Source organism: Emydura macquarii, unplaced genomic scaffold (assembly GCF_026122565.2).
Source record: "Emydura macquarii macquarii isolate MOO-44397 ecotype Brisbane River unplaced genomic scaffold, CSIRO-AGI_Emac_v2 contig_1230, whole genome shotgun sequence".
In the NCBI taxonomy this organism is placed as follows: domain Eukaryota; kingdom Metazoa; phylum Chordata; order Testudines; family Chelidae; genus Emydura; species Emydura macquarii.
The window spans coordinates 2,537,648-2,674,477 of record NW_027131367.1 but is presented as its reverse complement, the minus strand read 5'-3'; the positions used below and the strand labels follow the sequence as shown (position 1 = coordinate 2,674,477).

General features: G+C 61.2%; 4 protein-coding genes and 1 long non-coding RNA gene across 5 annotated transcripts in view; 2 read left to right on the top strand and 3 right to left on the bottom strand.

The window, feature by feature from the left end:
* FAAP100 (FA core complex associated protein 100) overlaps positions 1 to 1,746 on the top strand; it is a 15,632-nt gene extending 13,886 nt beyond the window's left edge. Inside the window, exon 10 of the mRNA XM_067547266.1 lies at positions 410 to 1,746. Within this exon, the coding sequence (XP_067403367.1) occupies positions 410 to 535 (126 nt within the window). The 3' untranslated portion in view covers positions 536 to 1,746. The remainder of the gene's footprint in view (positions 1 to 409) is intronic.
* Positions 1,747 to 6,182: 4,436 nt separating this feature from the next.
* Positions 6,183 to 12,871, bottom strand: FSCN2 (fascin actin-bundling protein 2, retinal). Its single transcript, XM_067547798.1, has 5 exons — positions 11,984 to 12,871; positions 7,964 to 8,120; positions 7,439 to 7,560; positions 6,987 to 7,154; positions 6,183 to 6,901 (listed from the first exon to the last, which is right to left on the bottom strand). Exons 1-5 carry the CDS (start codon positions 12,804 to 12,806, stop codon positions 6,696 to 6,698), a joined length of 1,476 nt encoding a protein of 491 aa, XP_067403899.1. The 5' UTR covers positions 12,807 to 12,871; the 3' UTR covers positions 6,183 to 6,695.
* A 13,098-nt stretch (positions 12,872 to 25,969) lies between these two features.
* Positions 25,970 to 29,677, top strand: ACTG1 (actin gamma 1). The gene is made up of 6 exons (XM_067547265.1): positions 25,970 to 26,064; positions 27,043 to 27,175; positions 27,288 to 27,527; positions 27,804 to 28,242; positions 28,425 to 28,606; positions 28,720 to 29,677. Exons 2-6 carry the CDS (start codon positions 27,053 to 27,055, stop codon positions 28,861 to 28,863), a joined length of 1,128 nt encoding a protein of 375 aa, XP_067403366.1. The 5' UTR covers positions 25,970 to 26,064; positions 27,043 to 27,052; the 3' UTR covers positions 28,864 to 29,677.
* Positions 29,678 to 50,601: 20,924 nt separating this feature from the next.
* Positions 50,602 to 52,281, bottom strand: LOC137152563 (uncharacterized). The gene is made up of 2 exons (XR_010919541.1): positions 51,236 to 52,281; positions 50,602 to 51,184 (listed from the first exon to the last, which is right to left on the bottom strand). It is a non-coding gene; the product is annotated as an uncharacterized lncRNA (long non-coding RNA).
* A 7-nt stretch (positions 52,282 to 52,288) lies between these two features.
* On the bottom strand, positions 52,289 to 119,565 carry BAHCC1 (BAH domain and coiled-coil containing 1). The gene is made up of 28 exons (XM_067547263.1): positions 118,642 to 119,565; positions 114,337 to 114,641; positions 84,609 to 84,788; positions 78,829 to 78,951; positions 75,366 to 77,102; positions 74,522 to 74,618; positions 73,544 to 73,752; positions 72,828 to 72,986; positions 72,416 to 72,606; positions 71,735 to 72,095; positions 69,867 to 70,655; positions 67,595 to 67,770; positions 66,820 to 66,956; positions 66,278 to 66,406; positions 61,901 to 62,015; positions 61,179 to 61,446; positions 59,801 to 59,959; positions 59,056 to 59,390; positions 58,755 to 58,862; positions 58,402 to 58,531; positions 57,935 to 58,049; positions 57,554 to 57,629; positions 56,974 to 57,082; positions 56,145 to 56,267; positions 55,730 to 55,903; positions 54,123 to 55,252; positions 53,259 to 53,495; positions 52,289 to 53,018 (listed from the first exon to the last, which is right to left on the bottom strand). Exons 2-28 carry the CDS (start codon positions 114,515 to 114,517, stop codon positions 52,812 to 52,814), a joined length of 7,755 nt encoding a protein of 2,584 aa, XP_067403364.1. The 5' UTR covers positions 114,518 to 114,641; positions 118,642 to 119,565; the 3' UTR covers positions 52,289 to 52,811.
* Between the last annotated feature and the right edge of the window lie 17,265 nt (positions 119,566 to 136,830).

The window sequence follows — 136,830 nt, the reverse complement described above, 5'->3', positions numbered from 1 at the left end:
TCATGGCGCGAATGCGTCTGTGTAACGTCTCCCCCTGCTCAAAGGCCAGGCACCAGACGCCCTGCCCTGGGCCCACGCAGGCAGGCTCCCTGCTCTCGGGCGGGTAAGCCAGGCCCCTGCAAGAGACTAAGCTGGGCACAGCCTTTCTCTGGCTCTTCCACACCCAGAGCAGCTTGGTCCAGTTGGGAGCTCAGCTCCTGGCAGCCAGCAGAGCCTTGCCCAGCTGGAGGAGGTGGGAGGGGGCCTCTCAGGAAGTGCCAGGGAGTCTTGCACCTGAAATTGTGCGGACTGGCCTTTGTGGGGCCAGCTCCCTCACCCCACCCCAGCAGTGCGGCTAGGCCGGGGCCTGGCTGGCAGCAGCCGCCCCAGCTAGCTGATCCGCCCTCTCTAACTGCTCTGCCTTGCACAGATGCTGCTGAAGGACGTGCAGTCCCTGCGGGACCAGCTGTGTCTCGGCGACGAAGCAGGTCCGACGGCGGAAAAGCTCCTGCACGTCTACAGGCAGCTGCGCAACCCCAGCCTCATCCTCCTGTGAGCGCGGGGCCCAGATTTGGCTCTTGGCACAACGGTCCCCTCGGGGGGCTCCACGCTGAATTCCAGGCAGTGCTGGGGAGGTTTCCAGCCAGGGTCGTTAACCCAGCCGGGCTCGGATAGATGATTCTGCCAGGAGGAGGATTTGGGTGGGGTGGGGGGTTTTGCTGGCAGTGCAGGTCCCCACCTGACGGGGGAGCTCATGCCCTTTATGCCAGAGGCTGAGAGGCCAGGGTTTGTGTGTACGTGTTTTGTGGATGTTCTTTAAGCGGCGCGGGTGCGTTCCCGGGGCTCCAGACACCGAGAGCACCACGCAGAGGCGTGAGTGCAGGCAGGGCCCACAGCGACTGGCCGCCCTGCGTTGAGCTAGCTGTGCTGTGTGTGTGTGTGTGTGTGTGGCTGGCCCCCAGGCGCTGCAGCCAGCCGGTGGCATGTTTTGGATTTTACTAGCCGTGCCGGTTTAGCTTCTCTCTCGTTCCAATGGCCGCGGCTTTACTGTGCGGTGGCGGGAGCCGGCTCCCTGGCCAGGCACCCAGGCCTTCCCAGGGAAGGATGTGCACGTTGCCACCCTGCCGGTGCTGTCCAGCTGGTTCCCCTCCCTCCACAAAGGGCTCCGCCTCCCCACAGCGTCTCACGTTCGGGGGGGCGTGTGAGTAACGGGCTCACTGGGGCTCCTCTTTCTGTGCGGGGGTTTGGGGATCTGCCCTGCGTCTCCATGGTGGTGGTTGTGTAGTGCGGTACCACGTCGCACCAGCGCGTTCCAGTGTTTGTAAACCTGTCGTGTGCCATGAAAGAGCCTTGCTGCTGCGCTTGTGCCAGTCTGCTTTCCTTTCCTGTCCCTCTCCGGGCCGCCGCGTGGCGGGTTCAGCTCTCCTCCGCTCCCTGCTGAAGCACCCTCTGAGTGACAAGGGCGCCTTGCCCCGCTCTCTGCCGGCGGCGGAGGCTGTTCGGCGGTTCCCCAGCCCGTGGGCTGAGCAGCGCGCCCTCGCTGCCGGCCGCGATCATGGCGCACGTTGACTCTCCGCCAGCAGCCTTGGACTGGGGCTTGGAGCCTGGCACCTGTCTCCATCGGCAGGAGGCTGGCTCCCCGCAGCCTGCTCTAGCGTGGTACCCACTGCCCCCTCCCCAGGGAAGCCGGGGGAGGGGGAAAGAGCTATGACCAAAGGGGTCGGAGGCAGCCTTTGCCCTCTGAAGTCCTGGGTTCGAATCCTTCCTTGGCTGACACGAGTGGAAGGTGTCCCCTCCCCAGCGTGCGGCGCAGCGGGGGTGCTGGCACGGCGGGAAGGCGGGGGCCCACGGTGGGGACACTAGAGGCTCCTCCCCTGAGAACAGAGCAAGCCTTGCTGGAGCTGCCCCTTAAATGAGCTGTTAACCGCTTCACCGCCGCCAGCTGGGCATGTTCTGACCCAGCCGCCCTTGGACACTGCGGAATGGGTGTGGGCAAGGGAGGTGCCGTGGAAAAGGGTAACTGGGGCCAGAGGGTTCCTGGTTCTGATGGGCTCGAGAGGGTGGGAGCCGTGGGTGGTATGTCCCTGCCGAGGGGTGGCTGGGCATCTCCTCTAACCGCTGCAGCTGGCCCTGCGTGCCCGAGATCTGAGCCCCGACTGCCCCTCTCGTGTCTCTCAGCCCCTTTCTGGCGGCAGGGCCGGAGTTTTGTCCTGCGGTGACCCTGCCTCAGTGGTTCCAGCTAGGGGGGGGAGGACTGGTCCTGGGCAGAGCAGAGCCAGTGGCAAGAGATGGCCGCCTTTGGCCACGTTGGCCCCCCCGGTGTCACTGGCAGGGGGCAGCCGGGGGAAGGCCCAGCACAGCGGGGTTTGGAAAGGTTAACGGTGGGCAGGCGGCGTTGGGGTCTGTCTGATGCCATTATCCACCCCGCTGCCTCCGCTCCCTCCTGCCCTTGCGCTGATCCTCTCCCATCTCCGCTGCGCTTGGGTTGGAGTCTCGGAGCTGACAGATCTGGGTCTCTGGGTCTTTTCAGTCCCCTGCAGGGCTAACCTAATTGGATCTCAGCCAACCGCTAGGCAGAGACGAGCCAGCCCAGAGAGAGGCGGGTTCTGCCGAGCTGCGGAAGACGCGCTTTGCTGGTGCCTGCTGTATTCAGGGCGCGCTGCGTGCTTACGGACAGGCTGTGCCAGCTGCGTGAGCGAGCGGAGCACACGCTGCTCTGCCCTGGTGGCCGCTGCCAGAGAGAAGCTCCCTGCTCAGAGGAAAACAACCAGGGCGGCGCAGCTTCTGCCCCTTGCTGCCCTGCAGCGGGGGTGGGGGGCCCGGAGCAGCCCCTGTGGGCCCGGGTTCCCATGTGGGGCCGTCCTGGCAGAGCCCTTCATGGACTGGTTGTGAGGTGCGGCTGCGAGCTAATCTGGGTTTGTTCTTGTTCATGCCTCCTCACCAGTGGCAGAGCTAGGCACTGAACCCTGGCACCTGCCCTGGGCCGTGACCTGCTCAATAGCCAACACCCAAATGAAGACCCAAATCCTCCTCCTCCTGCTGCAGCCTTGGGCTGCTGCTGGAACCACCTTCCCCAGGCACCAGCGTCCCAGGCAGAGCAAACCCCTGCTGCCCCCTCCCTGCCACCAGGGCCCCTGTGCCCGACGCATGCTGGCAGGGTCCCATGGAGCTCCGCTCATCGCAGGCACCCTTCTTGGCAGCTGACGTGATGGCATCAGCGCTCCCTGTCAGTGGGAGCGTGAGAACTAAGCAATGCCAGCCTGGCAGCGGGGGGAGTGCTGGCACTGTGAGACTCGGCCGCTCCTCCCCAGAGCGGTTTCCCTGCAGCTAGCGCTGACTTGTGGTGCCTTTGAGTCTCCTGCCCTCGTGCTCCCGGCGGCCTGTCCCTGTCCCGCTGCTGCCTGATCTCGGTCGCCAGCCTGGGCCTCGGGGCTGACGCTGCAGACCTCTTGCCCTGGTGCTGTGAGCAGCTTCCCTGCGCAGCTCACCCCAGCCCAGCTGAGGGCTGGGCTGCTAATGGTGATGGCAGTGGGCTGCTGGAGGAGGGATGCCCCATGTGCCTGTGCCATGCTGGCACCATGGGCCCTAGGGGAGCTGGGCCCGCTGGCAGCCACCCGCCCCGGAGGTGCTTGGGGGAAGAGGATACTGTGGGGTGTGGGTCGCCTCGACCCAGCGCTGAGGAAACCCTGCTGCATCAGCCAGGGCTACTGGGGCAGCGCAGGCCTGGTCCCTTGAGGGGTTTGTCCAGTGGGTCAAACCTGTTCCTGTGCTGCTGGCTCCGCTGTTCTCTGGGGTGTGGAGCTGCGCCCATGGCTGGGCCGGACTCCTGGGTTCTCTTCCTGGCTCTGGGAGGGGTGCAGATCTAGGGATGGGTGGGGGGCTTAGATGTCAGGACTCCTGGCTTCTATTCCTGGCCATGCCCATGCCCGGCTGCCCCTCACCTTCCCTGTCAGTCCGGAGCTCCTGGACCCTCGGGGGGCTGGCCTGCAGTGCGCCCAGCCTCCACTAGAGGGCGGCACAGCCCTGTCCAGCACCTAGCACCCCCGCGCTAGCTTGTTAACGTCGTCGCGCCCCGACTCAGTGCTGGTGGCCTAGGCGGCTGCTGCAGTGAATCTAGCAGGGCTGCTCTGAGCTTCCTGGCAGGGGCGGGGACAGATCCAGATTCTCCTGCTCCCCAGGCACTGCTCCTGCCTGCTGAGCTACAGGAGAATCTCCCTCGGCTGGCAGCAGTACAGGGGCTATGAGACAGAGCTGAGCAGTTCCCGGCCCCCAGCAGAAGGCCGTGGGGCTAGATGCACCTGGGCAGCCTGGCTCAGTCAGACCCCGTGTCCCAGAGGAGAGCAGCAGGGCCAAGGGGCAGCTGATCCTCTCCTGCCATGGGGCGCTGCCTTTCAGGGGACCCCTGGCAGCCAGGGCCTGAGGCCCTTGTTCCACAGAGGAGGGAGCCGCACCAGGCTCGGCCCTGCTGCTCCGGGCACAGGGAGGAAGAGAGCACAGGGCCGCTGTGGGGCATCCCTGCCCTTCCTCAGTGTCAACACCCGGCAACCACCTCTGCTCCTCCGGGGATCCCCCCTGGGGCCTCTCATACCCCCAGGGCACAGAGCACCCAGCAGCTGGGCCCCCTCCCAGGGCAAGGGGCTCAGGGGTTGGGGGTCAGGCCTCCCGGGGTCTGTTCTGACCCGGCCCAGCCCTTCTCCCACAGGCAATACGTAGTTTGGCCCGACCGGCAGGCGAGGTGAAGGGGCGCCCAGGGCTGGGATGGGGGCTGTGGGTCAGGCTTGAGGGGCACTGGCAGAGCTGCTGCCCCCTCGGCTATCCCAGCACTGGGCTCCCCACACACAGCTCTGCCAGTGCCTCTCAGTCCCGACCCCCCGCCCTGGCCGCGTCCTGGCATGTGTGCGGGGGGAGGGCAGGAGGCAGAGTCCCACCCAACTCGCTTCACTGGTGACCTGTGGGAAGTGGCTGTGGAGGCAGAAGCACTGACTCCGGGGCACCGGGGGCCCTGCCCTTGCCCTGTATGGGCCCCTCCATCCTGTACTCCCCACACATCCTCTTCCTCCCTCCTGCTCCAGGCCCACTCCCCTCCTGGGTCAGAATGTGAAGCTGGGCCTGGCTGCCCCAGGGGAAGGGGAGGGGGGGTTTCCCCTCCGGCCCTGTCTGGCTTCCGCCTTCTGTTTCCACATGTCTCCGTCCATTATACCGGCCAGCTGCTGGGATGGGGCGGGGGGGGCTCCAGCCTCCAGGCACGGGCTTGGTGCGCCATCGCTGCCCTCCGTCCCCTCTGCCCGGGTGGCAGCTCAGGGCCCCTCGTGCCTGATGTAGGGTTGGGAGCAGTGGGATGCAGGTGTTCGGGGGCAGCCCGTGGCTGGGCTGGCGGGGGGAGCTCAGGGCCCCCTCCCAGCTCCCCGGCACCAGAACGAAGCTGCGGTTCACAGCGGGCGCCAGGCTGAGCAAGGCGCAGGCCAGGAGATGCTCTGGCCGGGAAGGGTCAGGACGGGACCCCTCCTGCCTGATCCTGGCGCCCGTGGCCTTCCCCAGCGTGGCAGGGCACCACGTGGGGCACCATAGCCCGGCACCTGGGCTGCACATCACCAGAGGCATCCCCGTGCTGCCCTGGCTGGAGCCTGCTCCTGCTGACACCAGGGGAAAGCCAGCAGGGTGCCACATGCAGCCTGGGATGGAGCCGTTCTTGGCCCCGGGCTGGGAGTGCAGGCGGCCCTGGTTGCGGGTGGGGCGGATTCGCCCACAGCAGCAGGATGCGCCTGGTACAGCTCCCGGCGCCCCCTCTGCATAGCTGGGATTCCTCGGGCGGGGCTAACTGGGCCTTGCCCACATGCCACGGCAGAGCTGCCCCCGGGGCACCGCTGCAGCGCCAGGGAGACGCCAGCTGCCTGCACCCAGGGGCTGGGGCCGTTCCACGCCCGGGCTCTGCTCTCCCGCTGCAGGACGTTTGCTCCAGGTCCCTGCCCCAGGCCACGGGCCGCCCCAGGGCATCGCCTGGGGAACTGACAGGAGGGATGCAGCGTCAGGCCCCTGTCCACTCCACAACCCCCGCCCTCCAGCCCCCCCACCCTTTCCCCCATCCTCCCCCTCCTCGCAGCCTCCTCCCCCAGCCTCCAGGCAGGGCTGGCCAATGTGCTCTAGGGAAGCAGAATCAGCTGCTCAGGGCCTGGGGGAGCAGGGGCCGGGGAGGGGGCCGGGAGCAGGGGGGCACGGGAGGCCGAGCAGGGGAGGGAGGGCTCCTGGCAGGGAGGGGCTGAGAGAGGGGCAGGCAGCTCCATTGCCAGCTCACCATCCCTTCCCAAACCCCCAGCCCGGCGGTGCTATGTGGGGCCCGGGGCCAGGGGCCTGCCGGGATGCTGCTGGAGCAGAAAGACGAGCGCCCGTCCCCGGCGTGCAACTCAACCGGATTTTAATGAGCTCAGCGAGGAGGGCCGGGGAATGCGGGGGAGGCACACGGGCGGCACTAACCGGGTTCCGGAGGGCGTCAGCATATCCCTGCCTGCACCCTGCCCTCGCCTGCCAGCCCGGCGCCTGGCCCACCCACCCCCAGCATGGCTGCCCAGGGAGCCCCAGCGTGCATCAGTCCTTGGTCCCAGAGCAGGTGAGCGGCCCGAAGGGTGGCTGTAATCGCCCCCGCGGGCCACACTCCAGCCTGCCTCCCCCCGGCCCTGCGTGCCGAGCCGGCTTAGCTACGGGTTAGCGGGGCGGGGGGCTCAGTACTCCCAGAGCGTGGCGCGGTGGAGGGAGTCGGCGTCGGCACGCAGGGTGCCGGCCGGGTCCCCGCGCAGGTATTTGCCGTTCTTCCCGCGGATGGCCACGCGGCCGCGCTCCCGGAACTCAAAGAAGAAATCCTCGGACGTCTCGCCGTCGCTGCAGACGGCGCCGGAGCCGGCGACGTACCAGAACTTGCCGCCCAGCCCTGTGGAGAGAGCGGAGGGGGCGGATGAGGGCAGGGCCCCACCAGGGCCCCTCCCCGGCCCAGTCCAGCCCAGTCCAGCACTCACCCCGGATGTGGTAGGCCCCGTCGCTGAAGAGCAGCTGGAAGACGTCGTAGGCGGCGCGGTTGGCGTCCAGCAGGTTGGAGCCGCGGTGGCAGCACACGAAGCCGTGGTCGCCCCGCAGCACCAGGATGGGCCGGTTGATCAGCTTGAGCACGAACTCCTCGTCTTCCCCTGGGGAGCGCAGCAGGGCGGTGGGCGGCAGCTCGTGGGGCAGCCCTGCCCAGCGGTGCCCCAGCAAGTGAGGTGGGCACAGTCACCCCCTCTGCGGGGGCCTGGGCATCAGGCCTCCCCCTGCTCGCCTCAGTAGCCCTGCCGGGGGGATGGCACCATCCGCTGGGGGAGCAGCGCCTGGAGCTGACTGGCACGGGGCAGGGGTCATGTCTTCAAACGCCATCTCCCCTGCCATCCCCCAGAAACCCGGTCTCCTGCTACCCCACGGCCGGGGCCGGACTTACCAACGGACTCGCTCACCGCGGCCAGCTGCCCATTCTTCTTGGCGCAGATGTACTTGCTGTTGCTGGCCTTGAGGGCCACCCGCCGGCCACGCCACTCGATGTCAAACATGGTGCTGGCAGCCCTGGGGGCAAGCGAGACAGCCCGCATCAGAGAAGGGTTCTGGCCGGCTGGGGCAGGGGGCCCCTCCGCACGGGGGACCTGCAGCCGCTGACCTGCCTTGGTGCTCGGTGCCTGGCAGGCCCAGCAGACTGGCCCAAGCAGGTGCCAGCCAGGAGATGCCAGCGCCTGCCCCCAGCACAGTGTCCCAGCGGCCAGAGAGACCCAGTGAGTTTTGCACCCCAATTCCAGCTCCCCTGCCACTCAGCCCCCCTAGGGCCGGCCCAAAGCCTGATTTTCCCCTTGTCCTGCTGCCCCCCTTCTCCCCAATGCCCTGGCTGCTGGCACAGGGCCCTTGCTGTGGTTCCAGGACCTGGGCCTGTGGCCGAGGGTGCGCGGGGAGCAAGCGGGAGGACGCTCATACTCACGCGCTGGCAGCAGTGACCTGGATGCCCCCGTGGGACACCAGGGTCCAGGAGCTGCCCGCGTTGGAGTGGAAGATGCACTTCTTGGTCTCTCTGTCAATTTGCATCTGGAAGGTCTCGTGGGTCAGCTCCTCGTCCTGGTTGGCCGAGACGTTGACACCTGCAGGGAACAAGGCGGCTGTGTGGCACGGGGTGAGGCTGGCCTGTGGGCAGGGAGGGCTCCCAGTCCCTGATGGGCGCTCAGGGCCAGCAAACCCAGGGCTGGGATTTAGGGGCACCACCAGAGCTGGGGGGAGAAGCCCCCAGCTGGGCTCGGTGGGGCAGCCGGTCGGATTCATGAAGAATGTGGCTTTTTGTCCCATCCCCTGCCGGGTTGGGGGCTGCCCGTTTATCCCGCTGCTCCGGGGGCCTGGCCCCTTTTCGCCTGGCTCAGTCTGGCGTGGCGGGGCCGGTCAGGCCAGAGGGGCACTGGGCAGCACCCACGGCACCCCTGCATAGCAACCGCCAGGAGCAGTGCCGCCAGCCAGCTGCTGCCAGGGTTCGCAGCCAGGCGAGCACAGCATGAGTGACCGTGCAGGCCCTGCAGCCCTAATTGCCTTTGTCACAAACCCTGCTCGCCCCCCCCCATCAGCGCTGACCCCCCCGCCCAGCAAATCCTCCCAAACAATCGCTCTAATTGGGCTCGTTAACCTGATTGCTGTTGTTTCCATCTGCTTAGCCCGTCAGAAACGCAACCCCCCCTATTTATAACTCAGCCAGCAGCGTCACCCCCACATAAGCCGCTAGGGACGCGCGCAGCCGCGCTGTGAGCTCGCCGGCTGCGTGGGGCAGCCCCCCACCCCTCGCTGTCCCGAACCACGGACACGCCACGGAGCGCCCATCGGAGCCAGCGCCCCTGCCCCGGAGAGCGCCGAGGCGCCGGCTCAGCCGGCCACGGCCAGGGTGTGTGTGTGTGTGTGCTGTTCCCACGGGGAGACGCGGCTCGTAGTGCGCACAGGGGCTAGCCGCTGGGGCCCGGGGCGCGCTGGGGTCCGTTTCTAGGGGTGAGGCCAGGACGCAGAGCACCGGCTGCTCCGCCCGGAGCAATCGCTGCGCCCCTCACCAGAGCCAGCAGTTTGGCGGGGTGCCCGGAAGCACCTGCTTTCCGTCCCAGGCCCGACGGCACCGCCGGGCCGTGCAGCGCGGCTGGCAGGAGGGGGCCGCGGCTCTTTGACAGGGGCACTGCCTCCCCCCCCCGGTGCCCTCCTCTCAGCCCCCCATGCCAGCTGTCGCAGGGGCCGGGGGTGCCCTGTGGTGCGTGCGCCATGGGCCCCTCCTGTGGGGAGCAGAGTGCCCCAGGCGCCTCCGGCGGCTCCGAGCCCTGGCGCTGGGACGCGGCGCTGGAAGGGCCGTGCTAGGCCACGCCAGCCCTGGGGAAGTGGGCGCACCGGCCACGCGCCCCGGGGGCTGCACACAGCCCCCTTGGGTCCCCCCATGGGAGAGCTGGGCCATGGGGCAGGGCTCCGGCCAGCTCCCCGTGGGAGCAGCCAGCCCCTCTGGGCCACCTGGGCCATGGCGTGCAATGCTGTCAGGTGGGATGCGCAGCCCAGACACCCGGGTGTGCACCCCCCGCCCCCGTACCCATGTGCACACAGCCCCCTTTGCACACACACGCGCGCACGCTCGCCGCACACCCCTGAGGCCTTGTTGCACGCGGGGCCGGGTTGCTATGGCAATGGAGCAGCGAGCGACGCGCCGCGGCCACCTGTTCCCGGCATCGCTCCCATATGGCCCCGGCTGAGTCACCGGGGGGGGGGGAAGGGGAGGCTCTGGGGTGCCCCCCCTCCCCCCAGGGCTCCTTCGCTGGAGTCCCCTGGCAAGGCGGATGGGGCTGGAGGGGCAGCCCCCCAGTTGGGCATGGCCGCCCACTGTGGGTGATTCCCCTCCTCCGAGCGCCCTTGTGCGGCACGTCCCCCAGCCGGGCCCCACACCCTGCCCCTACCCTGTCCCATGTCCCGGACACACACGCTCTGAGCCCCTCCGCCCGGCCCCACGGAAGGCCCTGCTCCCCACTGGCAGGGAAAAGGGGGGGCCGATGCTCAGCTCCACCCCCCATTGCTGCGGGGCCGGCCGCAGGAGGCCAGGCTGGGGTCAGTCCCAGTCAGGCGCCCCAAAGGCCCCTAACGCCATCCCGCCGCGATAGCCCAGTGGGGGGGGTGTTAGCCCAGAGACCCCAGGAGTCCTCTTCCCCCCCACACGAGTCCCTCCGCATCCAGCGCAGGAGCCAGGGCGGGAGCCAGCGCCACATGTCCTGGGAACGGGAGCTGCCCCAGGACCCTCTCTCGCTTCAGGGCGGGGGGACAGCCTCTGGGATCTCAGAGCCACCCGGCCCCGGGAGCTGCTGGGCCCAGCCTGAGAGGCCTCAGTGAGCCCCAGGGGCAGCTGGTTTGTTATTGTAGGGTTGCACACCAGCCTGGGGGCTGTGCAGGCTGGTTTGTTATTGTAGGGCTGCTTTAGCACTGGGCTGCGCACCCTGGGTTGCTTTTCCAGGGGCGCGGCTGGAATTGTTTCTGATTTGCTAGCTTCCTAACCAAGACACATTTGCTTCCAGGAGCCATCTCCTGGGCTGCGCTGCACGCGCGGTGCCAATGGATCCAGCGCAGCCTCGCCTCCTTTCCAGCTCCCCCTCGAGAGAGAAGCCCCAGCTGGGTTTGGCCACGAAGTGCCCGTCTGCAGGACCTTGGGCGGCACAGCGGCGAAAGGTCTGCGGTGGCCTCCAGCCAGCGCCAGCTTAGGTGAGCTCAACCCACGTTCACGCCGGGCAGCCGGCACCGCGGGCAGGGCCACGGGGGCTCCAGCTCCGCACGGCAAGCAGGGCCGTCCCAGCAGGGCAGGGAGGGGGGAAAGGAACGACTTGGGGGATGTGATCTCCAGCACACCCCGCTGCCATGCCCCTGAAAACCACGCTTTGCACCAGGCCACGTGAGTGAGGGGGTCAGGGCCTGGCTCTGCCGCCTGATGGAAAACCGGGCTGGAGAGAGACCGCGAGCGGAGGTGGACTCTGGGCCAGGCAGGAGGGTCACTGCTGGGATCCTGACAGGCAGCGCTGGGGGTTGTACACGCCCTGCGGGCCCGCCCGTGCTCCTGGCTGGGCCGGAGCGTGGAGGGAGGGATTGGCTGGAGGGCGTGATGGGTGCCAGGCCAAAGGACCGGCTGGGAAGAGAAGGGACGCCACATTGCACAGGTGCGGGCGGGAGGCCCAGCAAGCAAAGACAGTGCGGGCGCCGGTGCCACGGTTCACCCGCCCCCCGTGGGCAGAAGGCAGCCGGAGCCAGAGCGTGCAGCTGGACAAAGGGCAAGTGTCAGACCCCCTCCCCCACGGGCATAGTTTGATCTTTATATTGGGGGGCAGCTCCAGTCTGGCCGACAGGGTCGGGCATGGGGGGGGGGGGCAAATTCCATGCCTACCTGAGGCTTGCAGTCCCCATAGCTCCCCCAAACTACACCCATGCCCCCCCAAACCATGCCCCCAGAGAGGCTACCTGGGAATCTGATCCCTGGGGGGGGAGCTGCGGTGTGGCAGGAATGAGGAGAGGCCACCAGTCTGAGGGCATCTGACAGCCGGAGCCCCCTTTGGAGTGGGGCATGATGCCCCCCCCAACTCCCTTATCCCAGCGAGGGAGCCTGGGAAGGACTGGGGAATGCACTGGGACCCACTTTAAATGCCAGCGTGGACGGGAGGAGGGTGGGAACAGGGACTGAGGGGGGGATGGAGCCAGGAGAGCCTTGACCAGGCAGCCCCAGAGCTGCACGACTGCCCCCTGCCAATGCACAAGGCCAGAGGAGCAAGGGGTCCCCAGTGGGTCCCTCCAGGCCAGGCAGGGCAGCGCCCCCGGGAGTGGCATCCCCTGGTTCTAGCCGCTAAGGTGCATGGGGGCAGGGGCGCCCTCTCCCCCCCCATAGACACCAGAAAGCACACTGCTGGTGACCCCACCCCCCCAGGGAGAGCTCCCGTAGGAAGAGAGCAAAGGGGAGGCCACGTACCTTGGCGGATGGAGACGTATCGGCCATTGGACGCCTTGAAAACCACTTGCGGGTGACTCTCCTCCAGATCAAAGAGTTCGTCCTTGCCCGGCTTGGAGCTTCTCCCTGCTTTCAGGGTGCCCGTGGGCCCCAGGGGCGCCAGGTACTTCCCATCGCAGTCCTTGAAGGCCAGCTTTCCGGCCTTGAACTCCAGTGTGTAGCCCGTGCGCGGACCCGGCTCCTCCACCAGGGCCCCGTCGTTGCGCAGGTAGCGGTTGTCGCAGGCCCGCAGGCAGTACTTCTGGTTCTGGAAGGTGAGGGTGATGAGGGCGTCCACGCCCCAGGGGATGTTGCTGTCGGCGGAGAGCTCGTCCTCCAGGGCGCTCAGGTGCGCGTACCGTCTCCGGCTGACGCTCAGCAGGTTGGCCTGGGGGTGGATGGCCAGGTGGACAGTCCACAGCTCGACCTCGGTGACGGCCTGAGCGAAGCAGGACAGCCTGTCTTCCGCGCCCCCGAAGAAGCGCTTGTAGGGCTCCGACTGCAGCGCCCAGCGCCCGTCCGACTGGGCGACGATGGTGAAGCGCCCGTCTCTGCCCGGCGTCTCGGCTTCACACGCCATCTTCCCATCTTGGTCCGAGGCCAGGTACCTGCCCAGGTGGCTTCTCAGGAAGACCACGGAGCTGTCGCCCTCGTCCTGCTCCAGGGTCCATATCTGCTTCCTCTTCAGGCTGGGTGCCGAGGCATTCACCTTGTAGCCAAAGCTCTCGGCCGTCAGGTAGCGGTTCTGGCAGTTGATCAAGCCGAACTGGATCTTCAAGACCTGATGGATCCCATTGGTTGGCATCTTCTGTCTGAGGGGCTCGTCCCCGGGCACTGGGGCGCGAGGCGCGGGTTCCCCAGCCTTTCTTGACTCGCTCAGACGCTCCGGGCAGGCGCCGCTCACAGCCGGCCCCAGCGAGATCTGGATTAAAGCAAAGTAACCTGGTGAGTCAGTCCACGCCGCACTGGTCCCCCTCCGCCTGGCGCAGCCTCGCTTGCCTTCATGTAATCTGCAGCCTGTAATGCCAATCTCTTTTGGACGGCTGTCCCCCCTGCACGGCCGCTCAGGCCGACCTCTCCCGCTCCGGCATGCCACGGGGTGCGGATCAGGAAATGGGCAGGCTTAGGGGAGACGCTGCAGCCTTGGTTAATTAGGCCCAGCTAGGATTACAAACTCGCCCAGATTTCAATGGGCTCTGAGCCCTTGGTAACCAATAGTGGGGCTTTCACGTAAGTCACAAAGCGAGGGGGTTGAGGCGTGAGACAATGAGCCTTTGATGGAGCCTCTTCTCCGGCATTCAGCTCCGCTGCGCTGGCCTCCCCAGGCCGTTCTCCGTTCCACTCAGGCTGGCGCGGGCGCTGGGGCTGGCGTCTGCGTCCCTGGCCCCCTCGGCGCCCCGGGAGCTCTTTCCCTTGCGGCGGGTTCTGCCTCCTTCCTTCCCGCCACGGACTCTCTGGTGGAAAACTTGGGCCGCAACCCGATCCGCCCCCCACCGGGGCCGCGTAACCTTCCCGTGGGCACCCGGCTAGGGTTACGCGCGTCTCTGATTCGGCAGGAGGTCACCTCCAGCCGCACGCTGCCTCCTTGGCCCAGCCGCTAAGCGCCTTAGCAATTAGCCAGGGCTTTTTATCAGTTTAAAGCTTTTATCCCTCTTTGGGCCTCTGGCCTCCATCTGTCCTGCAGCCCCCGCTGCTCCAAATCCTGCCCCAGCCCGGGCAGCCCTATGGAAGGAGCCGGCTGCGTGACGAGCACGATGGCTTTCCCGGGCGGGGGAAGAGCCCCACAAAGAGCTGCGCTTGGTTAAATGCAGATGGAACCCCTGGGAGACAGTCACACCCAGCCTGGAGCCCACATTTCATGCCAGCCTGTGCCCCCTGCTCATCGGGCTCAGAAACCTATTCCCATGTCCCAGCCAGGGTGGCAGGAGTCTCTGGGCTAACGGGGCTGAGAGCCACCAATCCTGCCCTAAAGCCCCCTGCCCTCCCATGTGTGCTGCCAGTCACAACAATCTGTGACGTGTCCAGCCGTCCCTGCAAACTCATCTCACTTGTGACCTCAGCTGAGCTGAGCCCACTGGGATGAGAACAGCTATTGTATGCACCCCTTATGTGCTGGCCAGGCTCTCTGCCCTCGGCCTGGGGGTATGGTGGAGAAGATGCAATGAGAGGGATCTGGAATAAATGCAGGGGGAGACAGACAACAGGGGGGCCGAGCCCCACGTGGGTAGGAAACCCCCTCCCAGTCCAGAAGCTGACAATGCCCATGTGACGCTGGTAGCCACCCATCAGGGCCACCCACGCTGCTCTTCCCTGGTCTGGCTGGAGCCCGTCGGCCGGCTGGCTCGCAGGGTGTGTGCTGGGAGTGCTCACGCTTTGCTGGGGGTCTCGGGGGCGAGGGGGGGGGGGGGGGGCTAAGTCACTCTCCAAACTGTGCAGTAGTCATTGGAGTGACCCAAAATCCTGAGAGTCAGGGCCAACTGGCCCAGGCCGCGTCCCCGCTTTCTGGCTCTCCAGGCGGCCGGAGGGTCTCCCACTCCAGGAGCTGGATTTCTACGGCTGAAAAGGAAGTCTCTTCAAAACGTAAATCCTTTCCCTGTGGAAACCATAACGCCGGGACTCAAGCTGATCTCTACTCCGGCTGCGGGGCCCCGCCAGGGCCTGGGTCTTTAGGAGCATGCTGGGCCGATTCTACCCTCCCGGCTGCCAGCCAGGACAGCTGGGATTACCCTCGTGTGCATCGGCCCGTCGTGCGTGGGTTCCCTGGCACTGGGAGGGGAGACAGCACCCTGCAGCTGGAAGGGGGGGCTCAGGGCGGGTGCTCAGCATAAACGTTGCGAGTTCCATGAGCACCCAGAGGTTTGGAAGCATTCCCTAGTGGTTAAAGCACTCGGCTAAGTGCAGTGGGCTCTGGGTTCTAGTTCTGCCTCTGCTACTGACTTGCTGTGTGGTTTTAGGCAAGTACCTCAGTTTCCCCATCTATAGAAGGGGGGTGATGATTCTAAGCCGTCTCTGGCTGGTTCTGTGAGGCTTAAATCAAGAGCGTCGCTGCCCTCTGGAAAGGGGTGATGATCAACCACCTAAAGTGTCTGTGCACTCCCCCCTCCAGGTAGGATCGGCTCCTCCTCGGATTTCCTGCTTCCCTTCTGGCTGGAACCCCCCGGCGCACGGCACCTCCTGGCACAGAGCGTGAGGTGCATCGCTCCCACAAGGCCGCCCCTCCACTTGCCATTTGGGGCTGGAGCCGGTGCAAGGGCCCAGCCACACTGGAGCTCCTGGCCTTGCCCTGGTGCCCAGGCTGGGCAGGGTGAGCAGTCAGGGGGTTAGCAGCCAGGGTGCTGGGCTGGGACTCCGGCAAGCTGGGTTCTACTGCCGGCTCTGACACCGAGCTGCTGGGTGACCTCGGGCAAGTCACTGTGCTGTTCCGTACCTCAGTTTCCCCTCCCACCCATTGCTGTTTCGCTGTAAGCTCCTGGGGGGCGGGACCTGTCTATTACCGTGCGTTTGTGCCGCACCAAGCGCAAGGGGCCCTGATCCTGGCCGGGGGGGCCTCCAGCACCAGGAACGAAGCTGCTGATCCGCAATGGCAGGCCGGGCCGATTCCTTCCTTCGCGGTACACGGTATTCCAGCTGGGTTCGCGGTTTCACTGCCGCAGGCTCTGATTGCCCAGGCGGCCGCTCACTGCCGGGGGGCTCAGGTTGCAGCGGGCCCAAGAGGCAGCCATTGTTCCTGAAAATAGGTCCAGGGGATTGGTTGCCTAATAATTTTTTCATGCTCGAGCTCTCGCTTTCTTCGGCGGTTCCGCTTACAGCCGCCTGAAGCCAGGGGCCCGTTACCTGAGCCGCACGGCCGCGGGTTAGTGTCACCGCGGCTCGTCACGCCCGCTGGCGCGGAGGCAGCGCTGTAAGGCAGACACGGCGGGCAGGTCGGCTTTCCGTCTGGAGCGCAGCCGCGCCAGTGTTTCACAGGGCCCATTGCTGCCCTCCGCAGAAACACGCCAGAGCGCGGCAGCCCCCTCCCCACTGCCCGACCCCCCCACCCCCCCGGCGGGTTACCTGGGGGGAGGGAATAAGCAATGGCGAGGGTTTCTGTTGGGCTTGGAGAAGCTAAAAGATCGTGGGGCAAATTCGGCGCCTGGAACCCGCGGGGTGGGTGGGACGGCGCTGAGGGTGGAATCTGCCCCTTGGGACGCAGAGCCACAGACAAAAGCAAGCTGGTGCCGTCCCTGGCAGCTGGGAAAGCAGATTGTGTGTGTGGGGCACACGCATGGGCGGGCACTTTACCATATCCCTCACAGATGCCCGCTCCCCTCCTGCCACCCACTGGGCGCCTCCCAAGGATCGTTAGTGGGTGGAGACGTCTCCGCCACCTGCCCACTGGGAGGACGGCAAGCGAGGTGCATCTCGGAGCCCCACTCGCGAGAGGAATCGGAGCGGGTTTTCCCTTTACAAAATTCCTCTCCCACCTCTTAATTAATCGCACTGACAGGCAGCCTACAGTGGAGGGGTCTAAACTGCCCCTGCAGTGTCAGCTCCGTCCTGTCCTAACCTGGTGTGCTGTGTTGCTGTTAAAGGGGTGTTAAAGACCGACCCCAGAGGTGGCTGCATTCCGGTGACAGGAGAAGTGACTCCTGAGATAATGCTCTACAAAGCACTCTGGGTCCCCTGCCTATGTAAATTATTGAAACCTCCCAGGCCAGAGAGCATGAGACAAACCACGCCCCCCAGCCCAATTTCAGAGGCAAGCTGGGAACCGAGCAACTCATCCCACGTCACTGGTTGGTGAGAGCCCGGCTGGAGAAAGGGTCATTCCCCGCCCGCGCTGCTCTTCCCTGTAATCCTGCCGTGTTCCCCTTTGCCCTGGCCTGCTGCCCTCCTCCGAGCTGGGCTCGGATCACTGGAGGTCAGGCAGCGGAGATGCAGCAAGAGTTGCAAACGCCCGCGGCTGGCGCGGCAGCAGGGGTGAGGCTGCCAGGACAGCGGCTGCGGGCGCCAGGCTGCGCTGAGTCAACCCATGCACCCACCTGGTGGCTTCCACAAGAAACTACAGCGTCCCGGCCCCAGGCTCTGTGCACACAGAGCTATCCAGGGGAGAGGCGAGGTGAGCGGGGTGCACGGGAGGATGCTGTCTGGGGGGGTCACCGAGAATCCCATCGCCTCTGGGGAGCTGTCTGTACCTGGGCGAAGGCAGTGTGAAGCCAGCCCAGAATCCTCTGTTCTCTTTGCTCCCGCGTGCGCTTTGCGTGAGGCAATGGGGAGTGGGGGCTGCAGGCCCAGCTGGCGAGAGCTCCCCCGAGCCCAGCCGGGGGGGGCACAGGGAGACTCAAGCGCTGGGGAAGTCATTCTGCCAGCCCCCGTGGCTTGGCTGATGGGTGTGGGCTGCGGGCACTGGGGCGTCTAGAAAATGACCAGCCGCTGGGGTCATCTGCTGTATGGCCAGCCCTTGGGGTGCCTGCGCTGCCAAGGGTCCCTGCAAAGGGGGAGAGGGCCGGTCTTCTCTGCTGGGGACACGGCTTGGTCGGGAGGGGTGCTGAGCGCCTGCAGCTCTGGGGAGCTCGGCCCCACTCAGGATGAGGCCTGGAGCTTCTCTCCTTATTGGCTGTGTGGCTTCTGGGTCCCGAATAAAGATCGACCCCAGGAGAGAGTGTTAACCCTGCCTAGGTCAGCACACCCCGCCCTCCCGGGGAGGTGGGGGGCTAACGCTTCTCAGAGCAGCTGGGCCAGCGTCCCGGGCAGGTCAGACGTCACTTCTGTCTGCTCTTTCCTCAGTCAAACCCAGCCAGTGGGGACCTGGTCTCTTCTGGGGGTGAATCAGGAGTGACTCCACTTACGTCCCTGAGCGTTGGCCTAAGTGAGGGCCCCGTTTTGGCTGCGTGATTGGTGCCTAGAGCAAAGGAGAGAAACTCCAGGCTGTCTCCAGTCCTCAGGCAGGAGGGGCATCGGCAGCGTTGGGGGGGACGGGCACAGCTGGGCTGCATTTGCCGGTGTTTGGGCTCTCGCCAGGGTTATCGATCTACTGGCAAAACTCCACTGATGTGACGGGGGGTTGCGGGGCCTGTGGCAGCACCAGGCTGAACGAGGCATTTGCAAGGGGCGCCGTCGTCTGAAGCGTGTCTGGAAGTCCTGGTTCTGAGCGCACCCGTGGCGTGGTCTGGAGAGAAGCTTCCCAGCTGCACAGTGCCGCGGGCCAGAGGAACTCGGCGGCTCAAGCGCCCTGTTACTGTCTGACGCTTCTTCCAGGGGGCAGACAAAAGATCAAGGCACCGGGCTAATTGCGTGGTGGGACTCAAGCCGCCCAGACAGGAAATCAGTGTATTTCCGTCCATGCTACCCACTGATCTCTCCCTGTCTATTCCCCAGGGCTAAGGGCGGATCTGGGGGTGCTGAGATGATGGACAGGGAGCCTTGGAGCAGGGATTTTGATGTAGCCTCCACAGCACTGGGTGCAAATCTGACTTGGGTCACAGGTGAAATGAGCCAGACAACCTCCCCTAGCCCCAGACCAAACTGCCCCCCTAGGATTGGCAGACACAGCCTGGCCTAGCCCGGTTCAGCCAGGTCAGGGTTCAGGTGCACTGGCAGAGCTGTGGGGGGTTGGGGCTAGGGCTGCTCCCTTGATTTCCTCAGGCCAGGCCCCGGTGCCGGCACAAATGTATTTGTTTGTCTTCGTCTTGCCAAAATTGGGGGCAGGGGGGTTTTCAAAACCAAGTTGATACAAGTCTTTTGAATCTCCCCAGGGCTGGGAACGTCCGAGTTCGGGACAGATGGCTCCAGGGTGGGGGAAGGCTGAGGTCGGTTCGTCCATCCCAAGGACTTCAACCATCTTAACATCCACAGTGATTATCCCACGGGCTCCTTTCCCTTGTGTCGCCCCAGCCCAGGAGTCAGCCCGGCCTGCCCTGTCTGGGGCACAAGGAATCACGTGGCCGTCACTTGGTAGATGTTCGTCTTACTGGAAAAAATCAGGGCCACCTGTCCGACCGCTTGGCAGCCGACCCGTCTCGCTGTCGCCTGAGGGAAACGGCCTGACGTGGGGAACTTCCCTCCTCGAGGTGGCCACCCTGCCTCCTGCGTGAGTGAGAACAGGACGCGGCTCCTTCCAGAGGGCTTCTCCGGGCCAGTGGAGAGTGCAGGCTGCGCCCCGCCATGCCCTGCATGCATGCCTGCACCTCTCCCCACGTCTCTCCCTGCCTCCTCGGCTCTGAGCGGCAGAGGGGGGGGCCAGAGGAAGCGCGGCTTGCCCTGCCCTGCCCCGCATGGCCTAGCACAGGTGGGAGGGAGGAAAGGAAAGTGTGGCAAACACAGGGAAAGGTGGAGACACAGAGCCCTGGTTTGCAGCCGGGCAGCGTGGCGAGCAGACTGACCGAGTATCCTGGGCATGGCTTTTAAAGAGCCCCGAGGAGAGCTGCTGCCAATGAAACCCCCACCGGAGCTATCCCCGACCCCAGCTCTTCCCTTAGCGGCTGGACTTTTCCTTGCCTGGGTCGTGCTCCCCCACCCCCCACGCTACGTGACTTTCTGCTGGGTGGCATTTGCAGAGATGAAAAATATTATTCAAGGGGGGAAACCCAGCTGCCAGCACCTGGGGGAGAGGGGAGGAGGCTGCCAGAATGTTTCCTCCGGGAGAGGGCAGCGCTGGGGGTCCCCTTCCCCCAATCCACTCCAGCCTTCCTTTGAGAAATGGGCCCTAGCCCTGTGCCAGACTTGTCCCAGAGCAGCGGGTCTGTGGGGGGCAGCAGGCGGCCGTCACGCACCCAAAACCGGCTTGTGACAATTCTGACTGATGATTCTGCTGCAGCGACCCAGGGTGGGGTCAGAACCCCCCCCAGACTCCCTGCTCAGCTGCAGTGCCGGGGGAGTAGCAGGGGCCTGCTGAGTCTAGGCTTAGCACAACACCCCGTGTGTCACCTAAGCAAGGGGGCATTATGTCGCATCCCATTAGGCCAGGGCAAATTGTCCAGCCCAGGGAGTGGGGAATCCAGGTGACTGCTGGGGCAGTCCAGAGGGCGTGGCCTAGCGGGAGGCAGAAAAGCCTCATAGTGCAGCTGGGCTCGACAATTTGCTGTGGCCCAATGGAATGCAATGTACAGCACCTTGCGCAGGCGACACACAGGGGCCTTTTTTCTGTTGTGGTTTGGCTGTGGATGTGAGGCCAGGGGGGTTTCTTCCTGACCCCAGCTATAGGCCCTGAAGCTGCAGATGACTCAGTGCTGAAACATTGTTTGTACAGCATGTGTCTTTAAGGTTCCTTCTCTCCCAGCAGGCTGGCCCCTCCTCCTCGGAGATATCCCTGCTCAGTCAGGGACCTGATCCTCTGCAGAGGGGACTTGTGCATCAAAAGGAGGAGGAAGGGCCTTGGAAGGGCCACACGGGGCCCCCGGGGAGACTGCCCGTCATAGCCGCGACCTGGTGGGGGCGGTGGGCAGGCGGACACCTCAGCAGCGCTGGCAAGGTCATGTGCAGGAGTGGCTCTGCCTTCCACGCGGGGGCAGAGGAGCAGTTATGCAACCACGCTGAGCCACTGGCTGCAGCTGTGGGCTGGGCAGCAAACACTCCAGCTGCGCCCATGGGGCGATCAGCCCCAGAGCAGCCCAGCCCAGCCCAGCGCAGCACCCCGCTGGGCACCGTGGGGTTTGGCTCACACCCAGGACTGGCCCAGGGTCCCCCTGGGGATGGGGTGAGCAGTCAGGGGGCTGAAGGGTTCCATGGAAGAGCAACGCAGCTTGATTTCCCCTGTGTGCTTTGTGAGGGTCAACACCCCCCCCCCGAACTCGGAACCTGCCCTTTTAACGGGGTGACAGAGCAAGAAGCAGGCAGGCTCGGGGGAGCTTCCTGGGCTTCTCTGAGGGGTGGGCTGGGCACGAAGCATGCCAGGCTGAGCCACAGGTGCCATGCCGCCGTGGGCAGGCTCAGATGCCCTGGTAATACAGACCCAGGGGCTGCCCGCGGCCCCTGCCCGCAGAGCTGCCGGTGCAGGCGTGGGCGAGCCCCCCCGGACTACCTGGGGCCGGGTGTGGTGCAGGGCCTGCCACCTGTCCCTGGGGATGGCTAGAGAGGAATACGAGGTGCCCCCTTCCCCCAAAGTCCCAGCTGGTCTGTGCCCCTGGGGGCCGGGCATTGGCTCCCGGGCCAGCAGGGCCACGGAGGAACACGGCCCCCCAGCCAAAGCGGGGCAGACACACGCTGCTCTGCGGGCAGGGGCTGGGCATGTTCTGGGGCCAAACGGGAACCGGCTAGAGAGAAAAAAGAACGTCCCCCCCAAACCACTGCTGAGCCCCTCTCCGCCCCACAGCCCCTCCCTCCTCGCCACCTGCCCCAGAGCCCCCCACGTCCCCTTCACCCCCCCGGTCCCTTCCACCCCCCGCAGGCGCAGTCATAGGGGGCTGGGGCTGGTCCCGGCCTGCAGCGCTGCTGCCGTGACGCCGGCCCCAGGAATGCCCCTATCAGCCCCGATCTGGCCCGGCCCGGCCCGGCGCTTTGTCTGCAGCAGGTGGGGGTGGTTCCCAGGCGCGGCGCGGCGCTGAAAGCACCAAATATGGGCAGGCCACGGCGCGCCCCGCCCCCTCCCCTGCGTGACACCTGGGCGAGTCGGGCTCGGCCCACCTGGGGCGGCCCCCCCTCCCCACCCCCCGGCTGCGGGGTTTCGGGGCGGGCGGGCCCGTCACGCTGCGCTGGCAGTGACACAGCCGGGCGGGGGGGGAGAATTCCCGGCTGGGCTCGGGGGGACACCGCGTTCCCTTTTACCTGGGGGGCCTTCGCCATACCCCAGCCCATGGCGGGGTCAGGGCCTGCCCCCCCTACCCCACTCCATGGGGAGCTGCCCCCATACCCCCCCACGGGGGTCAGGGCCTGCCCCCCATACCCCACTCCATGGGGAGCTGCCCCCTATACCCCAGCCCATGCTAGGCTGGGGGGGGTTAGGGCTCTGCCCTTCCTGCCACACCGTGGGGAGATGGGATAGGGGGACCCGATTCTGCCCCTCATGCTCCCCTTTGCAAATTCAGCTCACACCCGGCAGGTCCCCCCGCCCAATCCTGTGGGTCAGCCTTGCTCAAACCCCTTCTCCCCCCATGCAGACCCCCAAGCGCTCTGCGCCCCACCGCAGGCCCCTGGCAGCGTGCAGAAGCAGGGCGGCAGCAACCAGCTCCGGGCACTCGGGCCGCAGGCCCTGTGCAACTGCTGGGATCGTGTCCCGTGCAGACTGAGGGGCGGCCCGGCCCTTGCGCTCTGGCTCGGCAGGGGCCGTGCCCACCTGGCCGCTGGTTGGGGCCTGAGGCTTCACGAGCCCCCTCTGGCTCCAGGCCTTAAACGAGCTGCGGGGGGGGCTGTTCACCCTACTTTATTTCTGTGGGATTATTGTATTGTCGGGTTATCTGTTATTGTAGGGTCACTCTTGAATGCTGGGCTGTTGGCACCGGTTCATTCTTTCAGGGGGATAAAAACAACCCCTAAAGAATTGCAAGAAAATGCACAAAGTGGGTGTACTGTCAGGCCTGCTGACCTGGAAAGCATCCCCCCCTTGACCCTCCGGCATCCTGAAGAACCCCCGCGACTTCAAGGGCCAAATAAGCAGGAAAAAACCAGGGCACCTAACATACCCCAAGCCACACCCGCACTGTTCCCTGACCAGGCAGCTGCACCCTGCTGTTTGCACTAAGACCTAAGAGAAGTCACACGTTTTGTTTGTATTGTTGCTAAATTCCTGGCCACTTGTTTGTTCTGAAATAACTATGGCAGGGAAAATGCCAGTCCCTGAAAGGAAACTGCAACAATATAATAAGAGAAACCTTGACAAGGTGCTTTGAAAAGAGCATGGGATCCCTGTGTCTGGGGCTATGGAAGCTTGAGACCGCCTGCAGAAATTACTGGTTACTGCGATATCCCTGAGGTAGCCTTGATGCCAATTTGCCCCGAGTCCTCCAGCAGACGGATGGGTACCACAGCCAGCCATACTGGGGAGGGTTAGGGTTACTGACTACTTGAGGACCGGTTGGGTGGGCAGTCTGCTGTCTAGTTCAGACAACGCAAAGAGAAACAGGTTACTGGTCTGTGGGAAGGTAGTAGTCACCGGTACACCCACCAGGGCTGGTTCGCTGTCTGTGCTGTGCGTGGAGAAGGTGTGGGTGGGAAGGGCCCAGCAGTTTACTGGTCTGTTGCTTGTGTGCACCAGTGCACAAAAGGTTTTGCAGGCCATTTAGACCAGCCAGGAGAACAGTTGACAGCAGCAGATGCCTTCTCCCTCGCACTTTCCCTAGGGGCAGAGCCGGTTGCCATCAGCAGCTCTAGAGTAGGGCTGTAAAAGCCTTTTAGTGCTGTGGTGATGAATAATGTCTGTTTCCTCTGACTAGGTGATTAACCCATTTTCCCCCCAAGGCCCAGGGGTGTGAGTGATGGAAGATTATGTGTTTTTCCTCGATGCACTGGGGGGGTAACAGGAAAGAAAACAGCCCCTTCTATTGTTCGAGGGAACCCAGCAGGACAGCCAGCCAAACATGAGATGGTTATTCATCACTCAAAATCTAATACGAAAGAACACCCCCCCCCCCCAATATTTTAAAGATCTCAAATAGTAACTTCCAGCCCCACCCAGATCCATGCCAGGAAATCCTCTGAGCTCCTCCTTCTCTGATCTTTTTTAAAAGATGAGATGATATTGTGCCGGCTCCTATGTATTTCATTACTCCGTGTGTATTATTTCATGTGTATGCACTGGCTTGATATAACGAATCTTACATTTCCTGCTTGAAAGCTAAGGATGGGTATTTGTTTATATAGTACCCACATGTGCTTAGGGCCTTACAGACAAACCAGACAAGGTCCTTTCTCCAAAAGGGGGATGAGTCTACATAATAAAGGTGAGGTTACGAATACAGTGGGCTGCCTCTCCAGAGAAGCTGTTTTCTTCACTCTAACCAGAGGGTCCACCGTGACCAGAACTGCAGTACGCACACCGTGATGCCTGGAATTAGTTTAGCATTTTCATTCAACGTCCCTGAAGGCAGAGTCTGGAGGTTACAGCAGTAACCAGACGTCAGGGCCCCAGCTCTCCTGACTTGCCAGCCTGTGACCTTGGACAAAACACTTTCTCTTCCTCCATTTACACAGCTGTAAAATGGGGGTGAAGGTACCTGCTGACGGGGCTGATTTGTAAAGAGCCCTGAGAGCCTGGGTTAATAGGCAGGACAGCCCTGCAAAGGGTAAAGTCCCGTGTTGCATCCTGTCTCCAGCCACTCTGTGCAAATCCTGCTGTCTGTTCAGAGCTAAAGTGCATTAGGTATTTGCATCACATGGAGAGATTTCAATAGACAATCAGTAATCATCTCCCCAGCCTGACAGACTAGATTCCTTGTAACCAAAGACAGCTCCCAGCAGGTTGGGCTAAACTGTTCCCACCCTTGTGAGGTGCTGTAGATATGCTGAGTACCAGTTTATTCTGAGCCGTCTTTTGAGTGATGATACCTTAGACACTGAGCGCCTGCACGGACGCATCCAGGACACTTGGTACCCTGCTGTCTTTGGGCAAAACAGTGCTCTCTCTCTCTTGGGCCAGTTGTGTCATCCTCCACCCCAGAGGTGGCTGCATTTCACTGCTGCTGTTTGCGTATGCGGTACAACCTTGCTTATCAAATCACACACAAAACTCCCTCTTTCACGTCCCCTGGTTTTTAATTTCATTGAACATTTTGTCCAATGTCCATATTTATTCAGTGTCCCCAGAATCCCCTAGCTGAGGGGATACTGGAATCTAAAGTAGGGCTGGGCACGGATGCCTGAATAAACCTGAATAACTTGGCATTTGCTTTTTCTTGCAACTGGGATGCACAAGAAAAGCAGACTATATGGTATTTGGTCCCCAGCAACGGCTCCCTGAGGCACTAGAAGAGCCCATGAAAACAACCACAAATACAAACATTAATTAGTTAATGTTTGTAAATCCCTTTGAAGACGGCAATCAATATGGAACGCAAATGCAAACACTAGTTTACCCACAGCGAGAGACACCCACCCCTACTCTGAAGTGCTTTGGACTCCATCAGAAGGAAAGGAACTGTAGGATTGTAATAACTGCCCAGTCAAGTTGCAGGGCCTGACTACAAGGCAGTGGCTGTGCAGCTCCCAAGTGGCCGCAGCCGGGGTGGCTCTGGTGGGCACAAAGCGGCAGTGGCACTGTTGGAGGGAGACGGCTGTGGCCGGGACAGGATGGCAGCACCACTGGAGTGGAGCTATGTGGTGGGGTCCTATGGCGACTGGCTAGCAGCCGTGGCACAACTACAGCATGTGGTGGTCGGGACACGCCAGGGCTGAAAAGTCCCGTCATCGGGATGCGCTGGCAGTGCCCCTGGGAGGGACGCAGCGTCACCACTGGGGCATGTCGCCCGGCATGGGGCAGTGCCACCTTTGGGGCCCAGGGGTTCCCCGTGGGGCTCAGAGCAGGGCCCAGGGGGTGCTAGTTGGGGCCCAGAGCGCAGGGCCTGGGGGTCACCGGCAGGGATGCCAGTGGGGCTCAGCGCAGGGCCTGGGGGGTGCAAAGCGCAGGGCCTGGGGATGCCAGTGGGGCGCAGGGCCCGGGGGCTCAGTGCAGGGCCTGGGGGACACAGGCAGGGATGCCCGTGGGGCGCACAGCGCAGGCTGGGGGTGCCTGTGGGGCGCACAGTGCAGGCCCTGGGGGTGCTGCGAGTGGGCCCTGCAATGCCTGGGGGTGCATGGGCAGAGCGCGCCCCCCGCCGCGGCTGCAGGGGACCGGCCCCCCGCGCCCTGCTGCTGCTGCACCCCAGGCCCCCCTCCCCCCCCGACTCGTTTTCTATGCAGGTTCCGGGGCGCGCAGAGCCAGAGAGGCGGGGCCGGGCCCGCCAGCCGCCCCACGTGGCCTGGGCTGCGCCAGCCAATGGAAGCGCGTGTTTCTGAAAGATCTCCATATATGGCGATGTTCTCGGCCGGCGAGGCGGGGCCGGCGCCCCCGAGTATAAAAGGGCGGGGCTGCGCGCTGACCGGTCTCACTCAGCCGGCAGCAGCGGACCTCGCAGCCTCGCTTCCCCCCAGCACCGACAGAAGCCTTCGCCCTACAGGTACCGCCCGCTCCCCCCGGCGCCAGGGCCGCGTCCGTGCGCGAGGCGTCCGGCGCCTTTCGCTGCCTCAGGCTGGGCCCCCGAGAGCCCCCCCGTCCCCTCAGACTCGGGACCCGGGTCGCCCCATTTCGGCCCCTGTGGGGGAGGCGGGCGGGTACGGGGTTCACCCGTGGCGGGCCCGTGGGACAGCGCTCTGGCTCTTCTCCCCTTCCTTCCCCCCCCTCCCCCCCTCCGGGGGCGGCTCGCGGTGGTATGGCCTGGCCGGCCGTTTGAATGGCGCGAGCCCCGTGGGTGGTGCCTGGCCCGGCAGCGGCTCTGTGATTGGTTGGCCGGCGGGTGACGTAACGGAGCGGGAGATTTGAATGGGAGGAAAGCGGGGAGGGGCTGCCTCTCCCCGGCTGGGGGCGGGGCTGCCTGTGGCGCAGGGCGGGGCTGGCGGGAAGGGGTCCCAGCTGGCCCCCGGCGCTGTAGCCGGCCCAGCAGCTCCTCGCTGCGCTGGTGGCGGGGCGGGGCGGTGCTGCTGCTGCACCGTGCCCTGCCCGCAGCAGGCAGGCGGATGGGCGGTGGCTGAGCTAGCCCTGGGTGCTGCCCTGTGCTGCATGCACCAGCTGGGAGGTGGCTGCCCTCTTCCTGCAGCTGGTCAGTCTGCTCACCCCCAGCGAATTCTGGGGTAGCCACGGCCTGCTGGAGCATGACTGGGTTTGACTAGTAAATGGTGCAGGGCGGAGCCCTTGGCGTTCCGGGGCAGGCTCCTGTGGCCGAAAGCTGGAGTGTGGTGGTGGGAGGGAGGCATCTGCATCCATGCTGGGTTATGTAGGAGTGAGCTGTAAGCCGTCCCAGCCTCAGTGGCCTGGTGCAGCAGCAGCAGCAGCATGAGGCCAAGACTTCAGTGGTGGTCAGTAGTGAACTGGTAACTGTAGGATGGACATGCATTGGGATTAAGGTGGTGCTGACCAAAGGCCATCCTGTCTCACGCAGATTTTCCGAGATGGAAGAAGAAATTGCAGCGCTTGTCATTGACAATGGCTCTGGTATGTGCAAAGCTGGCTTTGCAGGAGACGATGCGCCTCGGGCGGTGTTCCCCTCCATTGTTGGACGCCCAAGACACCAGGTTAGTAGCCAAGCTGTGAAATGCACTGTGGCTAAATGAAAACACTCTAGTAGAATATTGCCAAGTATTCCAAAGATGGGTCTCTAAACTTATTGTTTGCCTTGTCTTAAAGGGTGTTATGGTTGGCATGGGGCAAAAGGACAGCTATGTAGGTGATGAGGCTCAGAGCAAGAGAGGTATCCTGACTCTGAAGTACCCTATTGAGCACGGCATTGTCACCAACTGGGATGATATGGAGAAAATCTGGCATCACACATTCTACAACGAGCTTCGTATCGCCCCAGAGGAACACCCAGTTCTCCTGACAGAAGCTCCCCTGAATCCCAAGGCCAACCGAGAGAAGATGACCCAGGTACACCTGCTACAGCATAAGTGATTTACCTTCATCTTTTTTCACAAACCATCTCTTTTTATGACATCTTTTAAAACCCAAGTGTTCTTTCAATATTTTCAGGTTTCTGTACTCCTCCTGGCATTTCCTTCCTGAAGTCTCAGGTTTCTTTTGTTTTTCTGCCTGCATTCTTTGCTTTTCTTTTCTCAACACCAAAATTTTTGCATGCCAGCATGTTTTCTAACATGGGCTTGAGGGGATTTACCTTTTAGTAAAAGGTAACTTTTTTCTTTCTAGATCATGTTCGAGACCTTCAACACCCCAGCCATGTATGTTGCCATCCAGGCAGTGTTGTCCCTGTATGCCTCTGGTCGTACCACTGGTATTGTTATGGACTCTGGGGATGGTGTTACCCATACTGTGCCCATCTATGAGGGTTATGCTCTGCCCCATGCCATCTTGCGTCTGGACTTGGCTGGCCGAGACCTGACAGACTACCTCATGAAGATCCTGACAGAAAGAGGCTATAGCTTCACCACAACAGCTGAAAGGGAAATTGTCCGTGACATAAAAGAGAAGCTGTGCTACGTTGCCCTGGACTTCGAACAGGAAATGGCCACTGCTGCTTCATCTTCCTCCCTGGAGAAAAGTTACGAATTGCCTGATGGTCAGGTGATCACCATTGGCAATGAGCGGTTCAGGTGTCCAGAGGCCCTTTTCCAGCCATCCTTCCTGGGTAAGTATCTGCCAGTCCATATTGAGAACAAATCCAATGCTGTCTGGAACACTATATTGAAGCTGTGAGAATCACAATGACAAGTGTTGTCTTTACAGCAGGCCCTTGAATGCAGCCTAAAGCAAGGGGTGGGGAGGGGGGGTGATTACCTGTGTACTAAGTCTGACCACTCCTGTCTCTAGGTATGGAATCCTGTGGCATTCACGAGACCACTTTCAACTCTATCATGAAGTGTGATGTAGATATCCGAAAGGACCTGTATGCCAACACAGTATTGTCTGGGGGTACCACAATGTACCCTGGAATTGCTGACAGAATGCAAAAGGAAATCACAGCTCTGGCACCCAGTACAATGAAAATTAAGGTAAATAAAAAAGCTTTCTTTGAAAGAACAATAGAGCTAATGGGCCATGGAGGGAGACTGTCTAGAACTAGACAATCTTGGCAGCTGATTGACTTCTCTTGTTTGCTTTTTAGATTATTGCTCCCCCTGAGCGTAAATACTCTGTCTGGATTGGTGGCTCCATCTTGGCGTCTCTCTCAACCTTCCAGCAGATGTGGATCAGCAAGCAGGAATACGATGAGTCTGGCCCATCCATTGTCCACCGTAAATGCTTCTAAATGGACTGCTAGCAGATGCACAGCATTTGCTGCATGAGTTTTCACTAGTATAAATTTGCCCAGGCAAATGTATACACTTCATGCTAGCCTCATAAAACTGGAATAAGCCTTTCAAAGAAACTTACCCTTGGAAAGTCTGTATCTGATAGTTATCTATCAGCAGTGTTGGATTGAGCTGTTGCTGATTTGACCCTGTATTCAAGTTAACTGTTCCCTTGGTGTACATTTTAGCATAATACCCTGTACATATCTGACCTAAACCTTGGTACAGGTGCCATCACTCATGTGACATAAATGCTAGGGTTAACTTGTGTTGGTGGAAGAGAATCTGCCTGTGACATTGAAGTTCTGGTGGCTGGCTAGTATTCACTAGTGCCGCTTTGCAGGGCTTGAGACTAGATTTGTACAGGGTACTTGTGCTCAGACTTCCAATACACAAAGCGCTGAGTATTCCAGATTTTGGTGTAGAGGCTGGTAGGAGTTCAAAGAATTTTTCTGTTGCTGCCGTTCTAGCAAGATTGGAAAACCTGACATCCAAGCCTTAGGAACCAGTTTTCATTTTCTTACCCCACCTGTCTTTCTCAGCAAAATATCCTTTGGGGCTAAAAGTTACTCAACTTGAGTTGCTGAAACTTTGCATTTACACCTGTAAATTTTACACATCAAGTTTAATTTATGTAAGATTTTTTTGTATGTTGCCTTAATGTTTTCACATGACAGTAGAAAACCAAAATTTGTAAGTCATCCTGAAGTTGAGAAATTGTAATGCCCAACACCACATTGTGTAAGGAAAATAAAGCGCTGCAGTAAACTACTCCATGGGTGTCTTGCCTTCAGAAAGGGAGGAGAATCTCCCTCAAAGTATGTGGTTAGCTAGATTTTAATGAAGGTGTTGGCAACATGCACAGGGAGACTCCTGTCTCATGTAGAGGCTTGTCTCCTCTCTAATTTGACAAGCTAAATGGGTTCCCTTAGCTATACTCTTACTCAAAAGCCAGCTTTCCTTTCCTGTCCTAACTGCCAGCTTCCATGCAGATGTGATGCCTTCATCCTTTGATGTTTAGGTGCAGAAGGCTGTTAAAGCCCTAAATAGGAATTTCCTTGCCAAACAAGTCTGAACTAAGCAATATCTCAAGCTCGTCAGCTCCTAGACTTTTCTCAGCACTAGTGTAGTTTCAGCTACCCCTATCTAAAGCAGGTCTCTACAGAGAAACTGCTGCAGGAGGTAGGAGCAACATCCCCAGTTGCTGTGGCCTCATCCCACTGGATGAGCTGGGCTGCTTGATTGGTCTCTACAGGGTTACGCATGGTTAAAGATTGAAAGAGCTTCTGTCAAGCCAGCTTTTTTGCATAAAAAGCAATGCAGGGTTAATAGCCTAGTGGACTATGTGAAAGGTCAAATGTAATTAATGTGTGCTGGCAGAATCAAATCCTGGATTTCAAAACCAGGAATGGTGGGAGTAGACCAGAACCCAAGCCAGTGTGCCTTGGTGAATGGAATCTTAAAGGGGGGGAGGAAGAGCTACCAGCTTTAGCATAGCAGGGGCCTATAGCTGCCCTAACCCCTACATTTAGGGGGAAAGGAGGTGATTTGTTCACACCATAGCTATTGTACTGGGGCAGCCTTCTGTGAAAGGCACCATAATAGAACCCCTGCCCTTCCATGGGCTGGAGGGCTAACCTAGCTCCCTAGTGGTGCTGAGTCAATTAGCAATAACTAGATGCCTGATTATTCTCTCCTCCCCCACTATCAGAAACTGGTTAATCAGCTGCTGGTCTTTAGGAGCAATCCCCCCAGCTTTCACCTTATGTCTCAATGTGCAGTTTGTCCTCTCAGTAGTACAAACATGGGAATGTGCTTTGCTACCGGGGCGATTCAGAAATTCCCTTTTACAGCTGTTACACATGCAGTGGTAGGGGCTGTGATGCCCTATGGATGGGTCTTGGCACTAGAAATGGCAGTAACTTCTGACCTGTGTTCAGCTGCACTCCTGCAAACAGCCCATTTCAGGATGTGGCTCAAACTTCGATTGCTTTTTGGCAGAGGATGAGTGCAAAGAGTTTGTGCCTAGCTTTTTACAGCATAAATAAGGATGAAAGTTCTGTCCTGACTGATGGGGATTGCTGCCCTATTGGGATTGAAATGTGCACATCACTTCTGACTTAGCATTAATTGGCTTCCTGCTGGCACCCACTATCCTTGCTGCAAAGTATGACTTTTCAGCAGCATGGCGGGGTTGGGTGGAGACCTGAATGCTTTCGCTAACACACAGCATTCAACAAAGAGCTGTACAGTTGAGTGTGCTGCACAAACAGTAACTCCTATGAAATCCCTGCAGGGTAAGTATTGTTCTCATCTTAAACGTGGGAGAAGAGATGCTAATTGAAATAACCCACCGAGGTCAGGCAGTGAGTCAGTGGCAGAGTTGCAATTAGGCACTTGGATTTGCTTCTTTAATTACTGCTCTAGCACTTCAAAACCTTGCTGTTCAATGTTAGAGTGGTGCTGAGTTAAAGCACCATGGCAACTGGTTTTACAGTCTAACAGAACTTCCCTCTTCACACTCGCACAGGCTGCTGTGGCAGATAAATCAGGGTTGTGGGTGGGTTTTGTACAGTCGTGCTCCAACCAACTGCCTGCATTTCAGCCATAGTCTGATCTGCCACCCCTGTGCCATGTGGGGTCAAGAAGCAGGGACTGGGGGGGGGGAGACTGCCGGGGTGAAGGAGTGGGCTATTTATCTTACAAGTGTGTTGAAATCCTGGGCTGAGGCGAGGAGATCTCACAATGTGAAAAGCAGACTGGTGGCTTGGCCCAGCTCCACAAAGCCGTTTAGGCTCTTAATTTCCATTGTCATAAATGGTTAAGAGCCATGAACGCCTTTGTGGAGCTGGGCCCTTGTCACTCTGCTAGCCGGAACCTGGCTGCTGTTTGGTGGGGAGGGAGGGGCCCTGGGGACTCCACTTTCCTTGGGTTCTTTGTTCTCCCTTTCCAAGACCACCTGCCTAGGTCTTTTCTAGGTTTGCCTTCCCCCACACCCACCCCCGCTCACAGAAATTCCTACCTACTCTGAGCAACAAGGAGAGAGTTTAGTGCTTAGCGTAGCCCCAGCCGTAAGGACAGGCTCCAGAACTCAGCTTCTCCTGCACAATTCCTCTCTCGCTGGAGGCCAGGTGCTCCCTGCTGACTGCAGAGGGAAAGCCTGGTCTTGGAGCTGGAGCTGAGGACCCCTGCCTGGGTCGGCTGTGCTGATTCTAGAATGGCAGCTGGATACAAACCACCGATGTCAATTAAAAACTTCACTTCCAGGCCTGTCCCCCTGCTGGGTGCTTCCTACCAACCCAGCTTTCGGATCTCGGCTGAGCAAAATGCAAAGGGAGGGGCAGCTGCCTTTCAATGGGCTAATGAATTTCCATGCACAATACTGCTTTGAACAAGCCTGTGTTCACCAAGTGCTATTTGAGAAATGATCAGACTTGTCCATCCAGCCCAGCATCTTGTCTCTGACTGTGGCTGGCCCCAGAGGCTTCAGAGGAGGCAATGATGAGAGAACCGGCCTTGGGGGAAGGTTTTTTCCCTGACTCCCATTAGCTAGAGATCAGCAACATTCGCTTGACCCAGCTATGGAACACCCCCCACCCCTGAGTGACGTCGTTAAACGGGCCTAATCCCCAGTGTAGACAGCCTGAGCTCGACGGAAGAATTCATCTGTCACCCTAGCTACCACCTCTCGGGGAACTGGATTACCTACGTTGATGGGAGAACCTCGGCGTAGGTAGTGTCTACACTGAAGCGCTACAGCGCTTTCGAATCCTCCCACACACCTGGCCTGGGTTCTAATTTGTGGCAGTGAGTTCTCCAGTCTGTGTTAAGAGAAACAAGTTGTTTGTGAGGGTTAAAGGTAACTCAGAAGGTGTTTTTCCAATATACACAAGTGCCGTGTGCTGAGTCCTGCTGCAGGGCTATAGGGACGAGTGCTCAGGGGCTGGTGCATTAGGCATGTCCATGGAACAGCAGGGTAGATTTTCACTTGGGGGAGGGGGGGTGTGGATCTGAAAAACACCAGGCAGCAATTTTTGCCAAGGTGTTTGGTGTCATAACAGAGTCATAACCTGTCTCACGTGGGCTTTTTGCTGTGTGATTTGCTAGGAGGCGGAGTGGGTGGGGAGTCAAGGTGTTGTGTTGTTAATCCATAAATATCCTTAAAAACGAGGGGTGGGTAATGCTTCACCAGAGCGGAAGGCTGCGTTTGGATTCTGTGGGGCAGGAAGATTTCCTCTGCAGTGGAAAAACAATTCAATCTTCCAAGGTGCCTGTTGGGATGCCTAACAGATGTCAAGCTAAATAAGCGGAATCTGTCTGTTGGAGAAATTTTAGTTGGCAGCCGCTTGCTTCTATGTATCCACAAAGGTCTTAGCTCTAAATCCCTTTTCAAGTGTTAGCATATTACAGGATATGATGTAGTGTTCTTAACCTCCTAGGTAGAATTTTTTCACATTAATCACTCCAGGAAAGAAAGAACGAGAGTCTGGAGGGGAATATGCAGTGGGAGCGGAAGGATGTGGCAGCTTACTCAGAGCAGCCGGGACTCTGCATCCCAGAGCTGTGATCTGTGAGATCATCCTGGGCCTTCGTACTGGAGAGCTGCCGTCACTCCAGCCAAGGGAGGCTTTGTCATGTTGCCTTCCGCACCCAGCGCTCGGCTCGCAGATGCTCTTGCTGGACATATATGGAAACGCCACTGGGGTGAGACAGGAGGGGCCTCCCAAGGCACCTTGTGTTTGCGTGGCTAGGGGGTGAGGAGGGAGGGAGGGAGATGCACGGATACAGCCCTCGGAACGATGGAGGGGGTGGCAGTTTCTTAACTCCTGTGGGCCCGCTGCATTGCCGGTGTGACTCGCGTGGCTTTGTGGAGTTACGCCAGCTTGAGGAGCTGGCCCTACGCTGGGATTTCTTCATGATCCTGAGGATTAAAAGAAGCTGAATGAAGGCGAGTGTGTGAACACCCTCACGCTCCTGCTTATAAAGGGGTGTCCTGGATCAAAGGGCGCCTGGGCCAGGCTGGTCCTCTATGCCTCTCTCTGCATTTAGGGGGGATTTCTCCTGTGCAGAGGGCCAGCCTCAGGCCTAGGCACCATGCCCCAGAGAACCCAGAGATCTTAGAAAGGAGGGTCCAAGGGTTAGTGTAGTAACCTGACATTCAGGAGACCTGGGGTCCTGTTCCTGGCGCGGCCACTGACCTGGGGCAATTGCTTCCCTTCCCAGCCATTGTCTGCCTTGACTAGTTAGCTTGGAAGCTCTTGAGGGCAGGGACTGTCTCATGTTGCTTACATGTTCCTCATCTCAGCCGGCTCCTTTAGGCGTGAGACACACAAATAATACTAAATCATATCTGGAGCCACATCCAGGACTAACTATTAGTTGTGTTACCACAGCACCTAGGCGTTCCCAGTCATGGGCCCCAAGTTCCCATTGTGCTAGGTGCTGTACATTTTTATTGCTTGTAGGTGTATTAGGTGTATTACGGTAGTGCCTGGGGGTGGGGGTCAGTTCTGGGCTATGCCCCCATTGCTGCAGGTGCTGTACAAACACAGAACAAACAGATGGTCCCTGCACCAAGGAGCTGACAATCCAAGTAAAAATGCTATAAACCAGAAAGTGCATCGAGCAGATAAAACCCTCGCCAGGAACGGGATAGACTGGGTCTGAGAGGGCAGCTGGGGAGAGCTTAACTTGGCCTCAGTGCGTGCTGGGTCGGCTCCTTGTAGTGGAATGACCCTACTTTGGAGAAGTTTGTGCTCCTAGATTCCAAGGCCAGAAGGGACCGTTGTGATCATCAGCTCCCAGGTAACACAGGCCAGAGACCTGCCCCACGATCATCCCTAGAAAAACATCCCCTCTCGATTTAAAAATGGTCAATGATGGAGCATCCTCCACCGCCCTTGGTAAGCTGCTCCAGTGGTTAATTACTCTCACCATTAAACATTTCCAGTCTGAATTCGTCTAGCTCTGGCCTCCAGCTGTTGGCTGGCATTAGACCTTTCGCTGCTAGATTGAAGAGCCCATTATTAAATATTTGTTCCCCGTGTAGGGACTTACAGACCGTAATCAAGCCACCCCTGAAATGTCTCTTTGTTCAGCTAACTCCATTGCGCTCTTTAAGTCTATCACTATAAGGCAGGTTTTCCAATTCTTTAATCATTCTTGCGGCTCTTCTCTGACCCTTCTTCAATTTATCAGCATCCTTGAATTGTGGGCACCAGAACTGGGCACAGGATTCCAGCAGCGGTCGCACCAGTGCCAAATACAGAGGGAAAATAACCTCTCTGCTCGTACTCGGGATTCCCAGTTATGCACCCGCAGGACCCCATGAACTCTTTGGCCACTGTTGCATTGGAAGCTCACGTTCAGCTGATTTCCACCACGACCCCCGAATCTTTTTCAGTCACTGCTTCTCCAGGTAGGGCCCCCCCAGCCTGGCAGTGTGGCCTGCATTCTTGTTCCCAGATGTATACGTTTACATGTAGCTATATTAAAAGGCATATTGTTTGCTTGTGCCCCATTTACCAAGCATCCAGAGCGCACTGTATCACTGACCTGTCCTCTGCATTATTTACCGCTCCCCTGATTTTTGTGCGGTCGGCAAACTGTATCAGTGATGATCTGATGTTCTCGTCCCGGTCATTGATAAAAATGTAAAATAGCGTAGGCCGGAGCACCGGTCCCTGGGGGACCGCCTGGAAATGCGCCCGCTCAATGGTGATTCCCCGCCTACAGTAACACGTTGAAACTGATCAGGGAGCCGGTTTTTCATGTTAATTTTATATCGTTCTAGTTTTTTAATCAGAATGGTGCAGGGCACCAAGTCAGACACCTTACGGCCGTCTAAGTATATTACAGCAAAACCAACGAGAGTCCTGGAGCACGTTAGAGACGAACAAATTTAACTTCTTCCGGCATAAGCTTTGGTGGGCTGTAACTTACGCCTGCAGAAATGAAATCTGTTCGTCTGTAAAGCGCTACAGGACTCTCCTTGGTTTTGCTGTACACAGACTAACCTGGCTACCCCTCTGGAACTTTTCACTAGGTATATTACATTAACGCTATTACCTCTATCAGCAGATCTGCGCTAGGAATGGTTTGGGGGCAGGTCTCTGGCCTGTATTAGCCACTCGTTGAAGGACCCACAGCTGTCACAGAGCCCTCTGCCAAGTGAGTGATTACCCAGGAGAGCTTCCCGGAGAGCCCGGAGCCCGGGGGCAATTACACTAAAAAGGGGCCATATGTAAGGAGCTCTCGCTAGGAGAATCCCGCCAGGACCCAGCAGCCGCCATTAAGTGCAGGGACCTATTACATCAACCTGGTAAGGGTCAAGAACTAATTTGTGGGCTCCCTGCCCTGCCGGGGCCGCGGTGGGAACAGAACGACTCACGGCGCCCATTTCTGAAGATAAATTAGAGGCATCAGCATAAAAAATGTCAGGCGATGATGGGTTGGGGGGCGGGGGCATGATTTATCAGTGCTTGGATCAGGATTTCTGGGGGTGCGCTCGCGCCCCAGCTCTGGCAGCGTTGGGGGGCTGTGGGAATCCACCAGTATCCTAACGCCCACAGCACTCCCTGCTCGTGCCGCCTAGGGGCTGTGGCTGCTGCGTGGGCATGTTCTGGGTGGAGGGGAGGGATGGGGGAAGAGGGAGCAAGGGAAAGGTAGGGTGAGGGACAGGAAGGATGGGGAAGGAGTGGGGTGAGGGGGACGGGGGGACCTTTGGCAAAGCCCTTTGACGCAGTGGGGCTCCCCGGCGCCCGGGGGTCGTGCTGCACTGGGCTGGGTTGGGGGTTGGACCGTGGGGCAGGGAGTGAGTCCCTGGGCTGCATGTGACAAGGCCCTGGCCGGCGGGGCCTTCCCTGGCGAACGGGTTTTGATCTTCCCTGGACAGCAAACCATTGCTTAGGTAACAAGCTGGGACCGTGTGTGCAGGGCAGAACCTCCCATGCCCTGCAGCCTGGCGGCTCGGACACCGCTGCCACGGCTGATGCACGCTCCCCTGGGCGTGTTTCGAGGTTGGGGATGCCTTCCAATGGCCAATCGAGCACGGAGCTGAGTGCCCTGCCACCCCCGGCTCGGCCCCCAGCAGGATCGGGCCCACAGGGACTGTGTTATCCCGGTGGGTCTCAGAAGGGTTTTTACAAACACTGGGCCGGTCTCCCTCTTCTCCACAGGTTCGTTCACTGGCTTCCCGTCACGAAGCTTTTCCATGCCATTTCGTGCCCGGACCCCGCCCAGCACTGACACTAGCTCTGGAGAACGTCGTGGTGGTGAACCAGGTGACGAGCCTGTCCCAGGTCTGGCTGGGGGAACCTGCAGTTTCTGCTCTTTCCCAGGCTTTCGCTGGCGTGGGCGTTGCTCCAAAACCCATGGCCTGTAGCTTCCTGGTCTGGCAGTTGCAGGTTCAGGTGCCGGGCTGGGACCTAGACATGCTGCAAGAAGTTGAGGTTCTGTTTGTATTAAGCAGGCTGGTGATTTCGTGGCCCCCCTTCCCCCCAAATTTGCCCTGCACTATTGACCGTGACAAAACGCCACCTGCCTTAAAAGGTGCGGAGACTTTCCTTAAAGGGAAGCTGTCGGGGTTAAAGATCACACGCTTAACCCAGTAACAGAGCTGCTGAGGTAGGTCAGGGCTGACACCTGAGCTGGTGGAAAGTTTTCCAGTCCTATTTCCAGCTCACTCCTAAGGCCATGTGCTTCTTGTGGTTAGTGAAAACTGTCACAAAATTGTAAGCTGAGAGAGAGAGACGCCTCTCTAATATCCTGGGACTGCCACGGCGACCACAACACTGCAGGTGAGCTGTCACTTCCCGTGTCAGGGTTGTTTCCTGGTCCTGCTTGCAGGCTAGGGGACTCTGTGGGTCAGTTGTGCCTCTCAGGTGTGGGGTTCTTGTGGGTCTGACGTTCTGAACACCAAGGAACAAGGTGGTGCGACAGGGCCGCCTTCGTCCCAGCAAGAGGAGTGTGTGAGTGGATCCAGCGGCTCTGTGGTGCGCTGGTGATGTGACCCGTCTGGTTTGGCATTTTACGCCGTTGGGGCAGCGAAGGGAGATGGGTCCGGTTCAGGCAGGCGGTCACTTCTCTCCTGGTCCATTTCGCTTTCTGATTCTCCCTCTCTAGCAGCACGGCGCTTCGGGGCTGGGTTACAGCTGGGGCCGGCACGTGTGTTTAGCCCCATGGCCCCCAAAACATGGGCTTAGGGAGGCATTTGGGGGGACACGGGGCAGGGTCAGGGCCAGCCCCCATGGGGGTGGGCAGGGAGTGCCATGTTCCCAGAAATGCTCAGCAGGTCAAATGCTGATCTGAGCTGGTCAGAAATGAAATCCCTTTCTTGTGAACCCTTTTCTGCTGAAGCCGGTTTTCCCCTGGGCCCTCGGCAAGCCGGCCTGGCCCCGCCCTGCCAGGTGTGCAGCCCTGGAACGGAGGCCCCGGAGCCAGTCTGTGGTGCAGCTGGAAATTGAGCTAAGCTAGCCCGGGCTCCCGCTTGCCATTGGTGCTCGTGCCCTGCCTTCCCGGCTGTCCCTGGGAGTTCTGCTTGAGCAAAGACGGGGCCAGGAGAGCATCAGCACCTAGGATTTGACCCTCCTAAGTTCCTGACGCTGCAGCCACATGCTGCAGAGCTCTCACGAGAGCGGGCCCAGCGGCAAACCCTGCTGGTCTCAGGGCAGTGGATGCATGCTGCACCGTGGCCGTTCTCCGCCTCCTTCCGCGCCCTGGCGCCAGAGGATGTTCGGGAGCAAACGGTGCCTCTGCGGAGAGCTGGAATTATTCCTTTCTTCTGCTGCTTCTGCTTCCCAGCCATCTGCCTGAGAGAAAGATTTAAAGAAATGAAAAGGGAGAAAAAAAGCAAATGGCCCCGCTCCGCTGAAAAGCCACCTGGGTTTCCCCCCGGGGGCTTTTTAATGCCTGTGCTAAGTGATTTCAGCGGACGAGGCTCTGGTCGGAGCTGGGGGTTAGTCCAGCAGTGATTTCCCCGAAGCAGAGCTGGCTTAAGGAAAATTCTCCCAGAGCCTTTTCCCTCTCTGAAGCCTGGCAGCATGGCTGCAGCCTGCCACTGGCTTGGCTGGGGCATGTGTGCGGGCGGGAGAGGGGGCTCGGAGGGGGTGACAGCCCGTTCCCGCGCTGGCCAGGGAGGCTGATGTGGCGAGCTGCGCGTGGAAAGCAGGTGGGTGATGTGATTCGAGCTACCGTGTTCCAGCTTCTTGCTGCTCTCTTCATTCCTGGCCTTTTTGTTCCCACCTTTCCAGGCCTGACGTTCCCTGCCCTGCCTCTCTTTTGTCTCCGGATAAAGGGAGCATCCTCTCGGAGAATTCAGCACCAGGAGTCTCTCGCTGAGCCCCAGAGGGGCCCGGTGATAAATTCTGCTCTCCCCTTCTATAGGGAAACATTGATTCTCTTTTGCTCATGACGCCACTTCAGCCCAGCAAATGCCCTCGGCGCCACATCCTTGTGGGTGGGGGAGGTGGGCGGCGGGTGGCGATGAACAGCTCCAGGTAAGGGGCACAGAGCCCTGCGGACCACAGGCCAAGCTCCCCGCTGAGAGACAGCGTCCCGCCCCGGCCTGTGCGCCAGTCGCAGAGGCAGGGACCTGGGGCCTGGTGTGTTGGGATCCCAGGGCGCCGAGCAGGGAGAGTCGCTGCAGCCTCGGAGCGTGTAATCACAGCGCTGGATTGAAGGGATGAGCCGACAGGCAGGCCGAGCGGGTGGGCAGACAGACCCAAGCGCCGCGCCATGCTGCCGTCCCGCCCTTCCATCCAACCACCCCTGTCCCTAGAGGCCAAGGACTGGATGATTTTGCCCTCCTGGCCTTGACTGAGAAAGAATTTCAGACATCAAACTCCCTTTGACGAGGCAAGGCCGCCTTGTTGCTGTTATGTTATTTATTATCTGTATCAGTACAGCGCCTAGCGGCTCCCGCCCTGACCTAGGACCCCGTGGCGCTAGGCGCTGTACAAACAGAACAAAAACACAGTCTCTACCCCAAAGAGCCGACAATCTAAGACAAGAGACAACAGATGGAGCCAGACAGACTGACAGGGGAGCACGTTCACACAATGGAGAGAGAGACCGGACACTAGCACATCTGCTCACACACATTTTCAAGTGAGTTTCACTTCCTGGTTCTCGTGGATTTCACAGCTCAGCTGCTGGGACCTTCCTGTGGAAGGCAGGCCAGAGATTCCTGCCCTGAGCCCAGTAACCGGCGGGTGAACTCACGCTTCTCTCTCAGTGCAAGACATCCAGTTTCCATCCAAAGACACTGAGTGATGGAGACACCGCCGTGTCCCTCGGTAAGCTCTGCCCTGAGTTAAAGCTTCTCACCATTAAGTGCACACCTCAGGGCCAGGGGGCATTTTCCTCACTTCAACGCCCACCAGATGGGCCTTGTTACGCCCTGTGGTGCCTGTTATATTAAAGAGCCCTCATGCGTCAGCACAGGGTGGCAGTGTTTGATCCCCCCACCCACCCCCCACCAGCATTACAGGGGAAAGTTTAAACTTTAAAAAAAAAAAACTGGTTTCAACTGAAATTCACAAATAATTCATGGAACTATTTCCATTCCAGCTAAGGCGGAGGGGTGGTTTATTTTTAAGACCCACTTTTATTACAAAGACATCTAAATGTGGGGGTCTAAAACTAGCTAATAATATCTCCCTTGCTCCCTGTTTTGTTTAAGTAACTCCGTGTGGAAAATAGCAGTTCAGACGGACAGTCCCTAGTATTTTTTGTTTGTTTTTTTAACAGAATATGGATCATTTCCCTGCTCTCCGCCCCCAGAGCTCCTCCAGCCAGGTGCATTTCCGCAAGACTAAGAGAGGCGTTAGATTTCTCCCCAAATGTCCTGATTTCTCTGTCACATTCATACCTGTCTGTCTGTGCAGGCTACCCAGGCAGATGCAGTCTCTGTCCCTGGCCGCACTTACACAGCTGTATGTGTAACACTTTCCCCAGGCGGGTGTCACTGGACTATGCTATGCACATATCCTCGGAGGCTGGGTCAATAAAAGCTATTACCTTCCCCCACACCCCCCGGTCTCGCTGACATCTGGGGTCCAAACCGCCTGCGACAAGCCTGCAAACAGCTTGGCGGGTTTGTATGTCTAACTCCCTGCGCGGTTTGCAGCCAAGTCATAGGCCACGGGCCGGAGGCAGGTGGCAGGGCCGCGTTTCCTGCCAGAGAGGGTCTGGCCGGGGTGTTTTTATCACCATCCACTAGCAAGTTGAACCCAAGTTAGTTTCTGCTCCAGACCCAGCCTGTGTCATGCCCAGGGTGGGCACTAGAGGGCAGTGCAGCACTGCTCCAGCGGCCCAGGCGCTCGGGGGTGCGAGGCCGGCGATTGATCTCTTGGTTCTCCTCCGGCTTTAGCCAGTGGAGCGAGGGAGGGGGGTGCACAGACATGCGCCTAGGATTTAAACTTCTCCCGGTGGGGAGGGCCCGCCAGGCCCGCCTGCTCTGATTTCTCTGGAGGCCGGTCGTTATTGTTACAGTAGCGCCTGCGGGGCCGAGCGTACCGGGTGCTGCCCAGACCCAGAGTGGGAGACATGCGGAGCCATGCAGAGCCTGGTGCCCGGCCAGCGCTGGCGTGGGCCCAAGCCAGGGTCTCTGCTCCGTGAGCACATCGGAAACGGCTTCCTCTCTCCTGGCCCGAGCAGGGAAAAGCAGCCAGCCTCTCTGTGCTCCTTGCGCTGGGCCAGCATTAACCCAGTAGGCCCCACATCCTGCTGTGTTTTGGATCAGTCTCCTTGGGGGGAAACTGAGTCACACAGCAATCTAGGCGCAAATGTCCAGCGAGTTCGGGTGCCCGGGCTGGGTGCTGAACCCCTGCTGCCACCGAAGTGAGCTGGGCACTGCTCTCCCCCCTCCTCCCAGTAATCAGCCCTGGCACTGGGCGCTTGGGATTAATGCACACGGGGGGATCAGCACCCAGCTGCTCCTGGCGCCCGGTCCCATGCTCCATCCTCGGCCCACCTTACCTAGTATTGGGCAGGAGTGAGGGGCACTGGCAGAGCTCTGTGTGTGCGTGCAGATGGGAGCCCAGGGCTGGGCTGGCTGCGGGGGGGGTCTATGGATCGGAGTTAAGGGGGATCAGCGGAGGGGAGGGAAGCCAGCCTGCACCATGGGGATGTTAGCCGGGCAATTACACATGCAGAAACCAGCACGGAGCCTGGCATGGGCACCGCCTCCTACCCAGGTGACTCCTGGCACCAGGAGGCGATTAGCCACATCTGTGCACTCAACTGCCTGCCGGGCAGTAGCACAATTGCGCATCCAAACCAGCTGCAGCCTGGCCCCAGGGCCTCGGGCTGGGACTGGTTCCCTTTTTACAGCTCGAGCAAGGTAGAATTTATAGCTGCTGCTTCCTGGGCAAGGCCTGCGCTGCACCATCCCCAATGTGGTTTGAATTATTAATATGGCCCATTGTCTGCTCTCACAGCACGAGCGTTGCTGATATTGTACCGTGTGCTGGCGGGATGGGCTGCGGCAGCTAGGGAATTCCTGGATGGTTGCAAGCAAATAGCCAACCTCCAGGAGCAAACTTCATTTTTGCAAAGAAATCACCTTTGCCAAAAATGCAGAGCCCCAGCCGAGGCCGAGCCCACCCCCTTCAGCCTGTTCTCCCACGAGGGGGGCAGCAAAGTGCATTTGCATTCTGAACAACGGCCCTAAACGGTTAAAAGAAACCTGGAGAAAAGCTTGTGTTTCTTTGCTGAATGAAGTTTGGGTCCTGGTTTGTTTCCTCCTGGTGCCGGAGCCTGTCGGTCACACACCCAAAGTCACGAGTTTTCTCCAGTCACCAGGGCTAGGAACTTTTTGGGTTTTTTTTCCCCCAATGAAAGCTGAGATTCGCCAGGACTCGGGACTCTGGGAGCTGGAGCTTTGTGAAGAACATCGTCAGAACGCGAGCCCTGGCTGCGCTGCATTTGTGTCCAAATTGCTTCTGCCTTGTGCTCGTCCCAGACAGGTTTCGCACCAGAGGGGCCGCGCACCGGGGCAACCACGCATCCCGCGGGCCCGATTCACTGCTAGCCTACACCTGGGTCCACACTTGCCCCAGTGCAAAGGCGGGATCTGATTTCACCCCTGCTGTGCTCGTGTGTAAACGGGCACCGGGAGCTCAGGGCAGGGGAAGAATCAGCTGCAACAAACCTTGCTGGAGCAGAGCAGGCCCAGATCCCTTGGTGATGGGCACCATCCTGCATCAGTTACAGGGAGATGCTGACGGCGGTGCTGGTGTGTCTGGGCCAACACCTGTGCCCACCTGGGGGGGCTCTGAGGCCCAGCTCTCTCCTGGTACTAGTGAGTGTAACCCAGCCACCTGCCCGTCTGCCACTTCTCCCTGTGCTCCTCTGGAGCTGCTGGCAGAACCGCTGGCATGATGAGAGACGTCAGTTCCAGGCTCTGGTGGTTCTTCTGCAGCCAGTGTCATTGCCAGCACCTTGGGGGGCCGTGTGACGCCAAGTGACGCCATGTGACCTCTGTAGATGCCACGCGCGGGGCTTGACGAGGAGAGGGGGTGGCAGAGACCCCTGGCTCATGCCCCTCAGGTCTTCTGCACAAAGAGCAGGGGACGCTGCATGGCAACGGCTCGTCGCAATTCCCTCTTGCTCTTGGCAGACAGCTGTGAAGTGGGTAGGCCCGGAAGGTGCACGGAACTAGCTGAATGGGAAGGGGTGATCCACAGGGACAGCTTTCCCAGCAACACCACTATCTATATAAGGAGGAATGGGGGCGGTTAAGCCAGTCCTTTAGCACCCAGAGGAGGGAGCTGCTGTGCGAACCCCAGGGCAGGTAAGGGGCTGATTTCAGCATGGGTGGGGGCTTGGTTTCTGGAGCCTGACTCCTAACAGCGGTGTCCGTACACTTTGCAGGGAGCCTGGCTGGACGGAGACGAGCAGGGACCTGGGACTGTTGCCGGCTCTAGGTAGGTGCATCCTGGAGACATCGGGGACAGGTGTGTAGGATTCTGTAGGGCACAGCTGCCTTTCTCTGGCTTGCCCCTGCCCTGCCCTTGAGGGGTGGGCTGATGAACACCCGCTCCTGGTGTGTGGGTCCCTCACTGATGTCTCCATTGTCTGCCTGTGACATCATGCCTAGTTGCCCTGGAGATGCTAGTGATGTCACGCGCAGAGGATTCGGAGTGTGGTGGGAGTCCAAGATCCCCTGTTTCCCACGGGTGTCTTAGGGCCGGGAGTCAGTGCTGCGGGGGGCTAGGCGTGTGTCTCGGCAGGACTTGGGGGGGGGCGATGGTCCCTGGAGAGGGATCGTGTCCTTTTCTGCGATGCCCTCTGCTGGCAGCACCTCCCGTCTGAGTGCTGGGCTGCTGGCAGGGGGCATTTACCGCGTCACGGCGCACGCGGTAATGGCCTTTCCGGATGGGGCGCGGCGCGAAGCAGCCCCTCTGGAAGAGGCCACGCAGAAAAGGACAGCCCTGGCGCAGTACAGGAAGTACGCGCTGGGGTGCGGGGGTAAGCTGGGGAGGGGATGCGGGGTCCACAAGACCCCCCCCCGTTCCTGCCCCGACCCCGCTCTGCGTGCCGTGCCTTGTGCCCGCCCAGCCGGGCAGGAGCGATCCTGCCGCAGCCTTTGTCTGTCTCTCCGTTGGCATGCCTCACGGTTGCACTGCGGCCAAGTTGGCTGCGTTTGATCGTTCATTTGTTAACTTGCTTAGCCGGTGACTTTTTATACCGTGGGGCTGGAAGGAATTCCCGGCCTGCCTCTCCCTGCCACGCAGGGCCAGGGGGTCCCCGGGGCTGCTGAGTGATGTGTGGCAGGCTTAACCCTTTGTCGGCCTGCCGCCAAACCCAGGGGCTGGCGCCGCAACAGATGCAGCGCTCCCGGCCGTCTGCTCCCTGCCCTGGGGACAGCGTGTCTCTCCCCAGCCCAAGGAGTGGCTACCATGTGCGGGGGAGGGGGGATGTCGCTGTTCCTTCCCTTCCCCCGGGGGGGTGGGGAGGGGGAATTAAGGCATAACGTGCTGCGGGGCCCTGCTCTGGCACATCACCGCCCGCCTGCCTCCGTGCAACAAGGCAGCTTAGACCCACCTCTGTGCCCACGGTGTCACCAGCGTGGAGCCAACTGGCAGCTGCCCGCTCTGCTGGGCATCCTCAGGGCCCTGACCCCTTCCGCCGATTCAGAAGCCCTGGGGGTCCAGGGCTCTCAGCCGTCCCCTGCCCAGCTGCCCCCTGCCCGCAGCTGCGGCCTGCCGGGATGCCAGCTAGCGGGGGAAAGCAGGATAGACTCGCGTGGCTCAGCCTGGGGGTGCAGGAGGGAGGCCCTGGCGGGTGGAGGAAGGACGAGGGGCTTTAGACAGACGTACGGGTCGGGGGTCACGTGCGCCGCACGATGCTGGGCAGGTGCCCTCTAGGCTCAGGCTTCCCGGGCAGAGCGAAGGTGGCCCCATGTGGCACTGGGATAACCCTCCAAAGATGCTCCATCCCTCTCACCGTCCTGCTGGGCACAGAGTCAGGGAAACAGCGCTGTTATGTGGGGCCGGGCGGGGGCAGCCACAGCCCCGATGACCTCCTGCTGGTGTCTCCGGGGGGGGGGGGGGCCTCGGGGATGTTGGGCCCCGAGCAGGGTCGGCTCCCCTGAGCGCAGAGGAGCTGGCTCTGCTCTGGCAGAGGGTTCGGTTCCCCTGGCCCAGGAGCTGGTCACTGCCCCGGTGACCCAGCTGCCCCCACAGTGCAGCGATTCCAGCCGAGAGCCGTGCCTGCCGCTCGCTGCCAGCAATGCATGCGTGCCAAGTCTCTGGGCAGGGCCCGGTGGACAGTGGGGAGGGTGGGGCACAGAGTGGCTCTGCCCCCGTGCGCTGTGGTGTCACTAGTGAGCCGGGTGACCCCCACAGAGGGCCCGTAATGGCTTCCCCTGCCCATCGTACTGAGCCAGGAGCTTCCTGGGCTCTGATTTTGCCCTGGTGGGGAGGTGGCGAGGGGCATTTCGGGGGCCTTACCGAGGGCTCCCCTGTGCACCACTGAGCTGCCTGCAGAGTGTGCACCCAGGGCCCCCACGTGGGGGGTGGGGTAAAGGAGCACACTTCACCGGCGCCTGGAGGCCCTGGGGGGCCGGACCCAGGCTGCAACCCCCCTGGGTATGTGTGTGGGAGGGGTCCGTGTTACAAGTTTGTACTGGGCCTGAAAAAATCATGCTTGGGCCCTGCGTGCACCCCCCAGCAGGGTGGACCGTGGGGGAAAGGCCCCTGCAGCGAGCCCTCCCCACTTTCCCAGGCTGTGGCCCTCGTGCATGACAGCGGCTCCGTCCTGCTCGCCGCGTCCCCGACATCGCTGAGCTGCGGGTGCCGTGTCTGGGCGAAGGAGGTGCTGCCCGCCCGTGGGCCCGGGTCACTGCCTGCCACCCTGCGTCTACCCAGGCAGGCTCCTCGGGGGGTCTCTTCACCAGCTGCCTGGGGGACTTGGACTTCTCCTCCCTGGCCCAGCGAGTGCAGCCCCCAAACCCCCCCCTGCACCCCCCCAACCCCCTGCTGGTTCCCGGCCCCACCCTGGGAGTGCCCCAGCCCCTGGCCGTGCCCTGCCTCGTGGGGGGCCGGTGCAGGGCTGCCCTCGCCCCAGGGGCACGTGCTAGGCCCGGGGCCCCCTGGCACTGCCAGCGCCCCCTGGAGAGCGGTCCCCGGAGGGCGCTGGGCCCCAGCCTGCGGGAAGGGAAGGGTTAACTGCGCCAGGCTGGCGAGAACAAAAGGGAACCCCGCTGGCCAATGGGCGTGCAGAGCTGCGTTTTGACACCCTCCGGTTGGCTGCGGCGGGACCAATGGCAGGTGGCCGCTGGCCGCCCGTCCGGCCCCACGTGGGGGAAGGAGACGCGAGGCGGGTCTCCATTGGCTGGCTGGGAGCCCGTCCATCGCTCAGGCCTGCGCACACGTCATGTCGCGCGTCAATCAGCCGCTTGCGCGCGCGCAGCCTACGGCGGCGGGGGGGCTGTAGGCGGGGGGGGGGGAGTCCCCAGCTGGGCTCAGTCCCGGTGACTGGGCGGGACCCCCCCCCCCCCCGCACAGCTGGGAAACTGAGGCAGAGAAGGGCTGCAGTTTGCCCCAGGGCAGGGAGCTGGTGGGAACAGAGGGGGGGGGGGGCGAGGAGCTGTTCTGCAGGGGGGGGTTGGTAGGTGCACAGGTGGGGGGCGGGGAGCTGTTCTGCGGGGGGGGGTTGGTAGGTGCACAGGTGGGGGGCGGGGAGCTGTTCTGCAGGGAGGGGGTTGGTAGGTGCACAGGTGGGGGGCGGGGAGCTGTTCTGCAGGGGGGGTTGGTAGGTGCACTGGTGTTTGGCTCGTGTGGCCCCCGCACCTGGGGGTCTGCAGGCCCTGGCTCAGCCGGCAGCATGGCAAAGCTGGCACTGCCGGGCTCTGTGGGGATGACGTGCTGATTGTGGGTCTGTCCCGGGGGGATCACGGGTGCTTCTCCCTGAAGGAACTAACTTTTCTTGTGGAGCCTGGCTTAGGACTGGGCCCTCCGGGTTGCGAGGGCTCTGCCCCAGCTGTCCACGAGCTTGGTCTTGCTTTTGCCCTTGCTGTCAGGCTGAAAATGTCAGCTCGGTGGGCTGGGGCAGACGTGGGTTCCTGGTTCTGGGGAGCCTGCCTGGTGGGGCTCGGCCTGGGGAATTCCTTGGGCCTGTATGGGCACCCCGACATCATGCAGCCAGAGCTTGCCCAGCAGAGAGTCCTATTAATGGATGGGAGAAAATGGCAAAGGCTCCCTCCGCCCAGCCTCATGCCCAGCCAACAGCTGCAGGGCCACTGTGGGGCACCATGAGAAATCCATTGGGGAGCTGCAGTAGGACCTGGCCAAGTCAGGCTCCCTAGGGGCCCTGCATGGAGAGCGCCGAGTGCTGCAGCTTCTTGATCCTGCCTGCTCCCGGGAGACTTCCCCAGCACCTCTGACCAGCCGCTGGCCTGTCCCCCGTGCTGGCAGGTGGGGCCAGGAACCGGGACTGTCCACCCCCTGCTGTGATACAGGCCCCTTTGGGGAGACAGCAGGGTTGTCTGTCTCCAGCTGCAGCCAGTTCCCCTGCTGGAGAGACAGAGAGGGAGGCCTCAGGCCAGGCCCCCGTCTATTTCACTAGGCCCTGAAGAGAACAGGAGCTGGCCGCAGCGTTGGGTGAATCCACCCCAGTCCTTGCGGGAAGAGAGAACAGCATCTCTCATGGGCCCTGTGACAAAGGGAATGTGCTGTAATGTATTTGTGTGCCTCAGTTTCCCCCAGTGAGCTGAAGGACTGTTTGCTCTGGGGGTGGGCTAAGAGGCATGGGTGTGGCCCTGAATCAATGGAGCATCTGTGAAGACATCTGCAGAGCCAATCACCAGGACACTGAGGCCTGGCAACTTTGGGCCCGGTGGGAGCTGGATTTCCCTGCTTCTGCTCCCGGGGGGGGGAGGGGCTGCAGGCTTAGAGGTCCAGTCTAAGGAGGTGGTGAAGCTGCAGGGCTCACCCTGGATGAAGAGTGAGACCCTGAGGGACTCTGGCCCATGGAAAGGGCCTTGCAGAGACCATCCCAAAGCCGGAGCCATAGTCCCGCTCCTGTGGATCCATGGCAGTCCCTGAACAGACCCATCCTGCCTGGCCCAGTGCTGGTGCTCCCACCAGTGAGGGAGGGTGTGACACGCTGCACCTCGATGTAGCACCCTGTGACCCCTTGTTCATCATTGGTATATGGTGGTTGTATTTCATACAAGGCAGGCCACGTACAATAGCTTATGAAAGGTCATGAGCAGCTGAAACCCATCGTCCTGTCCAGCTACGTGCATCGTGGGTGCGTGTGACGTTCTGAGAGTTTGCTGTCTGGTTGTTCCTGGAACATGTTGTAGATCTGAGAGTCTTTACTGCTGGGTGGTGAGAAGCGAGCCTGAATCAACCGGGGGTTTTTACAGCTCAGTGACAGCTGCACACAGTCCATGCAATGGGAGGGCACATGACCACACCAGGGGCTTGCTCAACCCTGTGACTCGGCAAAACCTGCCAGAACATGTCTGGGCTAGTGTTGAAGGATATAAAATAGGGCACAGTGGCATCATGGCTTGGCCTTTCTCCTCTCCCGCCTACGCTGGAAGCAACAAAAACGCTGGGAAGACAAAGACTTCAACTGAGGAGGCTGGTCCCAGGCTCAAGGGAGAAGCCCGTTTGTTAAGAACGGTAACATCCAGTGCAGTGACAACAGCTTGACCAAAATACTGCCTAGTGTAATAAGATTTAAGATTTAGGCTGTGCGCTTAGCTTTTGTTTTCTTTGGTAACTCTCTGTGACCTTTTGTGCCTACTGCTTACAATCATGTAAAATCTCTGTCGCTAATAAACCTTTTCTATATTTTACCTAAAACGGTGTGTTTTGAGGGAGGGGCGGACTGGATGATAAAATTACACTGGTCAGTACAGTCCTGGGGTGCAAGTCTGGGAGCTGGGGAGGACCTGCTGGTGCCTTTCTCTGTGAGATCTGAGAGTGGCTCAAAGCATTCACACGATCTAGCAGGGTGTGGGGCTCCACCGGCTGTTGGGTAGAGGGGGTCGCTGCATGTCACTAGCAAAGCACGGGGGGAGAGCCCAGGCTGGAGAGCTAAGAGGGCACAGCGGTACCCCATTCCAGGTTGTACCCCGGGGAACCAGTCACTGAGGGAGAGTGCAGGCTGGAGCTATGCAAGCTTCCCCTGACCCCCTCAATCCTGACCCACAGCCCCTTGCCAGCCCGGCTCTCAATCCGCTTGATAGGCAGGTTGGCAGTCGGGGCTAGTCCCTGGTGAGCTGCTGCTGTGTAGCGCCTGCCTTCCTGTCCTGCTGGTCTGTGGCACCCTGTCCCCTCAAACTGCCCGCTGAGCCCTTCCTGGAGAGGAGCTGTAACACCGCCGCCTCCAGCTCAGCCTGACCCCCCAGCTGTTGCAGGGACTGTCCAGCCTCAGTCGTCCCCCCCCCCCCCCCTTGCCCTGACTCCCCTGGCCACGGCCAGCAGCCCTTCCGCTTTGGCTCCCTGCCGTGGGAGGGGGCTGCGTGAGAGGTACTGGGAGCTGCTCGCTGCCACGAGGAATTTCATTCAACGGTCGCACAGGGGCAACCGGGGGCTCATTGGTGTGCAGAGTGTGGGGCTGGCAGTCAGGGCTCCTGGGGGCTGTAACGAGGCCTGCCACTGATGAATGCTGTGACCCTGGGAAGGCATGTCCCAGCTAGGTGCCTCAGTTTCCCCATCTGAAAAATGGGTGGCTTGGAACTGCGAGCACCCTGATTTTACCAGTGCCCGCCTTTGCCTGGCATCCGTGTGCCCAGCAATCTCACTGCATCATGGCTTTTCACTGCAGTAGCCAGTGTAGCCATTTATCGCCCTCCCCCGGCTCTGTCTGTCTGTCTGGCAGCACACGGGTGGAGCAGCTATGTTTGCTGTGGCTGCTGAGGGCGGAATGGGGGCAGCAAAACCCGGCTCTCCCTGTGTCCCCGCTGGCGCTGGGCGTCCGGGCTGCCCTGTGCCAGCAGCCACGCCAGCACCCTTCCTGATTGGGGCCCGGCGGGCCCGGGGCAGCTGGTGATTGCATTGGCTTCTAATTACACCTCGCTGGCGCTGTGTGCGGGACGAGGGCAATGAAAGCGTGAATTAAGAAATCAGACAAAGTCGTTAGCCAGCAGCTGCGGGGGGCCCAGCTGTTTGCCTCGGGGGGGGGGCTGTTCCCATATCCCGCCCCCGCAGCGGAATAAAAAGCAGCCTCCCAGCAACGTTTCATATATTTATTCATAAGCCAAGTTATCAATAAAAAAGTTCCATACTAAAAGGCCTTTACATAGAGTTTGCTGCTCATAAAACCGGTGTTTTACCCTTTTTTTGTTGTTGTTTTTAGTGTTTACATTGGAAAAAAAAAAATCCCCTTGGTGCAGAACGGAACTTTACACATTTACAGCGTAGCGCGGCCACGAGGGGGGGGGGGTCACGGACGCTCGGGGGGATCTGGGAGGGGGCGTCTCGCACGTGCACCAGGGCTCTGAGTCTGTTACTCTGAGACCACGGCGGGGTTGAGGTTCTTTTTGCTTCTCTCCAGAGCTTTAGGTGTTCATTTCTTTTCCTCCGGCTGGAGGGGGATGGGGGTGGGGACTGGGACGGGCCGGCGTCCCCCTGCCCCAGCGAGGGTGCGGGTCCCCGACGGGAGTGGGCAGAAACCATAGACAGCGAAGTATTGAACCGGGGCAGAGCGGGGGGCTGCAGGGCACCTCACGGCCCTGGGAGATGGGGGTGCCCGCCAAGCTCGGGGGGGCAGCACGGGGGCTTGGAGGCCGGCTCTGGTCCTTGGCTGGGTTGGGGGCTGGCATGGGCCTGCGGAGCACGGGGGGCGGGTGCCGCCTCCCTGCAGCACTGGGCTGCCACGGGCGGAGTGGGAGGCTGTGGCAGACCTGCCGGCAGCCCCTGGGCGGAGGAGATGGGGTGTCTGCACGTCACCCCGAAGAGTGGGTGCAGGGATGGCCTGGGCAGGATTGCCCCGTGGGGGGGTGGCGCTTTGGTTTGTCCCTCTGGCTCACGCAGCACGCCAGGGCGATGGGGTGGGCACAATACTTGCTCCTGGCCCACCTGCCCTGGGCACCTTCTCCCTTCCAGCCCACGGGGAAGAAAAGCCCCAGTTCCCCCACACGGGCTGCCCCACAGCCGGGGGAGAGGCCTGAACGCACCTGAGGGCAAAGAGACGTCTTGGCTCCAGCTGGGCCCCACCCCAGGGCATAGGGGCAGCCGCATCGCACGGGCGAGCCAGGCCCGTGTCTTCTCCTGAGGGGGTGAGGCTTCGTTTGGTTTCAATGGATTAATGGGATTTAGAAAAGAGGTTTGGGGAAGCCTGGCCCCGGCTGGGAGGGCGGCGCTGTCGGGCACCCCAGCCTATCGGTCTTTCATGCACCCAGACATCCCCCACCCATCGGCATGCACCCTCCCCTCCCCTCCCCCAGCGTCTACACCCAGCCACGCACGCTGGCCGAGAGCCACGGGACTCTACGCAGCCTGGCCCGTTCTGCTTGTGCGGCTGCGTGCAGGCGCGGCAGGCCGGTGCGCGTGGCGGCCTCGCGCAGGTGCCTGCGGGCGTGCGTTTCTTTCCCGAGGGAAGCTGGCTTCAGGGCGGGCTCCCTGCCGAGCGCGGCCGGGCTTTGCTGTCCTGGTTTCTAATAATATATATACTTTCTCTTTTTGCCCGTCCCAGGGCACGTTCCCCCCGGCACCTCGCCAGGGTCACTCGCATCAGAACCCTAACAACAATCATACACCAAAGGACCCAGGCAGCGAGCCCCGGGGGTTCTATATTACACAGTCCGGCCAGGGGGTGTGATCCCCCCTCCTGGCCCGGCCTCTCTTCTGCTCCGTCCCTATGTACAGAAATCCCCAGCTCTCCTTGGCTGAGGGCAAACAGTGCATTTCACTCCCCCCCCCCCACCCCGTTTGTTTCTGTCGGTTTCTCTGTTTTCCATAAAACTTCCTGGAAGAAATACAATATTTACATGAGAAATAAATAGAATAATACACCTGATTTCTGCTTTACCTGCTGGCAAACAGTCAGAGGTACTAGGGAAAGTATGGCTTGAATTCAAATCTCTCCCCGCCTGCCAACGGGCGGGGGAGCTGTGTGTGCGGGTCTCCGGAGAGCCAGGCTGGCTCTGCCCCGCAGCCGGGATCCAGGCGCCGCCAGGGTCGTGCCGCTCTGGGGTTTTTGCATAATTACCGGGCCCGGCTCCAGCGGGCGGCGGCGATGGTGCTAGCGGATCCTTCCCAAAATCACCGCAGCCACTCCCTCGGCCTGCCCACCCACAGAGGGGAGGCAAAGGGCCCTGGGGTGCCCGGTTCCTCCTGGCCCCAGAGCCGCCGGCGGGCGGGCGAGGTTCCTGCCTCCTTTCCCCTGTATGTTTGCCGGTGGGTGGCCGGGGTGGAGTGGGTCGGTTCCGCCCCACGGCGGGTCAGCACAGGATGGGGACACCATCGGCAGTCACCAGCCGGCCCGTGGTGGGGTCGTAGGTCCCCGCTAGGTAATAGAGGTCCTGGCGGTCTTGGTATTTCTTGCTCCTGGTCAGCTGCTCATAGTGCTCGCGCCCCACCACCTGGCACTTGTGAGAGATGGTCTGCACGTCGTTCTCGTCCTCGTGGCACGACTGGTACAGCGCGTTCTGCGGGCAGAGGGCAGGGTCAGGGTCCCCCGCGCAGGCCCCGGAGGCTTCTGACACTGGACGTGCTGCTCACCTAAGCCCAATGCAACCCGTCCTCCCAGCCACCGCAGGTCTCGAGCCTGTCCTAGCAACCCCTGGGCCTGTGCCGTTTGCCCAGTGCCCCCCCGTTTCCCAGGTCTGTGCCTGGCTTCCCAGCGCCCCCCACGTCCAGGGTCCCTGCCCAGCCGCCCACCCCCTCACCTTGCCGTCGCTCTGCCGCTTGCCCAGCTTGGTCTCCTCGGGGTGGTAGAACCACTTCACCTTCACCACCATGTTGCTGCCCCACGACTCCCACATGCTCTCGATGTGGCCGATGTAGGGCAGGTTGGGCCGCCCGGCCGAGAGGAAGACGGCGCAGTCGCCGATGCGCAGCGTCTCCTTGCCCCGCACGATGGCCTTGTAGAACAGCTTCCGCGCCTTGCCCTTCATGCCCCTTCTCTGCGAGGGGACGGAGACGCAGAGTCAGGTTCCTGTGGGCACCGGCCACCACAGCTCACGGCCCTCCCGCCCCACACCGGCATCACAGCCACTGGGATGAGGGGCCAGTAACAACATGGCTGCCCTGGTGGGGTTGGGGGGTCTGGTAGTGACACGACTCTTCCAGGTCCCCTCAGCGAGTCCATCACCTCCGTGAACGGCCCCCCCACAAGCCGGGGGGCTCTGGACAGGACAGGGCAGGCTCAGGGCTAGCGGCGAGGGGGAACCAAGAGCTGCCAACATGGAGGGAAAGGGCTGGGGGAGCGCCACGTCGTGTGCCAAACCGGGGCCCCTGCGGGGCAGTGTCTGCGCCCACGCAGCGGGGAGCGCCAAGGCAGGGATCGGGTCGTGGGGGTGCCGGCCCATTCCAACAGCTCCCCGACCCAACACGTCCCCGTTAGGGGCGCGCTCTGCCCCCCATCCCACCTGCTGGGAGTGCCCAACTCCTTCCGTTGGCCCCGCTCTAACAAGCCAGGGACAATCACATGGGAGACCTCTACCTGCCCTGCCCCTGAGGTTCCCTGGGGGGCGGAGCCAGACATACCAGGGGCGGGGCCGGATGTACCTGGGGGCGGGGCCAGGGCATACCTGCGTGGGGTTCCCCGACCACTTCCAGAGCTGCCGGGCTGGCAGGAAAGCAGAGATCTTTGGCCGATTTTCCACCGACGGCAGCCGCTGCCTCCGGGAGAACTCTTTGGCTTTGGAGAAGCTCAGGGCCTCCTTGCGCTTCAGCTTGGCCTTGGCGCTGGCGGCAGCCGCCTTGGCGAGGAAGCACCTCTGCGGGGCGCTGCTCTTGGCGCGCAGGGCCTCGGACTGCGCCAGCAGGGCAGGCACGGGGTGGGTGAGGCAGGTCTGCAGCAGCAGGGCGGAGTCCTCGTCGTCGGAGCTGTAGGAGGAGTCCTCGTTGTCGGAGGAGCAGAGGCTGGAGGTGGAGACGGAGCCGGAGGAGGAGGAGGTGGACGAGCCGGAGGAGGAAGACGAGACGGAGAGGCGCGTCATGAAGCGGGAGGGCACGTTGGCGCCCAGCCCGCCGGCCTCCTCGTCCTCGTCAGAGTAGGAGCTGTGGCAGTCGCTGTCGCAGTTCAGGGCGTAGTCGGCCTGGCCCGAGTACTTGCGCAGCGCCAGCCCCATGGGCAGCTGGTGCAGGGGGGACCGCCCCTTCTTGTCCTTGCACACCAGGGCCGGGTGGGCGTAGCCGTGGCTGGGCAGGGGCCGCTCCAGCTTGGTCCCAAAGCCCTTGTCGCTGATCAGCAGGGCCTTGCAGTTCTTGTTCTTGGGGGACGTCACGCCCTCGTGGTCCAGCTTGACCAGGTACTCGCTGCCTGCCTTCCTCCTGCCCCCCTTGCTCGCCTCCACCTCTAGCCTCTCCGCCTTCTTGGCCCGCAGGAGCTTCTGGGTGCCGGGCAGCACCAGGCCGGCGCCGGCCCCGAAGGAGGCGTAGGAGCTGGCGATCCTGCTGAAGGAGTCAGCCCCGAAGCCGTTGCCGAAGATGGGGGTGGCCACGCTGTGCACGGGGAAAAGCACCTCTTTGGCCCGCAGCTTCTTGGCGCTGCCGTTGAGCTGGAAGAGGTTCTGCAGCACGGCCGGGTTCTTGCTGGCCGCCTTCCGCTTGGTCTGGGCCACCGCGGACCAGCTCAGCAGGGGACTGCTGCGCCGGCCCAGGAAGTGATCGGCCGGCAGCGGCACCTTGGCACCCATGGTCAGCACCTCGGCTTTACCTGCCGGGGAGGGAAACAGCCAGGTCAGGGCAAGGGCTGCGGAGTACAGCTCTGGGCTGTTCCGATCCAGACCCTGCCCACCGTCCCCTCTACCCCCGGCATGGAGCCCCGCACACGCGCTGCCCCAGGCGTGGCTGTGCCAATTCAGCTCTCGCGTCGGGGACGAATGCGCTGGCTGGTGACAGGCACGATGCCAGCAGGGTGTGTGGGTCCCCCTCTGCCCCCTGTGCAGCTCTGCCAGCCCAGTCTGACCCACAGCCCCCTGCTAGCCCTGCCCCGGGCTCCCCACAGCTTCGCTGGTGCCCCTCGATCCTGACCTGCAGCCCCCTGCTAGGCCAGTCCTATGCCCCATGGAGTTTTTCCCTCCAGGGAAGAGCGTAGCCCTGCTGGGTGGGCCCCGAGCTCTGTCCGTTAGCAGAGCAGGCGCAGGACCCCCAGCCCGTTGGAGGGTAGCTCCCTGCCCCCTGCTTTACCTACCAGCTTTCTCTTTGCTTGCCGCCTTCTTGCCGGAGTTCTTGGCTGGCTCGGTGCAGTCGCGCCCGTCCGTGCCCAGGCTGGGGGCCACCTCGCTGGGTGGGGGGGCCTCGCTGGAGGACCGCTTCGTCCGCCGGCACGTGCTGGAGACCAGCAGAGCAGGGGAGGGCTCGGTGCCTGTAACCACAGCGAGCGTCACGGCTGGGGAGGAGACTCGCGCCCCGTAGCCAGCCTCCCCTGCAGCCGGATGGGCTGGCCCGGGGGCCGGGAGACCTGGCTGGGTCCCTGCCCTGGCCTCCCAGCAGTGGGAGGTCACTGCTCTGCGCCCCGGCCCCGCAGCCCCAACCCGTGCCTCTCTGCAGGGCTCCCCGCAGCCCCGAGCCCCCCTCCCTCCCCGGGGCCCCGCCGGGCGCCTCACACTGGATCTTGTAGTCTTGGGGCAGCAGGCGGATGTTGGACACCGAGATGTGGCCCGTGTCCCCGTCGTCGAACTCCACCATCACCGAGTCCGGGTCCTCCTCTTCCTCGTCGCTGGAGGGCCCTGGGGGGACATGCTGTCACCGCACGGCCACTGCCCCCCACCGCCAGCGCAGCCTCCTTCCCCGCCGGGCAGGGCCCCGGGCGTCGCTGCAACGCCCTGAGCAGGTGAGGCTCAGCAGGCAGAGCCGGCAGGACGGGGGGGGAGGGACAGTGGGGGGCATTTGGGAGGCGGGGGGGACGTGCGGGCACGGGCAGGGGGTGTCAGGTGGGGCTGGATGGGAAAAGGGCTCCCAGAGCATGGCAGGGCGCGGCCCTCGGCAGCTCCTCTGCTCCCGCCCAGCCACTTCGCCAGGCCAGGGCGCTGTCACCCTGCAGCAAGAGGGGCCCTGGCATGGGCATCTCTGGGCCACGGTCGCATCCGCAGGCAGCAGAAAGAGTTCTCCTCCAGCCAGACCCATCCCCGACCCCCTGCCTTGCCCCCCCATGCTGTGCCCCCGACGTACAGCCCCGTCTGCCCTGGCCCGCAGTGGGGCCGTGTCCCCCGCAGAGCCGCGCTCCCGGCCCTACGCCAGGGACGTGCCAGCCCTGCGGCCACCCTCCTCTCGCTGCCCCTGCCGCGACCCCTCAGCTTCCTGAGTGTCAGCCTCGGCTCTGCCTTTCTTAGCCCCCCCAGCACCCCCACGCTGCCCCCTGCCCCGAATCGCCCCCCCCCAGCGCACGCACCATGCCCCGGCCCCGGCCCGCCTGCAGCCCTGCGGGCTCCTCACCTCGCACCACGGTCCCCGGGTAGAGGCAGCGGGATTTCTGGCTCCAGTACGCGCAGACCCTGGCGCCGGCCGGGAGGTGGTGGCTGGACTGGGGTCTGGTGTCCAGCACCTGGAAGGAGACAACACCAGGGGTCCCCAGGGGCTCCTCTGCTCTGCAGGGCACCGGGGGGGAGGGAGGAGGGGGTGTGGCAGCGCCTGCCTGCTCTGCAGAGCTGGGGCCTCCGTCCAGGGGACAAAACCCCCTGAGGAGTGGGGCCAGCTGGTCCTTCCGGCGTGCTGCAGCCCGACGCCCCTGGGCACCTCCAGCGGCTCGGCAGACGTGCTCTGACGGCCGTGTCAGGGCTGCCTGGGGCGCAGCGCTGCCCCCCTGGCCTGGCTCCCCTCCCTGCGCTAGAGCCGGCGCATTGTGTGTGCTTGCCCGTGTTTGGCTTGGCCGGGCGCTCACCGGCTGTCCCTTCCTGCCCCCGCTCTGCGGGCGGCCTTGCCCAGATGGCCGGGAGCGTCCGATTGTTCGAGGCGGGTGGTTTCCCTCCCCGGGGGGGCTGCGGGCTCCGTTTACCCAAGGGGAGGGGGCACTCACGGCTTCCTGCAGCAGCTGCTCCAGCGAGTAGATCCGCTGGCGGTTTCCTCGCTCCCCCTCGATCACCACGCTGTAGCTGCAGGGGACGAGGCAGGGACAGCACCGGGGTCAGGCCAGCGCGGCCGGAAGGAGCGTGTCCCGCTCCACTCGCCTCCGCGTTCGGAGACCACCCGAGACGGGGAAGGTGGGGCGTCTGGCTGTGTGCTGGGAAGGGCCCGGCTGGCCGTGCCGGCCGGTCGTCTCTGGCCACAGCCTGTCGACCAAAGGGCCACTGGCCCTGCCTTCCTGTCCGTCCGCCCGCCCGCCTCCTTCCTTGCTGTTATTTCAGGGTCTTTCCTTTCCCTCCCGCCCCGGCTCCCCCTCGGCCCGCGTGGCCCTTACATGTCCGGAGGCTGCAGCGTCTTGACGCTCCCGGCGTAGAGCAGGCTGTCCTCCTTGGGGATAAGCACGCGCAGCCCGTCCCGCAGGTCCTCCTTGTGCACGGTGCAGGAGTGCGCTGTGGGGGAAGGTGCGACGTGAGTGCCCCAGGCAGCCGGCCCCTGCCTCTCGTTAGGAACGAGCTGCGGGGAGGTGCCGCTGTGCCCGCCGCTCCAAGGATCCCAGAGAGAGGTGAATGGATTGAGCCCCATGGGCCCACTCTTGGGAGGCTGTAGGGAAACTGAGGCACAGAGCGGCACAGTCACCCACCAAGCCGACGCCCGTGTCTCAGCGCTGGCTCCTCTGCCCCGGACCCACCTGAGCTGCGTCCATCCGTCCCACGCCCCAGGCTGCATTTACCGGACGGCGGCGCCGTCTGCCCTCCCCCCGCCGCCCCAGTGACCTGCCCCGGGTCGCTGGGCCCCGCTCACCGTGCGCCGCACGCCGCTCAGCCCCCAGCCGCGGGCTCTCCTCTTCCGAGAAGCTGCTGTTGTCATCAAAGTCGAAGTCGTCCTCCACGGCGAAGCTCTCCAGCAGCTTGCTGACCGCCCGCCCCTTGCACTGCGGGGACAGGGCGCCGGGGTCAGTGAGAAGCGCCCACCTCCTCCCGTGTCCGGGAGCCGCCAGGGAGCCCCTCAGCCCAGCCTCCAGCTGCTGGGCAGGTCACTCACTGCATCGGTTCACTGCCTTGAACCCAGGGCTCCAGCCCCCACCCCGTGGCCCGCTCGGTCTCTCCAGACAGCTCTGCCCGCAGGCCCCTGGCAGGGCCGTCTGGCTCCCTTACCTGTTTGGTGGCCACCTTGCTCTTCGCCTTGCCCAGCTTCTTGCCTTTGCTGAGGATGTTCTTGGCGTTCCTGGGCGAGAGGGCCAGGGCCAGCGCCCCGTTCTTCCGCTGCCAGCAGGGGCGAGGGGGGGGGACAGGGGTTAGCACACGGCCAGCTCCCGCCCGCGCCCAACCCGGGCTGCGCCCCAGAGACCCCCAACCACAGCCCCAGCCCACTGCCTTGCAATGTGCATCACGCACCCCACATCACCTGCAGGGCTGCCTGCTCCCCCCACGGAAGCCCCGTCCCCCCAGCGCTCACCCGCAAGGCCGACTGCAGCACTTTGCTCTTGCGGGTGGCTTTCTTCAGGCGCTCGCTGGAGATCTTCGCCCCAGCCTCCCTGGGTGCAAACGGCCTGGCTTCGATGCCGGGGAAGGGGCAGCCGCTGGGTGCCAGGCTGCCAGGACCGGATTGCACCAGCTGCCGCAGGCTCTCCTTGGGTTTCCCCTTCAGCTTCTTCTTGGCGACCCCCTCGCAGGCCCCCGTCTTCCTCCGGGCGGGCACCTTCTCCAGCTTCGCCGCGCCAGGCTCCGCGCCGGGCCCCGGGCGCCGCTTGATCTTGACTTCGCCCTCGGGGCTGGAGATTCGGCAAGACCCTGCAGGGAGAGAGGGAAGGGGTGGGCTACTTAGGACAGGGATCCGCCGACGGCCCGTCCCAACGCACCACCCTCCTGGCCTGCCATGGATCACGGGCACAGGGGATGCAGGGATTTCTTCCGGGCGTCTCGCCCACACCGGGTGCCCAGGGGGTGCTCTGCCTGCGCCGGCTCGGGACCTTGGCCAGCCGGGGCACGGCGTGGCTGGGGCCGGAGGTTTCCATCAGGGCAGTGGCCGGGCAAAGCATCTGGCTCCGCTTGCTGCCTCTCCAGCGTTGGGCAAAGGCAGCTCAGCCTCCAGGGCCTAACCCCCAGTTCGGGAGGGTCAGTGCGAGGGGGCCCCCATCCCTGGGGTCCCTGCGCCTGGCGCTGGACAATCCCCGGTACCCACAGCCTGCCTTTCCCGTTACCTAGCAACCCCTGCCTTTCCTTTTTCTTCTTCGCCTTCTGATTGGCTTCCATCTTCACCACGGAGGATGGGGAGGGCCCGACCACGGCGGGGGGCAGCGAGGGGGGCAGGCTCTCGTCGGGCGACAGGGCGGCGCCATCCTCGCTCTCGTAGTCTGCGTCTGCAGGGGGAGGGGTGAAGAAGAGACGGGGGTGGGTGGGGGAGCTGCAATGGTGGCAGGAGGCTGAGCCCCAGCCGGGAGGTGCCGGGGAGCGCGTGGGCATGGGGGGGGGGGCCTGTACCCACCCAGCCCCTCCTTTTCCCCGCCCTGCCTACGCCACCCTGCCTGGCACTGGAACCAGGGAGGGACCCGCTGGGCTGCCGCAGGGGCTCGGTGCGGCCCACGTGTCAGGACCCGGGGCGTGGCACGGCTCCAGGGACGTCGCCTGCTGGTAGCAGGGGGCCAGCAGCCACAGGCCTGCCGCATCCTCAGCCAGCGCGACAGCGGCTCGGGGAGTCCACAGGAGCCACCCGGGGCTTGCCCTGGGATACCCCTGGCCGGGCTGGAGGCGGGGCTGGTGTCCCCCTTCTCTGGCCCCGGCCCAGTGGGCAGCCAGCAGGCTAGACCCCCCCCGACGGCGGTAGAGCCGTGCTGGGCACACAGGCGTGGTTTGCTGGAGCCCAGCTCCCCTCAGTGCTGAACTCAGCCCCGCCAGGGCCAGCGCACAGAGCCCTGGATTTCCTCGTCTTATCTGCCCTTCCCACTTCTCTGCCCCTTCGCCCGGGGCACGGGGAGGGGGCTCCCCGGGGATGGCATCTCCTCCTCCTCCTTCGCAACGTGCGCTTCCTCTCCGGCTTCCTCCTTCCTGCCCGGCGGCCCCTCTCTTTGTTCTGTCGGGCCGAAGGGCTTTTGGGGAGAGGAAGCCGAGGATTTTTCCCAGTCGTGTGTGTCAGGGCCTGGCTGCCCGATAACCCTGCCCGGGAACTGCCGGGTCGCCCTGGAGGCCTCAGGAACCGGCCCGGGGCCAGGCAGCCGGAGGAGCTATTTTTAAATTCCTCATCCCACAGAGCTTCCTCCGCCTGTCGGCCGGATCCCTCCCTCGGTGGCTGCAGGTCTAACTCTCCCCTCTGTACACGGCCCCCCGCCCACCCCATCGCCCCGGGCGAGAGCCCCACACCTTGCTGCCTGGCAGCGCTCATTGCGCCCACAGAGGGATGCATAGACTCATGCCCAGGGCGTGCCCAGAGCAGGGCTCAACTGGCAGCTCAGCTGAGCGAGGGTATCTCTGCAGCAGCAGCAGGAAGGGGGGCAGCCCTAGAGCCAGGCGCCAGGGGGTCGCAACTGTGCCATGGCCCCCCCCCCAACCGTGCCTGGCCTGTGCTCTCCCCCACACCCGTACCTGCGCCGGTTGCCCCCGGGCTGGGTGCGGCTTTGAAGCTGGCAGCCTCCTGCTGCGGGTACTTGGCGGAGGCCGCGGCTTTGGCGCTCTTGGCCCTGGAGAGTTTCTTCTGGATCCTGCTGCCGGGGCTGGGCTCTTTCCTGCGGAAGGCGCTGATGCCCGCCGGGAGCCCTTTGCTCTTGACTTTCTGCTTCAGCTGGGAGACCTTGTGCGCCACCTTGGAGGCGAGTTTGCTCTGGGAGCCGCTCTTCTTACACGGCAGCTTGTCCTGCACGGGCCCGAGCAAAGCTCTCAGCAGGCACCCGCCAGAGCTGCACAGCTCGCCCGCCGCGCTCCGGCCCCCGTGCGCCCTCGGCCCGTTGGCAGCGGGGGGAAGGGGCTGGTTTCTCCCATCCCCCAGTACCAGGAGAGGAGCTGGGCTTCCTGGCGGGTTCTGCCAAGTCTCCTTACGCCCCGCCCGGCTCCTCGCAACGAGAGAGACCAAGACAAAGCCCGGGGCTCTCTGCAAACGGGGCCACGCGGGGATTGGTTCCCAGGCTCCCCTGGCGGAGCAGCCAAGGACGCCCGGGGAGCCCCGGGTGGCGTGGGCAGCGCCTCACCCAGCGTCCGGCTGGAGGCTGCTGTGCGGGGAAGGTGGCGTGGCCGCTCCAGAGACGGGGCTTGGCACCCGGTCGTCCTCCCGCCTTCCCCAGCCAGCCCTGCGGGGCCGTCCCCCGGCTCACCTGCGTGCTCGCCAGGCCGCTGTAGCCCCCCTCGGCGACCCTGCTCCGTTTCTTCTTGGGCTCCCCGCCGCCCCGCAGCTCCGCGCACAGGAGGGACAGGCTGGTCTTCACGGCCCTGCGATGGGGGAGAGCAGCCCTCAGTCAACGGACACGCCGAGACGCGGGTGTCAGGAACCCTGCCCCACTGCCAGCCCCACCGCTGGGAACCTACCCCACTGCCAGCCCCACCCCGCCAGGAACCCTGCCCTGCCGCCCATCCGGCTGCCCCAGGAATCGCAGCGTGCTGCTAGCCCCCCAGCCCCGATGCCAGGGCCTGTGGCTGAGCCTGACACCCCCAGCGACACCCCCCCCCCAGCCAAGCCCTCGCCCAAGAGCACCTGCCCCCCACAGCCACGGAGCGGGGAGCGCCTTGAACGCACCCGGCACCGGGCAGCTTATGGGGGCCGGAGGAGTGAGCTCTTCTTTGCCCCCCTCCCCGTCCGGCCCGGCCCCTTTGCCCAGAGCCACGTTCTGTGGGGCCGAGGCCCATGACAAGCAGTTGGTGACAGGCCAGGTCCGCGCTGGGCAGAGAACCAGAGCGGGTTCAAACGCCCACCCCGGCCTGGGGGTGGAACAGGGCGCGAGGCGCCTGGGTTCTCGGCCCACTGATGCGACTGGGGCCGCGTCGCCAGCTCGCCCCGAGCCTCCCTGTCCCACTGTATCAAATGGGGCCACTGACGCTTCTTGGCACCCTGGGGGGGAGGTAACTGGGGGGCAAAATCCATTGTCGTGCTTTGAGAGCCGTGGGGGAAGGAGACACATGGCGCATGCGAAGCGTTATTGCCCTTCAGCCCCACGCCCCTCCCTTCCCTGGCAGGTGCATTATTTTGGCGGGGGCTGTAGTGGGCTCCCCCCCACCCGCCAGCAAACACAATGCAGGCTGCAGCTGGGGCAGGCCAGACCCCCCCATGCCCCCCCGCATCTGCTCCCTCGGGGGGGGAGGGTCTCTCCGTGGGACATTCCTGGGCTTTTCGTGCCTTCCTGCCACATTCCTCCAGAGAGACCCAGAGGCGGCTGCTGCTGGAGTTAATTAATACGCCGGGGGGGGCGGGCGCCCGCGCTACGGACAATCGCCTCTTTCACCACCAGTCCCCAGCTGTCAGGCCGTTTTATGGGCACGGGGGCTGGCAGGGGAACGGCAGCTCTCCTCGTAGGGCTGGCCCGGCCAGGTAGATGAACCCTGCCAGCTCCCACGGGGCTTCGGACAGAGAGGAACGGATCTGGGGGCGAGGGACATCAGCGCTGCCGCCGGCGAGTGGGGGGGAATGGGGAGACCCCCCCCCTTCCCCAGACTGTGCGGGCTGCACAGGAGCTGGGGGCATTCATTGTTGGCTAATTGCTTTAGTCATTAGAGTGCAGTGAAAACCAGGGGAAAAGCAGCTGGGGTGGGGGGCTGGGAGAGGGAGTGAGGCCGGGGGGGCTGGGAGGCAGGTGACAAGTTCAGTGGGTGTCAGCCCTGCCCCCTGGGGACTCAGATCACAGCAGCTCGTGGGGAGCAGCACACAGAGACACTGGCCTGGCCTTGTCATTCCTGCGGGTCAGGGTGCCAGCCCCAGCCCCAAACACACACTGCCCTGCCCTGCCCCCCCCCCCCCCCCCCCGTGCAATCGGCGGGACCACCCCCAGGTCCCACGCGCCCCACAAAACATGAGGCCACGTTGCCAGCTCCACAACCCCGCCTGCGGCTCGGCACCAGCCCATGGAGACGGCAAGCCCAGAGGCGGGGGAGAGAACGTCCCCCCATTTCCCCTCCCTGTTCATTTCTGCCCCCTCCGATCCCAACGCTCCCGGGCTCCGAGGCCTGGTGACCGGAGCCCCTCCATGCTGGGAACGGGGCTGAGCCAAGCTCCCGGGAAGCTGACTTTGCTCCCCTGCCCTGGAGATCCAGCCCCCCGCAGCTCCTGCCGCTGTCACTCAACCTTTTGACCCGGCGCCCTTGGGAGACCTGGCACCCAGTGTCAGCCCGATGCCAGATTCCTCCGGGCGGGCGCGGGGAGGGAATCCCCGGCTAAGCAGAGAGCTTCGGGAGGGAGGAACCGGGGAAGATCAGCCAGGCAGAGCCACGCCGGGAAGGGAAGGAGGGATGCACCCAGCTCCCCATGTCACCGGCCGGGGCCCTTGGGCCAGAAAGGCGGGAACGGAGCCCCGCGGAACAGGAGCAAGCCACCCCCCCTCAAGGCGGTTCCACGGCCCAAGGCCACGGCTTTACTCCAGGGGAGTGTCTGGCTTTGGATGGCGTCTCTGCTCAGACAGCTCGGTGCCCTTGGGGAGCCTGGGGAGGCAGGAATGTTAGTGATAGGATGGCGGCCAAAGGGCCGGAGCTGCAGCTGCTGGAGGAGCCTTCGCTACCCAGCTGGGGCCAAGACTGCATGCAGCACGCGGGGCGGGGCTGGTGTGCGGGGCTGCAGGCTCACCGCCTGCGGGGGCAGATTTCCTGTGGCAGGGAGGGGCACGGCTGTGAGCAATGAATGCGCCAGGGGGCGTCTGTGCAAAGACGGGCGCGTGTACAGGCTAAGCAGCAGCACGTGGCGCCACGCTGGGCGTGCAGGCGTGTGAGCACGGTGAGCCCACAGCAAGGCCGTGTGTGGCTGCACCTGCCTGGCGCGAGGGCCGTGCGATTGTGCATTGGAGCACGCAGACGTGAGCGTGCGCCTGGGTATGCGTTGGTGCACTCGTACGTGAAAGCGGGCCAGGCCGCGTGGACGCAGGAAAACAGGTGCCTGAACACGTTTGACGGAGCATGCGTGTGCATGAACGTGGCTGCGCGTGCGCCGGCGGGGGTAGGCGCAGGCGTGGCAGGAACATGTCTGGGTGTGGGCACCACCCGGGCACATGGCACAGACCCACCTGAGGTTCTCATTGGCCACTTGATCGGCAAAGCCAGGAAAGCAGACGTTCCAGTGACCCTGGGCCCTGTACCAGGGGAAGGGCCCCGATCTGGGACCCACCCTGGCATTTTCTCCCCCTCCATCCCCACCAGACAGCCGGCAGCTCAGGCACCTCTGGCCCGGTTTGTCACTAGAGGGGGCAGACCTGCTGTGGGCACAGCGCTTATGGCAGCGTGGGCGTGTCAGGGCACCGAGGGGCAGGCTGGGTGTGGGACTCTCCTTCCGGGCTCTCAGAGGGCTGCAGGAAGCTGCAGGGGTTTGAGGCTGGGAGGGGGGCAGGGATTGCTTCTTTCCCCTGGCTGGGGGGAGGGAGCAAAACCAGTTGTCCAAATAGCCCAGGAGAATTCCCACCAACCATATGGCCCAGCCATGTTGCAACCCTAAGCCAACACTAACTGCTTTTTTTTTTTTTTTTTTACTTTAACTCTAACCTTCACTACATTTGCTAATGTTTTGTGACATAAAACCTAGAGATTAATTTTTTTTCTGTGTCTTAATTGAAGGAACCATTTAGTGCAGATTTAACTATTATTACCAAATCATCAGGATTGATGCACTGCACACACATACTCCAATCATGTTTGGACTAGCGCTGAGGATTTATGCAAATGGGCCTGCCGGGAGAGGCAATTTGTAGCAGAGAAGGACAATTATACAGGGCCCATGAGTGGGAGAATGACTGCGCCGGGCGGCTAATGGATAATAATAAAGCGCCAGCAGCACTGCAGCGTGACCAATGACTTTATACAGCACAGATAAAGAGGCTTTTATGCAACGCTGCGTTCCCCTTCCGAGGGGGGGCTGCTCCCCGGAACTGTGCAGCAAGCAAGTCGGAACCGCGATGGGCAGGGAGCACAATGTGCAGAGCGGACAGAGGAAGCCAGCCTCGCAGACAGACAGCCCCTTTCTCCAGCCCCGTTTGTCTCTCCGCATCCCGGGGTGCTCTGCCAACTGCGCACACAGCAATGGCTTCGCCTGCCGCCGAAATGCTGCCAATTCTGGGGCAGAGGAGCTGCGAGGCAGACAGTGCAGTGCGGAAGCAGGAAGGGGACCAAGGACACCAGGACGTGATCCTGTAACAGCCCTGCCGAGTGCAGGGGGCTGCAGGTTTACAGTCTCAGCTGAGGCTCTTGTACACACACAGCGGTGCCCGGCGCTCGGCATGTCATCCGCTGGGCTTTAAATCTGGGGTTCCTGGCAGCCCTGAGCCTTTCTGACCTGGTGCCTAGACAGCCAAGCCCGCCCCTCCAGAAGTAGCTCCCTGACTCACAGCTGCCATGCTGGGGATGGGGAAAGAAACTCCACACTCACTAGTCAGGAGACAACGTACTCAGCGCACGCCCCAGAGCCGCAGCATGGGGCTTCCTGGGGCCAAGCGACCCACAGAGACGGGGCCGAGCTGCCGGCATCTCCCCATGATCCCGACAGCGCCACACGCGGCACCACTCACTTGACTTTCCTGCCGTCGGCCCTGCTGAGCGCGTTGTTCTGCCGCAGGGTGCTGAGCGTGCTGGAGTGCTTCCGTTTCCTCGGCCGCCCCGGGCCGCGCCGCGCCGGACTCCGTGAGCTCTCCTCACGCCTGGGGGCACCAGCCACAACAAAACCAGAGTGAGCCGGCAGATCCACCGGAACTCGCCTCCCACCCCTCGGCTCTGGCCTCGGCCTGTGTGTCTTCTCCACTGACTGGCTCTTTGTCTGAACTAGGCTGAGAATGGCCTCAAACTCATCACACCGGTGACTTTTCACCTGCCTCGTTTTCCTGCTGCTATTACAGGTTCTCCCCAGGGAGGGAGCTCTGACAGATCATGGGGCACTGGGCAGAGGACTCAGGGGCTCCCTCCTCTTTTTTCTGTGGCAGCTTCCCCCCCCCAATACTCCATCCACCCCTCCCGTTCTCAGGCTGGCTGCCCGCCCCCTCGCCCTGCTGGCGCTGTGGGAGGGGGGCCGGGCTGCAAAAGGCTGACGGGGAGCAGGGGGCAGAAAGGGACCTACTCGTGGTCGTGCCGTCGCTGCAGTTTCACCAGCTCCCGCTGCTTCTCCTTGTAGCGGCGCTGCAGCTCCGCCAGCCGCATCCTCATCTCCACCTCCTGCGTATGCAGCTGCTCAATGGCAGCCTTCAGGGGGCAGACCTGGGGGGAGGGGCAGGCCCAGCGTCAGCGTGGCGGGGGGGGGGGAAGGGAGAGCCAAGGGGCTGCAGGCTGGGCGGCCAGGCACTCCCTTCGCTGGCGTTGCCAGCCTGGACCGCCTTCTCCTCCTGAACCTGCCTTGGGAGCCCGGTGAAGGGCCAAGAGCAGTAACAGCTTTGGCTGCCCGGGAAGAGACAATCGGGCACATGCCCTCCCCACCCCCTCTCCAGGATCCCGGATGCAATGAAGGATCCATCTGCCGGGGTCAGCTACCACCCCACCCAGCCACCGGCTCCCCACGGCTCCGCTTCCCATCGGGCCACGCACCCGGGCCCCTTGGGGAACTGCCCGATGGGTGACTCTGGCGAGACAGAGAGCGTGCTGGAGTCCGTGCGCCAGGGAATGCGTTCAGCTCTGGGGCGTGGCAGGAGCCGGGCAGGGCCAGAGGACGAAGGGGGCCGTGGAGACAGCAAGGATCTCCTAGGAGTGGCGAGAGATGCCGCCATCAGGCCCTGGGGCTCGGGGGCTTTTCCCTGGGGGTCGCCGGCTGGAATGCAGCCTGGCGGGCGGCTCTGGAGCGCCATGGTGCACGCTGCACCAGCTGTTTCCATGCAGCGGCTCGCGGCGGGGCTGGCACTCACGGGTTTGGCTTTGGGGATCCAGGTGTATTTCCGACGTGGGCCCCGGGCGCGGGGGGCCAGGGGAGCCGCCAGGGGGCTGAGGCCGGGCGGGCTGCTCTCCACGCCGGCCGCCTCCACCAGGGCAGCGATGGTCGCCAGGTTCCGCAGGTTGACGGCCACCAAGTCTTCATCCTCCGCTGCGGGGAGCAGAGCGGTCAGGGGAGGGAGAGCCGCCCCCAGCCCCAGCAGCGGGGTGAACCCCACTCCCCTCCCCCCTGCCTCAGAGGCGCTCTCGGCTCATTAGCTACTGAACCCCCTGGCACAGGCAGCTGGGCTTGGACCCCGGAGGGGCTGGGCACTGCCCTGGGGCCTCGGCCGGTGCTTTGGCAGGCCCTGCCGGCTGGTACGGACGTGCCCCGGGCCTGGCGCCAGGCTCCAGAGACTCTGCTTGTCCCATAGACATCGGCTGCCTGGCTCCCGGCCCCGGCCGAGCCCGGCACGTCGCGGCTGTTTATTACCGGCAATCCAGCCGGAGGGGGATTTACGGGGACGCCAAATACCTCGGCCTCAGAGTCCTGGCGGGTCCATACTGGGAGGGGTGGAGTGGGGGGGCTTTCCCAAGCCAAAAGTCATGGGATGGCAGGCAGGGGTCAGAGCCAGGCATAATGGGGGAGAGCTCAGACGTGGGGGGCGACCAGCCTGAGAAGCAGGCACCAGGGCAGGACCCTGTGGGTGTGGCTGGGCGGGGAGGGGTCAGGGTCCCCCCGGGTGGGGGAGGCAGCGCAGCTTCTCCCCGTGCTGGTCTGTGCTCAAACACTGAAGGGACAAGCCTCAGCGCCTGGGGTCTGGGCCACGGACCGGCCTCGCCAGCCAGGTGCAGCGAGGGTGGCTATGCACACGCGTGTGCGTGGCGTGCGAGGTGAGCGCGCCCATGCCGGGCGCGCGGGCAACGCTGTGCACTCCAGGCGTTGGGCACTGGGTTGTGTTTGCTGACGTGCACGTGGGGCGGGCGTGTCGGGGCAGTGCACGTGGGCGTGGCAGGGAGGCCGGCGTGTGGTTTCCGGTCTGTGGTGGGCACGGGGGCGGGTGGGGAGGGGGCTCTGGGACCAGTAGCTGTCGGAGCAGCGAGGAGGGGCAGAGCCTTGGGCAGGATAGCCGGCAGCACGCAGGAGGGTGGAGGGGGTCATTTCTGGTGCTGCAGCGACAGCGAGCGAGGCGCAGGAATACAACGGGTTGGGGGATTTTCTGCCTCTATAATTGAAGGCAATAAACAGCTCGAGCCCGGACACACGGCCCCGGCAAGCTCCCTGCACCGAGCCCCGTGTGCTGGGCAAAGCGCTTGGGCAGGAGCGTGCCAAGGGTCTCTGGAGTCCCATTCCCTGCCCATCGGTGCCCCATTCCCTCACGTCGGTGCCCCATTCCCTGCCGCCGGCTCCAGCTGCAGAGGGGTTTGTCGGCTTCCTTGTTCCTGCTGGGACATCCAGAGGCCCCGGGTCCTCGAGAGGGCAGGATCGCTCCAGTCGGCTCCCAGGGCTCGGAGGTGGGAAGGGCTCGGGGGGCCCATCCGCTCCCTTCCCCAGGTACAGGCCGGGGTTGCTCCTGCCAGCCTGCTCTCCAGGCCTTGCCCAAGTCTCGCGTGACTGGGGTCAAGCCGTGGGGTCCCTCCCTCTCCTCCGATCCCGGTGCCCCTTCCCGGATCCTCCTGCTGTCAGAGGCCTGGCTCAGGAAAACCACACTGGCCTGGCAGGGAAGGCGCTGGGCTGAGCCCAGGAATCCCGGATGTCGAGGGAGGAGGGACCCCTGGCACCCCACCGCCTTCCCAACACGCGCTGCCCGGGGACGTTCCTGGCAGGCAGGGCAGGGCCAAGCTGGGACCCTGCTGCCCCCTTCCATAGCCTGCACGGGGTCATGTCTGCACTGCCCCACACTGCAGCCACCCCGCCCCGACGCCAGCCCCACTGCGCAGCTGACCCACCCGATATGAACCCCCTGGTGCAGCCACATCACCCCACTGCAAACCGTTATTTGTCCTGGTGCAGCAGGTCTGCAGTGGGGCTACCCCCATGGTTCACGCCCCAGCAGACACACCCCGGGATCCTGCCGGAGGGTGGAGGGGGGGCATTGGCCGGGCCCATGGGTTGGGGCGCGCCAAGTCACAGCCCCACGAGCCCACGGTGTTGCCCACACGAGGCTGCGCTGAGGAGGGGGTGTCCAGAGAGCCGAGGGGCTGCAATATGGGGGGAGGAGCCTGGCGTGAGGTATGGGGGGTGGGTGGGGGGTGGCAGGTCCTTACCTCCCACTGCCGCGTCGCACCTCTGCTGCTGGAGCTCCAGGTCGGCCAGCTCGCTGAGCAGGGCAATGCCAGGAATCCCTGAGCCACCCGGGCAGGGCACGGGGGGCGCCGCTGGCAGGGGCGTGCCGGGCGGGCTCAGGGCAGGCAGGTCTCCCAGGTCGATGCCCGCGATGATCAGTGCGTCCAGCCCGCTCACAGCACCCTGGAAGCCACTGCCCGCCTGCAGGGTGTCGCCTTCCTGCTCCTCTTCGCAGCCGGCCTCCCACCCCGACGCCTCGCCCGTCTCCTCCTCCGCGGCTGTGCCCTCCGCGGCGGGTCCTGCCGGTGCCCCCAGGAGCAGCGCGGCACCCGGCTGTTCCTCCAGGCCCCCGCTCTCCTCCGGAGCCACCTGAGCCGCGGCCAAGCTGTGTCCCCCCAGGAGGGGGCCGTAGGGCGCCCCTCCCAGCTCCTCCGCCGGGCCCCGTCCTGCTGCTGGCCCCAGCCGCTCCCCGGAGGCCTGCCCCGGGGGGAGGAGGAGGTGGTGGTGGTGGAGATGCTGGCCCGTGGCAGCCTGGGCCTGGGCCTCTGCCTTGGCGCCCTCCGCCGCCCGCCCGGCCTCCTCCAGCGCGGCCGCGGCGGCCCGGTGTGGCTGCTCCACGGGGCTGAAAGTCCGGGACTGCTCGGGCTCGGCTGCCGGCGAGACGCTTTGCATAGTGTCGGGGTCGGCCGGCTCGGCGGCATGCACGGCGTGCGCCAGCGGTGAGGAGTAGCCCATGCTGACGGCGGGGTAGCTGTATCCCGGCGGCAGGTCTGCAGGGGAAGGCAGCGTGGTCAGTGGGGCAGGGGAGGGGACCGCCCGCCTGTCCCCGAACGCCAGGGGCCAGCCCCAGGTACAGCGGGGAGACGAGGAGGGGCTCTGCCCCCCGCCACCCCAGCGTCTCAAGGTCTCCCACCCTCGAGGCCAGTGCAGACACTGGGTCCCTCACCCGGACGCTGCCCCCTGGCCTTTCTCATCAGCCCCGTGGGCCCACCAGCGGGTCAGAGGCGCCTGGCGTCTGCCTGCCTGGGGATCCCCCTGCCCCGAGCCCCCAGGGGCCGTGGCTAATTGGCCCACGCGTTTGCCAGGGCTTGTGCCTCCCCTGTGGGGACAAGTGCCTGGGCGGGAAGCCCGGCTCTGCCCTGGGGACGGGGGCCGTGTGGGATGCATGTGGGATGCGCAGGCCCCGTGCCCCGTTCCCCTGCTGGCGGGCACCACGATGGCGACCCCGGCACCGGATGTTACGTGCAGCTCACGGGTTCCAAAGCCAACGCTGGCTGCGATGCCTGCGGGGTTAAAGGCCCTTGTCTGAGGGCTGGCACCGGGCGGGAGCCGGGCAGCGGGACCATGCCTGGTGGATTCCCGGGGCCAGGTCCCTGCAGGTGCTAATCAGCTGAGCTGCATGGTCTGCAGTGGGCACGGGCCCCTCTCCCTGCTCCGGCACTGGGTCACCCCACGCTGGGCTGCATGGGACGGGCAGGCTCTGGCCTGGCTGACGCCCCATGTGCCCCACTCGCTTTTTCTCCTACAAACAGGCCAGGCTGCCAGCTCCCTCCTCCCCCCCAATCCCTGATCTGGCCTCCGCCCCCACCCCCACGGGAACCAGGGCCACCCCAGCACCCCGTCCTGCCCCCAGGCGCCCTGAGCTGCCAGTGCCCCACGGCCTTGTCACCACGGTGCCATCCGCTGTCCGGACAACGCCGGATCCTTCTGCCCCACGGCCACAGACCCAGCTCCCTGCCCGCAATCCCTGCCACCAATGGGGGGCTGGCCCTCCCCGGCCAGCATCAGGCTCAGGCCCCGGCACTCCCAGGCCTCCGCTCCCCCCACCCCGCCCCGGCGCGCTCCCCACCTGGCTCCAGCGACGTGGAGTAGCCCCGGGGCGGCTGCCCCTCCCCTCGCTTGTCCTCCGCTTGGTTGCCCTTGGAGCTGGGCGAGGGGCCGGGGCTGGCGGGCGGGGAGCGCGGGGCGACGGCTGAGCTGGGGGCCGGGCAGACGGGTAAAGTGCAGGGGGCGGCGGGGTGCGCCGAGGGGCATTTCGAGGGGTGCCGCAGGGCGGGCGAGTGGCAGCAGGGCGAGAGCTTGGCGGGGCAGGGAGCCGGGGAGGAGAGGCCCTTGGTGGGCGGCGTTAAGGCAACTGGTTTGTGGGAGAGTTTGAGGGGCTTCTCGGGGGCCGGCTCCTCCAGCTCGACAGGCTGCTCCTCGGCCTTCCGCTGTGGGGCAAGGACACAGACAGGTCACCCCATGGCCCAGCCCCACAGCCCAGCCCCATGGCTCAGCCCTGGACAGGTCACCCCACGGCCCAGCTCTGGACAGATCACCCCATGGCCCAGCCCCACGGCCCAACCCTGGACAGGTCACCCCAAGGCCCAGCCCCACGGCCCAACCCTGGACTGGTCACCCCACGGCCCAGCCCCACGGCCCAGCCCAATGCCCACCCGGTGCCGGCTCCCCAGGCGTGAGGCTGCAGAGGGCTCGGAGGAGCACGTGTCCCAGCAGGACCCTCCTTTGAAGCCCCCCCAACCCGGCTCACCTGGATCTGCGACTGTCTCTGCAGCTCCAGCGCCTGGGCCGTTCTCTGCTGCTGCAGGGCGTAGAGCTCCTGCTGCCGGAGGAACTGGGAGCGCGAGTACACGGGCAGCTGGCCCGCGTGCTGCAGGTGGGAGCTGGGGCCCCGGCCCGGGTACATGGGTGGCCACAGCGACGCCTGGTCCATGACGTCAGCTGGCGAGAAAGCGAGCGAGCAGGGGGGTTAGCCTGGCAGCCGCAGCCCGTTAGCCCAGCCCCGCCGGCACCCGCCCTGGGCCAGCCAGAGCTCGGCCCGGCCCCGCTTCCCGCCCTCCACGTCACCGACGCACCCTTGGCCCAGGGAATTGGGGCGAGAGGGACAAATCCAGCTGGGAGCAGCGTCGCCCCGGGCTGCCGCCCTCCCCGGGGCCCCTTACCCAGCGTGTGTGGGGCACCGTGGGCTGGTGGCTCCGTGGGCAGGATGACCAACTGGGCTGGAGGGTCCTGGGGCAGGGGGAACACGGACTGCATGGTGCTGGGCATGGAGGCGGGGAAACCGGGCGGCAGGTTCTGATGCAAGGCTGGATGGCTGATGCCTGCGGAGGGAACAAACACGGAGGGATCACGAAGGCTGGCGCGGCCAGAGGCGCCTCCCCAGGGTCCCTCGTCTCAGCCGAGCGGGCTGGCACCGAGGCCAGGAGACTCAGAGGCGGGTCAGCGCAGCGAGCCGCCAGGCTCTGTGCGTGGCTGGGACACCCAGCCCACGGCTGTGGGGAGAGAGGTTAGAGCAGCTGACCATCCCCGGGGCCCAAGGAGTCTGGGGGCTTTGGCAAGGGGCTATCGCCCTAACCTCTGCAAGCCCTGGCAGCTCCGGTCAGCATCATCCATGGTGCCTGCCCATGGGAGGCCAGGGCAGGAAGAGCCGGGGGCTGCGGGTCGGGAGTGAGGCGTGCCCCCAGAGGTGTGTGGCTGGCCTCGCATGCCCAGCCCCTGCGATGCCCGGTCCCAGACAGGCTTTGTCACATTCACAGGTTTGCCCCGAAACACGGAGCGCAGCCACGTGCCCAGGGCCGTGGGTGGCAGGAGCCGGGACTGCGGTTTCCTGGGACCCCGTTTCCCCAGCTGCATCCAGCCCGCGACACCCCGCACTGACCGTACGAGTGGCCCCCCATCCAGATGGAGGGGCTGCGGGTCCGGGGCAGCCAGTGCGGGTGGGTCGGGTGCGCGTGGGCTGTGGGGTCCCCTCCCAGCTGGCCGGCCTGGAGGGAGGAGCCGCCTGCGATCATGAGGTGGGGGGTTAGGTCGCCCGGGCAGCCACTGGAGGGGTGGATCCTGGCGAACTCCACAAGGTCCTTGTTATCCCTGCAACGTGAAGGGGAGACGCAAGGCAGGTGAGAGGGGCCGTGGGCCGCCCGGCGCAGGGAGCCTGGAGCTGCCCATCCCACCCGTGCCCACTGCCACCCCCCATCAATGGGAACAAAAGAGCAAAGGACCAACCCCCAAGCATGGTGTTGGGTGTTCCCCGTGGCTGCCATGTGCCCAGCCGACTCAGGGTTCCCTCTGCCCCACCCGGGACCAGCTGCCATGTGAGTCCCCAGAGCCAGAGGCACGCGCTGGGCTCCGTGTGCATCCCAGGCGAAAGCCCTTCCCAGGATGGGCCCCATCCCTGCTTTGCCGAGGGGAAACGGGGGTGCCCCAGGCCAGGCCCACGGCAGAGGTGGGAGCAGAACCCAGGTGTCCTGGTGCCCTGGCCTGCGCTGCCCGGCCTGGTCCACAGGCTCTCGGGGAGTGACAGGGTCGGCGTCCAGCTGCCTCCTCCCCCTTGCTCCTCCCAGCCACGAATGGGCCTGATCCTGGGGCGCTGGGCACCCCTGGGCACCAGCGCATCATGCCCCTCAGACTGGGCCCATGGTTTGGAGGATGAAGCTAGGGGCTTTGGCACAGCCTGGCCCCCATCCGGCATCTGTCCCATCCACAGCCCAAAGCCCCCGTCGGGTCCCAGAGCCCTCGGGGGTCACCCACGTCCCCTGTAAGGCCCAGGGCAGAGAAATGCAGGGGACGTAGGGGTGGGGTGGGGGCCACCCAGCCTGGCTGCCCGGCTGGCGTGTGCCGTGGCGCGCTGGGTCCTTACTGGAGAAGAAGCTCTCGGCTCGTCAGCCCCAGCCGCTCCTCACACAGGCGGCTCCGCTCTTCCTCTGCCTCCAGGTCGATGACGTGCATGGGTCGGGCTGAGCCGCGGGAGGGAGACACGGGAGAGAGACGTGAGGGACGGGATCCCACCGGCGGGGCGCAGGCACGCGCCTCTCACCCTGGGCTCCCGGCTTCAGTGGGGCACAGGGGCCGGGGTCTCAGCCTGCCCCTGCCTGTGCCCATCTCACCCCCCCTCCCCTGCGGGGGGCCGACCTGCGCGCTTGCTCTCTACAGGACGCTGCACCGGGCTGTGAAATTATGGGGGTGGGCTAAACGGCACACACAGAGCTGGGATAGCGGGGGCTGCGGGTCGGGGCTGAGGGGCAGCAGTGGAGCCGGGGCGGGGGGCGCCGGGATACTGGGGGCTGTGCTGAATTGGGGCTGGCAAAGCTGCGGTGGGGAGGGCTCAGGATGGGAACAGTGGGGGGCGGGTTCAGCGCTGGGCTCGAGTGGGAGGGAGGCATTTAAAGAGGGGGCGGAGGGGCTAGCGGGTGTGAGCGGGGGGTTCCTGGCCTCGGTCGGGGCTTTCGCCCAGGGGCCGGCCCTGCCCCTTTCCAGCGAGGCTCCAGGCGGAGGCTCTGGGGCCGTGAACTCTGGGCAACGCCGGGCCAGCAAAGAAAACCAGCTGCCGGTGGTTTCCGGGTAAGCACCCTCCCCGCCCGCCAGCCCTGCTGACATCACCCACCGTGACTGGTCCTCCCGGGCCCGGGGTGCCCGTTCCCAGAGCCAGCCTCCTGCCCCGGGTGCCGCACGGCTGGCTGGCTGGCCTGGCCTGGCCCCGTTACCTTTCAGGCCCATGGCCGCCCGGCTCTGCCGGCTGGAGTTGGCGCTGTACGAGGGCTCCGGCCGGCTCAGCGTATCCTTCTGTCGCGCCACGGCCACGGCGATGCCCACGGGCGGCTGACGCACCTCGCCCTCCCCGTGGGCCGGCTCGTGGTCTCTGCTGCGGGCGCAGTCCGGCCGCTCCAGCTCCTGCTGCCCTTTCCCGGCCTGGAATTTCCCGTCCGGCTGGGCGCAGCTGGCCTTGATGTTCCCCAGTCCCACGAAGGGGGCCTTCTGCCCCCCGGTAAGTGCTTGGTTGCTGTATTTCAGCAGGTTCTTCATGGCCGACACCTCGGCCGGGGGGCTCTGCATGTCCTGGCTCAGCACCGAGCCCTGAGTCATCAGCGCAGCCTGCTGCAAACTGGTGCTGAAGGGGTCCAGATAGGCACTCTTCCTCTCCTCCCCCATGGGCATGGGGGCGCCCTGCCCCTGCCCGCTCCAGGGGGGCAGGTGGGGCCCCCGGTAGCCCAGAGAGCTCAGCTCCATCGACTTCCTCTTGGCCTCGGGGCCGCTCCCCGCCAGCTCCAGCTCCGGGGCCACGTGCTGCTGGTGCCGTATCCGCGCCACCTTCTGCAAGCTCTGGCTCTGGGACTCTTTGGCCGCCTTGTCCAAGGTGCAGCAGGCCTGGCTGAGTTTGACGCACAGGGCGTCCTGGTGGCTGGGGCGGGAGCAGTCCTGAGACGGCGCCATCTCGAAGTAGCTGCCCTTCTCCAGGCCGCCGTTGGGCGCGTGGGGCAGGTTGGGGAAGGGGGCCTCGGAGCCGACGCCGTTCAGGTACTCCAGGCCTTTCAGCCGGGCGTTGGCGTTCTGCGCCCACTCCAGCCGCCGGTCCGCCTTGCCCTCGGCCTTGAGGTGGTGGAAGGAGTTGCCGTAGGCCCCGGCGTGCTCCGCGCTCATCTCGTGCCTCTCCTTGGCCTCGCCGCGCTCCAGGCCGCAGGCCTCGGCCGCCACCTGGAAGGACCGGCTCTTGTCGGTCAAGTGTCCCACCGACGGCACGAACGTGGCGCCGCTGAGCTTCAGCTCCCGCCCGGCTTTGTCCTGCAAAGGGCAGAGCCCGTCGGGGCTGGAGTGCAGCTGCAGGCAGGAGAAGGTGCCAGAGGAGGTGCTGAGCGGGGGCGGGATGGCGGGCAGGCTGGAGGGGACCGTGTAGGAGACGGCGTGGTGCAGCATCTGGCGCCTCTCCAGACACTCGCTGTAGGGCTGCGGCGACTCCAGGGGAGCCAGCTCCCGCTCCGACCTCATGATGTCTTTGGGGCAGCGGCCCTGGGCCAGGCCGGCGCCGCCGTGGCGGGGCAGGACGCCGCCCGTGCAGCTGGGCAGCACGGCCTTGGGGGCGTCGCCGTTCAGCACCTTGGCGCTCAGCAGGCAGGAGTTGAGGTGCTTGGCCCGGTTCTCGCACGAGCTGCGCTGGTGGCTGCCTTCCTTGCAGTGCCCCTCGGGCGTCATGGGCAGCACCAGCTTGTGCCGCTCCTTCACGTCCTCCTCCGCCGGCCGCTCCTTGGCCTCCCCCTTGCCCGCCTTCTCCTTGGCCAGGAGGAAGCGGTCGTACTCCTTGTGGGCCTTCTGCCCATGGCTGGCCTCGTGGTCGCGGCTGCAGGACCCGATGGGGTGGCCGGGGGCCGCCCGGGCGATGCTGGGGAAGTTGTGGTTGGCTGACAGCAGGGTGGGCTGGGCCGGCAGGTTTCGCAGGTAGAAGTTATCTGGCGGGGGGGACAAACGCAGATGGTGAGCATGGGGCCTTCTGCACCGAGGGGCGCCCGGCCCCCCTCTGCTGCCCACGGCGCTGGGAGCACGGGGACGCTGCCTCTCGCTCCCCGTGTGCTCGGCGTCTCCGCTCTGCAGCAGGCACCCCAGTGACACTGTTCTTCGGAGCCCACCCCCCGGCAGAACCCCCGTTCCACAGCCCCCAGCACCCTCCTCCCCACCACCCTCCCCGCCCCAGCACCCCCTCAAATCTCCGTCCCCTACTGAGCCCCTGAGCTCCCCACCCCAGTCCCGCCACTTCCACTAACTCCCCCGACCTCAGGAGCCCCGCCCCCTACACCTAATGGGTCCCGCTCCTCTGGCGTCAATGGGCCCGACTGGGGCTCGGCTCTGCCTTGGGTGCTGGGCTCCGGGCAGGGCGGTGACACAGGGGAGCAAGAGGAAGGGGAAACGCCCCACCCCTCCACAGGCGTGTTCCTCTGCGAGCCCTTCCTCAGGCCCCACTGCACCAGGCTGGGAGAGCCCTTGGCAGGGCAACGGCCTCAGTGTCTGGGGCACCCTGGGGTGGGGCAGGGGGTTATTTAGGTTCTTCTGGGGCAGAAGCAGCAGGGAGGGAAGGAGAAGGATGCCCCCCAACCCTGGCCATGCCCCACTCCATGCCCTGCTCCGTGCCCCCCACCCCTGGCCGTGCCGCCCTGCTCCATGCCCGCTGACACCGGCGCACTGTCAAAGAGAACATTTGGAACGTGCCAACGTGCTGGGCTGTGTAATTTCCAGGGTCCATTTCCTGCTAATTAAAGCCGTGGGGGGTGGGGGGGCCTAATTAGCTCCTTTTCCAAACCAAACAGTGGTCCCCAGCGAGGCGCCTGCCCCATTCCCCTGAAAGGCAGGAGCCTTCCCAGCCACGCCGGGCTCCGGGGCCTGGAGTTTCCCCGTCCAGCGCTCAGCACCTGCCGCTCCATCACCCGCCCTGTCAGCTGCCAGCTGCACCCCAACCAGCCCCGATCCTGGGCCCGAGCTGCAGCCGCTCCCTGCCGGTGGGCGACCCGGGACTGGCACGCACGAGAGCAGAGGCCGCGCCGCTCGCTCTGAAATCCCCCAGCACGGCTCCGGGGCCGTGGCAGCGCCCACATCTGAGCACCCGGCCCCAGCCCCGCCTGCGTCCCGGTGCCACTTCCCCCACAAATGCTCGCGGTCCCTCCACGCCGGCTGCCAGCAGCCACCGCCCGGCACCTTTCACTGTGGGACCAGCAGGTTTGGGGCCCCGTGGGAACCCCCCAGCCCGGCTCCCCCAGGCTCCTTCTCTTCCACCGCCCCCCAGCCTGCCCCCTGCTCTTCCGTGACTGTGGGCACCCCTGGCAGATCGGCAAAGCACCGCTGGGAAGTGCCTGCTGTTGCTCCTCTGCCAGTTCGCCAGGAGCTCTGCCCTGGGCCGGGGGGGGGAGGGGGTCGTCGTGCTGGGGCACATGCGATGAGGGACCCCCTATGCACCATCCCAGCTGACCTCCCCAGCCCAGCCGGGGGGAGACCAGCCCGCAAGGGGCGCCCCCATGGCAGGAAGCTCCTGCAGGCCCAGAGGCTTTTGCCGGTGGCTTCCTGCCTCTTCCACCCTGGGATCGGCTGCTCCCCTTCGCAGGGCGCCCCACCCCGCCCATTTCCCCGGGGCCAAGGTGCCCGGCGCCAGCTGGCACCGCCGCTGCCCCAGCCCCTCCTGGTACCTGCCTTTCTGGCTTTCGTAGAAACGATGCTGGCCATAGAGGACGTTGCTGTTTCCGTGGTGATCCAAATGGCTCATGGGAAGGAAGGTGGAAGCCAGGCTGCCAGAGAACCTGGGGTACCCCGGAGCTGGAGAGACAGAGGGACAGAGTCAGACCCACGTGGGCAGGGACGGCGCTGTGCCGAAGCCGAGGCAGGCAGGGAGATCATTAGCGCGGTACATGGGCCCGCGCGCCCACGCTTGTGTCGCAGGCCAGTGGGAAATCGTGTTATTTTCCCCACCATACTAACACCCCCCGTCTGGCTGCAGCCATCCACCCGAGCGTGGGAGAAATGAACTGGGGGGGGGGGGGGCAGTGAGGAAGGGGGGACACACACATTTCCCCCCGTTCTTTGGAGCCCTGGTGAAAAAGCTGGAGCCTCCCCACCCCCCGCGCTGCAGCGTACGTGCGTAGTCGTGGTTTGCACCGGGCAGGAGCTGATCCCCGGCAGAGTTTGTCCCTGGAGGGAAAGAATGATATGTGGGAATTCACCGCCGCAGCACCCCAGCACCCTCCTCTGTCCCCGCCACCCGTCCCCAGAGCGTCTGGGCACCTCCCACGGACAGTCAGCAGGGAGAGCAAAGCCCCCGTGGAAATCACGGACTCCTGGCCCTCTCCCGTTGCGGGGTTCTTGCTGTCGGGGCTCTCGGCAGACGGCTTTGAACAGGGGGGAAGCACAAGCCGGCGGTTAGATAGCACAAGAGGGTCCGATCCAGCCCCACCCGCACTGAGCCTGGCAGGAGATCACGCTGGGGCCTTCCACTGCACGGGAGGTGGCTCCGTTCCCTGCCCTCGGCACCCGCTGCCTGTGAACCCGCCCCCATCCGGAGGGGTTTGACCCCGCTGTGCAGAGGTGCTGGGGTGACGCTGGGTGCAAGGCGGGCGCGCGGCAGCGGCTAGGACACTGCTCCGTTTGTGTTTCACTCCAGCCCCCTGGGTGCCATTCTCGCGGCAGGGGCAGGGGCAGGGGCAGATCAGGTCAGTGCACGTGCCATAGCGCCGTTTGCTCCCCCCTGCGCGTTCACACTGGAGAGCGCAAGCCCATCCCATCCTCCCTCAGCCCGTCTGCCCAGCAGAACGTGGGGTTGCTCGGCGCCCAGGTCAGCCCACCCGACCCCAACTGAGAGCCCTGCCCCGCCAGGGGCAGCGAGACGCCCACCCACGTTCGCGCTCAACTCGCTGGTTTCCGTGCGCTTGCCCCCGGGGAGCTGGGAATTGCACGTCCCGGGCACCTCCTGTGAGGCTGACGGGGCTCCCGGGCGCTCAGCATGGGGCAGGCTCGGGTCCGTGAGCCGCTAGCCGATCGACAGCACGAGATCTCCCTGCCAGGCTCCCCCCCACGCCCCCCTCCCCCCCGTGCCCTGCTCCCCCCGCCCGCCACGCTCCGCACGGTTGCAGCGCATCAGACGAGCAGCGCGAGGCCGCCCATTGCCCGAGATGCAGCCCACCGGTGTGCTAACGCTGCAGGGGTGCCGACCGCGCCCCCGGGGCCAGGACCACCTAGGGCGCCCAGGGACACTGCCCCCGCCAGCTCCCTGCTGTCACGGCAGGTCCTCGCTGAGTGGGGAGGAAGAAAGGGTTTGGCCCTGGGCTCCCGGAGAGGCCGGGCTGGCTCGCCTATGCTTAGCGGGCCTAGCCAGGGCCGTGCCACGGGGCAGGGCTGGGCAAATCCCTCCAGCTGCCCCTCTTTAGCTGGCTGCTGCTAGAAGTTTTATTGGCCCTCATTTCAGCCAACAGAAGTCTGTACATTCCTCAGCCCCACATGCGGAGAGACTCTGCCGTCACCCCACGCAGCGTCCTGCTCAGGCCAGGCCCCCAGTCCCTGCGTCCCCCAGGGATGTCCTGGTTCAACAGAGTGGGGGGGGGCATGCTTCTGCTCCCAGGGATGGTGCCACGCTGCTGGTCTGCCCCCACATTCTCCCAGGAGGGGCGGGGAGTAGGGTGCTGCCTCCCGGGCCCCTGCTGTCTGCTTGGCACATCACCCAGCTCCTGCCCTCTCTGCATCCTCAGGGTCACTGCCCCCGCCATGCCGTGGTGACACCAAGACCCAGAGAGACGAGGTGACTTGCCCAAGAGCACGCAGTGGGTCAGCGGCAGAGCCGGGACTAGAATCCAGGACTCCCAGACGCGCCTCGTCTGCCAGGCACCCGGCCACTGGCTCTCCTGCGGGCGGCAGGTGGGAGAGCGGGTGCGGGGCAGCCAGGCCTCACCCCATAGCCAATGTGGGGCTGAGAGAGCAGTGGACAGGGGGTAGGGAAGCCCCGCTTTGAGGGGCTCATGACAGCGCGGTGCCCAAGGGGTGGGGAGTTGGCGAGGCCGAGGCGAAACCTGGGGCTGCAGAGAGAAAACGACTGAGCACAGGGGCCCAGGATGCGCCAGGCCCATCACACGGCTCCGCCGACACCCTTCCACCCTGCCCCATCCCATGCTGAGACCCACCCGACTCGTTTCACTTGTGACCCAGAGGCCCTGTGGTGGGATGCCAGTGCTTTAACCCAGCTCCTCCCTCCCCCTTTCATGCAAGCCCACGGCCCTTCCCACCCAGCCCCCAGGGGATGGGCCCAGGCCAGGCCCACGGCAGGGCAGGGGGGGCCCCCCCCGCTTCCCTCTAGTGCACCAGGGAGGATGGCCGCCAGGTGCCCGGCCAGCCTGGCGCGTGCATGCTCCCAGCAGGCTGCGGTACGAGCCCCGCGCCGTGCACCGGCCCCCTTTCCGCCTCATTAGCTCCGGTGCGCGGCCGGGCGGCCCGTCAATAAGGCCTCTTGCGAGCCTGCTCGGGCAGCCGTGCGCTGCCCGTGCGCTCCCCCCCTGTCCCCTCCCGACGCGCTGAGCAAGCCTCGGCGTGCCGGACGCCAGCTGGCACCCGTTCAAACTAGCAGCCGGGCTCGGTGCCAGGGCATGGTGCCAATACCACCTCGCTCGTTCGTGCTGCATCTCCCTCGCTTCCCAGCCCGGACCCAGCTCATTGGACAGGGAGCAGGTGGGGACACCGCGGACTCAGCACCAAACCCAGGCCGGGGGGGAGGGGGGGAAGCAAAAGGGCTGCGGGTTGGGACTGAGGGGCACTGTCAGAGCCGGGGGGCAGGGCTGGGCTAGCAGGGGGCTGCAGGTCGGGACTGAGGGGCACTGTCAGAGCAGGGGGGCAGGGGGTTGCTGGCAAACGGGGCCCACTGCCAAGCAGGGTACAAGGGGGGCCGAGCGGGACAGCTCTCCTCTGTGGGAGGGGGTCGCAGGCTGGCTCATCTGGGGCCAGGGAGGGATCCGGGATGGGACGCACAGTCGGTTCCGTGTATTCTGGGGCTTTGCCCTGCCCAGAGCGGGCACTGGGGGGCTGGCCCCCCCCCAAGTGAGTGTGCTGGTTCCTTGGGGCCGGGTGGGGCTGGCCTTGGGGGGCCAGGCAGGCTGCGTCTCCCCAGCTCGACCCCCATGGTGCAGCGCAGCGTGGCCAGGGGGCCGTCCCCTCTCTGTGGCTGGGGGGCTGAGCCAGGAGGCCCCCCCCAGTACTTTGGGAAGCCCCGCCCAGTCTGCGGCAGCAGGACCCCCCCCCTCCCCCTGGCCGTTAGTGGCACAGGAAGCCGGGGTGTCGCCGGTTTAACCGCAGAGGCTCTGTGCTGACGGGGCGGGCGATGGGGAGCAGGGAATGACGCCAGCCCCCGAGCGGGTGATAATACTCCACTCCCGGCTGGGCTGGCTGAGGGGGAAAGGCCGGGGTCCCCCACGCACCCTGGCCTGCCTCCGGAAAGGGGGAAGGGCCATTCCCAGCCCCCCATCTGGCCCCCGCCCACCCAAGGCCCCTTTCCCTTCCCCCCGGAGCCCCTGCTGCTTATCGCGGAGCTCGGGGCCCCGTGGGCAGCCGGCACCACAGCCACCTGCAGCTCCAGTCCCGGCGTCGGTTATGCCGGCTGCTCTGCCGCACAGTTTCCTGGCACCTGGCACCCCTCACCCGCTCCAGCCCCAGCCCCGAGCCGGTCTGCGGCCCTGGGAGCCGCTGGCCAAAGCACCCGTGGGACCAGTTTGCCCAGGCCCAGCTCACACCGCGGTCCCGCGGAGGGGAAGCTGGATTCCTACCCAGCAAGTGCCAGGCCCATGTGCGCCCCGCAGGCTGGACCGGCCCCGGGGGCGCTGCCAGGAAGGTGCCCAGCACGGCCAGCTGGCGGAACAGGCTCTGCCTCCCAACGGTCACAAGTGACACAAGTCTGCCTGGCCTCCCTGCCGGAGTGAGCCTCGCGCTCAGTCCCTGGGACCATGACCCGGGGCGGGACACTGAGAACACCTGCCTGGGACGCAGTAAAACCTTCCGGGCCCTTCTAGGGCTCAGCCAACACAAGCGATGGGCCGGGCGCCACAGCCAGCCGAGCAGAGACACACCTGGCACATCTGGGGACGCGGAGCCATGGGGGCAGCCGGTGCATGGATTCATAGACTCCGAAACCAGCAGGGACCACTGTGACCCTCTAGTCTGACCTCCTGTGTTGCACGGGCTAGAAAACGTGCCCAACCTAATCCCTAGGGCGGCTCTCTTAGAAAACAGCCCATCTTGATTTCAGAATGGCCAGTGCTGGTGCATCCCTCACGCCCGCTGGTGAGCTGTCCCAAGGGTTAATTGCCCTGACCGTTCAAAACGTGCCCCGTACTCCAGCCCAAATCTGTCTAGCTTCAGCGTCCAGCCGTGGATGGTGTTAAGGCTTTTTTCAGCCAGAGTCAAGAGCTCATCGTCAAATGCTCGCTCCCCACGTAGGTGCTGACAGTCGACGATCAAGTCAGCCCTTATCTTCGTCTCTGGTAAGCTAACCAGACTGAGCTGTTTGAGTCTGGCCCTATAACACACGTTCCCCTCTGATCATTCTCGCAGCTCTTCTCTGAGCCTCTCCAATTTATCCACACCCTTCGTGAACCGAGGGCACCAGGACTGGGCACAGGATTCCAGCAGCGGTCGCACCCGTGCCAAATCCAGAGGGAAAATAACCTCTCTGCTCCTACTCGAGACTCCCCTGTTTAGCCAGCCCAGGTTCCCGTTGGCCCTTTTGGCCCCAGCGTGACACTGAGAGCTCACGTTCAGCTGCTTATCCACCACGATCCCTGCTTCCCAGGGTAGAGTCCCCCCGGCTGGCAGCGCGTACGGCCCGCATTCTGTGTTCCCCCAGGTATATATTTCCACATAGCCCTATCAAAACACACGTTGTTTGTTTGCGCCCATTTTACCAAGCAATCCAGATCGTTGTGAGCCGGTGACTTGTCCTCTGCGCTATTTACCGCGCTCCCAATTTTTGTGTCGTCTGCAAACTTGATCAGTGAGGATTTTAGGTTTTCATCCAGCTCAGTGGTGATGATAGTTAAATCCTGCAGGGCCTAGAACCGAACCCTGTGGGTCCCAACTGATAACACCCCCCCCCGATGGTGATCGCCCACCCATAGGTACATTTTGAGATCTACCAGTCAGCCAGTTTTTAATCCATTTCATGCGTGCCGTGGTAATTTTAAAAGGTTCCAGTTTTTTAATCAGAATGCCGTGCGGTCCCAAGTCAAACGCCTTCCAGCCGTCTAAGTGCGAATAGCCGGGGACACATGGCCCTGGGGGCATCAGCCAGCTCGCTGCCGTGGGCTCACTGGGCAAGTCCCCGTCGTGTGGCAGCCTGGGCTGTGGCCATGAGGCTGGACTGCTGCAACTCCCTGTGCCACCACTGCCCCCCTGCCCCGGTCCCTGCCCAGCCGGCCCGCGAGTTCCGGGCGCTGCCAAGCCCTTACCTTCATGGGAGTGTGAGAACCAGATCTGGGAGGTGCCGGAGTGCGGGCCCCTGTAGGCTGGCTCCGAGGGGGACGAGGCGGGTCCCGTGGGGTGCGTGGGGGCGGCCGAGCCCAGGCTGCTGGTGAGGAAGCTGCCCATGAAGGAGGAGGCGGGCGTGTTCCCCATCAATCCGCTCCCTGCTGCGAACACAACAAAGGACCATCAGCTCCGCAGGGGCCAGCGTCGCCCACGTGCTCCGACCCCTGCCCCATTCATGCTCATGCATGTGCCCACCCACGTCCGTCCGGTCCACTACGCCGCGCCGGGCCATTGCCCACCTGCCCAGGCCTCAGCCGAGGAGGGGGCCACATGGAGGGATTTTTAATTCGCGCCGCTGGGGAAACGCTGCCCCTTCTGATTTGCACTCTGAGCCCGGGTGCGAGTGCTCGTCTCTCCGGTTGCGCACACAAGCGTCTGCGTGGTGCCCCACCGCAGCGCCAGGGCATACGCTGCCCATCGGCTGGCCCAGGCGTGCGGGTGCCACCTGTCTGTGGCTGTCTGTGTTTCCGTGCACAGGCGCGTCTGTGGGCCCTCGGAGGGGCCGCATGCACCGGCGTGTTCTGGCCCCGGCACGGGGCGAGGGCCGCGCGTGTCGGCACAGACGCCGCAGCTCTGAGGTGCTGGCCGTGCAGCTCTCTGGGGCAGCGGGCACCCCGCGGCACACACGAGCTCTTCTTCCTGACCTGGGGGAGCAGATAGCTTGGTGCCCCGCTCAGCAGGACCGCGGAGCCATTGGGCCAGAAGCCCCCGTTGGTCCCCAGAGCCGGCTCCCCCAGGCCGCCCCAGCGGGACTCCCGCCACGGTGCCCCCCACCCGCCCAGCGCAGCTCGGCTCAGCCAACGGAGGCGCCGCACGCACGTGTCTGCACGGGGGCCAGCTGGGCTGCCTGGGGGAGCGCTGTGCCCGTCACTCGGTCCACCGCCCCCCGCCTTGCCCCCCAGGCAGCTGCCGCGCACAGGGAATGACCCTGAGACACCCAGCTCTCGCTGCCACAGGGCGCCGAAGGGCGAGGGCCGCTGAGGCAGCAAGGCGGCTTGGCGCCCCCCTTCATTCCAGCAGGGGTCCCCACGGCAGCTGCCCGCGAACGTCAGCTGGTCCCGGGCGGCAGGCGCCACCGTCAGTGCCCGGAGGGAGCAGCCCTGGGCCGGCCAGCACCCCAGGGGGCTGTGCCTGGGACGGCTGCTTCCCAGGGCGACTTGGTGCAGGGCACGGACTCAGCAGATGTCCAGCCCCACTGGCCCCCGTGTGGCGTTGTGGGTGGGGCAGGGCGCGGGAGCAACGTCACCCGGGAGCCCGGCCGTGTCCAGCCTATAGCCCGCAGATTTCTCCTGCAGCACACCCAGCGCCCACACCCCGCTGGCCACCACAGGGCCCTGCCCCCCCGCAGCAGGGAGTGATTGCCCCACGCCAGGTACTCACCCGGACCGGCCAGGGGGGCAGGGGGCTGGGTCCAACGCTCCCCAGCCTGCGGGCGCCTGGCCGGGTGGGAGAGGGGCCGTGCTGGGGAGCGGCTGGGGCTGGGGAGGTGCGGGCGGGGGGGAGGAGGCGAGCGCGGAAGGCCGGGCCGCCTCGAGCTGTGAGGTCATGTTGGAAATATCGCAGCCGGTAGCCAAGGGCCGGGCGGGCTGGCCCCGGTCCTGGTCCTCTCCCCGCCCCAGCACATGTGTTTGCAGTGCTGGGCGCGGCGGAGGAGCAGGCCTTTCCCTGATGGGAAGCAGAGCGGGGCACGGAGGGGCCTGGCCGGGCGCCCACGCGGGGAGGAAGTGAGGTTTGCTCTCTAAGCCGGCCCACGCTCCGCAGTTAATCCCTCCAGGCTGCCTCGGGGATGAGTGTCGGGATGTGGTTACGCTTGCCCCGGCCTTCCCGCTCGCCGCGCCAGGGGCTGGGCCTGGGCACCGGAGAGCAGCCCCCAGGCCAGGCCGCGCCCAGCAGCTGGGCCGGGGGCGGCTGGGTTGCGTGTCTCCGGGGGAGGCCGAGCAGCCAGCACAGCCGGGGCCGACTCCAAGGAGGAGGAGGATTTTCCAGGCTGCGGCTCTGAGAACAGGGAGCCGGGGCTCTCCCACACTCAGCGAGGGGGGATTCCCAGCAGCAGCCGGGGGCCCTGGGAACGAGGGGAGGCCAGGCCCCAAGCCAGGGGTCCCCTAAGCCCAGAGCTTGTGGCGCCAACTGTGGGGCAGGCCATGGCCCCACCTGACGGCCCCTCGCTTCCCGTCCCACGTGAGCCGCGCCCAGAGCAGCGATGGGCCCCACGGCCAATGCGGGACTCAACCCTGCCCACGGCGGCCACGAGGTGGGGACGGGACGGCACAGACGGGCTCCCTTGTGCCCGCAGCCAGCCCAGCTCTGCCCCAGCTCCCGGGATGGGGGGCAAACCTGGCGCTCACCCAGGGAGCCACCATCCACACGGGCGCAGGGCGGGCACAGAATGACCCAGAGCAGAGCAGCCAGCTGGAAACAACCCCCTGGGATCCCGCCCATCCCCACCTGCTTCCCTTGGGATTCCTCCTCCACCCGGAAATCTCCCTCCTCCCCTGCTCCCCCCACCCCGCTGGGACCCGCTGCGCCGGCCACGCTGCGCTGGCCAGGCCATTTTCCACCCCTAGCCACCGCAGAGCCAGACCCGGCTACATTCGGGGTCAGAGACTCGGGCATTCACTCCCCCTTTTCCGGCCCGGCCCCAAACTCAGCAACAGGCCAAGGGCACCCTGTGCCAGCTCCCCGCGGGAGGGGGACCACCGGGCAGGGGCTGGGAACAGAAAAGTGGGAAGGGAGGAGACCGACCCTGGGACAGGAGAGGCGATGGAGCTCTGCCGATGCTCCTCACTCCCAACCGGCAGCCCCCCTGCTAGCCCCGCCTTGGGTCTCCCGCTCCTGTTCACTCCCCACATCTCCCCAGTTCCGACATCCTCTTGTTCTGCAAACAGCTCTCCATGTGTCCCGCTCCCAGGAGGCCCTGCCTGGCCCGCTACACCCCCCCCCCCCCCCCCCGGCCTACCCCCGTGCAAAGCCCCACCAGGGCTGTATGTGGGTCGAGGTGGGAGTATTGCTCTAATGGTCTCTCCCATCCTCTGCCCACCAGCCGGTCCCCGAGCGCTCACCGCACCCCAGCAAACCGCCCCCATGTGCCCACTGCCCGCCGGTGCTCACCTCCGGAGTCAGCCCCCCCTCGGCGTCCCCCCTCCCCGCGCCCTGGCAAAGCCAGCCTGGTTCGCAGCACTTCCCGTCTGATTTAAATCAGATGCGATGAGGCGAAGCGTTTCCACGTGCACGCGGCTCCGGCCAGGAGCCAGGCGCCATTGCAGGGCCCGGCGGAGCAGGCAGATGGGGAGAGGCAACAGGAGCAGGAATCACTGGGTCACCCAGTGGGGTGCGGGAGGGCTCCGTGCACGGGGGAGAGGGGCCCCCCGGAGCCAGACATCCCCCCACTCTCACCCCACCCTGGCCCTATACCCCGAGCTCCGTCCCCAGGGCCGCCCGGCCAGGAGGGGAAGGAGGAGAAGGAGATGGCAAAGGGATGTTTGGGCAGATGGCTCCAGGCACTGCCCTGCCTCCTCCCCTCCAGGAGAGTACCCGGGCCAACGCCAATCACCCAGAGGCCTTGCCTGGTGGCGGAGGGGGGGCTCAGCCTCAGTTTACAAGGGAAGCGGGCTCGGGGGAGGCACAGGGCCCAGCAAGCACAGCGGGACCCCCAGGCTCTGGCTGCCGGCTGCGTCTCAGCCTGGGATGCTCCTGCCCTGCCCCAGTAGTGGGCACCCCAGACGGGTCAGCAGGGACAGGCGGAGGACGGGGCTACACGGGCAGCGCAGACGAAGAAAAGACTGAAAGGCCTTTGAGCGGGATGCAAAACCCCGGCATGGGGCACAGTGGGGCGGGAGCAGAGAGGGGCGGGACGTCCTGGGGTGGGAGGAGAGAGGGGCGGGGTGTCCCGGGGTGGGAAGAAGAAGGGGTGGGGCATCCATGGGTGGGAGGAGAGAGGGGCGGGGCATCCCAGGGCGGGAGCAGAGAGAGGCGGGGTGTTCTGGGGGCAGAAGAAGAGAGGGGCGGGGCATCCCGGGATGGGAGCAGAGTGGGGGCGGGATGTCCTGGGGCGGGAGCGGAGAGGGGTGGGGCATCCCGGGGTGGGAGCGGAGGGGGCGGGGCGTCCCAGGGTGGGAAGAAAAAGAGGCGGGGTGTCCCAGGGCGGGAGCAGAGAGGGGCCAAGCCATGAAGCTCTTGCTCAGGCTTGTGGCCAGGCTGCCCCCTCCTGGCGCTGGCGGGACTCTCCGTTCCCTGGGCACGAGGCCGTGGCCCTCGGGACATCGGGGGGCACAAGGGGCGTCAGAAGGGTTCGCTCATGGAACAGTCTGATTGGCTGGGCCAGCGTCTAGCCTCCCCCACCCCCCGCCCAGCCCAGCCCCTCAGCCGGGGGGGAGAAGGAGTTTATGTAGGGGACAGCGGGCGGGGCCGGGCCCTGGGGGCAGCGACGAAAGCTGCCATGCGCTTGGCGCAGAGGGAGCCGAGGTTTCCAGAACCAGCCTTTTCTGGAAGCTGCGAAGCAGGCGGAAGAAGGCAGCCGCCCCGGCTCGGCGCTGGCTGGCGCGGGGCTGCCTGAGAACAGGGCCCCCCCGACCGCTCTCACACTCCCCTACATTTCCGACCAGCTGACTCACAGGCCGCTGGCACCGGCTCACTCCCCAGGCTCCGGGCCTGGCTGCCAAGCCCTGCGGCCAGGCCTGCGCCAGGTTCCCACCCCCCTCCTTTCACACACTGCCGAGCAGTCCCCCAGCCCCGCTCCCTGCCAGAGCTCTGTGCTCACGCAGCCTGCCAAGGGCTGAGGAGACGCACGTTTCCCTCATTCCCAGCCCTCGCCGGGCCCAGCACAAAACCAGCCAAGAAACCGGAACGGTCGGAGCGAGCCCCGCGCGCGGCCCCGCAGCACGGACAGACGGCGCACAGGGACGGACGGACATCAGCGTGCCACCGAAACCCTGGGAAGGCGCAAACTCCCTGCAGCAGCGGGAAACAAACATTTCCACCTGAAATACTTTTCCCTTTCCCCAGCTCGAAGATTATGGTTAAAAAAACAAAAACAAAACCCACCTTAACTCTCCTGTGCAAGCTCAGAGCCCGCCAGGGAACCGAGCAGGGCTGGGGTGGCCAGCCGGGCACCGGGCAGCAGCCAGGCAGGGGCGGGCATGGGGCCGTCACAGCCCCCTGCCCCATACCTTACTGGCGGCTGAGTTCCCGTCTCAGGATCGGATTGCAGCTGGCGGGAAGGGAGGGGGAATCCTTCCCAGGACTTCGGGATCCTTAGGGGAAAGCCCCGGGGAGGGTGTGTCCTTCCCATGGCCTGCCGGGGGCCTGGCTCCAGCTCTCCCTCCAGCCTGCTGCTGGTTCTCACTGGTGCTGGGTCCGCAGCACAGCTGTGCCGCCTCTAGTCTCGGGGGCAGCCGCACGGGCTCTGTAAAGCGGGGACGTCCTTGCGTAGACAGCCCCCGGCCCCCCGTGCCAGGGACGTGCACCGGGCTACACACCGGGCTGAGGTGCCCAGACCAGGCCTTGGCCATGCAGAGAACCCATCCCAGGGCACCACATTACAGGGGGCAGGGCCAGGATAGGAGCCTGCCCCATGGCCCCCGAGGGACCAAACCCCCTGTCCCCAGGCCAGGGCCAGGAGCGTTTGTGCGGCAGACACCAGCACTTCCAGGAGCTGGCCTGGGACTCCCCAAACTCCTCTCACCTCGGGGCCCAGGACAGGCCACCCCACAGGAGGGGCCTCGCTGCCCCTGGGCCTTGCCGGAACCTGTGTCAGCTAGACGGCTAGCGCCGCGTGCGACTGGCAGGGAGAGGCAGCCGCAGACAGAGGGGCCGGGATTCCCTGGGCGCCGCTGCGTCTGCCCCATGTCAGGAGTTCAGGCTGTTGCTAACGGCTCCACCCCAGAGCCAGCCCTGACCTGGGAACCTCCTCCCATGCCAGAGCGGCCGAGAAACCCCACCCCAGCCTGGCTCCTGCCTCTGCAGGGCTGGCCACCGAGTCCTCCAGCAGCCAGCCTGTCTAGGGCAACGCTGGCAAGTGCCATGCTTGCCCCGGGCAGCAGGGGAACCTGAGCGCACCTGGAAATAGCACTCCCTAGAGCCGAGGCGTCTCCCCGGCTCCCTCCCCAGCTCCGCCGGCGCCCCTCAACCCTGACCTGCAGCCCCCCCGACTCTCTCTGCACCAAAGTCGCCATGAGTGTGTTGCATTTTGATACGGAAACCAGCGGCTACAAGGAGTCGCTTTCCCTGCAGAGAAGAGGCTGGATTTGAATTCGGGGCGGCAGGGGAAGTAGCCCCCGACCCTACATGCAGGGTCACAAGCCATCGGCTCCCATGCGTTGGCTTTGATCCAGCACAGGTCAAGAGAGGGCCCCCCTCCCCCTCCATGCCCCTCCGGCCCCCGAAGCAGAGATCTGAACCGGCTCCCTGTCCCTGCCATGGAGAAGGCTGGAGAGACTCCACGAGCAGCACCCGGTGCCCGACCCCGTCCCCTTATGGAAAAGCCTCTTTTATCCACCCCCGTGATGCCAGCAAGAACCTGGCGATCTTGGAGCAACCCCCAGCCAGCCCTCCGACGCCGGGCGCCGTGCCTCTGGGCCTGCCTGCTGCAGAGACGCAGGGACAGAGGCAGAGCCACGGGGCTCACTCCCTCCCAGGGCAGCGACAGTGCCAGCCGCTGAACTGCTCATCTCGCTTCCAGGCTCTGGGGGGATCCCGGTACACCTGAGGGGGGCTGAGGGGACCCGCAGAAGGCGAGGGAGGCCTGAGTGAGGAGCACCCGCTCTGCTCAGCCTGGGCCCTTCTCCACACTAGGCCTGGAGCCACCCTGACAGGCCGAGGGAGCCCAGCAGGCAGATATCCAGGGTTGTATCACTCGGAGCTCAGCCAACAGGCCTCCAGGCCCCTTCCTGGGGCTCCATCCACCCAGAGCCTCCCCCGGGCAGCGCGGTGGCCGAAGAGCCCGACAGTTGGGACTGAGACGCTGTCACAGACTCTGGTCTCGCCCCAGATGGGCCTCAACGCCCACCCAGCACCCCCCACTGTCCCGCAATCCCACCCCGTCAGGCACCTGGCCTGGCCAGGAACTGATGTGCCCAGACTCTGCCGCCCGGGAGCCAGGCTGGCGAACCGTTTGCCAAGCCTGACCGTTCACGGTGATGCTGTCCTGGAGACGCTCAGGGCCTGGCAGCTCCCAGCACTGGACGGGACCCGTGTGCTCTGACTGTGGGTGAGACCCTCCCGGGAACCCTCTCCTCCCACATCTCTGCCTCCCAGGCCACAGCGGGCACATGGCACCCCCACCACGGCTGCACCCGACCCCCTGGGCTCCCGGCAGCCATGGAGCCGGAGGGGGTGAGGGGCAGAAAGGCTGGGCAGCCGGGCAGCCAGGCGGCGAAGCGGCACTGTGCAGATGGGCACAGCTGGGCTGGCGATGGCTGCAGAGGGGAGGCTGCGGGGGGGGCGAGCGGTTCCCGTGTCCTCTGCATGAGGGTCCCCGGGCGGGCGTCCCAGCTGAAAGCTCAAACCCTCCCTTCCTGCAAACCACCCAGCGAGCCGGGCCCACGCGGCCCAGCCGGCCCCGCCCGCAGCTCCTCTCCCAGGCAGGGAAAGTGTTTGGGAATGGGGCAGCCGGCCGGAGCAACGGGGCCTCCTCAGAAACAACCGCAGCGAGAGCCCCGGGAGAGCCCCGCGGCTCCGTGTGCTTCTCATTAACGTGCCACGGGGCCAGCTGGCCAGGGCTGTCTTTTCCCAACACCCGGGCGGGGGAGGGAGGGAGGGAGGGGTCCCGAGGCAGCGGGGGAGGGCCAGGCTGCAAACCCCAAAATTCTCTGGCCGCCCAGCCAGGCCGTTGCACCTGGCTGAGCGGCGACCATGACACTCGGTTTCCTTAGCACAGTCTGGCGTCCCCGCCTGTGCCGGCTAATTTCCTGAAGCCGTCGGTTACCATGCACCTCATTAGCTAAACCGCGCCCGGCCCGGGAGCCCTGGGGAAAGGCACCCGGTAGCGCCGGGCACTGAACCACGTCCGGCACAAGCCGCCCCCACGCCTCTCGGTGCCACCTGGCCTGGGCACGAGCCGTGCCAGAGCCACAGCAGAACTGGAGCAGAACCACCTGGAACCAGAACCAAAGCAGCCTGCTCCAAACCCAAATCCCCTGGGACGCACAGAGCCGCCCACACCCCCTCCCCACTTCCCCAGAGCCCCCGGCAGACACAGCACAGCCACAGCGGGCACCAAGCCCCCGGCAGGGACACAGCTAAGCTCCCCTGCCCTGGCTGGGCAAGGCCGTTCCTGGGGCATGACGGCAGCACCGAACGGTCGCCTGGTCCCAGGTGTCACCCCCAAGGCCACAGACCTCCCATTGAGTCCAGCCAGCGAGACCCCCCACGCAAGGCTGGGGCATCGGCTCATTTGCCAGGCACAGAACTGACCAGGGGCCCGCGTGAGCCACCAGCACCCCACGGCCTGCAGGGACAGGCCGGCCCAGCTGCGCTGTCGCTTGTCCAGGAGCCACAGGCTTCGTTCCCAGGAGGGAGATCCAGCGGGAGGGCGCATATCTGGGCAGGGGGGCCTTGCTCACCAGCCTGCCGGGGGCAGCTCTGGCTCCAGGGGGGGGACCCCCCCAGCTCGGGGGCGTTTGTGACTCACATGCCTGGGGGCTCTGATTTCCAGTCTAATTTATGCACAAGTCCCTCTGACTCCTCCTCACCCCCCACCCCCCACATGGTCACACACAAAGACACATGCACAGAGATGCCTTGTAATGACTTATTACAGAGCCATCTCCAGACCCTCACTGCACCGGGCACGGCCCAAACACAGACAGACACCCCCCTAGCGGGCTCACGAGCGAAACAGACCAGGCAGACAAAGGCTGGGAGGGGAAACTGAGGCACCGAGCAGCACCCTGGCAGGGCTGGGAACATAACCAGAGGCCTCTTCTCAATGGCGGCCTTCTGCCAGCAGGGGAAACCTGCACGCAGCAGGATGCAGGGGGCTGGGCTGGAATGGTGGCTTGAGTCTGCCTTCACGCTCATCTGGGCTGGCCGTATACACACCCACGCGCGCACACGCACACACATGTGCAGACGTGCGCGCACGCACACTGACTTCAGAACTTTTTAGCGGAAACAGATGAAACTCAGGGAGCAGGAAAGGGTGAAAACAAACCCTTGGGAAACAGGTTTAGTCTCATTCTCCTCACCTGCTCCAAGTGTGGGGGGGAAGCAGGGTGGAGGCGGGGAGGCAGGCTGGGGGGTTTTCACTGGGCAGGCCTAGCTTCGAACCCTCGTCAGGGGCACCGGAAGGGCTGGGGGTGTGGGGAGCCCAGGGCTGGCACAGCAGGGGGCTGCGGGTCGGGATTGAGGGGCACCGGCAGGGCTGTGGAGAAGTTTAGTTCGGGGTTATCGCCTCCCTTCTGACAGCCCGGGTTCACACACACACGGGTTCACACACACACACGGGTTCACACACACAGGGGTTCACACACACACACGGGTTCACACACACACGGAAGAGAGAACAAAGCAGCTGGGGAACGTGCTGGGAGGATGGAAAGTTTCTCTCGTCCATTCAGCTGGGCAGGGGCTGCAGGTCCGGGCTCAGCATCTCCTGGAAACCCCCTGGCTGGGGAGACCTCGCCCTGGACGCAGGCCCCAGACGGGAAACATGGAGACAACATCTGGTTTGCGACGAAGCAGGTTTCTGGCCAGTGGCTGAGACGCCAAGTCCCACGGCGGCCAGAAGAGCCAAACCAGAGCTGCCAGGAAAGGGAACGGGGCGCGGAGCCCAGCTCAGCAATAACCTTCCTCTCCGGGCAGAGCCAACCCCCTCGGCTCGTAAATAACAACGTCGGGTCCCCCCTTCAGCCCCGCACGTCCCCCCTCAGACGCGGGGCAGCTCCGACCTCCCTGACTCCCCGCAGCCTTTGACCCCCATCGCTGCTCCCCCAGCCACCCGAGAGGGGCAGAGACCCCTGGAGCGAGGCATTCTCAGGGTGGGGTGGCTGGGGGCACGGCCCCCTCCCCTTTGCGAGGGGGGGCTGGTCGAGGGGCTCAGCCCGACGGGCACTGCTGGGGGTGGAGTCATGGAAGCAGATCACAAGAGCGGGCCAGCCCCCTGGTTGGAGCACGAAGAGTAGTGCCAGTCTCTCCCTGGGTCTGTCCCAGCAGCCACCACCATGGGGGCTCATCCCAGCTAGAGGCGCCCCACAAATCCCTGTCGGGGGCAGCTGCAGTTCGCTCCCCTCTCCGGACAGGTCAGGCTGAGAACTGACTGGGCTCCAGGTGCCCAGACCCACAGGCCTCCCAAGCCTCCTGCCCAGCAGACAAGGCCCCAGCCCAGCTTTTCACGCTCCTCTGCTGCCCCCGGGGCCTGAAGGCAGAGGCTGTAGCCCCAGCCGGCTCCCAGGAGGAACGCAGGCGTTCGGGAGACCGTCCCCCATCGGGCAGGGGTTGGAGGCGTGGATTCATTTATCCTAATACTGCGTAGTACAGCCTTTTGCAAACAGCTTGTTCACCTGCCGGCTCCTGGGAGGAACCAGCATCCCTAACGCCCTGCTACAGAAAAGGGAAACCGAGGCAGAGGGCAGGGACGGGACTTGCCCAAGGGCACCCCACAACCCAGTGACAGAGCCAGGAGTAGGCCTGAGGAATTCCTGGCTCCTGGTCCTGCGTGCGACCTGCCGGCTGACGCCTCCCTGCCGAGGACTCTCTGGCTGGGTCGCTGCAGAGAAGCCAGGGAGGCGCCGTGACCGGGCTGGGAATGAGTTACTCATGGCTCTATTTCAGGGTGAGACCATTCTGAGCAGGGCCGGCATCGCTGGAGCCACCGGGAGCAGCCTGGGTCTCTCCCGCGCCATCAGCGGGGGCAGGCGCTGATGGCTCTGGGTAATGCCAGCCTGTCCGATGCCTGAGACCAGCCAGCGCTCTCAGCCCCTCCCCGTCCCAGCCAAATCTGCCCTGCCCCACTAAACCCCAAATAGTAACTGGCCTACAGCTCCGGTGCTGCTGCCCTTCAGAGCTTCATGTGCCCGCTTCCCACTGGGCCCACGGAGCCTATGCGCTGGGTATCGGGCACACCAGCGTGCTCCAGCGTAATACTGACATCTCCGTGCGCGCACACGCGGGTTTACAAACATGCTGGCGTGATGTTGACGTGTGTGAGAACTTACGAACATGCACTGGCATGACTGAGGTGTATGTGAACACGCAGACATAGGAACAAGTGCTGTCATGGTGCTAACGTGGATATATGCACATGTGGACACACGCTAGCATGAGACCAACAGGCATGCGCATATGAACACATGTTGGCACAACACGGATTGTTCAGGCCTTACATCCCCCCCGCCCCCCCCCCCTTGGGCTCTGTCTCCTTTGCCTGACACGCCCCCATGCTCTGGATTCCCCTGTACAAAGCGTTTCCTCGTTAAAGCGCACAGCTGACCCAGAGCCCATCACCGGGTGGGACAGTTAAAAAAAAGGAGCGAGAAAGATGCAAACACAAAAGAAAATAGCCTGAAACTGGCCTGAATTACAGGTAATTATCTGTAATGGGACAGAAACGCTCCCTGGATCTTTTTATACTGTCCGAACGCCTGCGTTGAAGTTCGCTGTGTGCATTGCCGATCTCCTCCCAGCCACGTCAAGGTCCTCGAAGACAGGCAGACGCTCTGAGACCCAGCGCGTGGAGCAGTTTGAGGCCCGGCGGGTTCCCCTCCTGTCGCAGAGCCAGTCCCTTGTTTCGTAAAGGGTGACGGTAGTAGACACACCCCTCCAGGGAACGCGCTCCCGTCCGCCCCCAGAGCCCCTCACCTTCCCTGAGGAGCTGGGCTGGCCTGGGGGCTGCTCCTTCCAGCCCCCGTGCTCCTGGAGAACGGCTGCCCCATGCCTCCCCCATCCTCCCCTTCACTTAGGGACACAGGTGGCAGTGAGATCCCAGAGGAGCGTGGATACAGGGGCAGCCTGGTAAGGATGCAAGGACCCATTCCCCAGCACAGCAGGACAATCAGGCACCAACCCTGACCTAGGCCTTGCACCTTTACCCTGGTTTTGCCACCCTCCTCCAGTCCTGTCCCTCCCCATGGTCATTGTCCCATCCCAGCGATTCCTCCCACTCTTGGCAGAGGCCCCGGGCCAGAGCCGCTCTCCCCGTGGGACCCAGCGGAGGGGCCAAGCATCGCCTCTCCCCTGCACTGAGTAACCAGCTCCAGGAGGACAGGCAGGGAAGGTTGTGCAACCTCTCCCGCTCGGGCAGTTCCTGAACGCGAGGTTGCTGCCAGGATCTCTCCTGGTTCTTCCCAGATTTCCTCATCTCCCCGCAGCGGAAACGGGGCCAGCGTGGAGCCGGCTGGAGAAAACTTCTATATGCAGAGCAGGCTGACTCCCCTTGGCTGGGCCTGGCCGTGGCAGGCAGCACCCCGTCCCGCCACTTCAGCTGGCTCCAGGCCCCCAAGCTGGGGACTCGTTTTGCTGGTGACGCCAGCAAAGCGGGAGCAGGGGCCCCGAGCTATGGGGCAGACAGAGTCCAGGTGTTGCGCCCCTTCCCCTGTTTTTCACATGCACACCCCCCGGCTGGAGTGTGCAAAGGGGGAGCAGCTAGGGAAGTAGTTAATGTCAGAGAGAAATGAGAGGCAAGGAACGTCTTTTATTGGCCCAGCTTCTGCTGGTGAGCGAGAGGCCTTCGAGCTGTTCTTCGGGGCCTGGCGAAGCTGGTGTCTCTCTCACACCAGGAATTGCTCCAATAAAAGCTATTACCTTCCCCACTTTGTCTCGCTGCTATCCTGCGGCCAGCCCGGCTGCTGCGTACGACAGCAGAGAGTGACACGGTCATGCTCAGGTTTCAGAGAGTCTGTGACCGGGGCCGTTCGCACCTCCCGGAGCTCTGGTGTCAGGCTCTCTGCAGACTCAAGCAGGCATCGCTGCAGTGGGTACATTCCCTGCACATTCCCGAGGCTCTCTCCGCCACAGGGAGGGCTGGAAATGGTTTTTAAAATGAAATTCGGCAGCATGGGGCAGCTCACAGCCCCAGCTCTCCTGGCTTCGTGCCGAGACGCTGTGTTTCAGAGACACCTGGTCCGGGGCGTCCCGGCTGCAAGCTCTTCTTCTGGCTTTTAAAAGGGAAACAACTTTTAAAATCTCTCCCCCCACTGACGTGGCCTGTCTCTTTTTTCTGCTTGCTGGCTAGGATCTGCCTTTGCCTGGGGAACTGTTTCCCTGGGGATGCCGTGGAAGCTTTGTCAAGAGGCCATTTAGAACCAGCTCAAGGCCCTGGAGGGGACCGTCCTGCCCTGTCCAGGAAGATGGGTGGGACGATCCCAGCTCTCACCCTGCCAAAGCCCAGTGCTGGGACGCGGTGTGGGACAAAACGAGGCGTGCACCGACATTACTCCTTCCCTTGGGGCACAGGACTCCGGCTCCGGCTGCAGCCCTGGCACGGCCATTCTGCACGGCTCCCATGCAGGTGTTAACACTCATAAGAGTGAGCGAGGGCATGAGGGACTCTGGAGACAGTGCAGGGAAGGGGGAGGATAAAGCAAGACTTTTCCATCTGACTCCCACCCTTCTCTTTAAACCTGCCAGCGCAACCCCTCACCTGCCCCTGCAGTTCGATATTCCTCTTATTTCTAGCGTGCCAATCAGAGGATTCACAGGGCCACCCTCCCACGCATGCTACGGACCCTGCTGTCCCAGCAGCAGCAGACAGAGTGAGACTAATGGGCGAACTGTGAGCTAACGGCACCTGGGGGCCATCTCTCCTTTATTTCATTCTTCCATGGCAGGATATCCAGGTCAGCAAGTTTTAATCTCGGCTCCGACACCAACTGCCTCTGTGGGCCTGGGTGAGTCACTTCCCTGCTCTGGGCCTCAGTTTCCCCACCGGTCAGGGCTAATGCAACTCATTTCCCCCACGAGCAGCTGCCGAGGAGACGAGGCACATTTGTGCCGCACCCAGCGTTATGCTAAAGAGAAGATGCTCTCACAGGCTGTGCAGTGAATGGAAAAAATATTGGAGGTTCAATCTCCTATTAAAACGTTATAATCTAGAGTTATATTGTCACCAATAAAAAGCTGGTAGATTACACTGGAAATAGGGGGGGAAACAAACCAACCAACCCTAATTAACTCCCCTTTGACTGCAAAAGAAAAACCCCAAGAAAGGCAGAGTTTGGGGAGATGTGCGCCGCCGAATGCACGAGCTGGTGTTTGGAGCTGACAACATTACATTTTATTGAGACAATCTCTCTAAAATTTTGGCCCTAAAAACGTGTGAAATTGCCTCCGGCTAACCCAGCAATCTGCCTGTTCATTTGCAAGCAGTTTAGTCGGTTCTGTAACCAGAACGGAAAGCCAAGGAACACAAATTAGCACCCAAGTAGCACTGCAACCCTCAACCACCGATGTGCTGCCCCACCTCCCATGCAGGTCCTCACAAGTATCAGCAACCTGCCCCCACCAATCTAATCTTTCCCCATCTTCCTCATCAATCAATTTGTCCCATAAAGCTCGGTGACATGCTGAAATATCGGCTAAACATCCACTCCATCAGTTTATGCAAATAGAATAAATCCATCCCGGCTTCTCTAACTATTGATCATGCTTCTTAATTTATAGCAAAATAATAATAATAATAAAATGAGAAGCTGGGAGGGATGCAAGGAAGGGGGGGGGGGTAAGGGGGCGCAGTTTGGGAGCGGAAAATAAATCGCAACTAATGTGGAAAAGGTGGGGCGTGTTGTGTGGTAAATGAGAGCTGACAGGGAGGAGAGAATCTCCCGGAAAATGCTGTTGATTTTTGTCCCCAGCATTTTCGCTGGGGCAATGTGAGACGAGGATCTGCACTGGAAAAGCCCAATGCTTGGCCCAACTCGGCCTTCCAGACTCCAGCCCTCTCCAGCCCTCCAGAGACACACAGAGAAGACACGGAGTCAGGACGCGTGGCTTGTACTCCCAGCTCGTGTGTGGCCTCGGGCAGTCACTTCCCCGCTCCGTGCCTCAGTTTACCCAACTGAAGAGTGGGCTAACGGCCCCACCACCACCCTGTAAAGTGCTTTAAGAGCCACTGATAAAAGCCCTATAGAAACAGTCTCATGTAAACAATAACGACAAAAGCTGGGCCCAAGCAGAGAGACGGTTTGGGTACTTCTCAGCACGGGTGCCCCCAGCCAGGCTCCAGCCTCACAGCCGAGTGGGGGCTGGAACAGGACGGCCTGGCCGTGGCCAGGACGGCAGCTTCCTCCCAAGCTGCGCCAGGCCTGGGAGGGAACTGCCACCCAGAAGCGCCCCGGCTCCCTCTGGACTACCCGGGACGAGCGGAGCCTCGGTGGAGCTAGAGGCCAAGTCGTGGGCTCCGGGTGGACGGGGCTGCTCCCTCCAGCGCGTCTCTGACAGTCCCCAGGCCCCACTGTGCACCGCAGGCCACGCAGCCAGCGCGGGCGGGAGGGCGGCACCACGACAGTGCGACGGGGCCGCGCGGCGCTCTCCAGTGACCCCCTGTGCCCAGGCCGGCAGCAAACAGGGAGCCACCCTCTCACCCTGCTCAGTCATCGCCCCGGGAGGGCGGGGAGGGCGTTTGGCACAGCGGCTCGGGGCCGACGCTGCCACCCGCGGAATCCTCTGCGGCCCTGGGAAAGCCACGGCCAGCGCTTTGCCTGCCGGACGCCCCGACCCGGGCAAGGACAGCAGCCCCTGGCGCCGTTTCCACTGAGACACGGGGCACCTCGAGGGGGAACCTGGGAACGGACCCGCTTTCCCTGCCCATCGGAGGCCCGGCAACACCTGTGGAGCCATCCAGGCAGCAGCAGGTGCCAGCATCCTGGCTGCTTCTCCCCTGGTCCCTCCCACACCAGAGAGATTCCAGGGGCCAGCCCGGGGCAATTCGCTGCTTTATTTCTCCACAGGCAGAGGCAGAGGCAAAGCAAGTCTCGGCTCCCCCCCCCCATGCACAGCACCCCCACCACCGCCTCCGTGGCACAGTCCTGACCTGCTGGGACCCCTCCTCTGGGAGTGATGGGGAGTCCCCCGGCAGCCCCTGGCTTCTCTGCAGCAAAGGGACCAATTAGCACCTCTGCTGCTGCTGTGTCTGTGATCTGGGCACCTGCCCCCTGGGAAAAGGGCTGAAGCCAGCAGCTCATTTCACACAGGGGCCATCAAACAGCTGTTGGGTGGGCACCAGCCGGGTGGCTGCCGAACAGATCCAGGCTGGCGCTTTCGCTCCTCGGCGCGCCAGGTCTTTGTAAAACACGGAGGGTGGAAAACGCTCTGCTCCTCTCACAGCCGTGTACCCTGGCACCTGGAAATGCAGCTTGCTCCCTAGTTCGCAGGCGTCAAAGGTTGTTTACTCCACGGCAGCCAGGTGCTTGGGCCCTGCTCTCCTCTGGGAGCTTTGCACCGTGCCCGGCTACCGAGATCTGGACCACTGGGAGCTGGCCGATCATTAGCCCTGTTCCGTGGGCTGAGTTCGTGGAAGGTGTCTCCGCACCAGGCAGGCTGTCTCTACAAACGCTAAACCTGGCTTCCTAAAACAAACTCCAGGGAAGGAAACATACATAGAAAGGGAGGTAAGGAATGCAGTTCTACACATACCCGTGCGTGCACACACACACACACACACACACACACACACACACACGCACGCACACTTCTCTCCTCACTGCTGTGCGAGCTTCCATTGCTCCACGGAAGACAGGAGAGAAATAAGGAGATGCTGGTCTTGGCCCCTCCCAGGCATCTCTTTAGTTGGGCACTTGTCCCTCGGGCGTAGCCATTTCCACATTGATCTGAAACATGCTCCATGAACATTGAGGAGGGGGAAGAAAACAACCCCCCAACCCCTATCTGTTCTTAGGGCCGAACTTTTGGACAGAGAAATACCGGATTTGTCATTCAAAGCCAGTTCCCAGGGCCCCTCAAGCGCCGCTCGGCACCAGCCCAAGCCATTTAGACCTAGAAGCCTGGGTTTGTTTTAAAAGATTTTTTTTGGGGGGGAGGAAACTGGCATAAAGAGAAATCAAGGATCCCCTGATTTTTTATTTTTTAATAACAGTTAAAACCAGTTTGTGTCTCAAGTTAAATCCCAACCCCCTTCCAGCGATTGCAACCTACCCCTTTCAGCAACAGCCAGGTGTGAAACCTCAAACTGAACCTAGTTATAAAGTAAAGGCTAGATAACTACGGGGCAAAGGGCGTGAAATGCAAAGAGAACAAACAAACAGCATAAATAATGACCATCTTTTCAACTCCTTCCCTCGCAGTAATCTCAAGTGTTATCCCAGACATCGGCACATGACTTTGCTTTGTTTTTCCCTTTAGATAATGAGCTTTTTAACCTGACACTGCCCCTTTAAATATTTGGCAAATAGGAAATAAGTGTAATATAATTTCCTCCGTGTTATAATTTAAGATTAATCCATATTGTTATGGCAGTAAATAAATGCTGCACTATTGAAATGCAGTTCAAATTAGCTTGACAGAGTGCCAGAAGTACAATTAAAATGTTATCCAATGGGTAATCACAAGCTAGTTTCTACGTTGTAAGTGCCACTTGCAATCTGTCGCCTTTTGCCTGAGAGAGGGGGAACGGAGGAGCGGTTCCGATCAGCGCCACTCCACATCCCAGGGCTTAAAAAGCCAGACAAACGCAGCCACCAGAGCAAACACCTCCAGAACCCTCCCTGCCGAGATCAACTCCCCTGCCAGCACACTGGGATTGCCATTAAAGCACTGCAGCGCCGGCAGAAAGGGGCCCGTGGGAGCCAACGAGACACAAGCTGCGGGGGATGTGGCTACAGAGAAGCGACCCACCAGTTACAGCCCTTGCCCCTTCGGGGGCTGCTTCTGGACCGACTGCAATTGCTGCAGCAGCACCAGTGTTCCCAGAAGCAAGCAGGAAACGAGCCTGAGACTTGGCAGACCCTGGTTCGAATCCTGCCCTGGAGAGTCCCTGGGGGATTTGAGTCTCTCTGTGCCCACGTTCTCTAGCTAACAGGGTTAAGAGTACGGCCTTGCTGCGTGGGGAATCCAGTACTGCAGTCAGGTGCTCAGACTCCCCCAATGGGGTCAGGAAACACGGGAGCTGGACGGACAGTGGCTACACCCCAGCTGCTGCTTCTTGGCAGGGAGTGGGTAGATGCCCATCTCTTCCCCGGCTGCAAGGGAGTCGGATACGTTCCTAGCACAGAGTGACCGGGCACCGGCGCCCTGCCGCGGACAGACGGCACACCTGGCCCGCTGTCATCAGGGCAGCTTTGTGCCCGAGTTGCAGACCCAGGTCAGTGAAGGGATCTCTTGGGCGAGGCCTCTGCTAGTCCCTGGGCTACTCGCAGAGGAAGGTGCTATTTGAATACAGTCTTCAAAGCCAATAAACCCTGGTAACCGAGTCTGAGCCCAGCCCACTTCCTGCGCACCCTGCCCAGATGCGTGTCGTACATTGCCGCGTCGGCTCCGCGGCCTGATCCTCCTCCCTGATGCCGTGTCACCATCCACCCTGCGGGCAGGGGGTGTCAAACGCTGCGGTTCTGACCTGAGTGGTTTCGCACCCACTTTGCCCAGGTGGGAAAGAGTTGGCACACAGGGACTGGGTGGGGAGAATCACAGCCAGAGCTTCTCGCATCCAAACGGGCTCCGGAAAATCGTTACTGACAGTCTTGTTCTGCTCCTTGCGTTTCTCTAACGCGCTGACCAAGGCTGCACTCTGCCACCTCGGGTAATCACAAAGGGCCTTTGCCGAGGCGCTGCAGTCTGCAGGGCTGAGAACCAGCCCTCGGAATTGCTGACATTAAACGCTCAGAAAGTGTTTCAAATAAATAAAATACCCACAAAGGGCAAGAAGGCAGAGTGGCCCTTTTATCTCAGGCCCAGAACAAAGCAACAACAAAAAAAATTTCCAAAAGAGACAGTAAGCAATAAAGCAAAATTTATAGGTAGGCCAGCGCTAAGCCCTACTAAGATAAATATTGGTTTTACTCTGTGAATCCCACTTCAGCGTCAAGAGGAGAGCTTCTTCACCCTGTTATGTGATGACGTAGTCCTGAAATTCTGAGTTACCCTAGAAGCACAAAATAAATAAAACAGAGCTGGATTTCGAGCTGTGCCGTACACACGTGCTGGGATTTGGCTCAGTCTGGTTGCTTCAAACAGGGACTCCGTTAACAATGCGGCTTAGCTTCACGGGACCCCGTCGGATGCCCACTGAAGTCCATCTGTCTGTCCATCCCAGTGGGTGCCGGAAGAGGTTCCCGTAGCACTTTTTTCCTCTAGATCTCAAAGGAAGCTGAGTTTCCTCATCCCCATTTTACGGACGGGGAAAGGGCGGCCCTGATAGGGGAAGTTACTTGGCCATACTCATGCAGCAGGGAAGCGGCAGAGGTCTCCTGGCTGCACTGCACTGCCCGCTAACTGGGGCTGTCCCTGACACTGCCCGCTCGCCCCTGCTCTTTCCAGGAGGGGCGCTGGCCTGTGGAAAGAGTCTTTATTTAACAGGTTGGGTCTCTATCCAAGCCAGCTCCCCGGGGGCTTTCCGTCTCAGCTGCCCCCCGGAGATTGTTCTTTGACGCAACTGTGGTCCTGCCTCGGCCAGCGTGCTGAGCCGACTCCCTGCCAGCGGAGGTGAGCTCCCCAACGCAGGCACGGGCTGAAATTCACCCACCTGCAGACCCGCCCCCCGTCATGGGGGATGGCAGCATCCCCGCAGGTCAGAGGGACCCCAAATCACTCTGCCCAGGGGAGGGATTGGGGAGCTAGCCGGGAAAGGGGCCATGGGGTCTGAGCCCTGAAGGGTTCATTAGCAACTGCAGAGCATCTCCGCTGCATGGTGGGAGGGAGGGGATCTGTCCCCTGCACCCCTCTTCCCAGGCCTGGAGGAGGAAGACCTAAGGGGGGACACCAGATCCCAGTGAAGTCAGAGGCTTCTCGGCTGTAACAGCCCCGGCTGCACGTGGGCTGAGTGCGGGGCCCTGCCCGGGCAGCAACCGCTGCTTCTCCTGCTGAACCCTGGTCAGCTTGTGAGAGGCAGCTGCACCTCAACCAGGCTTCCCCCAGGATCACCCCCATCCCGCCGCATTTCTCAAGCGCCCCAGCCCCCGCGCCGGGCAGGGATACGGCCTGGGACACAAGTGTCCCACAAACAGCAGCCAGATTAACACAGGGTACAGCATTCCCCCCCCCCCGCCTCCCCCCGGGACCCTGAAGCAGGTGAAGAAATCCAGGGGCGAGGAGAAACCAGCCAGGAGCTCAGATGCTTATTAGGTCTGAATCTCAGGCCGGATGTCTCCCCAGGGCCATTTGTGGGACCATGCCACTTCCAGGCCATGCCTGAGGGACCAAGAGAATCTGGGTGAGTCAAGCCCCCAGGCAGGGTAGAGTGGGGTGTGGGGAGGACTGAGGATCCCCCCCTTGGTGTGATGAGGTCTGAGGGGAGAATCTGTCTGAGGCCCCAAAAGGGAAGGAAGGGGAAATCAGGGTTTGGGCTCTCGGATCGGTTCTTTTCTGGTCCAAACAGATTCCCACATCTCACTCTCTCACTGAGGCAGGCGGGACGTACAGCACAGCCTGGCCAGGGGGGAGCTGAGTTTGCAGTTCTGTGCCCATCTGGTTTATTTTATTTTACGGCGTGGATGAGAAAGAAACCAGCCCAGGAATCTCGTTCCTGGAGACTTGTGTATTCGCGCACACACAACAAAGAGGGAGGGCCTCTCCTTTCGAAGCCCATGTGAAGTTTTGCAAAGTCACTGAATAGCCCAGTCGTGCTATTTGTGTTTTGTGCTGTAATTACCAGATTTGCTGTCACTTATCATAGCCATCAGCGCGCGGCCCCTGCATACGGAGATGATACCGCTTCTGACACCCTCCCTTCTGCTGGATGTTGAGCTGCAGGCCAGCGCCCAGATACCACGCAGGTTTGCCGTCAGCCCTTCCGATGCATTTCGCTCTCTGTTTAGGCTGAATGCATCTTGGTGACTTGTCTCTGTTTACTCCCATCTCCTCCAGCTACGGGGATGCATTCTTTGTTCTAGGCGAACCTCCCGCGATGCAGCGAGGAGAAAATGAGATGCACCGGGGTGCACTGATACGGGGCAAAGGACTCCACATTCAGAAACTCACTCTTACTGTCCTGGCTGCTGTCTGGAGGTATCTTGCTCAGCAGGGCAGGGGAGTCTCAGGTCCCAGCAGCACCCGGAGGCTCCGAGTAACATTCTCAAACGGGCCTGGGCTCAGCAATCTCCTTGGTATTTCTGCTTCCTACCCATCAGCTCAGCACGGGGAGCGCTGTCTGAGGTAGGATCGCTCCCTGGCCACTCGCCCACCCAGAGAAGCAAGATATTGGCCCGGCTGCTTTGGGGAGGGGGGTTTGGGGCAATTCCCCTGCCAGTGATGGGGCAAACTCCTCCCTCCACATCTGGCCTAGGGAGGAATTGGACCGGGGCCGTTAAACCTGCCTGGGAAAAGCCCAGTTTTCCAAACCCGTCCTGATCCTACGGTTTCTTTAATGTAACATAAGGAGGTTTCCCAGGATTCCGTGGGCTGGTCTCACTCCCCCGGTCTCCACGAGCTGTGCACGCTGCGGGACTTTCCGAAACGACCAACTAGCATTTACAGTAAGTGCATTTAACAGAAGTCAGTTTGCCTGGCCTGGCCCGGCCCTGCCCTGCCTCCTCCCCAGGTCACAGTTCTGAAGCTGCTTGTTCAAACGCGGTGCTAACAGCTGAACGGATTCCCCTTTCCCTGCCCTTATGTGCACCCCTGGGACACAGGGCTGGTCAGGTGAAGGGGACTTTTGTTCAAATACTGGGGGCTCAGCCCCATGGGGTCCCTGGGAACAGAGATCAGTAACTTACACGGTACATTTTTCCTCCCCTAATATATACTTCCCCATTCCCTGCAGGATCTCTCTCTCTCATGCACAGACACACACAATCACTCACAGAATCTCCTTCTGACATCACCAGCAGCTATAGTATTTATGTCTCTTTCACCATGATGAATAACAAATTTATACCCCCAAAAAAAAAAATCCTCAGTACATCAAAGAGATTCACGTCCCTGAAACAGGAATCCAATTCCATGTTACAGCGTGGCCGCTACGGCCCCGGCGATGTCAAGCGTTCATTTCCATATTTTGGGACAATCGTAACAGTATTTATTAGAGACACTTAGTGTCCACAGGTGAGATCATCAAATGCGCTGTACAATTATTCTAGCCCCGGCCTATCTGTCTCTCCCCAGACGTGCACACACCAGTGTCTCTGCCCAGATCCAAATAATAACTAATGAACAGATGAAACCACTCAAATGTAATTCCACAAGATTTTGGTTTCTTAGTATTCTGCTTTTTTTCTCCGACACATGTGCATTTACCTCCCGCTTCCCCTCCTCCGGCTGCCCCTCAGTAATCTTCAGCAGAAGTGTCACTAATAAGGAGTAGACAAGTTAATCTCAAAATCTGTTTTAACTTTGACACCTACTTTTTAAAATGCAATGCATGTTCCAGAGAGGCTGGGCTGGTGAGCCACAGTAAAACACAGGCGGGATGGAGGAGAGGAAGAAAAAAGCCCCTTTTAGGATGATAGATAAATGATGCCTGAAACTCTGGATCCTCAAGCTTGCTCAGGCCATGCGGTAAAAGATGGAAGGATATCGTCTTCCGTCGCGCCCAGCCAGTGTCGCTTGGGCTGTATGAATACATGGCCACCCATTCAGACACACTGTAAATGAGAACAATTTAATCTTAAAGTAATGAAAAGAAAGTTGCAAGGTGGTTTGCCTCAAGATCCATTCTTCCTTCTCACTCCCACCCAGCGTAGTTTTTGTTGATTCTCTCATACTCGTCTGCAGCTGCACAGCAGTGTGCATGTGTGTGTCAGAGTGTGCGACAGAGAGATCAAGGCTCCCGTATCCCAATTCACCAGCCTCTGGTGACGTGGATTCGGCTGCTTTCAAGGTCTTAGGAAATCAGAGAAACAATCTCAATTCTGTTTCAAAGAGAAACCACGGACCCACCTGTTTCTGACCCATCCCTTTCTCAGGAATGGCGGAATAAAAAAACTGAAGCGTTGGGACCGATCGCAGTCTGGAATTTAATCTACTGAGACAGCTGCAGTGAGAACAAACTAGAGCGGGAGAGGATGGCACCTTTGGCACTGAGGGCTCAGATCTGATCCCCGATGGGGACTGATTGGAAACCAGAATTTACCAGGATAACATCCCGGTGGAGCTCCCAGGCTCCCATCAGCTACTCCGCAAACTCCAACTCTTCCCTTATGTAAAATCCCTTCTGGGCTCCCGCTCGCAGGGTAAAGTATTATTATATATTACAGCAAACAGAGAGCTTCACTGCGGTGACAAACAGCATTACACGATCTAAACTATATATTAGCCTATAAAAACGTCACAAGGGCAAAAATTTAGGCTCCGTGTAAAGTATCGAGTTCACAGAACCTTTTGTCGAAGTTTTCCACTTCTTCTTTTCCTTCTTTTATTTATTTATAGGCATTCCCACCATGGTGTCTGAGCGCCATGTGAGATTCAAGATCCCGGGCCAACATCCACCCTCAGCCAGAGCCGTGTGAAGCTGGAGTAACTGCAGATTTACACCAGTCTAACTTTGATGAGTCTCAAAGGCAGGTCTCTCCCCTTTCCCTTTCCCAGACCATGATGGGGCCTGGCAGGCTTTTCATATTGATTCAGTTCCTTCTTAGAATGGTAATTGTGAACAAAGTGACTTTTATAGAAAATCTGTTCTCTATTACAGGGCATGCTCCAGGAAGGATTTTCAGTGACTATAACGGGAGTTATGCGGGAAAATTAAAATATGCCCCTACAGGTTCCAAGGGACAAAATATATTCTGTTCTGTTTGTTTCGCTCCATAATTGCATCAGAAATGAGAAATGTCAAGCACCCAACCTCTGACCTACCAGGAGTCACACAGGCAACTTCCCAGCAACGCAAGTACATTAATAACACTTTGCTCTCGGGTTAGTAACTTGCACCAGCAAATCTCAGCACACTTCACAAAGGTGGTCAGTGGTCTCCATATTTCACGAATGAAGAAACTGAGGCACAGAAAAGACCTACTCAGATGCATTCTCCTCCATATTCATGTGCACGATCTGTGCGCCAAAACCAGACACAAACCGGAGCATGTGGCTACAAGAGCTGCACAGCTTTGAATTACGGGTTTAATGAGATAAATCTAAACCTTTGTATCTGAAATTCGGCACATCCTCCAGGTCACTCGCCACTGTGGAGCTATCTGCAAGGTATTCTGGGACGTGTAGTCCCAGGCTTGAGGGAGAAGGGGGAGAGGGAGCCATGTTACAGACAGACAACCCTAGGGCCTCCTTTCAGGGTCACACATGCCGTCAGTTGCACTTTGGACAGCCCTGACCTAGAGGGAGCCAGTGCCAAAGCAAAGGAAAAGACAGATGTGGTCGGCAAGACACTGGGTCCTCTCTTCAACTTGTGCAAGTCCAGCTAGTTTCCCTGCCTTCAGTGGCATTATGCTGATTTGCACCAGCAGGGGATCCGACCCAAGACCAGTCTATTCCTCTCTTTCCATCTTTTCAATTTATTGCAGCCAAACCACTATTTTGTTTGGTTATTTACCAGGGAGAGTAATTATTACTCATCGTTCATTGCTATTCCCCACATTGCCAAAGCGCTCAGCCCCATACAATGCTACAGCAGCGAGCAAAGAATGAAATTGGGTTCACAGCTACTTAAGTAAACGTACATTATTCTAAAAGAGCTGTAATGTCTCCTGCTTATAACCAACTGGGCTACTTCCCTCTGCCCTCCGAACTAGCTGCCGTGGTTACACCCAGCGTTCCCGAGATCATGTTTGGTGGCTCCATTATCCTTAATACGTTTCTATTTTAAAGGCTCTCTGCTGGCGACCGCTACAAGTCTGTGTCCTAAAGCAAAAAGTGGGGGGGTTCCGATTTTGCTCTCAGAGGTTCCCAATTTGAGGATAGATGAGAGGCCTTTTTTGTGGGTCTGAAGCAGAGGAGTGGCGGGTATTCCGAGGAGTCGTGTGTTCCCATTATTTATGCTCACAGCCTGCGCTAATGACATAGGTAAGGTGACAGCAAACATCCGATCAGCCTGCTGGAGTGCATCTTTATTGTTCAAACACACTCTTAAAGGTGTCCAATCATTTATCAAATTAAAATGACCGTGTTGGGCTCCAAAGGCCCTGAGCCTCTAAACTGCATCTTCATCTCCTAACACCCCCTTCCCAAAAACTCACTGCTGCACGGGCCGACCGAAATGAACGGTTTGCAGGGCGAGTCTCCTGTGCTCAGAATTATGGCATTTCAGGATTCTGCCTTTTTTCATTCGCGGCTGTGTCACAAACTCCAATACAAATCTACTAATCCAGCAGGAAATGATGGAGACCAGAAGCCCAACCAATTAAATTTAGACTCATGAAAAGCTCGGTGGCTAGTAAATTATAATTTTTATTAGCTTGAACAATGTTCCCGTAAGAGAAAGTGGAGACTCTCCCATGAATGGCTCTTGTATAATTTATTTAACTTCGTGGGCCCTGCCAAAGCCCGGAATATTTTTAGATCTTTCTGTTGTTGGGTTTGGCTTTTTTTTTAAGTGAGTTTCTGGAGAGGTATTTTTAGACTCCTGCATGTTATTTTAACAGACTTCTTTGCATTTGGACTTCCATATGTCACACAGCCTCTCCTACAAGGCTGGGCAAGTTTCTAAGAATTGCTGGAGTCAATTTCTTTCACTTAGGATGCACTACGTGCACCAAGGCTCTGCCTGCCACTAAATTAGCATCACACAGTGTGGATAGTCCTATAGAAAAATTCCGCTTCTTATAGGAATAATTAGACATGATGGTGTAGCAATTCCCAGTGGAAAAATGCACATTCCAAAATGGAACTTTAATTTCCCAGTGTGTGTGTTAACCGCAGCTGCCTTGCATAACAATCTGTATCTTACAGTTCTTGTGCAAAAGATCAGCCGTGACAGTTTCTGGCTGTTATCTGTGCATTGCCTTTGATGTCTCATGCTACTTGTCATTTATAAGTAAAGATGGTTAGAGTCTTTCGAACACCTCTTTGAACAAGTAACTCTTTTAGCACCTATTTAATGCTGGTAACCGTGTTGCAGAAACACTCACTGGTGTCAGGCCGTTAATGAGGTATTTACTAAAATGTATTTTCTTTACAAAAAATAAAATTAAATAAAATTAAAAAAGACCACCACCGGCAGTGGGGGGAAACCCCTTTACGGGTTTGCCTCACCAGGAAATTACTGGATTTAACGATAATCTATAGGAAGATCCATTATTCCTTGCAGGTTTCAGGGCCTGGCCGGTGGGGAGGTAAAAGATGGAAGTACTCCACCAGAAATTCTCAGTTTGCCGTCCTGTCTGGTCCCCGCTACAGCCAGCTGCCACTCCTGATTACTATTCATCTTTATTAATTGTTACGTTGATTCTATTAGTGGTTTTAGCTGCAGCACTTCACAGATTCTCTCTTATGGTCATTTCCATTCAAGCTAAAATGTTGAAACATGCAGCTACCTGGGGGGGAGGGGAGAACAATGCTTCTATAAGGAGTTTTCCCCGAAAGATAAAAATGTCTCTCTTACTAAATGAGAGTCCACAGCAAAGTGGAAATGGCAATGGCTTGACTGGAGGCAGCAGCATTGCTGAATAATCCTCCTCTCTCCCTCTCTCTCTCTCTCTCAACTTTCACAGTTTTGACTTTGGACCATCTGCAATAGAGACAAAAAAAACCTCACACTGCACTAAAAATAACGCTACAAAACATTTTAATTGCACCTTTTGTGACAAGGTTACTATAACAGCACTTTACCATAAAATGTCTACAGCGGGATTATAAAACTATCAGCACTCCGTTTTAAGAAAAACAATTTGCGAAACATTAAAAGCTAACTTCAAAATCAAGGTCTTTGCAGCTGACTTTAAGGAAAAAAAAAAAAAAAAAGTACAGTCTGAGGGGATGGAGGGAAGGGAGGGCAGATTTCCAGGGGGAGAGAATTCCACAGCAAGGGGAGTGTTACAATAAATGCTTGATCAACTATGTATGCCTTCTGGAATTTTGCCTGACTAGAAAAATGACTGGACATAAAAACAAGGCTCATTCTGGGCAGTACTTTTCTTATTAGAACCAATATGCCCCACATCTGGGGGCATTCCCAACTGTACATTTCAATTTTTATCCAAATCTCAACCCGAAAATTAAAGGAGTCAGAACAGCTCCGTCAGGGTAGGTTTTGCTTGTTGCCTTCCCCCAGTGACATCCAGTGCCGAGTGTGTATGTTTGAAAGCTGAGAGCAGGGGGTTAAGAGACATTAATAACCTTTTTCAGATTAAAAAAATTGGCAAAGCTCCATCTAGTCTAGTCTGTATATTCATATTCAGTGGCCTCTGGCCCTTGTGAGGTCATTCCCTGTATTATAATGAAATACTCAGTGTCAAGATACCATCAATAATTTATTCTACAGGAATCACCAATTTGCTTACCTGCAAATTTTCTCATCTCCCCTGAACTCCCCAATGAGACTTAAACACAACTCTGAGGACTTTAAAAAATAGGATTTTTCCTGAGCCACATGAGTGACTATGTGCTTGATCCGCACTGGGCTTTGGATCAAGCCCTATCTGAAGCCGGATGGGGCCGGGTCTGAACTAGGGATATTAAACAAGGAGTACGGAAGAAACAAGATTTCAACACAAATCTGACTATTTGCCCTGTTTGTCCGGCTTTATATTTTAAAATCAACCTTGATGTCATTTGGGAGCAACTGTTTCTGAAAGGCTGAGCTGCCATTAGTACACTGCAATTTAAAAAAAAAGAGGGGGGGGAGATGGGGAGGGAAGAAATAATAAGAGGAAATACACATTTCATCCAGGGAAAATTTTGCAAATATATAATGTAATTATTTAAAATCCAGCACATTTAAGAGTAAGTATGTCTCGATCACTGCGTTTGTTAGTGGCACTTTTTTTCATCTCATCATGCTAAAAGCCCATTAGTAATTATGCAATTTTTGTGCGTCATTTTTTTCTTTTTAGGAAATTTACAGTCTTCTTTTGACTGTGCTCCCAGATGACAATTCTCCATTCTAGTCCATCTCATGCCATCCTTTTTAATCCACGCACTAATTGTAATCCCATTAAAGCAGATATAATTTTATTAGTATTCAGTTCATCAAGCTAGCAATAATAACTCTGACTGCTGAGTTTTAAAAAAACTGCAAAAATTTTACTCTGATGTTTAAAGCAAACTGTAAGCAAACTGCACTAGCTCTGTGTTTTTGCAAGACTAGCATTATATCCATACATCCATAAACAGAGCTCAGGCATACACACAATGCACACACAACTTCCCACCGCCTTTCATTCTTGACATTAAAAAACAGCGAACGGATTTGAAATCGAGCGGCCTGTGCACAAAAACTTTGAGGACAAAAATATATTCACTTCAGGGGTTATACAGAGGCAGCGGAGAGAATTCCACCTTTCCCACTTGCAAATGCATTTGCAGAGTAAATATGGAGGAAATAACATTGCTAACTCCAACCTTTCATTTCACACCCAGCAGAAGCTCACTTTAAAATCCAGTCCACAGTGGATCAACCCTTTGGAAACTTGAGGCGCATAATTCCCAGAAGCAAAAGCAAAATGCAAGGGCCAAATTCTGAAGCCTCTGTTCCTTTTTTCCTTCCTCAGGCAAGTTTCCCCTTGAGCGAGGCCTGCGCTTTAGAACAGCACTATAGGAGGATTTCCCCCCTTTCGATATAGACCAACGCTGAAGACAATGAATACACGTTACCGCCACAGAAAGCCTGAGCTGCTCATGCATCTCATCGAGCCTTTGAGAGTTTTTATTGTATTTTGCTTAAGACGAGGCATGTCTGCAGCTAGTTGGTACCTGGTAGATTTTCCCCTCCCCACCCGCTCTGGTTGCAAGCTGCTCTCAAGCATTAGTTGATTAACAGGGTTCTGTAGCTGCTCTCCCAAGACCCTACTGCGTGGAACTGGGTCTATTTTCCTTGCCACACTTCGTGTGCCTGTAGCAGGATACCAGAGGCACTTGTTAAAGCCGTTGCATGCACTGCAAACCCATTCTCACCCTGACACTTCAGGGCTTTATATAGAAACAGGATTTTCTAGTCGTACACCAGCAACCCTATTAACGCTAACCCTGCACACACAACTGCCCCTAATCTGCACGACCACAGCCAGCTCCTCGCCGCTCCCTCCCGTCCTCGCACAGAGCAGCCTTTTTGTTCGGCCAGAAAGTGCCTCCTTGTTCCCGGAGCAGCGTTTCCTCACGGACCCCGACGCGGCGAAGGGTTTTCCGTGGGCCTTATTTTCCTCCCGCGCCAGCGAGAAGCGGGGACATTCCTCCCCCCCCCCCAAGCCCGAGGCCGCCTGGCTCCCTCCAGCCCGGCCACTAAAAACAACCGCTCCGAAGATGAATACAAATACCAGCCCCACAGGAAAGCGGCGCGGGTGACAAAGCGGGGGGACCCCCCGCGGGGCGGCACTTTCCCTGCGGGCCCGGCTCGGGCCCACCCAGCGCCGCCGCCGCCGGGGCGCCCCCCGTGGGAAGGGTGACCGCGGGATTCCCACGGGGGGGGGAGGGGGATCAAGGGGGTGCCGCGAGCCCCGCCCCACTGACCTGTGTGCGCCGCCATGGAGATGGGCGCGGGGAAGAACTTGCCGGGCTGGAAGTGGCCCGGGTGTTGCACCGGGCCGGGCCCGGGGCCGGAGGCGGCCAGGCGGCCGGCGCTGGTGCGGTGGCCCACGCTGCCCCGCTCGGCGAGGAGGTGAGGCGGGGGCGCGAAGTCGCGGCCGTCCATCCCGGGGCCCGCGTCATGCAAAGCGGGGCGGGCGCGGGGCCGGGGCCGGGCTGCTTCAGGGTTCCGGCGGGTTCGGGTCCTGAGGGGGGCCCCCGCTGCGGCGGCTGCGGTCCCGGCTCATCCTCTGCAAAGACAGAGAGAGAGAAAGTGTGAGAAACCGGCCGGAGCCCACCGGTACCGACCAGCGACCGGCCCCCCCGGTGCATTGCCCCCGCCCGAGACACCCCGAAACCTGCCGACCGACCGGAGCAGGCAGCCCGGCTGTTAGCGGCCCAGGGCCCGGGCGCCGGGGCCAGCTCCTCCGGGCCCTGAGCGGGTCTGGCCCGTTTCTCCCCCGGGGTCCGGGAACAGCATCTTCTTTCTCCTGCCTCCCGGCTCCTGACTCATCCCCGGCCCGGCCGGCGGCGGGGATGTCGCCTCGTCCTTGGCCCCCGCCGGGCGGGCAGGGAGCTGGAGCCGCTTCCCCCGAGCGGGGCATGGCTCCAGGTGGCCTTCCCACGGGGGATTTCTTGGGGCGCGGCCCTGCCACCCCCTCACCCACCCAGCCGGATGGCAACCACCTGCCTCCGGCCAGACGGCGTGCGGGCACGGCAGAGGGACCTCGCATTGCACCTTTTGTCTCGAGCCAGCCCAGCCCGCCGCCAGGAAGAGAGAGGACGGGGCCGAAGGGTAGTGAGGCTCGCCCCGAAATAAATCTCCCGCTCCGGCCGCCTCGCGGGCCAGCCCCGCATTGTGTGTGTGTGTGTGTGTGTGCAAGGCCCGAGGTTTACAGGCGACGCGCCGCTCCCAGACCCAGCCGATCTGTAAGGTGCTTCTCGTGCATTCCCTCCGTTTGCACACACGGCTGGTTGGCTCGGGCCCAGAGCCTGTAACATTAGGCGAGGAGGGGGGGAAGGGGGGGTCAGTCTTGCTTCATAAATATGAAGGAAAAAAAAAAAACCCCGACTAGATAGCATCTAAGAATTCCACTAGCTTCTTACTCCAGTATTTTGCATGCCCTGGACAAGACACACAAACACAGCGCGGCAGACCTGGGACACGCCGAGCAGACAGCAATAGTTCTGCTACTGACAATTTCTTACCACTCGAATTCCATCCAGGGCTCCAACACACCCATTTCTGCATCTCTAACCCTTTCCTTAAGTCTGCATCGTTTTAACGTTTCATCTCCCCTCCACCGAAAGGAGAAAGCAGAATAATAGATTCAGTCCCCGTAATTGTTAGCATTGAGGGGGAAAAGGTATGGTTTTTTTTTTAAGGCCCGGATCGTGACAACGAAGCAATTAAGATGGTTTTCATGCAGTGAATGCTATTTTAAATTGCAATATTTAATGCTTCCAGCCCTGCACTGTCTTATTTGCAGACTGTTTTGTGTTTGATTTAATCTATAACCGAAAACATAATGTATTAAGTGAATACATATTTGCACAGCTGATAAGTATTTTATATATATATATATTTATATGGGGAGCCCTTGCTTTGTAAATAAATTGAAACTAACACAATGAGGCTCTCTTTGGCTTACAACTTCGTACAAAGGGTGGTGGTTTTTTCTCTCCCCCTACTGAGATCATAATCTATCTCTCTGAGCCGAAGGAATATTTCCTACTTTGCAATTACAGGGAATTATTGGAAGGATCGTTCGCTTTGCAAGAATCTTATGGAAGGGATTTTTTTTTCTCAGCAGTAAAGCGAAATCACCTAAAAAGCAGCGGAAATGGGTCTGGGTGAGAATAAAGCCAGCAGCAGAGAATATAGGAAAACACCCACTTCAAAGCAATATATATAGATTATTTTTTAAAAAAAATTCACGGGGGGGGGGGGGGGGATTGCAACCTGAAAGACAAAGCTGGCTTGGCAGTTTCTGCAGCCGTGTGGGGTGAATGATTTCACACAGAAATGTTGTTGTGCAGAGGGAAAGATTCCCACTCTCTGATTCATCTGGGCTTCCGATTTTTTTCAAATGAATACAAGGAATAGCCATCAGGCCAGGTCCTTGGTGAGCAGAAAAAGCCCCGGTATTAGTCACCCGGGGAAGGGAGGGAGGGGACACCCGGCCCCGCAGTCAGGGGCGGGTTGTTGCTCACGGCTTTGTTTACACAATGGGATTATGGCTGTTATTTTTAAGGATCGGGTCCTGTTTGCAGGCCAAGGCAGGGCAGGCAACTGGGCAGAGTTGGGCGGCCAGTGGATCGGTGGGGCTAGCACAGAACCTCCCCGCCGCTCTTATTCGGTCTCAGGCCACCGGGGGTTCGGTAAATCCCCCCCCAACCATGCCCCAATTTCCAAACCCCTCCTCCACCCCCCAAAAAACCTCTCCGGGTCCTTCCGACTGTCTCTCTCTGCACCCAGAGGCGGGTGGGACAATGCCGGGAAGGGAGAAGGCGGTGGATGGACGCGTTCAAAAATAAATCGTGGAGAGAAGGTGGGGGGGAAATATTCGGCCGCAAAGCGCGGCCGCTCGCTCCGAACCGGGCCGGCCCGGCCCAGCTCTACCTCGGCTTCCGAGCCGCGTCCATGCAGCGCCGGGCCCGCCTCGGCCGCGGCTGCCCGGTACGGTGCACAGGCCCCGGGCTCTCCGTTCGCACGCACCCCGCCAGGATCGGCTCCCGCGGGCGAGTCTCCCCGGCCGCCTTCCCTCCCCGCCTCTCGCTGGTTTGCCTCCGGAGAAGCTGCGGGCAGGGCGGGGGCGGCTCGCGGTGCCAGCGACCGCTCCAGCCCAGCCCCGGGAGCTCTCCGCCGGCAGCGGCGGGGCGTGCTGGCCGCTGGTGAGCTGCGGAGATCGGCCTCACGGCAGGCCCAGCGAGAGCCGGGGTTGGAGCAGTCCGGTCCGCGGGGGCCCGCTGGCCCCGGACGGGGTGTTTTCCTCCCCCACCCGAGGGTTTCCTCCTGCTTTCTGTTTTGTTTTTCCAACCCCTTTTTTTGCACCGAAGGGGGGAAAAACGCCGCCGCCGCGCCGCGGAGAAGAGGAAGCAGCCTCCGAGCCCAGCGCATCCCCAGCCCGGCTGCGCGTCCGCATGATTTTGTCGAACCAAAATGTCCCCCGCTGCCCCGGCCGCCCACATTTACAAATGAAAATTAAACCCCGAAAGCAGCTTCCCGGTTAGAGGAGGCACCAGGGGAGCTGGGGAAGAGAGGAGACGCACAACAACCACCGCCAGACTGCCATCAAATGCGAGCAGATTTGCAACGAGCCGGCCTCCCGGTCCCTACGAGCAACAACACAATCATCTGCACGAGCCCCAGTGTTACAAAAAGCCGCAGTTTCTCCCCAGTGTCTCCAACCGAATCTTCATTTAAAATCTACAAATTAACATGCAAAGTCTGAGTGACCATAAAAAAAATTAACAGCCTCAAGTTGCACCTTCCCCCAATTCCCCTTAACCTAATTTTGTTTTGGATTGGGTTTTTCCCCTTCGGATTTGTTTTTCCAATTCAGATTTGTCCTCTATTCAGATTTAACAAATGCGCTGGGGGAGAAAGAAAGGAATCCTCAGAGCCTGCTGCAAACCTAACCCTCTCCTCCAACCACCTATTATTTATTTTTTTAAAAACAGAAAGGGTGCAAATTTGCATCCATTGCCTTTTTTAAACTGCTACAATGGCTCTGTTTGTTTTTCCTTGCAAAGCACCATTCATGGCTGCATTTAAAAAACCTTAGAATTGCATTAGGAAATTTGCAAACAATTGTGTTTTTTGTTGGTGCTACCCGGCGCTAGGTACAAATTTCCAGGGGTATAGAGAGCAATTTACTGTAATCATTAAAAAAAATGCCCTGTAGCAATTTTTTCCCATTAGAGGAGTTAAGTGTAGCTTATTCCAACATGTCTTTTTTTAGTATTATTATTATTATTTTCAATTTATGTGTTATAAACACTTCCAAGCAAACCACTGCTATTCAAATTTTTACAGATGTAACATCACACAGAACTATAGAATGTCCTCAAAAGAAAAAGAAAAAAACCAGCGACATGGTATTTCCAACCACCAAAAGTTCTCACTATGCAAAAAAAAATAAATGAAATAAAATTTACAATCGTGAATGTTACTTTAATTATACAAAAATTAAGCATTTCAAAAAAAAAAAAAAAAAAGCAAACAAAAATATAATTGCAGTTACTTACTGGAGGTATGTTCCTTGCACACAGTGAATGCAATACAATTAAATCAGTGAGTGGGACTTTGAATTGTATTCCTATTGGTATTTGCACTGTTGCACTGTAAATGCACTGGCTGCTCCTGCAGAAGGGAAAGGACCCTATAGTGGGTTCCTTCCAGCCTCAGCAGCTCACCAGCCCGCAGCTCAGTCCTGCAAGCAACTCTCCCTGCATACTAATAAGCTCGTGCCACTCACCCAGGGTGAGCACGCTCGCTGATTGGACGCCGGGCCCTCCACGGTAATAAGCTCGTGCCACTCTCCCTGCGTAAACAGGTCTCCCCATAGGCTGGCGCCGGGCCAGCGAGCTGCCAATCAGAGAGCAGCAGGGCTACTACTCAGCCCAATGGCGCCTAATTCAAGCCGTGCCGCTGCGCAGCTCCTCTCGCGCAGCTCTCCTTCCCGGCTCGCCTGGTGAATGGGGACTTACGGCGGAGGCGGGGGGAGGGGTGCAGCCACAGCGAGTTCTGCCAGGGACCGAGCCGCTGCAGCCCACACGCGCTCAGAGCAGCTGGGCAGTGGGAGTTCGGCTCGGCTCGGCTCGGCTTTGCTTTGCCGGGCTGGACAGCGCGTGGGCTCCCCGCCCCGGCCCCTGCTCGGAGCTGTGAGATTCCGCATCTGGCCCGGGCTGGGAAGGTTTGCTTTGCACCCCCAGCCAGCCGCCCTTTCCAGACAGAGGCGCGGCAGTCCCCCGGCGGCCCTTTGCACGGTCACTGGGGCGTACCGGGCTCCCGAACGGGGGGACTCGGCCTGCACACTCTCTGCCCCCATCAGCGGCATCACGGGTGCCCGACCTCACAACAGGCCCTGCCTGGGATGTCTGCCCCCGAAGTCGGAGCGCTCCCACCAGGCCCACGAAGTCCCACGGGAAGCCGGAGATCTGTATGGCCCCTCTCTTTCTGCGCCTCCCCCCCCCCCCCGACGACGAAGTAACCCTCAGCATTAAGCCCTGCCCGTGGTCCGCACGAGGGAGGATTGCACGCCCCTCAGCTCTCCCCGGAGGGGTTCGGTTTGGGAATGTCGTGCCCTTTTATCATCGCCGGGCCCCTCCAGCCCCGCACGGTTTGCCTTCGGTTCGCGGCGTGCACCGGGCCCACCCCACAGAGACGGAACCGGAGCGAAGGCGCCCCTCCATCAGAGGCAAACTGCTTTCACCGCATGCGATGCTCATTCTGGGGATTTGTTCTGCACCCAGAGAGAGCGTCTCTTGCAGGCGGAGTGCATTGCAATGCATGCAGAGCGGTGGGGACACCCCTGCCCCCCCACACCTGTAGATCCCATCCCCCACCCTACCCCGTGGCGAAATACTGGAAGAGCACACGAACAAAAATCCGGATTCTCCCTTTCTCACTTGTGCTTCGGCAATGCAGGGGTTAAAGCCATAGATTTCCGTCTTCACCCCCCCCCCCTTGTGTTCAACCCCCTCCCTCCTCCACGGGATGTCTATGATTGGTTGGCAGCCTGCCATCCCGCTGTCAATCACCCAGTGTAAACAAGGCGCTGATTGGCTGTTAGCCAGTCCGCACTGGGCTGCCTGAAAAAAGCAATTACTGGCCCCGCGGTTTCAAGGCGGCCCGGGGCTGCTTGATGAAAGGAGATAAGATGGGGGCTGTTTCCAGGAGGCCCCTAGGCAGACCCCACTGGCCCCGGAGCCAAGAAGAGCAAAGACTGAGAGGATCAAAGGGACAATGGACTGAGTCGCTATTAGCGATTCCTAAAAATGCAGGTTTGGTGCACGGGGCACTGGGAGGAGCCCCCTCCCCTTGCAGAGGGGGGCAGCGAGCATCAGGGCTGGAGCCGGGGGGTGGGGGGAGGGGGAGAAAATCCGCCGGTGCATCAGGAAAGTTTGCAGCGTGTAAGGCCGGGCTGGGTGCGGGAAGAACAGTCACCCCCGGGGAAGCGGGGGCGCTGGCTGGTGGCTCCGCGCTGCTCATAGGTAAGAGGGTGTGTGTGTGTGGGGGGGGGGTCTCGGCGGGGTCGGGCTGGACGTGCACAGATAGGCCCTGCCGGGCTGGGGAAAGGAATGCTGGCCGGAGCTGTGCACGGTAATCGCCATTGCAAAGAAAGAGACTTTGCAAATGGGGGCCAGCCGGCCCCGGGGGCGCTGGGGTGTGTGTGTGTGTGCTGGTATTACAGGAGGGGGGGGCGGTCTGTGCAGGGGTCCCCCATTTCCAGTGCAGGCACCCAGCGCCCAGTTATCAATCGCCGGGTCTAATGAGACCAGGCGTGTCGACTTGTTCCCAAAGCAGAGCGCCCCGGTGGCCGAGATTCCCAGCCGCAGGTTCCGGGGGGCCGGGTAGGGCCGGGAGGAGAAATGTGTGTCGGAGAGAAACCGGGCAGAGACCAGCTAATGTCACCGCTGACAGTCCGGGGGGCAGCGGGGGGAAGGGGGGAGGGAAATGGCCGGCGCGATTCCCTATAAGGATGATTAAAATTATTTAAAAAAATAAAAGGCTGTAATTGATTGAAAACGCGGAATAAATCCGAATAACTCGTCCGAGAGTCGATGACGCTAGAGCTATTCATTAAGCAAAGGAGCAAATCGAATTAGGACCAAGAATTGGCCAGCGGAGCGACCGGAGGGGCTGTGGGGAAAGAGAAGCCAGGCGAGGCTGGAGAAACCGCGACCTCTCCCCACCCCAGCGCCTGGGCCGCGAGCAGAACCAGGGGTCCGGCCCGGCCCGGCCCAGGGGCAGCCAACTTCCCTCGCCTGCAAAACGCCGCTGAAATGTGGGCTTGCTCCCGGCTCCGGCTAGGAGCGCTGTGCTGGTGTGACATTGTCAGAGGGGCAGAGCCGAGTTGGGCAGCCGCAGGAGAGAGGACAGGGTCGCTCGGAAAGGCCTCAAATACTGAGCCCGGCTCGGAAAGGGCAGCTTTCTGCAAGGAAATCCCAGAGCTGCGGCGTCGGGGTACCGGCAGGACCGGGCGGGGGAGCCAGCCCTGCTGCCGGGGAGAACCGCTGGAAGACGTCGGCATGGAAGGAGAAAAGCCGAGGCCGAAAGGCAGCGTGTAGGGGGGAAAGGAGCCGGGCGGCGGCAGAGCGAAGGGTTGGAAGCAAACACGGCCTCCGTGCGGGGATCGGGTCCCTTCGCACAGCCCGGGCGTGGAGCCGGGCTTGCAGGGGGAAAAGGGGCCGCCGTTCAGAAGGCGAATCCCCCCGCGGTCTGGGAGCCCGACCCAGAGCCCGTGCAATAGATGCCGCCTTCCAGGAATGACCCCGCGCCTCCGACAGCTGCGGAATGAAAGCTCAGAAGCGAGGAGGGCTGGCGGAGGCAGGATCCTCTCCCGTGTGATTCCCCCTCGCTCGCGTTTCGCTTCCCGCAGAGCCATTTTGTCCCTTAAATTCCATCTCCACCGGACTTCTGTGCATTGCACCCCGGTCCCTGCCCCCCCCCCCCCTCGCCTGACTTCCACTCTGCCCTCTTCCTTTGCTTTCTGCGACGTGGAGCTGAAGATCCCTTGAACCAAACCGCCAGGCACATCCCAACGGCAGGGGAAAACGTGCAGCGGGAGCTGCGGCTTCCTCCCCGGGGTCACACCGGCTTTTCAAAGGCGCGGCGTGGTTTTGAAGGCGGTGTTCAGTGGAAAAGCACCGCTAGCCGGCCGGACTTTCTGTGTGTGTGTGTGTCTGGATTTAGATCCCAGCACATCAGCGGGTGAAGTAGCAGCACTGCCCGCCATCTACCAGCCGAGCGAGTGAACAGCCACGGACTGCAAGCAGCGTTTCAAAGAGCGACAAACCACCCGGCTGCCTGTTCTCCGGGAGCCCTTCTTCCTGGGCTCGGGAGCTTTACACTGGCGCGATCCGGGGCGGCGGCACCTTAGCAGGAGTGGGGGGGGGGTTGAAGTTCCAGCCCTAAAGTCCTTTTCCTTTCCGGGCTCTTTGTTTCTGGGGGGGGGGGAGGATGGGTTGCGCCCTTCTTTCAGGTGCTGCCTTGTGATGAATGCGCCAGGTCTCTGAGCCTCGGCGGTTGCCCGGCAGTGGGGGAGGGATGGAAGGGTAATTAATGCGGAGTGACTGATTGCTCTTGAGGAAGGCCAGTCCTGCGAAGAGGATTGTCCCTGCTCACTGGAGCGTCTCTGAGTGACACTTCCCGTCTCTCTTCTACCCGAAGGCAACTACCGGAGCGGGGCGTTTGTCACCGGCTTAGGCCGAGGGTTGCAAAATGTCCAAACTCTTAGCATGAAAAAAGGCTGGTCTAGTTACTGGACCAATAAGGGGGGGGGGGCTTAAAAAAAAGGGGGGGGGGTCAGTTTTGTTTGCCCAGGCGGCAACGCAGTCCCAGCGAACAATACACCAAACCGACTGGAAATACAGCTGCGCTTTGCCCAGCAGAAAATAATGCAGCAGGAGGACAGGGCCAGCTCCCCGCCGTAATGTTGCTGCTCGCCTCGACTCCGGATTCCCAACGGGGCTGGAGTTCTGCTGCTTTGAACCGGCCTAGGTGCTCTGCCTCCCGCACATAAAACAAGCTGGAGCCTGCGCTCCGCTTGAAGACCGAGCCTTTGCTACGGGATGGTGGATGCTGGGCCCAGCAGCTGTGACAAACAACAGGACACGGGCCCTGGCGGATGCACCGGGACCAGTTCGGCTGCGTGGTCACTTCCACAGTAGCAAGGGGGGCGAGAGATCCCTGTGTGTGCCCCGCGAAGGGAGGGAAGCATGTGGAGGGCTGGATGGGCAGCCCGCTATCAGCCAAGCTAAGGCTTCCCTGGTTTCCTATTTTTAACTGTCCAGAGCTAACAAATGTTTCTAATTTAACAGGAACCGAGGATCGGTATCTTCGACTTCCTCCAGCCAAGAGAGAGCGAAGATAATGCACCCAGAAATAAATATTTACACTGCTCAGAGAGCGGCCCCGGGTAGTTCATTTTGAGCTTTCCTTCCCTCCTCCTCCCCCCCAGTTTTGCAAATGAATTGAGAGGCGCCACACACAATCTTCGCTTTTCACCGCTCCGGGTCAAACACCGAAGGAGAAAGGGCTGCAGAAATGCATCTCCGCAGCTCTCCTCCCCCCGCCCGCGATTGTCAGCCCTCAGAAATATTCGGATGGATTTAAGCTGCCGGCTGCTTGGCAGTCCGAGCCTCCCAGAGCGTCCCCGGTTCCCGGTTGGAGGCTTTGGCAGCGACACTGATTTTAACACGCTCCGAGGAGAGTGAAAGTCAAACTTGCTACTTCGCTGGGGAGCGCGTCTCCGGGTGCATCGTCCTGTCGGCAGCCCGGTTCTTGGGGGGCTCGTTAAGCCGCTGGGCGAGGAGCCCGGATTTTTGCAATCCGCCCCAGAGCGGGTCAAGTAGAGCGATTTCCCACTCCGTCCTGCCTGGGCTAAGCACGGGCTCTGCTAGGTCGCCCGCAGAGCTGGCGGGCCGAAGCCAGCCGGCGTGGCTGGCAAGTGGCTTTTTGCTCCGGGTGGCCAAATGAATATGCAATCATTTAAAACGCTCAGCCCTCGGCTACCCTTCACACTCTGGGGAAAGGTGTTAAAATATCGCAATTTAATCTCGCTCCATCTGGGAAGGGAAGGGACGGGACGGGAAAGGGCCCCGGTCTGGTAACTAATATCGCAGATTAACCCAGCACACTAAATAATTGCCTAATAGGCTGCAAGATGCAAATCTCTGCATTTGGGTAATTGCATGTTGGGCGCCTCTGAGTCACGCGATTGTTTGGGGCCGGCGCATTGTTCCAAGTGCCATTAGTCAAAGAGCAAATTAGGACCCAGGGCTCGGCTCAGAAAACCACTCTTCCTTCTTCAAACCCAAACGCGCAGGGAACCCAAGAGGCCAGCCCCGCGGGCCGAGAGCCGGGGCTTCGGCCAAGCCGAAATCCTCCGCCCCTCCCGCTGGAGGGGGGGGAAAAAAGCCCCACGCTCCGATCAAAATGCAAACAATCAAATCAATCCGATTCCTGCCATTAACGCGCTGTTTATTTGCTCAGACACACAGATCTCGGTGCACACAGGAGCCGGCTCGCCAGTTTTAATTTTTTTTTTCCGGGGAGGCCGGGGGGGCGCGGTCAGCACGTGCTGTGACTCGCTGCCAATCTCCCTGAAAATGAACTCTGTTTTACATTACTTGTTAAAAAACAGGCTACTGGGGCGGAGGGGGGAGGGGGCAGCAAAAACCCACAGAGGGAATAAATAACCTTCCTTGGGAGCTTGGAGGGAAATTATTGCCGGGCGTCTCTGCCTTGCACAAATGCAGAGACCACAGGCACCGATTCACCCCACCCCTTTTTTTTCTGACACTGCTGCCTGCGCCTGGAGTTTTAAATGTCTGTCCCCCCCTCCCCAGCCCGTTCGATGGCCCCCATCCATCTCTAACCCCGCCACACGCACTGCTGCTTCTTTCCCCCCACAACTTAGCCCAGAGATCACTGCCGGGGCTAGGGGGGACCAGGCCAGTCCTTGGGGCCCTGTCTGCTGGCGATTTAAATCAAAACGTGGCCAGTTGGGAAAACAGCCTTTACACTAGCACAGGAGTGGAGTGGCCTGGTGTGCCGGGCGCCTAGGGATCCGGGAGCACGTGTCTTTGGGAGAGACTCTCACATAGCTGGGTCCAAAAGCCAGGCCAAACTTTGAGCAATTGAGATACCACAGGAAACCTTGCCTCTAACTGTGGCCGAGGCTTCTCTGGACCCTAGAATCACCTGGTGACCAAAAGGGGAAGGGAGGAATTGTTCCAGAGATTTCCAGAGAGCTGCTAAACCCCCCGAGCCCTCAAGCATGTGCCCCCCTCCCTGCCCCTTGCAAAACTGGGGTCTGGGCCCTAGGAGGGGAGATAGAAACACAGGCAACTCCCCAGCCTGCTAGCCATGCGCTCCGGTCTCCCCCAGAGCGCACACCTGCACTGGCTGTCAGCAGAGCCCCTGCAGCTAAAAGATCTTCATGCAAATTTGGGCTCTAATTTGTTGCCACCTGGCACCCAGAGTCTCTGGCCAGACTCTCTGCCCACTCTCAGCCAGAGTCTCTGGCCCACCCTCCTTCCAAGCCTACAGCTCTGGGTCCTCCCTTTGGGGTCCCCACTTACCCTCTTCCACCTCATCCAGGGTGAGGTGAATCAACAACCTGGATGGCTCCAGTCATGTGTCTAGTCATTCTTTCCTCCCGCCCGCGCCCAGGCCAGGGTGTCCCCTACACTGGGCTGGGCCCGGCTGGGCCAAGAGGCTTTCGGAGGGAAATTGGACTAGCTTCCCCAATGTGCTGCCTGGTCCAAGCCCATGGCCTGGCATCTTCTCTACAAGGGACCACTGGACAATGAGCGGGTCCATCCCCAGCCCCCTTTGCTAAAGGCAAACATTAAAGCATGAAGAAGGTGCCTTATTTATGGGGTCTCCGAGGGTGGCCCTGTTGCCATTGAGATGAGAGACAGGGGAAGGGGCTTGAGGGGGGGCGTTTTGGAGTGGGTGACAATAAAGCAAAATATACAGGGTAAACAGAGGCAGTTAAGTTTGTGGGGAGAGGATGGTTTTGGACCCAGGCTGCATGGCCCAAAGTGGACTTTGCACAGAGAGACTGTGATCCAGCCAGTCGCAACAGTGAAGAAATGGCAGAGAGCATCATGACAAGGCAATCTTCGCCTCCCAGTCAAACCAGTTCATGCTATTTATTAGCCATTCTCCTATAAAAAAATCAATAGACAAGGCAGTGATACATCCCCTCCCCCTCTCCGAGCTGGCCATTTCTTGTTCCTCAGAGCCCTAGTCGCCTTCTTCATATGGGAGCCTGACCAATTTGTTAATCAAATAAATCTACCTGGCTAAAGTTTAGAGAGACGGACGGACATTTGCACTGACGCCCCCGACACATTTTTAATCTCAAAAGAGGCCACGCTGCTGTCTCTCAAGCTTTTTGCATTGTAGGGATTGAAACACAAATAAGGGTCACATTTGCTCAGATGCAAGGAGCATTTGTAACCCAAACAGGGTTTCAGTGCATACACACACACATCATATACCTGCACACACATATATACAGACACATACAGTGCAATATGTACAGACACTGGCACACATAATAAATGGTGCCCTTGTTTACTATAACTTGTTAAGAAGGAGGGGTCAGGGTGGAGTGAATTCCTCCCCCCCTCCCCCCCAACCTGCATGAGATGAAGGCCTGGAGTCCAATCAGCCCAGAGCAGAGGGTTTTAGGTTAGGAAAAGCTCAGAGCTTTTCCACTTCCAAATGCTTAGTTAATGCCCTGTTAAATGCAGAGTTGTAATTTGTAGCTAAATATATCCCCGTGTGTTCACACACCAAAGTATAATTCAATGTGTTTGTTGTGTGAGGTTATCACTGAAGAAACCCATCTGGGTTAAATTAAAGCGAGTTTAATAAACGGCACCAAGCCTGGCCAAGACTTTCCCTCCATTCTGGAGTTTTGAAATGATTATTACAAGGAAGGAGACACACGCATGGGGGGAGACATTAAAGGGAAGACACAGGGATGTGAAGTAAAAGACGGTGGCAAATGCAGCAGAGCGAGCGGAGACAGGGTTCAATAAGAAGGGACTGCTCCCAGGCGAGGAAGCCCCCAGCACACCTGGGGGGCCTGGATTTTAAATGCAAAGGAATAATACGACCGAGAACGGGCTCCCAGGTGCACCTTGTAAGAGGGCCCAGGGACTCCGAGCCTTGCTACCTGCAAACACAGGCATATTGCACCGGCCTTGCCTGTCACCCAGCGTCCCTCCTGCAGCACCGACAACATAAACCACCTTAGACGGGGGGAGGAGAGGGGGACACCGCTTTTTACGCAAACATGTTGTGACATGTCAAAAGGGTGCATGTTTTGATAAACACATCATTAGTGCCAGGATATGTACAGCTGGCAGACAGGCCTAAGATAATAGCGTCTAGCTCGCACACCCAATAGAAATAGTATTTGCAAACGCAACCTCAAGTGATCATTAGGGCCCTTGTCTGACTAGCATGTGTGTGTATTTGTGCAGAATGAAATAACACACGGCGGTGGGGGGGGAGGTTGCTCAGGGCTGTGGGGAGGTCTGGGGGGGCAAGGGAGAGCTGGCAGGGCTCAGCGGCTTTTCCTTTGGCTTCCCATGGGAAACCGGCCTGCGGAGCCTTCACTTTTTATTTTGTGACTGTTGTGTAAGGGACAGGCCCGTGGGGGTGGGGAATGTGGAGCAAATGGTCTGGACACACCTGTGTGTCTGTGCCACAGCTCTGGGCAGTGTGTGTGTGTGTCTCACAGCTCTGTGTATGTGACCCTGTGTGTCACAGCTCTGGGCAGTGTGTGTGTATGTGACCCTGTGTGTCACAGCTCTGGGCAGTGTGTGTGTATGTGACCCTGTGTGTCACAGCTCTGGGCAGGGTGTGTGTCCTAGACAATGAATGGTTGCCCCACAGAGCAAATCTGGTGTCTGACCCCCAGCTCCCGCAGTTGGGGGGTCCCCAGTCCTCAAGGGGTCATTTTATTTCCCTAGGCGGGAATTCACAGCTGCACCCCCCCCCCCCAAGTACTGCAAAAAGTCATCAAGAAAAAGGACCTGAAACGCCCCACCCCCCATTTTTGCCCAGTGTTTCTGGCTAATTTTTTGCCGGGAGTTTGGGCTCAGTCCTGCTCCATCTCCCAACCGTAAGTGTCAGCGAAGAGGGAGCAGCTCGGATCCACCGTTTCCATCGAAAAGAGACTGGGGAGAAGCCAGGGAGAGACCCGGAGGGCCGACAGTCGCCCTTCGGGCACCGACCTAGTCCCCCACGACTGGAGAGGCCGGGGCGGACCTGGGGCCCGGGGAAGGGGCCAGAGCTCCTCGCGTCCTCTCCAAACTCTTTTGTTTTGGACTCTTAGCTGCTCCCCAGGCTGGGGGGCAGAGGCCAGCGGGCGAGGGGCAGAGGCCAGGACTGGAAGCCAGGTAAGAGCCGGAGTCAGGGCGGCTGCCCCCCCCCCCAGCACAGCGACTCCGATTTGCACCGGCCTGTTAAACAGGCGAAGCGCTGCTCGGACAAGGGGAAGAAAGAGCCGCCTGCACCCAGCGGCCGCGCGTCGCCACCGGGCAGCGCATCAATTGTGACCGGCTTTAAAACAACTACAGCCGAGGAATAACCGCGGGCAGGGCCGAGCGCGGCTGGGGGCGGCGGCGGCGGCGGCTCGTTCCTCTCCGGCGGCTTTGCCGTGTGACGGGAGCCGCCTTCTGCCCCTGCCTCCAGCGCAGCCCGGCTCTCGCCAGCCGGCCCAGCCCCGGGTCTGTGTCTGCTCCCCCGGCAGGCCTGGGCGAGAGGGGCCCTTTGCAAAACAAAACAAAACCCGGCGAGCTTTGGCTTTGCTTTTCCCTGTCACAGCCCCCCCGAAAAAAGAGGGGGGTGGGGTGGAGGGAGAAGGACTCAGCGCCCAGTTGGTTAGCAACAAACCCACGGAAACCCGAGCAGCAGCCCCGAGTGCTGGCCGGCCTTTGAACCAGTGACCCGAGGCGGGGGCGGGGGCAGGCTGGGGAGGGCCCGATCCCAGGCCAGCGTTGGGAAGGGGGGGTTCTTTCCCCGCTGGAAATGCGGGGCGTTGGGGGGGCAGGAAGCCGCCGGCCGGGGCCTGGGCGCACAGCCGCTAGCGGAGCCGGGCTCGCCTTCTCGGAGCCCTGGAACCAAACCCGCCGGCTCCGCAGGCTCGGTTCCCTGCCCGTTCCCGCCTCATCCCCGGGGTGCCTGGGGTGGGGGACCCTGCCCCCCTCCCCGCTCCATTTCCGGGCCTCTTCATTCACAGAGAAAAGGGGCCGCGAGTCACAACCCCCGCCCCAGCTCGGTTTCTATTTGCCACAGAAAACTCGGGCTCTGTTTATTCGTGTCGAGGCACGACCCCGGCCTGCACCCAGCCCCAGCTGCAGCCCCCCGGCTGGGCTTTCTGCAGTGCCCCCAGAAAAACCGTCCCGGCTCGTGTCTACACCAGAACCGTGCAGAACCAGGCCCGTCTGCCTGTTCTCCGAGCGAGACCGGGGCAGGCTCCTGAGTTTCCTTCCCTCCCTCACTCTGCGCCGCTGAATTTCCCCGAGCAAAGAGGGGAGCGGAGAGGAACCAGAGGCCCGGGTAAAATGACACAGCGTCTACCCCACACCCAGCAGTGCGGCGAGAGGGGCCGGAGAACCGGCCGAGAAGGCGCGCGTGTGTGGGACTGGCTTCCCGCGAGCCGAGCCGAGCGGAGCGGGCCCGGGCCGCTTTCACTACCTCTTTTGTTAACAGAAACGTCGATCCCTTTAATTAAAAATCGTTCCCTCAATCTATTTTTACTAGCACAAATATACTTTCTGCGCTGCATTCTGCAGGCCATCGACATCAACTTTAGCGGCCGGCTCCAGCGAGCAGTTTCCTTAAAGAAACCAGAAACAAAAGGTCGCGCAGCTGGGTCTTGGGGTTTGCTTGGGTTGTTTTTTAGGGCGGCCCAGAAAGCCCAACCAGCCTGTTTTACTCCTTCTCACGGGGATGGAGTCCCGGCGGGACTGGGATTTTACACTCGTCCAAACACGGGGCTGCTTTTCTCTCTTTGGAATGAGCTGTGCGGGTTTGGACAGAAGCGAAGCCGGTTCCCGGCGGTGTAAAGCAGCGTTTAGCAGGCTGCACTCGGAGCGGAGAGAGCCGCGCCAGGCTTGCTCCGTTTTCATGGCAGGCTGTGTAGAGCCAGGGCCGGGTTTTTGTCTGGAGGAGGCAGGGTTTTGCTGCCTGTTTCTGCCGCCCGGTCGGTTTTCCAAAGCAGCCCTTAAAGACAATCTTTAGACAAGCCGCGGCTCATTCGTATTTCCCTTGCTCGGTGTAAATCTCTTTGTAAAGGAAACCTGGAGACACGATCCGTTTTGTTCCATCGGTTTATTTTTTTGGAAGGCTCGGCGCTGGGCTTTTAGAAGCGCGCCGAGGAAAATAATGATTAAAAAGAATTTAAAATAAATCATTTAAAATCCAAGCCAGGAATTTTGTTTGCAGGGGGGGGGGAGGAGGAATTTATCTACCCACAACAACAGAAAATGTCCGCGGTGAATTGTGCCTGAAATCCAGCCCGCAAATTGCAAACGCGACTCTCCAGGCCAGATTGCAGGACTGAAAAATCAAACCCGTCAGCTGCGCTCTGCAGACAAAGGTTAAATCGGGACCAGGCTAATTCGGCGGCTGAACGGTTGCGGTTTTTATGAAAGCAGAAGCGATTTTCTTTTTTAAAAGTTTAAAATGAGAGCCATGTGCAGGCCCGCACTTGAACTCCCCGGCATGTGCTGCCGGCTGGGGGCCAGTGCAGCGCTTTGCCGTCCACAGAGTTAGTAAACAACCCCCCATTTCCTAACTCCAGAGCAGGGACGTTACAGAGCGAGCCGAGCCGAGCCGCTTTGCAGAAACCCTTTGTTGGTTTGCAGCGGGGAGGTGAGGAGGGATTGGGCTGGGGGGGAGGGGGGGCCCTGATTAGAATTTACACGAAGGCTCCTTGAATTACAAAAGGGGGGAGGGTGGAAGTGGAACAGGGCAAGGGGGACAGTCTCCCTCCAGAATTAAATCTCCATGAATTGAGGAATTCGTGGGGAGGGGGAGGGGGCGGAAGGAAACAGGCAAAAAGACTTTACCAAAAAATCAACAGCCTCATTTCTTGTTGGTTTGGTTTTGGTTTGTTTGTTTTTTAAAAGCAAAATCACAAAGGAGCCCAAAGCACCTACCGGCCGGACGCTGCCTCCCGGGCCACTTCTGCGGATGAACCCAAGTCCAGAGCAGGGCGGGAAGCGGGACCAGCCGCGGACACCCCGCGGCCAGGGTCCAGGGCGCGCAGATGGAAAACGCCTCGGCTGCAGCGGGCCGGAGTCGGGAGGGTAATTTTTGCTGGATGTCGCTTTAATGCTCCCCCCCCTCCGGAAAGCAGAGCGGCTGCTGGGGGGGGGGGGCGTTTCTTTGGGGTGTCCTTGGAGGGGAGCGCGGCGCTGCGCGGGGTTTTTTGCACGGCCGACCTGGAGGGAGGCTGGCGGCGATTCGTGTCTGGCTTGGCTCCGGGTCGCTGCCTGCCGGGCCGGGCCCGGAGCGAGTCGGTCGGATCCGAGGCGCACGCGGGGCGCTGGCTGGACTCAGGCCGGCCCTCGCCTCACACATTTATGGAGGGGTGACGCGCCCCGCTCTCCCGCGGCGGAGCCCGGTGACATTGCACAGAAAATGGATGGTGGGGAGGAGAGGGGAGCGAAATCGAATCCCCCCCCCAGCCCCACCGGCGCGGCGCGGCTCGCCCCGGCCGGGGAGTTTTGGTTGGGTGCGGGGGGGGGGGGGGGGGGCGTTTTCAAGCCGACGCCCCCGATGCAAAGCGGAGTTTGCTGCTTTTCATTCATGGCCACCCCCCCCGTCCCCCCTTAAACTCCGGGGGGGGGGGCAGCTGCCCCAGCCCGGCGCTAGCTTCCTAAATCCCGGCCGGGCCGGGTTCTGCGGGACTCGACTTACCTGACCCGGTTTGTATCTCTTCGTGGCCTGGGGCATTTCCCCCCCTTCCCCGGGAGACAAGCGGAGCCGGCCGCGGCTGGGCTGGGCTAGGCGGAAAAACGCGGCTCCCCGCCGGGCTTCCGGCTCGGCTTCCAGTGCAAACGCCGCCGGTTCATCTGCGGCCCGCATGGCCCCGGCTCCATGCCCCGCTGCTCCGCGAGGGACTCAGAGGGGAGCCTCCGGCAGCAGCAGCCGCCCGCTCGCTCGCTCAGGCGGGGAGCTGGGGGGCTTCTCCGGGGCACAGACCCAGGAGCAGCGTCCGGGCTGCGAGGCAGAGCCGGGCCCTACATTGCACCGCCCGACAGACGAGCCGGGGACCGGGATTTGCTGCTCCCACTTTTGCACTCACAAAAAAAGCGAAGGCAGCCGCCCAGACCCCCCCAGCCCCGCTCAGCACTTGCCTCCCCCCGCCCCCCTTCACTGCTCGCGCAGGGCACGTGCTCCCCTGGGGCCCGGGCTGGCGGGAGGGGGACGCTCCTGGGGGGCCCGCTGGGTTTCACCCTCCTTCGCTCGCCGCAAGCTCCGGCGCGGCCCTGCCTAGCTCCGGTTTCTTAAAGGCGCCGCCCGGGGCCGGGCTCTTCCCCGCCTCGCTCGCGGCCTCCGCCTCCTGGGTCTGGTCACTGCGCCCCTGCCTTGGACTCCCGGGCAGCCAGCTGGGCATGGACCTTCGTGGTGGGGCTGGAGACCTCTCCGGGGGCTCGGCGCTGTACATGCAGTGAGCCAGGCTGGGACCACACTTACAAGTTATACTGGCACAAGTACAGTGCCTGCGGGTGGGGGGGGGGGGGCGTATGAAAAAACACCCCCCACCCCGCCACTTAGCTGTGCCAACAAAGCCCCAGTGTAGACACAGCCAGGCCCATGGAAGTGTACTTCTTTGTGTAGCAGCAGGAAAACCTCCTCCTGTGGGTGCAGGCTCTACACTGGGGGCCTCTGCCTCCGACAGCCCCTAGCCCCAAAGGGTGTGCAGTGTGGGGCCCCAGTCCTGCAATATACTGAGCACAAGCTCATCTCTGCATCTGCATAAAGACCCATTCAGGATCAATGACCCAGGGCCCTCCATTAAGCCCCCCTGGAGGACCATTAAAATCAGCTGCAGGATCAGGGCCTAGACAAGGCAGATACACGGAGGAGAGAGGCAGTATTGTTGTATGGATGGGCAATGAGGTACAGGGAGGCTAAGGGACTTGCCCAAGTTCACCCAGGGAGTCGGTGGCAGGGCCAAGAATCCAGTTGAGTCCCAGACCAGTGCCTTTACCACAGGGCGCTTCAGCCTTCCCCCCTCCTCCTCATCTATACAGAAACCAAGTTGCACTGCACTGCACTGGTCCCCTCTGGGTAACTTGAACAGTGCAGGACACGACTGGGGCCAGTTTTATTTTTGTTAAACGTTTATTTATGAGTGTCAGCCTCAGGCGAGGTGGGGCCTGAGGCACACCAGTAAAGACAGCGCATGTCCCAGAGCACTGACCACTGAGAGACAGACCAGGTCATACAGGGACGCCCACGGAAGGGAATCTTTAGGTGCCAATCCTGCAAACTGACGAATGAGGGCAGAGCCCTGTGCCTACATCCATCCACCCTGCAGCTCGTTATTAGATTGATATTTATATTATTGCAGATGAAATATATTTTCCTTTTGTGGCTTCACAGGAAAAGTGAGGTCTGAATTCTGATTTCACTTACACACTGGTGTAAATCAGGAGTAACCTGAAGACAGCGTGAGTCTGGTGTAAAAGCAGTTTGAGATGAGAAACAGGGCCAAGTCTTTCCAAGGGTTGTTTATTGCCACGGCACTGACACAGAGAGCACGCAGGAGTTATTTGGAGTGTAATCTCTTTGGGGGCAGAGACCTCCTTACTCACTTATCAAGCATCCAGTGCATGGGCAGAGCTATAGAAGTGACAATAAGCACAACAAAACCTTTCTAATTCTCACTCGGCTAATCCACAAGCCCCAATTAATTCTCACAAAACACTCCATCCAGCCACCCTGCTTCTCAGCAAGGATTTCGCAGAGCTCTGGCATGATAGTGACAGATGAGTCCAAGTCACCAGAGAAGGATCCAGAGCAGAATCCAAATGTCCCTTTCTCATAGCTCCAAGCCTTTTGTTTTAATTGCTAGCCCTTTCCCCTTAATAGTCGTGAGGCCTGATGTTACTCAGAGCACATGACTTTTACTCTGAGGTTGAGATGCAGCATTCTGGGTTATTTTCTTGTAGCCTTTTAAATTATTATTATTTTGCTTACTTGCTCATTTGCAAATCTGGTCGCCTGCACCACGTTCTCTCTGCTGAATGAGTTTCTGCTCTCAGTATTTAAACTTTCATCCATTTTCCACCACAAGAGTTTAGTCTCTTTCAGAGGTGAAAGGAAACGTCTCCTTTTCCCCCAGGATTCACTGGAGCCCAGGCCATTTATTGTAGGAAGAGATGGTTAGAATAAAATCTGCACACATGAGAGACAAAGGACATTTAAACCGAGAGGCAGAGGGGTGGGGTGCAAGAGAGCAAGAATGCCAAGGGGCTGGCTTCTGTGCCTCTCCAAAAAATGAAGGAGTCCTCTAAGCCAATAGTGCAAGGCTCAGCCCAGCCAGGCGTCTGATAAGCAATCAGCCCCTCATTTGCACGGTGCCTGGAAGGGAAGGGCAGGTCTCTTGGCATCCAGGCTTCCAACTAATTTCAGATTCAGGGAATGAATGAGTTTTATCTCTGTGCCCAGGGCTATGTGTGATCAAGGGTCGTATTTGCAAACATGGGGGGTAAGAGGCCAGATCTCCTCAGGGGCAGGCCATTGAGTCGGGAAGCACAGTGCTGCTCCCCTGGGCTGTTTAGCAGATGATTAGAGTGACAGTAACTAGTTGCAAGTAGTCAGATTAGTATTCAAAATAAGTAACTCTGTGATGCAATCAGATCCCTTCACTGGCCAAAGGGGCGTGTGGATTCCTCTCCTCTGTCCTGCCAAGCTGATTATTCCCATACCCAGGGGGTCTGTGGTCACAGAGCACCTAGCATGGAAGACTATAGTCTCACGGCCTCATGGGTGCATCACACCTTCAAGAGCCCACACATCTCCACCCAGCCAACCTTTCAGACCTCACCTTCCATCACACCTCCCTCCAGCAGCCAGCCATGCCCATCTCCGTGTTTTCTTCAGGGCAGCCCCTTGGGCATGGAATGGCTCTATTCTGGGTCACTTTCTTCTTCAGCAACGTCATCGATCTCTCTCTCCCCACTACACACGCTGTATAGATCTATACATTGCACTGCATCCAAGCCACATATATTCTGCCACCTCTCAGGTGCAGGGTGGGAGTCAAGTGGACAAAACAGCCCCACATTAGAAGAAGGGGAATTTGAGCCAAGGACACCAGGGACCGGCTGCAGCATCTTTTAAGTCTATGCAGAAGAGACGGGGCCCTGGCTGTAAGGCCTTGCCCCTAAGGCCCTCACTGAGTGAACTGTGTGGTCCTCATGTACCTCCTGCAGAAAGAAGAAGGGGTGAGTGGACCCTGTGGTTTTAGAGAATCTGGGCATTCCTAACCTGGCGCTCATCTGACTAAGCCTCCCCTCTAGGGTGCATTTTCCATTCAGACTTAAAAAGACTGACAAAGATCAGGAAGGACCCCATGAGGAGCAATAGAAGAGGCTTATTCTAGTGTTAAAAGCCCATGGCTGGGAATCAGGAGGGCTGGGTTCTAATACTGGATATCCAGCATTCCCAGTGAAGGTGCTAACCCAGGTGGGGATGCATGAGAGCCATGGAGAGAATTATTTCCTTTCTTTCCAGGGAAGTGATGTCTCTAATTATGCAGCTCACAGTTGCAATGGCCTAGTTGTTTGTTGGCACATCATCTTACAAAGACATGTCTAATCGCTGTCCACTCTCACACCGAGATCTCTCTCGAATGTGCATACACATCTATGGTGTCAAGAGCAATCTGATGCATTCCAAAAGCCATGCCTCCCCATTACCTTCTACAGTTCAAACACGGTTTGTGTGAGAAAGTTTTGTGTGTGTGTGTGTGAATGCTCTGCCACATTGCATTTAGTTTACTAGTTAGCCCTGGAAGGGGCTGCAGGAAATCAACTCACAACTGTTGCATGTGGTGTCTACACTGACAATCCAGTGTATTGTATGTAATGCAGGTGAATTGTCACTTAGCCATCTCTGCAAACTGCTGCTGCTGCTATGAATATTTACATCACTGGGACCTGAGCCAAAGCCCACAGAAGTGACTGGGAATTTTTATAATGACCAGTGTTGAATCAGGCCCTCAATCTCCTAATGATCCATAAACTTTCGTAGTTGGATGTCTACTCCCCTGTGACTTGTAGCATCCCTTCTGGCAGGGTCTGGGATTTGGTTTGTGGGTGTATTTCTTTTGGGGAAGGGCTAAGGAGAGAGACTCAGATCAGCAGCTCAGACTGCAGTCCTGAGAAAAAAGGAACCAACTTAACTCCTATTAGCCCCTTCCATTGTATCAGATGTGTTAATAATCGGTTTTGCTAATGCAATTGCTACTATGATGGGAAAATCCTACTGGAAAATGTATTAGAGCAATTATCCTTCTTATTACCTCAGCCTGGTGTAGCATTAATATTCAGTTTTGATGTGGAAGTCCTATTATGTTAATGACTTTTGTGACAAAAGTCGTTAATGTGAGACTTTTTCTGTGGCGCAGCATTAGCCAGGGTTGGATACGCACGTGATGCCAA

What these genes read in the sequence shown, in the direction of transcription:
- FSCN2 (XM_067547798.1), bottom strand. Translation starts at nt 12,806, where the DNA reads ATGCCAACCAATGGGATCCATCAGGTCTTGAAGATCCAGTTCGGCTTG. An exon ending in CAGGTCACTGCTGCCAGCGC is followed by an intron (nt 7,561 to 7,963) that starts GTGAGTATGAGC and finishes GCTTGCCCCCAG; the next exon opens with GGCTGCCAGCACCATGTTTG. An exon ending in CGCGGTGAGCGAGTCCGTTG is followed by an intron (nt 7,155 to 7,438) that starts GTAAGTCCGGCC and finishes TGCGCTCCCCAG; the next exon opens with GGGAAGACGAGGAGTTCGTG.
- ACTG1 (XM_067547265.1), top strand. Translation starts at nt 27,053, where the DNA reads ATGGAAGAAGAAATTGCAGCGCTTGTCATTGACAATGGCTCTGGTATG. An exon ending in TTGGACGCCCAAGACACCAG is followed by an intron (nt 27,176 to 27,287) that starts GTTAGTAGCCAA and finishes CTTGTCTTAAAG; the next exon opens with GGTGTTATGGTTGGCATGGG. An exon ending in TTTCCAGCCATCCTTCCTGG is followed by an intron (nt 28,243 to 28,424) that starts GTAAGTATCTGC and finishes TCCTGTCTCTAG; the next exon opens with GTATGGAATCCTGTGGCATT.
- BAHCC1 (XM_067547263.1), bottom strand. Translation starts at nt 114,517, where the DNA reads ATGGACGGCCGCGACTTCGCGCCCCCGCCTCACCTCCTCGCCGAGCGG. An exon ending in AGCCGAGAGCTTCTTCTCCA is followed by an intron (nt 73,753 to 74,521) that starts GTAAGGACCCAG and finishes TTCACGTTGCAG; the next exon opens with GGATAACAAGGACCTTGTGG. An exon ending in AGCGGCAGAGCGACGGCAAG is followed by an intron (nt 53,019 to 53,258) that starts GTGAGGGGGTGG and finishes CTCTGCCCGCAG; the next exon opens with AACGCGCTGTACCAGTCGTG.